At 44.2% G+C, this 144179-nt stretch overlaps 1 protein-coding gene and 2 long non-coding RNA genes across 5 annotated transcripts; 2 read left to right on the forward strand and 1 right to left on the reverse strand.

The window, feature by feature from the left end:
- Window positions 1-785: 785 nt before the first annotated feature.
- MAMLD1 (mastermind like domain containing 1) lies at window positions 786-88014 on the reverse strand. 3 transcript variants are annotated; one of them, XM_088151846.1, is made up of 5 exons: window positions 87214-88014; window positions 40872-42488; window positions 6768-6956; window positions 4784-4865; window positions 786-3504 (listed from the first exon to the last, which is right to left on the reverse strand). In XM_088151846.1, exons 1-5 carry the CDS (start codon window positions 87265-87267, stop codon window positions 2480-2482), a joined length of 2967 nt encoding a protein of 988 aa, XP_088007972.1. In that variant the 5' UTR covers window positions 87268-88014; the 3' UTR covers window positions 786-2479. The 3 variants fall into 3 exon arrangements, with proteins under 3 accessions (XP_088007972.1, XP_088007971.1, XP_088007973.1); XM_088151845.1 differs by having other exon boundaries at window positions 786-3507; window positions 87214-88013; XM_088151847.1 differs by lacking the exon at window positions 87214-88014 and adding an exon at window positions 74709-74811 and having other exon boundaries at window positions 786-3507.
- Window positions 60209-65782, forward strand: LOC148214432 (uncharacterized). Its single transcript, XR_015798086.1, has 3 exons — window positions 60209-60489; window positions 61763-62002; window positions 65292-65782. It is a non-coding gene; the product is annotated as an uncharacterized LOC148214432 (long non-coding RNA).
- Window positions 88015-99580: 11566 nt separating the features above from the next.
- On the forward strand, window positions 99581-107917 carry LOC148214433 (uncharacterized). Its single transcript, XR_015798085.1, has 3 exons — window positions 99581-103529; window positions 105136-105491; window positions 107652-107917. It is a non-coding gene; the product is annotated as an uncharacterized LOC148214433 (long non-coding RNA).
- The last annotated feature ends 36262 nt before the right edge of the window (window positions 107918-144179 follow it).

A 144179-nucleotide genomic window follows, 5' to 3' on the forward strand; every position in this document is an offset into this window, starting at 1 on the left:
AGGGAGCAGTGTTTTAATATCACATTATGACCTGGTTCAGCCTCCTGCTAAGCCAAGCGATCCATAATGTGGCTGTTTGGTTTGGGCTTAGCATGCCGTGGCTTATTAAATTATGATTAAACCGACCATTGCATAGCGAGAAGCGCGAATCCAGTTGGCGTATGCTAATCTGCTCTCTAGTTAAAGAATGTACTCTTTTGTGAATGGCCACAATCTATAGGTCAGGGTTTCTCAACTTCAGCAACTTTAAGACGTGTGGACTTCAACTCCCAGAATTCCCCAGCCAGCATGCTGGCTGGGGAATTCTGGGAGTTGAAGTCCACGTGTCTTAAAGTTGCCGAGGTTGAGAAACACTGCTATAGGTAATTATCAATGCCTGCATCTCATAATTTTATTTGCCTCTAGGGTTTTTTTTTTACTCATTTCCTGCCTTATGTTATGGGTGTGTCTTGGAATAACGCTCCCTACATCTGATAAAGGTTCATGATAATTTATGTTGTTTTTTAGGATGCCAGAGCACGTGTTATGCTGGAAGAGTTCTGGACACTTTGCAAACCTGATTAGTAGCTACTTCTACCACGATTAGTTCTTCCTAAGCATGTGCGCAAAGCAACCCGTGGTAGAATGCCTTGCGGGTTTCAAAACCTTTCCTAGCAAGACTTCGTGCTCTTCTCCTTGTTCAGAAATAATAGGTTGTCAACATTCATCCAAGCATCACAAACTATATTCGTATGTATATGTATTTAAAAACAGCTCCTACAAAACAAATAACTGAAAACATTCAGTGAGTGCAATTTTTCCCTGGCAGTTTATTATGGTATGAAGGAAAAAACAGTTTGGTGTGTCTGACATGAATGTTATTTTACAAATGGAGGAGGAGGACGTGGCTATTAAAATATGGTTACACAAAGCAGGAACATTTTTTTGAAGAAGTGTACAGTACAATGGATTTCTTTGATAAACAGACTCTTAAATATACATGACAGAAAAAACATCCAAAGTTAAGCTATTTTGTGTTTTATAGACATTTTTATCCTGGGGAGAGGGGGCGGGGGTAATCCTTATATTAAAAACAGAATACAAAAAAAAAAAATCATTTAGAACCAAGAACAAAGCATCTGTTTTCTACAAATATACATGGTTGAGGTGAGCAAATCAGAAAGACCTCTGTTTTTAGAGCTGGGCATCCTGGCACAGAGCGTGTTGCAAAACAGCCTTGGCATTCTAACACTTTCTCAAGACCAGCACCTGATTTCTCCAGGGGCAGCTTCATGTAGCCACGTTGGCATAGCTTAGTTACTCTCATTGGGGTGCCTTGCAGAAGCACACGGGCATTTCTGCCATTGACAGACGCTGCGGCATTTGGGGAGGACGGAGCTACTCCTAGGATTAACATCTGGGGTGTGGCTCCAGAGGTCTGCCCAGCTTTTAGACTTCCTCTGTGGGGCTTCTTCACGCCAGAAAGGCATTGCTTGAGGTTGTACTCCAAGGAGGGGCTGGGCAGACCCCAGGTGCTCAGATGGGTCCAACTTCCCGCCTTGGGGCTCCTAATATTTCAATAGGTTCTTCTCTAAAAAGTTTCCAAGCAATTAAAGGGGAAGCTGCAAAGCACACAAATAAGAGACAGATAAACTGGGGAAGCTACAGGGGAGCATGGAACCACCTCAGAAGTTTGCTTTTTGTGAAATTGATTTTTTTTTTTTTTACAGTTTCCAGGATCAGCTCGTTTTGGAGCCAGTCTGATCTTCTGGGAGAACACTCATTCCACGCGTTTCTTTTTCACACAGACCACCGCAGACCCAAAGGATTGTGTCCCAAGTGTGCATAATGCCCGCCCTCTGCCCCCAATTTGCCTGTCCCCATTAAAATAATGCAGTGAGAAGATACTCACTGTGTGAAGAAACCCCTGATGGAAAAAGAACAGCGTTCTTCCATTTCATGTAGGAGCTTGTCCCAATCAGCTATTCTGCAAAGCTTTTTGGCGGCCAATCAAAACGGAGGCTTATACAATTTGCACTAGAAGAAGTAGGGAGGTAGGAATTACTGCAAATTTTTCTTTCCGTTTATTCTGTTTTCCAGGGCACCCCTCATTCATACATTATGTCAAAAACATAAAATATTTGATGCTGTAATACACAGTATTACTGGAACTAACCATAATATTTGCATATTTAGAACAAAGTGTAATTCCTATAATATAAGAAAAAAAAAAGTAGTCTATAAGGTATTTACAAAGTCCAGCAAAGAAGTATAAATACTTCCATATTTAATGTTTAGGAAAACATAATTTACAAAATATTCAAATATGTACACAGCCATTTGAAAAAACCCTGGAGGAAAGCAAGCGAAGTGGGTATCATTCTTTCTTTCGACTCCGAAAGAAGAAGATTTAAAACGTCGTCGTTATTTTTTTGTAGCTGTTTGGGTTCCATTTCAGGTCCTGCAAATTATTTACACCTCCTGCCGTTCCTCTCTAGAATCACACGTGTCCAGCACTCTGAACGTGCTGTCCCAAAATGTCATCTATCAATGTCAAATTATTTAGCCAGTCTTCATCAGTGCCGCCGCTGTTCTTCATCAAAGAGTCAATAAAGTCAGCTTCATTGCACGTCCCGGGTAACATGGCGTTGTTCTGCTGAGTTACAAAGTCGTACTGTGGTGACAACTCCAAAGCAACGTTCATTCTGTTGAACGTTACGGACGACTGCCCAGCTGAGCCTGGATAACTGGGCGGCCCAACAGCTGGAGCAGCGTTGATTTGGTTAAACCCAGAGACCCCTTGGGGTATTGATTTCATGACATTCATGGCAGCTGGCAAAGGTCCTCTGGTTAAACCATGTCTCAGGTTCTGATTATTTAGAGGGATTAAGTTTTGGTTAGAAGGTCCAAGATTGACTTTCTGCATCTGTCTGACCTGCACCCCGGGAACGATCTGGTTGGGAGGAGGCCCAGCTTGGTGAGAAAATGGTTGGCTGGGGATACTTGACCTGATGTTCTGTTTGGAGAAGACGGGATTATTAGAGAACTGGTGCATGCCGGCTTCCATCGGAGTTTGATTTGGCATCCTCGGAACTACTGTTGGTGTCCACATCGGAGCGGAGGAGTTGGAATAGATGGCTGGCATTCTCGTCATGGCCTGCTGCCTGAGGTGTTGCTGGGCAGAAGAATGAGTGACCAAAGCACCAGTGGCGAAGCTGAGCAAAGGCATGCCTGGCCGAGCTGCAGGATGGCTGTGAACGGTCTGACATCCTGAAGTCATGCCCAGCGAGTTTTGGCTTGCTCGGAGCGGGAGGTTGAAATCGGAATTTGGGGGGAAGATGGCTGGCTGCTTGTTGGGGTTATGCGGGATCATCACCATTGCGCCACTGTTCTGGTTCACAGCGGGTGGCCCGATCCCAGAGGCCAAGGTGTTCTGCAAGATCCCTTGGGCAGGAGGTATCATGCGGTGGTTGGAGCCAGAGGGCTGCATGGACTGACTGCAGTCGGTTGGCATGGATTGGGAAGCTGCTGGGGAGAGACGAGCAAGATCTTGCATTAATAAGTGAGCAGGTTTTTATTTCATTCATTCATTCATTCATTCATTCATTCATTCATTCATTCATTCATTCATTCATCAAACTTGTCACTGCCCATCTCATTAAAAAGTGACTCTGGGCGGTTTACAGATGCTTGAGAGCCATGCCTTTAAACTCCTAATTTATAACTCTGCAAGGATGGCGTGTTGAACCTACGCAACAATTTCTTTCTTTTTTTTTAAAATAATATGTTTTTATGGAATATTTTAAGACAAAACATATAAACAGGAAAGGCGAAAGAAGAAAAAGAATAGAATCAGGTGAATCAACAGGGGATTAACAAGTATCATAGAAGTTACCATCTTTTTCAATATTTCATTCCGTGATTATAACTAACAGGGTATGTTACACTGTTTCAGAAACCTGAAAATGAATCATTTTCCAGAATGGTTGAGCTTTACAGCATTGCTGTCCGACATGAAAGAATAATCCGACCCGATTGTTACATTGCCAATGATGTTTCGAAAGTGAACTATCCATTTTAGTGATTAGGGTTCAAGTAAGGTACCGGCAATTGCTTTTGACTTAGCTTTTAACTGTTGCGGGCAATCAGTTTTTCTCTTTGCTAAAAGGACAGTCGTTCTTGTCTAATCAGTGCTCCAAACATAAACGTGCTCAAGTTCCCTAGAGCCAAACTGCACCATCAACAGAAATCATGGTAAAAATAAAACAACACTCTTGCATTATAGCTTTCTCTCAGCTGGATTTCAAAACCGTTTGGGGATTTTAAAAAGTGGAGTCTTGCCACATATGACCCAGCAACATTCTTTGCTGCTGGCGCATAAACTTTCACCATCTAATCTCAATGTGTAGTTCCAAAATCTGAATTCTGGGCTTCGTGTACTTTCACTTTTTTCTAACTTCCACATTTCAAGCTCTAGATTGCAAAATCTGGAATTGCATTCTGCAAAGCGAGTTTTGTTTTGCTGTAGTCAACAGCTGCAAAATTACATATTCTGTAATTCTGCACTATTGCCACCCAAACATGAGACATTGGCATTAAAGCTTTGGTATATACCACAGTTATTCTACAAACCTCTTCCTGTTACAGGGAACAATCTGTTTTACACAGCTCAGCAACAGGAGGAATGTTAGATCTGCAAGCAGGATAAACATCTAATGTCTTATCTAGGTTTCCGTGAAATCCCTGAATTTAAAAAAGCTCCCAGAAGAACGGGATTTTAAGATCAAACCCTCTTCCTTTTTACCTGGAAACTGGTTCATCTGCTGGCCCGCAAAGGGACCCCTTTGTTCAGATGCCACGCCCATCATGCCATGCCTCTGCTTTTCCTAGGAAGCAAGAGAAAGAAAAGTTGTGTTCTCACACTGAGAGCATTTTCCGTGCAATGCAAATGCATGTAAAAAGAGTTGCTTCCTGTTTCCAGATATAGATTCATGAACTGTCCCTAGAATTTTTTAAACACATACCTTTTGTCTCCTTCTACACAGTCCTAATTGGGTTCCCTTTCAGCACAGGTGAAAAACCTGTGGTCCACCAGATGTTACTGTCAATAGCTTCCAGCAACCCTCACCACTGTCCATGGTGGATGGAGATCTGGAAATCGTAATTCAGACATATCTGGAGGAACATAAATTCCTCACCCTGGGTGTTCTGGGATTTGGGGAAACTGTATCGTTGTTTTCACCCTCCAAAAACCTAGTGTGTTTTGTACAAGGACAGAGATGGGTTTGACTCAAGTTCCAGATTTTATATTTTTAAAAGTGGGGGATCTTCATTTTTTTAAAACCTTAGCATGTAGCTTCAAAGTACCACAATACCAAAGAGAGTCTAAGTGGAATGTTAGCTGCTCCCACCCAAGTTTTAGTATTTTGCGATACTAATTTTGCAGACTTTACAACTTCAACTTCAGATCAGCCAACTTTTCCTCCTCATCTTCTGTACTCAAACTGTTTTTTTAGGAAATATCCTGCCTGATTAAGAGATCTGGGGATCTCAAAACATTCCATATTTTTTCTTGGCTTAACGATGGCCTTAATATAGAATATGGAAACCACAATCGTTTGCAATTCATATTGAATGCTGAACCTCAGTCACTGAAAGGAGAAATAAAATTGCAACATCTGTTTGCAACCCTTCTCTTCTTCTGAGGAGACATCCAATTCATCACTATGTTCCTTCCAATATTTGGGAAACAGCCTACCCCACAACTTGTTAAACTAGAGTATGTGCAACTTCTGCGGGCCAGGGGCAAAGGGCCCCACTTGGCTTCTGGCACGCTAGGGCCACAGTCCAAAAAGCAAGTAAAGCGTGGACAAAAACGAAATTTGCTTTCATTTAGTTTTACATTCACATAAAAATATAAACAAATACTGCTAATATGACTATTTAGTGATTTCCTTCTTCTCTAACATTAAACATGATTTGATGGCAACTTCTGGAGAAGGTCTGGACACCCCGACACTCTTTCATTAAACTCTTTCAGATCAGGGTCCTCCATAACTTTCTCTGATCCCATTATGGCCTCAAAGTCTGCCTTTTCCCTCTGGGTTCCTACAAACACTTTTGGTCTTTCTTTTTGGTCCTATCTCCTGCTTCTGAACTTTCTTTCTTCCTCATGCCCTTTCCTTGTAAGATGCAAGAAATTTTCACGGGGAGGAATGCCTACAGGGGCCGAAAGCTTGGAGATCAAGTAAAAGAAGACTGGTTTGTGTTGCAGGGCAGGCTGACAGCAGATCCCTTACTTTGGGGTTTGCCTCCTTTAGGACCCCAAAAGTCAGGTTCTCTGTTGCAGGCCTACTTCTTTGGAAGAATGTATTGCTTCCATCTTGTTGGGTTTTAGGAGAGCCGATAAAACCAGGCTTAAACAAAACGTCCTGGGAGGGGAATCTGATTTAAGTTAGAATCTCCTACCTTGGCTGTGCTCGAATGTTTATTCTACCTGGTGACCCTAGTTCCCTTCTTATGAATTCTTTGTTATTCTTTCTTACTGCATTTCTGCTCTTTTATTATACGGTCCTTGCATTTTGCTGTAAAAAGGGAATCCTGCTGGCTTGGAGGAACACTGAAACCGCAGGAAATAAATGAGTAAATAAACACATGTCAAACTAAGCCCAGCTATCACGGCAGATGGACGGTCCATCATTCTGCCATGATAACTGGAATTGTTTCATCCCCGGAAGGGCTAGCCTATGAACGATCCTGGGTTTGCTAGCAGTTGCTAAAAGATCAACCTGGAGTTGCTGCTGCTGCTGTTGCTGCTGCTGTTGCTGCTGCTGTCGCCGTCTCATAATCTGTTGCTTTAGGAGTTGGTTCCTCATGGTGTAATCATTCACCAAGGGTGGAGCCTGGGCGGGCACCGAGCCTGAATTGGAGGGAACTCCTGGCTCCTGTAGTCGAGCCACGATGCCAGGGGCTTGGTCCTGGAGAAGGAAGACAAAAATGCACTGTTCAATCTAAAGAGGAAGATGACCATCAGGACTTCTTGAGTCTCTGCTCTGCTCTCTCGGAACAGACCCAGCAGCTCTGTTCCATTGTCCCAGAAACCATGGTCTGCTCTGACCAACCATGGCCTGCTCTGGCCAGCCCCGGGAACAAATTAACTGAGCTCCCGTGTTTTATAGGTTTGGTTTTGCTCTGCTGAGACAGAGCACCAAATGGGGTGCGTCAAGTTTCAGGTCCCAAGGTACAGTTAAGCTTCCTGAATCATTACTGGGTGGCTCTGCTTCCAAACTGAACAATCACATTTCACACTCCCTTGGAAGCGAGGGAGATGGTGTTTTCAAGAAGACAGCTCCCAGCTTTGTCGGTAGCTATTCCTCTGATCATCTGCTTCCAGGCAAAGGGGTTTTCTTAAGAACCCCAAAATGAGATGGATGTATCCTCTTGGTCAGGGTTCCTCAACCTTGGCAACTTTAAGATGGGTGGAAGGCCATCAAGGGAATTCCATCAGCCAGCAAGGGATTCCCTTCCATCAGCCAGCAAGGGAATTCTGGAAGTTGAAGTCCACCCATCTTAAAGCTGCCAAGGTTGAGGAACCCTGCTCTTGGTGATGACTAAGGATAGCTTTGGGTGAGCAACAGAGTCAGAATTATGGTCAGCTACTAGCTTTCCTTTCTTTTTTTAATGTAATTTTATTACAACTTAAAAAAAGAAAGATAAAAACTAACAGAAACTAATATAGAAGGGGAAAAAGAAAGAAAAGAAAGATAAGCCAAAAGTACAGAAAAAAGAAAAGAAAGAAAATATAAAGAAGTGGCTTCCAATTTTCTTTATAGCAGTTATAAGTCTAAATGAGCCTCTTATTCTACGGTTACATGTCTTTCATTTTTTCTATAATCTTTTTTTTTCTAATCATCAAAACCATAAATCATAAATTCATTTTTTTCTATTTCACGCAAAAAGTCTATAAGGGGTTTCCAGTCAGCAATAAACATAGATAATGTCTTTTCTCTAATCAAAGAAGTCAATCTAGCCATCTCAGCAAGTTCCATCATCTTCACCAATCATTCCTCCGTGGTGGGTAATGTCAGATCTTTCCACCTTTGTGGATATAATAATCTGGCTGCAGTTATCATATGTAAAAACAAAGTTCCATAACATTTTTCCAACTGTTGATTGATCAGTCCCAAAAGAAAAGCTACTAGCTTTTCTTGACAGTACAGGTAGTTCTCACCTAGTGACTATAATTGGGCCCAGCAACGCTGTCGCTAAGCGGAAAATCACATGACCGCGATGGATGTATGACATCATTTCCATTTGGTCGTTAAGCAAGTCATTCCAGCTGTTAAGGGAGACATCACGTGACCACAACTTACAATTTTACTTCTGCGTTCTCCATTAACTGCTTGTCACAAACTGGTTGGGAAGCACACAAATGGTGATCCCATGACCATGGGATGCTGCAATGGTCATAAATGCGAGGACTGGTCACAAAGCTGGTTTTATTTACACCGTTGTAACTTCAAACAGTCACTAAATGAGGCAGTTGGTAAGCAAGGACTACCTGTAATAAGGCTGAAGCAGCATCCAAACGAGGGGTGTACAATTTTGTTGGACTGAGGGCCAAACTAAACCTTGGAGTGGTAGATGGGGGGGCACAAGATCAAACCCTTGGAAGACAACTACAGGACAAAGAGGTGGGCAAGGCCACAATACAAATGAGAGATGCTTGTTTAAAGATAAACCTGAATTATAATTAAATTGTATTAAAAATAGATATGTTCATTCTTTATGAATTCAACCATTTTCCCTATCACATTAACAATTAAAATTTGATTGCCAATATTGGATAGGCTCTTCAAGTCAAGACATTTGATGAGGCCCCCACTTATGCAACCCTAAAAGAAATCTAGCCTTGAGTCTCTTGAAAATTCTCTTTTCCCAGAAAAGAACTATTTTTCTAATTTATCTTCAGGCTTTCTTAGAAGCTGCTTCTGAATTTATTTTTAGAGGTGGCAGGGATGTGCAACTGCAAAGGCTGGCTTTTGATGTGACTAATCCTTCCCTCATTTTGCAGCCTCTCTGGCTGCCCTTCCTTTGATTTGAAAAAACCAAGCCCTACCTACCCTACCCTACCCTACCCTACCCTACCCTACCCTACCCTACCCCCAAAGGTCTTTGGGGATTTGATTTCATGGTAGGAATCCAGGAAGGCTGCAGAGTACTTGAGAAAGAGTAGCAGAATAAAAGACAAGAGATTTGCCCATTCTCCTTGGCCATCTCATAATTCGAAAGCAACGTTGGCAGACTCCACCCAGGAGAACGTGACCAATGTTTTTTTCTTCTTGGAGAAAGCCAACCAAAAAGATTTTTCCCCTCAAACTGAATAAGAAGAATATGTTGTTTCAGTTCCTGAATCTAAACAGCAAAAACAGGTCCTCCCTGAACATTAAGAAGGATGGAAGCTCTAAGACAGAAAGTGAAATAGTAGATGCTACCAGCATGATTGTATTCGCCCAGCCCAGGTTGTCATGGATTCTGGAAGGAAGGAGGGAAATCAGCTGAAACCAGAAATAGACAAGCCATTCATCAACCACTTTCTGTTGGTAGAAAGTGTAAAAACCTCAGATACACAAAAGCATTGCCAGGCATGATGATGATGATGATGATGATGATGATGATGAAGAAGAAGAAGAAGAAGAAGAAGAAGAAGAAGAAGAAGAAGAAGGAGAAGAAGAAGAAGAAGAAGAAGAAGAAGAAGAAGAAGAAGAAGAAGAAGAAGAAGAAGAAGAAAATTTTCAATGAGAGAAAGGGAAAAGTTTATTTACATTTGCAAAAATGCAGTATCCTTTATTTTATGGCCTTCAGTGCCCCCCTACAACCCCTTCCTCTAGCAGTGAGAAGTTACCATCTCTTTAATCTGATGATCCTCCACGGAGAAAGATGGAGTAATATTACCTAGAGCTGCTCTACCTTTTACACACTTCCCAGGAACCAACAGCTGTCCTGAATTTCTCTCACTGGTGCTTTTGGTTAAGAATTAACACCAAGCTGGCACCCTCTGAGATGCATACTTGGGTCTTCTGCCAAAGACCACAAACTAGCAAAAGCTCCTGTCCAACAACAGAATTTTATTTGTTTGTTTTGCGAGTCTATCCAGAGCTAGAAGATGCAATTCTCCGTGACTCCTCCAGCTTAAGAAGGAACGGCTGATGCTTCTGGTCTTAGACTTGCCAGGGAGTAGAAACAAGAGCTATGTAAAGTATGAAGACACACCAATATATAGAATAGCCCATCCGCTCCTTTGCCACCATCTGCTTCATAATTCACCAGCCTCCTGTAGTATTTTACATTATTGATGACATGTTGTTATTACTGGCGGAGGGGACCCTGCGTGTTGCATAGCCAGACTTTGAAACTGGACCACACTTCCTTTGTTTGGCAAATGGAAGCCTATATCCTTTGTTTGAGCGGTGGTGTTATCAGGAGATAAGCAACCAAGAAGCGGGGGAGCTGCTGTTGGACATCTGACCACGAGGGCCATGCCAAAATGAAGAAAACAGGAAGTCAGCCCGGAAACTTTGGACTGTGTTTATGGAGAGCAAAGCAGAACGGGAGGTAAGTAGAGACAGGGTGCATCATACGCAGAGTAAGAAACATCACTGGATTACTTGGAGGATTCCCCCCTCCACTCGATCTTTGCTTAATAGAAGCTTTTATCAAAGAAAGTCAGTGAAATGAGGACTCCTGCCTTGGGCAGGGGGTTGGACTAGAAGACCTCCAAGGTCCCTTCCAACCCTATGATTCTATGAAATCGCTTGTTTTTATAGTGCTTTTGTTTCAGTCTTTGAGTTGACAAACCACCACTGCTGGAACACCTTTGCATCAGTTTACTGGAAGAACCTGAAGGGGGTGGGCGGTTAATTGTGTTTGCCCATTGCAGCAAAAACAACCAAGAGTTTTGTGGCACCTCAAAGACTAAACATTTCATTGGTGCAGAAATGTTATGGTGACTACCTCTGTCTACACCATCTCAATGGCCAATTCCAATTCCCTGGTCACAAGCAAACTTGACTCTAGGTAGATGGCGCAATGGGCTGTATGCCACAAGAGCTTGTGTGGAGCTGCAAAATGCTTCCTTTGTTTAATAGATGTTGACCTGCGTTTCATGTCACGTGTTCAGGATAGGAACAACCATGCAATGTTCTCCAGTCCTGCTCACAAAGCCAACAGCTGCTACCATTGAGTTCTTGAGTCTTCCTCAGGGTCAGCTGCAGAAGGCAACCAAGTTGGACATCTGATGGATGCCAAGAATCCCTGTGGCCCCATCAGCACTGAGATTTTTACTCTGAAATGGGACACTTCAGAAAGTGGGCAGCACGTCACATTATCTCCAGGTGGCTTGGTGCGTGGACGCTGAAGAAATTGCTACTCTATTGTTTCCACGGTCACTTGTAGGAAGCTCCTCTTAGCATTTCACTGGAATTCCCAATTTGGAAACTTAAGGGCATTCTTGCCTCTCTTGCACTCCGTGAATTGTGGCCTTCTCGTTTGACACCTCTTCAGATCCTTGAAGAGTCCTCTCCTACATGGACGGAGTTTTCTCTTTTCATAGCTAAACACACCACTTCACTCACTCTCTCCTCGTGACATTCAAGTCTCCTGCGGATATTTGTCTGAGACTCGGCTCAGAATAAATATAGGTTGGCTGCAAGCAAAACTGTCTGAAAGAGCGAGGTTTCAATTTGCTCGGCCTATATTTGAAAGGTGTGCGCGCCGATTCCCTCCCCACCTGCTTCTGTGAGTGCTGAAGCAGACAGGCTTATCGTAACCTGATCTCCAAGACTTCTTCCCAAGGCAAGGGCTTTCATGAAGACGGACAGCTTCTTGCTGACCAAGCGTTCGTCTGAATTCCATTTTGAGGGCTTTTCATTTAGGGCAGCCTGCTGATTTTCTCCCCGCCTCTCTATCAATATGGGAAATTAAAGGGCATAGCTCAGCACTCCGCAGAACAATAAAACGGCTTTTGTTATATCGAGGCATCCCGTCCGTAACCCCTACCTCCCCCCACACTTGGGTCAGGAAGAAATCTGGGAGTCCTTTTGTTTTCAGGGAGGCACCGGGAGGTTGGGCGATTTGGGAAGAAAGTTTGCTACGGAAAACGTAGCTGACTCCCACCCCTCGTTTCCACGCGCTGCAAGAGAAGCTGCTGACAAGACAATAAGAAAGAGAATCCTCCAGAGTTTTCTCAAATATTGGGAGAAGAGAAAACAACAACTCAAGTTCTGGCTTTCCACCACTAGTGGGAACTACAGCATCCCCTTTCACGGAATGAGAGACAAACAAGTGAAACAGCTGCAAATAACCCCCACGTGACCAAGACAGCATTGCATCAAAGCTTAAGGAACGTTGTGTGTGTGTGTGTGTGTGTGTGTGTGTGTGTGTACACAAACGTTTCTGTTTCGCTGCTTCCAAGGAAACTCATTTGCTTCTGCATTCAAGGGCCAAGCCCAACAGGCAGATCGCATGAAGTATAAAGGCTACTGACCAATTAAAACATAGTTTGGCTATGAAAACATAGTTGTCTTCCTTTTACGAGATTATTTACCAGCTGAATGAAGGTGCAAGGGTAATTTGAAATTCTTATTCCTGGAAAACCTTTGGGGAAAATAAAGGCAAAGCCCATGTAACAATTTTTTTTTTTCATTCTCTGAGAGAGTGAAGAATGAACTTCACGACCAAAAACAGGCAGAGGTGCAAGCTTTGACTTGCAGAACTTCTGATTTATAACACTTTCCTTCTGTGGAACATAATTGCTCAGTTCTCAGTCAACTGGTACCTTATCTAGTTATGTCTTATCTAATGAAGACATAAAGGTTGGGCATGCTTGTTGAGGTGAATGGACTCGACCACAACGGAGATGGGTGCACCATTAGAAGACCTGAAGGTCCAGGGTGGGAACAGATCCTCCTGGGGAAAATCTGTCTAAGAGTTGATACTGACTTGATGGTACATAATCAATCAATCAATCAATCAATCAATCAATCAATCAGTCATGCTGGCTGGGAGTCCTGGAACATATCTGTCAAGGAAGGTTAATTTAGGCAGAACCTAAGTTGATAGAATTTGAACATTCCAACAAAGTTAAGTTCAACTCAACTGTGGGTGACTACATAGCTACATCAATGTAGTATTTTGGCAAGAAAATGAATGTGCTTTCTCCCATAATGTTTTTTTGACTTCCAGGCCCTGACGTTCCTGGTTAGGTGACGTCCCTTAAGTAGGTAAGACTGAAAGTTTTGATAGGTTTCTATCAGGAGAGGTTTAAGGGGAAAATATATGTGCTCAGCCTTGTAGAGGTTTTGTATCCCTATTTTTTTCCCCTTCATTCTGGGGGGAAAAAAAGGAAAATACTGGGGAAAAATACTTTATTTCCAACAAGAAAAACAGCCCCAAATGTAAGCTGAGCCTTTCCAAAGGACAAGAAAAAGTGTATACCCACAGAAAAAAACCCAGGATATTGTACAGCTTCTCTACCTGGTCAACTGGAGTTGCCAACTCAAACTATGAAGGTGGCTTTTCAATCTTTTCCATGTTCATGTCTTCAGCAGTTCTCTCCCTTTCAACAACAACATCTTCCATTACTTTATTCTTAACCAATGTAAGGCACCCCCCATCTCAATTCACAGGTTCATTATTCTCACCTCGCAGGTTCTCAGTTCACAAGGGAGGGAAGGGAGCGCACCTCATCTTCCTTTTGGCTAAACCCAGCAGCACATCACCCCAAACGGGCTGACTTGTCCCTGATTTTCAGCATGGCCATTGGAAACACCTGAGGAGGAGCCACACTGCAGCTTGAGACTCCGTACATATATTCCAGGTTGATCACCCAGTCAGACAGAATAAGAAAAAGTTCTTTCTCTAAAAATCAGGGTAAAAATGAGGGATTCAGTTGTTTGCCAATTTCATTCAACAGGGTTGCCTTGGTTGGGGTGCCACGGGCCTGACTCTGGACAACTGGTCTGATCTTGGCTTTTCTCACTCTTTCTTCTATAGACCCCTGCTTTTCTTTCCCTTCTTCCGTTCAGGGATGCTTTGAAAGATTTTTTTTTAAAAATCCTTTCTATTTTGAAACCTTCCAACGTTCTCCTCCATTTCTGAGTGTGTTTTTTTCCTCCTTTTTAAACATGAGCACGCACGCCCAGGTCTCTTTGCTTCTCCCACCCATTTACTTGATGTACACCCAAGTGAAACAGTGTCAGGGTTAGGCTTCGAAGCTTGTCTCGAGGCAAATCAAGTCTGAAGTCTGTAAGTGATTTGACCGACTGTTGTTGGGTTAGAAGGCCTGCTTACAAGTCAGTCTGTTCCTGCACGTGCTGGTCCACCGCAGCGCCTCACAACAAACCAGCCTAAACTTCCTAGGAAGGGGGACAAGACCCTTAGGACTTCAGCATCAAGGCAAGACCCTCCCCACACCCTTGAAGGCAAAACACAGCTACCGTTCAAGAGAGGAGAAATCCCATGAAGGATAGCTTTCCAATTCAGCTGAGCAAGCTGGGGAAATAGATTCCGTTTTTATGGCACCGAAGACTTGACAGACATAGGGGTTCAGAACAGCTATCCTTTCTCCTGACCCAACTTTTTTCTCCTCGATGCCATAACATCTAATCTTGCTTCCCAATCTGGTTTCTTTCCTTCTGCTCCCACAACATGCAATGGCAACTCGGAGGGAAAAAGTTATTCATTATATTTCCCCGGCAAACCTCCAGGCTGACATATAGCGATGTACCAATAAACGGTGGTTGCTAGTTGAGTTATAACTTCAGTCGATTACTTCCCCATCTGTCTTCAAGACTTTTTTCAAGCAGCAGTTTGTTTCCTTTTAGGCTTGAAAGAGGTTTATGACCCCAGTTCTCCAGGGTGCAATCCAGTATAATGAACCTTACTGGCAAGGTTATCAAGACACACTTGAACGGACCACCATGCCTCGATTTCCTCTGACTGTGGCTGATAGAAAAGTAGGATGACTCTGGCCCAACTAGTCTGAAATTGTAAACAGAAAGGATGCGGGCATTTGTTTTTGCATGCTGCCCGGGGAATTCTGGGAGTTGAAGTTTATACATCTTAAAAGTGCTGAGGACGAGAAACACTGGTGTACAGAATAGGGTGGGACTGACAGATTGTGCTCAGATTAGCTGGTCCAAAATCACCCAGGGGATTTCCATGGCTGAGGTTGACTTGGACTGGACCTGGAAAGAGCCAGGTTCCACGCACCTTAACCACTACATCACACCACTGCAGTTCGTTGACATGAATGCAGTGGCATTTAGGACCTATTCCATTTTTTCGGGAAGATCAAATGATGCACAGCTAGGGTGCCCTCCAAAATGTGGGCCAGGCCAGAAGGAGGTGAAGCCAGCACAAAAATTCCGTGTGATGCGAATGTCATGAAAAAGAGCTAAGAATATCCAGCCCGTATATGGACACATTCAACATTGCAATTCAAAAGCGATGCTTGGACATACTCTGAAGCGAAGCTTGGGGATCACCAGCACACCCTAAATTTACAAGGACACGCAGCAGGTCCTCAAGGTTTGAGAAAGAAGATTTTGCTAGCTAACCTGCTCACCTGGATTTCTGGGAGCTTCTGCATACAGGCCAGGAACGAGATTTTTCTATTTTGCACATTCCTTCTTTTCTCTTCCCCGCCAATCTCTGATTCTGCATTCCAACCTGCCTATAAATCCAGCAAGATCTAAAAGCTTCATTCATCTCTCCCAGATTTCTGTTCTGCAGCTTTTCCTCTGTCCGTCCCGCCTGCTCGTCCTTCCATCTGCCCTGACAAGGTTGTGCGTTCACCCCAGTGACAAAACGCTTCACCCATCTCCGGCCGGCCGATAAAAGCAAGTTTGACTCCTCTAATCAGCCGGTCGTCGATTCAGATGAGTGACGAAGAGGTCGGGGGGAGTCAGGTAGCAGAAAAAAACTCTAAAGAAGAACGTAACCCCCAGATGCCACGCTGAAAGACTGAGGCCAGAGGTGGTAGGAAGCTTGAAGAAGCTACCACCAAAAGTTTGGAGCTAGCCACCCAGCGGGTGGGTGTGCAATATTTTCCGGTACTTCCCCCGCTACTCTGGTTTTACTCAGGGATTGAAAAAGAGGAGCAGATACCAAGCTTAGGAGTAGCCACGCCTTGGAGGGGGAGAAGAGAATCCATCCAGCATCTCTTCAATCACTGTGGGAATCTGCAAGCCACACGTGGTGCTGGACTTACGATGCCAAGCCAGCGAGGTGGCATTACCTGGGCCCACGAGCACCTTTTCTATCTGAATTGTGCACAGCCTGTTTTAGGGCTGAAACTACGATTCCAAGGAGTTTCTTTGCCTCACTTTGGCGGGAGAGAGAGGCACCCTTTTCCAGCCGTTGTGGCTTAAGGATGCTTTAAGAGACAGAAAAAGGAGTTCGAAGGGGGGATCTTTTTTCTTTAAAACAAAAAACCCTCTCTGGAATCCTTAAAAGATCGAAACGGGAGCTCAGCACGTTCAAGGGCCACTCTCAGCTGAAGACAACACAGGAAGGGAAGATTTGCTAAAATAAATACTGCCAAATGAATACACCACGGCTTCAGGGTCACTTATATGCACGGCAACCCTATTTTCTTGGAAGAAATAAAGGACAGTCCTGAAAAAGGGGAACATCTGAAAGAGGCTCATAAGGATGACAAAATTTAACTGTTTATAACTTTGCTTTCCAAAGGAAAAGTCAAGAGCAAAACCAAGAAGAGCTTTACAAAAACACATATTCCAATAAAAATATCTAAAATCAGACAGTATGGGTAAATTTATTTTAAAAAGACCATTCCATGTCCATATTTTTCACATAAATATGAAAGGCTGTGCGTTAAGTGGCACCCTTGGTACGGTCAAAGTGAAATGACCCAAATAAAGGGCAAAAGCGAGTTTTTGAAAAATTAATCTATAGGACAGCTTTCTGAAATAAAGGATTGTTCTTTATAATAAAGGGCGTACGGTCACCGTACTTATATGAGGCTTCCTTAACTGCCTAGGGTCCCCAGAATCATTTCTGTCTCCCCGTCCACGCCACTGAAATCTGACGATGCAATTTTTCCCACGTTAACAGGCATGTTAAAGCTTATTTTGCTTCTCAAAAAAACACATCTCCACCGGACCCAAACATTTGTCCCCCCCAGCATGTCACGTGACTGTAGCCAAGGACCACAAACGTTACCCATCCTAACCTGGAATGGTGGGAGATGGGAAAAAGAGGTAGGGAAGGAAGGGAAAACGCCCGCCCGACAATCTCCCCTAAGACGGTATTTGCAAGCAGCTCATTTTTATTTTTTGCAGAATTGAGATGGGTTGGAATTGAGACATTTAACGTTTTAAATTTTTTTTGGAATTAAAAAAAACCAAAACAATTCCAACTCTTGTTCAGCTAGCCGTAGCCCTGCGTAAAACGACTGACTGTCTTTATTTCTCGATGCAGGGGTTTCAGAAGCGATCGTTCAGAAGTCCTGGGGAAAGGACCCCAACTTCCCAAGATATTTCTGGGTGTTAAAATGGATTCGCTCTGCCGCGTATCCTGTCTCTGGCACGTGCCCCTCAAAATGGGGAGGGAGGTGGAATTGAACGTACGGTTGCAGGAAAGGCCCCCTTCAGACTGCCAGCTGCAAAATACAACCTTAATTTGCACTCATAAGAAATGCAGATAAATTTGCTAAGGACTAGTCTCCTGGTCCTTCTTATCAAACAAAGTGGTCCAAAGTGGTGAAATACTACAATGATAGCCAATAATAAAAGATCCATTCAGTGATCCATGGGGGATGTGCTTGCATCCCAGATCAAGCTGGGAGTGGGATAAATGACCTCTAAAGTCCCTCCCTCCTCACTATAAGATGTTTTTCCCAGGCTTAGGGTTTATGGCAGTCTTTCCCAACTCATCAAGCGTGTCCATGTGGATGCAGGTTTTCTCCATGCCCCAACCTCAGGCATTGGGTGGATGTCAAGTTGGGAAAAACGTTTTTGGAGCGCTTTGCTCGTCCATTCTCTTCTGCACCGCTTCCAGAACCCCAGACCCAACGTGACCACAGAAGTACAAGGAATAAAGAAATAAATTAGGGCAGCCATGATAAAAGAGACTATACAATTACATGATTACTATGCTAGTTTATTATGTACCTTGCAACCCCTCTAGAAACATATATATGTATGTACGCATGTATATGAGGTCTTATTGGAGCAAGGCACTGTATAAATTCCACTAATACATACAATCTCCGACTGCCATTTCTAGCCTCGCTAGGTCTTAGCAGGTGGAAGGTCTGGGCCTGGAAGCTAAGCAGGGTTATGTTTCATTATACTACAGAGGGGAGGGGAGAGGAGGGGGGAGAAGCTACAGGTCAGCTCTTTGGCCTGAGATCCTCCATAATTTTCTCTACAGACCCATCCCATTTTCCCACGGGAAGGCCCCTCAAAGAACCATGAGAGATCAAGGAATGCAAAGGGCTGATTTGCAAATTAGAATATGCCCTTCTCCATTACATTCTCCCATCTGTACAGAAGCGAGGTTGGCAACTACAGGTAATCCTTGCTTAATGACTACAATAGGGACCAGAAAATTTGTCATTAAGCAGGGTGGTCGTTCAGCGAGGCATCACGTGACTGCATCTGATTTTGTATGTATGCATGTATATGAGGTCTTATTGGAGCAAGTTATTTGCGGTGGTCGTTAAGCAAATCACATGGATTTTGCTTGCCGGAAGCCGGCTGGGAAAGTTGCAAATGGCGATCACATGACCCAGGTGTAAGCGTGAGCTGGTTGCCAAGTGCCCAGATCATGATCATGTGACCACGGGAGCACTGCAACAGCCGTAAGTAGCTTTTTTCAGTGTCATCATAACTTCGAACGGTCGCTAAACGAACAGTTGTTAAGTGAGGATTACCTGTAGCTGCCAAGGAGACTCACGTGGCCTCTGCCATTTCATGTAGCGCCTGCCCTCATTTTGGGTAACCAATCCTGACCTTCGGCCAACAGATCTGTCTTTACTTTGAAACAAGGAAGAGGAAGAGAAGAAAGGGATGGCAGCCCCACACATTTGGACCCCTAACTCTCCCAACCTGCCTTTCAGACTAACCCATTCTTGGCATGGAAAGCAGCCCCCCTCAACCCTCCTGCAGGAGTGCAGCTCTTTTCCTTTAAACGATGCAGGGGAACAATCCCCCCTCCAAACATAGGGGACAACAGAAGACCCCAAATTTTGCACGAACAACACACACCAATAAAAGGGAGGGAGGATAAATGATTCCCCCCTCCCCGTAAGCTAAGCAGGGTCAGGCCCGGCTATCCCTGGGATAAGAAACTTCCTCAGCCATTAATTAACCAATTAATGCTTAAGGCATTAGCTGGGATGACATCTCGGAGGAGGGGGATGGGGAGGTGCTTGGCAGGAAAACAAAATGGGCAGGTCCGTGAAGTCCCCAAGAGTCAAGCTCAATCTGAGGGAATCTTTACTCTTCAGGAAAAAGGCATCATGTGAAACATGGTCAACTTTGAGCTTTTCTGCTCAGCCTAGTGCCTAAGATGTCAAAGGCAGGGAAGATCTCTCACTGTAGCAGGCTTCTGCCAGGACAGAGCACCCCAACCATTGGCTTTCCGTGGCCTGCACACAAGTTGAAAGGCAGAGGTGACTTGTGCAGTGACAGTCCCATGCAACCCAACAATTCTGGAGATGCTCTGAGGGGACCAACGTTAGCCCCAATCCCAAGGTTCCTCATCTCCTTGAGGAGGAACAGACACGTACACTCGCTTTATGAATTATTGAAGGGGTTCACTCCAGTCAAAGCTTTCTTCGTGCAAGCTTTGGTGACGCAGCGGGCAAAGAGGACAGAAGCTTACATTAAGCAAGGTTAACTTCTCTGACAAACGTGCACCGTCTGCAGCGTTATTCACTTAGATCATACCAGGCACTGCCGCCAACAAATCATTACATTCATTCCAATTTTTTGATCACCACCAACCACAAGGAGAAAAAAAGAAACACCAGCCAACATTAAATAAATGGAATAAGGAAAAAAGAGGCAGAAGAATTGGAAGAACTATGCAGGGAGAATGCTATGTGCAAACACTCCAAAAAGTAAATCTTTCACTCAGAAGGTTCTTCCAAAAAGAGGTCAGCTGCTGTGGCTTTCCAGACACTGGCAGACTGCAACTCCCATCATCCTTTGCCTGTGTACTGAAAGAAATTCAGCAGATTTTAATTTGAGGAAACACCAGACAATATTTTGTGAACAAGACTTCATTCATGGTCCAGAAAAAGAGTCATGAATGGGGCAGGTCGCTGTTATCCAAAGACACCATTTGTGAATCCAGGCACTGTGAATTTGGAAACAAAAGCTGCATTTGCCTCTACTAGCTTGGAAGCTGGATTGCTGGAATTGGAAGGAGAGTGGCTAAGAGGAGAAGTGGGTCCCTGCAAGTTCTGGGCATTCTCCCAGTCTCCTTCACCAAAGGATGCAGTCTAGCTACGTGTGGACTTTTTCCTTGAGTATGGTTGGGTAGCCCATCCGTGTTTCAGATTCCTCTTGCTACAAAAACAATTTCTCCAGTGTCATCTGGCACAGGAGATACAGTTGTACAACTCGGTCATTATGGTACAACAATTAAAGTGTGAGAAGACCAAGATAAAAGCTATGGTAGCTCATGGGTTCACTTGGGGTTGGTCGTTCTTGCTCAGCTCAACCATCTCACTGGAGCATTGCTGATAGGAAAAACCAGAGGACGACCTGTTAAGTGCAGTTCAATATTCCTTTGAACTCTGTCAGAAGGTATATTTCTATACTTCAGAAATCAAAGCAAGCAGCTATCCATTTCTCGGTGCTTCTACCTCGCCTCTCTCACCAAGCTTGGATCAGAATATGGAGTTCTCTGCTGGCATTTGATCTCATGCTCTCCTGGGATTTTTATATGCTTCTACAGTGTTATACTGTTGTTTCAGATGAGTTGCATGTTTGACTTCTTCATACTTTAACTGTTGGTAGAAAATGGATTGGCTTCAGTCCAAGGGTCACAATATGATGGGGATGGCTTTGGGGGGACATGTCCTGAAGCTTAATTGTCATGGTCCTCAGAGTCCACTGGCATCAAAGGCAGGTTTTCCTACACCCCCCCCCCCCAAGTTGATTTGCAACTTGAGGGTAGCTGTTCCAGAAGACTGTAACAGGGAACGGAATGGTTATGCAATCCTTCTTCATGTGTTGTAACTATTGGAAATTCTTCCCCATGTGACAATTAAGCTGAGATTGGAAAACAACAAAGTCCAATGATGCAATATAAGGCATTATTAATTTCAGCTTGATTGCCATACTGGGGAGAAGAGGGAATATAAGTAAGGAGGACAGGATTATCCCTTTCCCCTGGCTGTCCCTGAATATCAAAGCACATATGGCAATTAACCTTAAAATGTTTCCATCGATGCCAATAGAGGTTTGGTCTCCCATGTTATTTTGACACAGAAAGTTGTAGCTGAGAGGCAAAGTGGCCAACTTGGGGTAAAAAAAAGTTTGGCATTCTAACTAGGAAGACTGTTTGGCAGTGGAAAGTATTTTGTCCATCTGCTTAAAGACGCCATGTCCATATCCAGTTCTCCTTTTAAAACTGTTTCCTGTCAGAAGTTCTGGAGATGTGCGTGTTGAAAGCTTTGTTCTGCTCAGAGGGAGAGAGAGAGACTGTATATACAATGCTGGACTTGCCAAGAATTTTTAGAACAAAAAGAGGCAATACATACACACACGCACACAAAGTTGGCAGACGGTCTTGTCATTCTTGAGAGGAGGAGGAGGAGGAGGAAGAAGAGGAGGAGAAGGGAGGGAGGGAGCAAAGAGGACTAAGAGAATTCTCCAGAATGCTACGAAAGCTGGGATGAAATTAAAACAGGTCTCAGGAGTCCCAGGGCATCTTACAGCCTAATTAACACATTTATTGTTCCATAAGCTTTCAATAAGCAAGCTCTTATTTCAGATGCACAACCTTTGTACACATTGGGCTTGATCTATGTGGGGATCCACAACATAATGCACATGGATGTACTTAGCATTTACACAACCACACATTTCTGGAGCATTTCATCTAGAGAAGGAGGGTGCAAACCACATCCAGGAGGCCCCACAAGTTCCCTCCTACCCCTATTCTGAAGATCCTGTGTTTGGAAATCAGAAGCCAGCTAAATCTATTAAGCTTCTAATAAGCTTACTTGGCTCAACCCTGCCCCTTGTAACAGGTTGACAATGTCAACCTGCTCGTTTGGTGACATCAGTATGTTTCTACCAGTCCTCCCCAGAGGCCAACGGTGGTGATGACGATGATGTAATGCTTACTCCAACCCTGTACAGAGCATTCACACTGGGAATGCAGCCTAATAAATGAGAATGGGGAATTCACATCTGGGAGCCCGTTTGGATAAAAGTGCCGAACTTGAAATCACTAACCGTTTTGTTCTGATTAAAAATAGGGATGTCTTTCAAACAAAAAAAGCATGTTTTTCTTGGAACAAGGAAGAGCCTTTCACGTGTCCACATTATTAAAAGGGTGTTATGAGATTGAGAGGCAAGATTACTACCACAGTCATTCTGCAGATGGAACTCAGTAGCCTAAGTATGACATAGGGTGAGTCACTGAAAGCTGAATTAAACCTTGAAAACTTAACCTAAATAATAAATATCACAACCAAAAGCTTGTAAACCTACACACATACTTTTGGGAAAAAAGTGGGGTTTTTAGCTTTTCCTCTAAGGGAACCTAGTTTCTTTGATACTGTGACTGAGAGCACAAGATGAGAATCATTGACTAGAAAAGAAACAGAGTAGAAAAGACTTGGAATTAGCAAGGAACGTCCTAATATAGCATTCTGTAGATGTTCTGGCACTACAAATCCCAGAACCCCAGCCCACATGACCCGGCTGCGTTGCAAAGGACCAGGATATCCAATGTTAGTTAGAAAAGGGACAGTGGCATCTAAGGAAAGATCATGATCCTCATCCCATCCTAGGGTGGCACTGATGTAAAACTCAGAATGGAGTTCAACCAATTCCATATTGGTGGCATGCCCACATGATGCTAAGCTGGGATATTATAGCAATGGTTTATTGAACAAGCTGGGATATTTTACCAAACAAACCACATTGGCTGGGTTCACTGATGATGCTAAGCCAAGAATAAACTAATTGCATTATGTCAGCACAGAAAAGGTACAAACCCTATCCTTGCGACTTCTGTCCAGCTTGTCTATTTTAGAAAACTATTTTGGCTGCCCCAGCACTTCTGTTTCCATTACAAGCAGAGCAGTTTCCATAGGAAAGGATCAGTTGCTTTAGGAATGAGGACAACAAGCTTTCCCCATGTAAATCCCAAACTTCACCATGCAGACACATTTTACAAAGTTTATCCTCATTCAGTTGGAAGGCTTCTTAGGTCTCGATTGTTTGGCCACTGAAGGAAGGAGCAGGGAGCAATGAAATAAGGAGAGGGTAACCATGAAGTGGTCTGGATCACAATAAAAACAAAAATGTGAGAAATTCCCCCCACCCCACCCCCAAACAATCTTGCCATCAGCCCAGGGTATTAGCTGGAAGAGCAACAAAGGGATCCTGACTGATGGTGGACACACTAAGAAAGGCAAAATGACACATAGATTGTAGTAAAGCCAAGATAGACTTTGAGGAGGCCCTGAACCATTTCTTAGGGAAAGTGAAGGTTCTCTCTGCTTGAAGCTAGAGGGAGGCCACGCACAAGAAAGAAAGTGTCACCACCGAAACCAGAAACAGCAGAAAGCTTTGGCTGTGACATGAGTGAAAGGAACTCCTGTTCCTTAGCAATTTTATGTAGCTGAAAACTCACAACTTCTGCTTCTAAGCAGGATCTGCCCCCATGGGGAAGCTCCCACTGAATTTTAGTGGAAGTACAGCCCTGTGGCCAAAGCTTACATAAGTTATTTCATAGCAATATGGAATTCTGCATCTGGTCTTTTACACCTCTTCTTTCTTAGCCATGCTCAGGGACAGACAGATGTCCTGGGTCCAGCTAGCTCCAATAATGTCCACCACAGAAGGTGGCCATTAGGTATTTTGGATCTCAATCTCATCACAGTGCTTTCTCATTGCCCATGCTGGCTGAAAGGAGTTGAAGTCCAAAATATCTGAGGGCACCAGGTTGCCCATTCCTGATGCACAATGACTCATAGGAGCTCTCCAGAGTTTCAAACAGGACTTTTTCCAAAACTGACCAGCTACTAGCAGTGAATCACTGGACCGCCTGTATAGAAGAACCAACAGCGTAACCACCAAAAACAGTTTATTCCACTACTATATCTGGGACTGTCTTTGTAGACAGGAAAGGCCTTCTTCTCCATCCTTTGGGTCTTTCTTAACATATCAATCTCCAGAGATCAAATTCAGACCAACCCTTTTCTTTGAAAAATGGACTTCCCTGCATAGGGATTTGGCTGCTGACAATTCAAAGCTATTTAATGCTCAATCAAGTTTAATAAAAAACAAAAAAAACAGGCTAATCTGCTAGGGCTCCAGGCTGTTGTCCATGGCTAGGGTGAGGAGAGATGATAGAGAGCAACAGCCTGATCAGCTAGAGGGAAAACATTTTGCAACTGATCAATATAAAGCACCCTCTGAGAGCTGTGGTGGTTGACTTCACTTTTGCAGGACAGGTGCTGCTATAGGCTGAATACCACAGTATCTGGATACCTTCCTGCTCAGCTTCTTTCGAAACAAAGAGCAAATATTTTGAGCCTCCTTTTCTCACAACGGAACCAGTGATAACCATGTGGCATCCCTGAGAACTGCCTAACACTTATGAAAGTAAGAAACACAAAATAAAAGCAACACAATAGCAAGAGTAATATAAGTACAACACCATCCCTTAATAAAGAGAAATCCAACAGCAGTGGGGCAGGTGAATGATGGCATGCATTTGTTTAAAGAACAACAGCCGTGCTGCAAACTTTCACAGAAATCCAGCATATTTATTTATTTGTCAAATTTATATAGCCGCCCATCCTGCAAAACAAGTGACTCTGGGCGGTGTACAACAATAGAAGATTCTGATGGAAGATTCTGAGATACACTGTGTGGCAGTTAATTGCTAATTACTCAGCTTTGGCCATGTATAACAGCCAAGAGTTTTAGAAGAATGGCCTCTCCTGTTGATTAAATTTGACTGTGCATTAAATAGCCTACAATTGTTAGCAGCCAGCAGCTTTGACTGTTGAGTCCTAGCCTAGCCTAGTTGAAGCTTCTAGGACTCCAGTGCCCCCAATGCCCCCTAGCCTGAGGTTGGGCATCATAGGGAAAAGGCTGGAAGGAACAAGTGAATTGTAGCGTTTAAACTAGGAATGCACAAGGTCCTTGGGGCAGAAAACCTTATTCAGATAGTTAGTGATGGACCAGAAACCAGACGTCAACAGTGGGAAGGGCCTGGGTAAAAAACCAACCGTGATTTCATTCACATCTGATTAATTAAGTATCTCCAGCACGTCTACTCCCTAGTTACCTGTTAACCATCCCCTTCTGCCAAGTTTGGCCACCATTTTTGGAAAGGGCTGGGGGCCCTACCCAAGGTCTCCATTTCTGCACCCCTGACTGAAAGACCCCAAACCTGCAAAGAGCTCTGCAAACCTGTTACATGCTTTGGAGCTTGAAAAAGGGTGCTCATTTTCTTTCGATGTTGGTGTTGCTCAGGCTTGGCTGCTGTTGTTTTTTTAGTGAGAAAACTGGTGAACAGAGAGGAAAGTGCAGATGGCTGGAGGTTTTGAAAAGGTCTGGGAGAGAGAGAAACGCCGAGGGCTGAACTGCGAGCTGCAAGCAAACGGCGGCCGAGCCAACAACGTCCAACTTGGCGTCCCCGTCCAAGCCCTCCGTCAACGTAACACGGCCTGGTGCCTCTTTTCCTTCTGCCGTCTGGTGCCTGACTGGGATTTCAGGAAGAGAGTATTCTGCCAGCTCACTTTGTTTCCCAAGACAGAGAACTCTTCCCAGCTCTGATTGTTAGCTGGGGAAACACACACAGAGCTGATTGTATTCTCAGCCGAGCAGAGGCGGCTGGAAATTACTGCCTTTTGTCTGGCCCGTCCAAGAGTGGATCTGAAAGGCATGCAGCAAGGTCTTCCTGCCTTCTCACCCGTGCCGGGTGGAAACCAACCAGGGCTGATCTCTCTGGTGGCAGCGGTCTACTTCCGTGAGCAACACTGGAGAAAGATAAGCCACTCGCCGCTCCTGACTTCCTCTGGGCCCAGCCTCTCGGTCTAAAAATATGGGCACATCTCAACCAGCCTGAACTTCAATCATCACCTCCTCATTTTTTGTTTTCAAAGCTCAGCCTACAATGCTGGCCCAGAGAAAAAGATGAAAAAAGGAGGTAGCTCTGGAGCAAAGGAGCAACCCAGGTCTGAACAGGGATAACTTGGCAAGAAAATGGGCAGAAGGAAGTGATCTGGATATCCTCCTCCACCTTTTTACTGGAGGAGAGGGTTGCTCAGTTGCACGCAAAAGGCCTTTTTGTCATCGCATAACTGGAGGCCCCACAGAGCACCCGTAGTCCTCAGGTGAGACCCTGAGGCCGCTCTAAAAGTTTTAACCAAACGATCCTTTTTAATACAATAGAATGAAAAAAAAAAAAAGGATTAAACATGTGGCTGGAACGTAAATGTATTAACTGTCTTTCGTGTTAATGGAGCCTAAATGAAGCCACATCAAATATAGGCTTTGCCCTAGTCCTAGCCAGTCCTTCTGGGAACTGAGATCATTCAAGGTCAAGAGCAGCCAAGGCCTAGGAAATGTTGGAGACTCCCCTACCAGCCCTCCATTCATTCCAAATGAAATCCTTCAATCGAAGACGTCTCGGCACGTGTACAGTCTCAGGTTCAACGCAGAGAGAAGCTGTGGAACCTCTCCCACCCAAACCACTGAGAGCCACAGGTGGCCAGAGCAGATGACGTTCAGTCAGGTCAACTAAGATTCCAACTCAGGTGTTTTCACATGCTCATACGTTGGGATTAGAGGGTGGAACTTCCAGGCTGAGGCTGGATGCTCAGATCCTTTTTTTTATTATAATTTCTTCAGCACCGCTAATGTGCACAGGAAACAGAAGGAGGAACTCTCTTTTTGGTGGTGCATCTTTATGAACAGAAGCATGTGTATGTGTGTATCTATATCTATGTATGTGTTTGTTTTGCAATATTTCTGGCCTGCCCCAATCCAAGCAGTGTCTGGGGAGGGTACAACACGGTCAAAACCAGAAAATTAACAAAAACACCCAATGCAAAATTGAAACATCATCGATAAACAAGAGCCACACTTAGCTATCCTCCCCAGAGTGGGTGGGCATGATTTAGTTTTGCCAGGGAAAAAAAACCTAAATTTGATTAAAAATACAAACCACCAACACAAAATCAATTAAAGGCAGAGTGTCCCTGTAATTTAATTGTTTCCCCCTCTCTGTCACATTAAAATTAGGATTTAATGGCGGCTTCTGGATGGGAGCTTTGGAGGCCTGCTAGAAGTCTGTCTGAGGATATGTAGAATGTATCCTAGTCAATGCAGTCCATAAAAAGGGTGTAAAATCTAACATACTTTAGCTGACCAGTCCTGCTCACTTCAATGAAAATCAATAATCCTTGGCACGCACAAATTCTGCACAAAACAGGGCAGTAAATCTCCAAATAAAACAGACATTAAACCCACTGAATTGTCCAACTGAGTCATTGTTTTCCGAACAAAGGGCTTTGCAGACTTTCTAAGACGTCCCCCCCCCTTTTTTTTGAGAAGGTAAAATGAGTTTTCTACTTTGGCACTCTCACGCTTCTTTGCAACACTCTCGGTGATTTCTCTGCCCCAACGATTTTGATATATTCATGAGTAGAAAAGAAGTATTGATAAACCCCAAGAGGAGATGACTGATGAAAAGTATAAGTAAAAATGAAGATATAGTCCCCAAAGACAAATGTCTTTAAGAGGACCTCTCAATAAACTCTTGTCTCAACTGTTGAGTTCTGTGCTGTTGAGACACAATCCATTCTATTTCCCAGCTGCAGAAATAAATCTGATTTCAAGGCAGTTGCCAGTTTGGGATACAGAAAATCCACAGGCAGATTTGTCTGCTCGTTAGAGCAGAGTTTGGAAGTAAAAGTCTACGGAATGTTATGTCTGAACATAACTTTCTTCCTTCTGATCTTGCTGGCTGAGGATGGCCCACGTTTGCCAAAAAGCCGAAGAAAAAAACAAGCAGAAACAGTTTAATTCCAGCTGTAAATGACCTTGATGGGGAATCTAAACAACCAAGTCAGTTGCCAAGCTAGGTGCCTCTTCTGCTTTGATCAGAACTATTTCTGAGTTAGTGAGTAAGGGAGGAAGACACAGGATCTCTCTTGGGGAAAGAGGGGAGAGTGAGAGAAGATAAACTCTCTATTATTATGCAATTATCCTGTTAATGCTTTTCATATTTGAACACCGCCAGCCCCCAAAAGCATTTGCAGACTGGAAGGAATACTGAGAGTGTTTTTATTTATCTATTGGGGGGGAAATCAACAGTGGTTGAACCCACTGCTTTGAACAATGTCAAGAAGAGGAAGAAATGTTTTGTTAAGTCGGAGAATGCAGTATTCTGCAGCAAAACCACCCGGTTCTTGAGGAAGATCAAAGATTTGTCCCAGGAAAGAGATGAACCCCAAAGTACAACGTCATTGATCTTTCTCCTGATTGGACCTTATTAAAAAAAAAAATGTTTTGCAGAGGTACTCTGCATTTAGAGGTGCAACGTGAAGAGTGTTGAATGTGGTGTTCCTGGTTTTTATTTAACGTTCTTGGTTAAGTGATTAGGTACAATGCACCTAAGAGTGCATTTTTCACCCCAGATTGAACAGGACTGTTCATTCACAGGGTTTTGCTCCCCCTATATTAGTAGGCAAACTGTGAATCATCTGTTTCCAGAGTTGCAGATGTACAAGGGAACCAAATGAAGGGAATTCAGTCTTCCCTCCCCATTCAGAGAAACAATGCCAGTTCCTGCTCACAAATGCGGCTTTGTTTTCCCCCACCCACACACTAAAATTTCTCCAAAATGCCCAGACAAAGAGAGAGAGAGACAGAGAGAAACTTAGCTCACTTTCCTAAGAAAGTTATTTCAAGACACTACACTGGAAAACAGAACATCCAAGCACATTTTTTAAAAAATGAACAAGGGCGCAGGAGGGGGAAGGGAAAGTCTTGTAATTTCTTCCCCACACCATGTCCAACTAAGGTTACAAGAAGCAAACTCATTTGAAAATGTCTTCTCCAGATCTGATTTTTGAGCAAAGCAGCGACACAACCAGGAAATCCATTAAGAAGGCACTGATCTGAAGCTGACCTGACGCTTCACAGGATTTGGCTTATCCAAGGCTGAATTCATACATCACAATAAGCCGTAATCAGGATTGTAAAGTTTTGGCTTTGTTGCTGGGTGAACCCAGCCAGGGTAGTTTATAAACAATGGCATATGGCAAGATGTGTGAAGTGGGGCAGCCTGTTCAGCAAAGCACACAGTGGAAATCAGCCCCGGACTTTGGCTGAGGGATGAAGGCAACTTCAGTTTTATCAGCTTACGGGGTGGAGAAATCATTGCATAACCTGCTTCTTGTACAACAAAAGATGGGGGGGGGGGGAGGACATCTGGTTAATCAGCATTAGAAAGGGAGGGACATTTCCCTAAGCACTCTCTTTAAAAGGCAAATCCAAAGCTTCATCCAGTGGTGCAAACCTAGCAGGATTTTACAGCACAGATCTAAAGCTTTCCCGTCTGAAGTAGTGCATTACAGGACATTATATCTGAACACACTAAGAACCAGGGTGGTGTAACTGCTAAGGCTGGGTTTTTCAACTCTGGCAACTTTAAGATGTGTGGACTTCAACTCCCAGAATTCCCTAGTCAGCATGTGTGGGCTTCAATCCCCAGAATTCATGCATGCTGGCTAAGGAATTCTGGGGGTTGAAGTCCACGCATCTTAAAGTTGCCAAGGTTGAAAAAAGACTGGGCTAAGGTGTTGGATCGAGAGTGGGGAGACAGATTCTAGACCACCCTCAGCCATGGAAACTCTCTGGCTGACTTTGGGTCTGTTACTCTGTCTTAGTCCAACCTATCTCACAGGGTGGTTGTGGGGAAAAACAGGAGCATGGAGCAGAACTTCTGAAAGAGAGGGCTGGATACAAATATATGCCTTAGCAGATGGTAACAGCCAGCCTGCATTGGTGGATCTCAGAAGCAAAGCAGAAAGTTTGTACTTGGCTATCAGTTCATCCAGAAATCATGGGATAAACTAGGAAGTCAGAAAAAGATCCGTGGCGACTGGTTCCATAAAGCTGCCAAGAAAACTGCTTGTTGTCTTTCTCATTCTTGACTTGAGGGCATCTTTACCAGAAGCTGCCAATGCTTCAAAACCTTACACAAATGGTTCTCCAGAAACGGTTTTCCTGCATTAGAAGATCTAAGGTCATGTTCAAGCTTGCTTCAAATGAGGTTCTAGCAGGTGACACCAAGCGAAAAACCAAGGCTTTTTCCACGCTGGTGTACTGCCACCCCCAAAGTCCAACTGATACTAAGAGATTTCTCTTCTCCTAGGTGTTTCTACTGAGCCAATGTTCAAAACACTAGTTTTCTGGGCAGCCCTCTTAATTGGGTAAATAAGTGATTAATTCTTATTTACTTTATTGTATCGTTTCTTGCTTCTGTTTCCATTTCAAATTGCTTTGTAAATGGACCTGAGATAAATATTGATGAATGATGCTATAGGAATAATAAGCCTTAAATGCATTTACTATAGGCACAGATTACTGATAGAAACCACGCTGGTGGGGGAAAACAGAGGTCATTCACCATCCCAATACCATTCACAGGTTTCATCTTTCAAGGAAAACTTTTTTTAAAAAATCCTAACTTAAAAGAACTCGAGACTAGAAAATGAAACCAGATTGGTTGCTACTTTTCATTAGTCACATGTCATTTAGTTTTTGCTTTTGCAAAATGTGCTTTATGGACCTTCACAATTACTGAAGGACGTTACGTGGAGACAGACGCACAGATCAATAGGTGGCTAGCTAGACAGACAGACAGACAACCAGGCCAACTCCTTGAAAGCTGCTGCTAATGTATTTAATCAAATGTGAATGTGTGTGCTCGGAACAATATATTGCGAGGACTGCAGTGGGAGGAGAGAGAAGTGCACAACTCCTGCATCCTTTAGAAATTTGGCAGGAAAGAAGAAACTATTGTTGAATAAGTTTGCACAATAGCTTCCAGGCCCCAGTTGTACAAACCAAGTAGAAATGACCATTCGATGCAATGTTTTTGCATCTGCGAACAGGTCAGGCTCTTGCATCCAACTTTCGGCCCCCCGTCCCTCCAATTCCTCACCCGGCATCTTTTATTCAACTCAAAAGGTTCTTAATTAGCTGAAGAGCTTTCAACCTTTGCTTCAGTAGCCCCCCATTCCTCTCCGAGGCTTATCTTCAGCAAACGTCCTTCTGCTACCCAGAGGCTCTGAAACCAAAAGATAGGCTTGCCCCCTCCTCTGCTGCTGGGTTTGGAAGAAGAGAAATATTTCGGGCCAGAAGACTCACAGATCCACAAAAGGAGCAACAAGAGCCAATGGGCACACAACATGCCGGGTCACAGCATTGCAAGTTCCTTCCCTGGCTGCCTAGAGCCCCCCAGGTTGAACGCGAGGCATGACTTGTTAACCTGTGTTAAAATAGGCAAGCATCCCTAACCATGTAATTATCGACTTTCGTCTTGTCTAGGTTGAACCTCACCTTGTTAGCCCACATCAGTCCCATCAGCACCTCCAGGCAACAGTTGAGTTGTGATTTTCATCGCCAGAACTTGCCTGGCATTAAGGTGGATAAGGCAGCTGCTGCAGACGGCGGGCACTGGGGGGTGGGTTGTTGAGCAGCCGCAGAGTGTCAGGACAGTGTGTGTGCACAGTGTGCAGCCTGAATGTTGTCCCTTCAGCTAGTCCGCTGCCCCAGATGCAGGAGAAGCTGCTGCTCCATCCTTTGTATTCTGGATGCGGAACTGGGAGGGCACCATCTTGCTGGGGAGGCAAAATATCTTGGGCTTGGTATGGTAACTGCCCCCTTTGGGAGGTGCTAATGAAAAAGCCAGGGCATCTATCCTGTTTTGCTAGAAGAAGACCTCACCCCACATCTCAGAGAGATGGGAGGGGCCACTTAAGCTCTCTAGCCTAACCCCATGCTCAATCCAGGAACCCGGAGAAAAAGCAAAGATAACAAAGGATCGCCCAGCCTCTGCCCGAGCACATCTAGAGAAGGGGAGATTCTGGTTCCATTGTTGACTTGCTCTTACCCTTAGGAAGGTTTTTTTTAAAGCATTCAATCAGGACTTGCTTTCTTGAAATTTAAACCCTTTTTCCCTGCATTTGGGAAGGAAAGGAAATTGGTCTTCACCTTCTTTGGGGTATCTGAAGAGAGGTCCTATATTCCCCCTGTAGTCATCTTTTCTCAAGACAAGATATACCTAGTTCCTTCAATCTCTCTTCCTAGACCTTAGAACATCCTACAAAAGTTAACCCAGATAATAAACAAGACCTATGGGATCTCATTGACCAGCAAAGGCATGAGCAACAATTTAACTTCTCAATACAACCTCTACTCGTTTGTTACACAGAGAAGCGGTTCTACTGGAATGTGGATGGGAAAGGATCTGCAACCAGATTTCTAGACTCCAGAGTGACTAATGCTCACAGCTTGGCTTCAAGAAGCACTGCACCACGATTTCACTACCTCTTCTGGAATTTTGAGGGCATGTTATGGACATTCTTACATTGCAAGCCTGGCCTGTCCCCAAAATACCCATTTCCTAGAAGACAAAGTGGTGAGCCTGCTCCCTGCCACTTTTTCTTGGCCTCCAAGAGGCTGCCTTATCATCTCAGTTTCTCTTTTTCTTCTCCTGTTCCTCCTCTGCCCTGGGGCACCTTTCCAAACTAAACCTTGGTTTGTAACCACCTTCCAATTTCATTTTCTAAGAATGTCTCTGGGGGTCTGAGTTTCAGCCAGAGGTATTCTTGGAAACAGAGACTTTGAAGATGGCACTTTTCTAGCTTCCCTCCTTTTAAAAATGGAAAGAATGTAAATAAATTAAAATCGAATGAGGCATGGAGCACAGCAGGCACTAGAAGAGATGCTGTTGGTTGGCACCCATTAACATTCCATGGTTCGAAGTAGCTGTCTACTAAACTCCTGATTCTCTGAGTAGGTTCTTGGCGGACTATTTTCTCGTCTTCTATCACCTTAGGCCCTTTGAATACCTTTCCACTCAAACAGCTGCTTTAGCAGAATGCATTCTCCAGGGCCCAGGTTTCCTACAACCTGAAACACGAGCCACCCTGCCCCGATCGATACTTGTCAATGTTCAACAATAAAGGCTCTGAGCAACAGATGAAGAAAGATTAGGCAAGATCTGATCTCCCAATTGTCCAGAAAGAGGGATTTGATGAACTGTCTGGCTGGGCTGCAGACAGATCTAAGATAGGAGTGGTTGGAATGAAAACACACACTGGCCCAAGAAGGTTACTCTTTGGAATGCAAACTCATGTCTCTAAAATGTGTTTCGAAAGCCACATAAAGAACGCACCCGCGCACCATCTCCCCATGGTCCACCTCCAGCAGCTGCCGCCCCCTCTGTGTTCCTGGACCTGCTACAAAATCCCACTTTATGCTGATTGTTCTTTGTGCCTCCTGGCCATTGTCCACATTCTTTTCCCTCCATAACCCTTGCGTTGCTCCAGGATGAGGGGTGAGTGGCTGAGTGGGAGACAAACAAGGCAATCTGACTCACATTTGCAAAATGCATGCACACAAGAGAAGGGGCAATTTGAAACCCACCAAAGATAACACTTAGCTGCTCCTTCAGAAAAGTCCACAAAGAAAGGGTGTCCTGAGTTATTCTGATAATGTGTCAAAAGAGCCTCAAGACAACAAATTCTTTCTCCCCCTTCAGCACTCATTCACACTCCATTAAGGCAGACTTACCCACCCTGACCTGATCCTTTCTGGTTCTGGCAGACTACAACTCCCATCCCTTTCAACCAGTATGGAGGTCATCTACAGAGCATTATCCTTGGGAAGTTGCATGGAGGATCTAAACTTTTGCCCCATGAGCTAAGAGAGTATTGTCTTCTAGAGATGTTGAAAGTCAATTCCCCAAACCCGCAACCAGCACGAGAGCACCGTGAAAGGTCAAGTCCATACAACTGGGGAGTATAAAATGGGGAAAGCCAGGTTGGAAAAGTGGTCTAGAACTAAGGAAATGTAGGAACAAATACCCACTTTGGCATGAAAGTCACCTACAGCCTTTCAATTTATCCTGCCTCACAGGATTCTTTTGAGAATAAGGGGATAAGGAACATAGTCCACTGCCATTAACAGAAGGATCAGGAAGGAGACAAACACCCAGTAGGCGAGAATAAATAAATAAAGAAGCTTAACAGAATAATGTGCTTCTGATTCATTTTCATACTGGGAACTCAGAATATGGCAATAGTAGCAGTAGCAGAAGTAGAACTGTAACAATAACAGCAGCTACTACCTCTGGATCACAGTAGCACATCTGGAATATTCGTTTTATGTTTCGATTTGAAAATGCAACCACCGGGCACTGTCACCACATCAGATTTCCCAAAGAAAGCAAGAGACTCCCATAAGATGCTGAATTGTCCTATTGCTCTTTTCTCCTTCCTTACCCTCTCCAAATTTAAATTTAAATTTAAATTTGCACCTTTCCCTGCTGGCTTGTGGGGTAGTGAGAGATTCCAGGAGATTAAAAGATAACATCCTGGCTCATCAGGAGCACTAATTTCTTTTGTCAAGTGCCTGACTAATCATTAGCTGTCCTATGATGAGCTCCTTGCTAGTAATCAGATAGCCTAACCTGTAATGTAAATTACAAAACCACATTCTTCTTCTGAATGACTCCACTGATCCAGAATGTACACCTGTGATGTTCATCTTGTTGTTCTAACACGTGGAATGGGCCCCAGTGTTGTAGGAGCTTCCACAAACTCACTTTCACAGCCTTTGGTTTGTGTTGCAAGGGATCTATAGGATTCTAAGAAGCTTGTTCCTCCTTAATTTTCTTCTCATCATGTCCTGTGTTATGTCCATTTTTTCCCCCTGTAAGTTTTTAGCCGCTGAAGTGACCCAGTAAATGGGAACATACAGGGAACCCAAAACTCTGAAAGCATTCTCAGAATTTTTTAATCTTTTTTGGTCACAATGAAATTTATTGTCTGCAATGAAAGGTGTCTCTCTAGCCAATCATTTCAAAATAGCCTACTATGCTTTGGATCAGTCTCTCTTCATGTGGCCAGCTGCATCCATGTCTCCCACCATCCTCAAGACCTTGTGAGAGATCATTTCAATGGGTACAATCCATCTTGCACATTGTCAGAAATGCTGGGCTGACATTTTGGCATCGAAGAACCAAAGATCAGGGGGATCCGCATGGTCAGGATGAGGACCACAACGGTGTGATCAGAGCTCTTTCTGTTTTTTATGTGTGTTGCATGCATAGCACACGTCAAAAACAAGCCAAGCTTCAATTGCATCATTCTGGCCCTCATCCTGACTTTTTTTGACTCATGGACAGCCCTGAAGAAGATCAAGCTATCTAGTCCAGCTTCCACTGAAAAAACTCATAAACTTTTGCTGGTATTTAAATCTGTAATTCAATGACAGCAACTGATGGCAGGGGACGCCACCTTTAATGTTTTTCATTAAATAAAAAGATTTTCCCAACTCAGTTTCCTTCACCTGTCTTGCTTTTGAACTTCCAGCATTTCTCAGGTTGTAAAGGTTAGTTATTCTATTTATATTTTGCCTTTCTGCCCAAAGGGCGTCACGTCTAAACTTCAATGCATTTGTAAGGTACCACATTGGAGAAATTCCTTCTTTGATCGGTTTCAAAAACTTGCAAAATGACAGCAGTAATGTAAACCCAGCAATGAAGACATTTGATACAACATCTAAAGGAACTCCTGTCTTGCTAATTAACTGAATGAATTCATATCAAAGGCATTTTTGGGGTATTTAAGGTACAGGTAAAGCCCCTTTCAAACCAAGCTTGGTTCCTAATGATTTTATGGACACATCCATACAGTTTTCTTGCCAACAATTTGAAAGGGATTGAGATTTCCTGCTCATCTCCCATCCAGGTAATGACCAGATCCAACCCTGCTTAACTTTTTGAAGACTAGGCAAAATCAGAGAGTTTTGATTTACGGATAATTCCCTGCACCCTCTTGATTAAATCAAGGGTTGTTTTTTTTTTAATGAAGTTCCCTCAAGAGGCCTCTTTTTTTGCTTAAAAAAATAAAAAAAACCCGTATCAACTTATGAATAATTAGTTGATTATTCCCCTGCAATTAATCAACGGATGTTTCCAATCTTCCCTTGCAAGAAACAAAACCTGTGCCATAGGAACAAAAACTTGATAGCATCACCAGAATGGTGATAATCTACTTATCTCCCTACAGTTTGCTTTAAGGTTTCTTCTTGGAATCCCCCTTTGTGATAAAAGCCATTAAAACTCTTAAAAAGAATTGCCCTGATCCTTCACTTCCTTGTTATTCAGAGATGGCTTAACCAATGATATAAAATCCAGAGCAGGGCTGTCATTTACAACATAATTAATGTTATATGTCTTCTCTGGTAAAAGGCAGCCAGGCATCGCAAGCTTATTGAACTGATTTGAAAATGGGAATATTCTCAGGGTTCATATTTATCATCACAATAGACCTCACAGAGAAGATCCCTGCACCTGTGGTGGACTAACTCTTGGCACCAATGTAAATAGAGGAAATTGCCAAAAGAAAATAAACGGGATCTTTATTCCCAAAAGCAGAACCACACCCATAAATCCGTCTGCCTGGGCCTCGACCATCTTAGCTTGGATCTTCCCTTTCTCTACAGCTCTGGAAGGAGGGTGTTCTCTCCCTCTTCCCGAAACACCAGCTCAGCTCAGTAAAGCTCAGCTAAGAAGTCCTGGCCTGTGACTCTGGTTGGAATGGGGTCCGGTCTGTTTTGCAGAACGGTGATGGGGGAGCCCAGCCAGTTGAGAACAGGGGCCATGAGAGTCATGGGTGAATTTCTAAACAGGTCACCCTCTGCCGCCCTCCATGCTTGAGATGAACTGAAGTGGCTGAAGACCCATTCTTCAAGGTGTACCAGATAAGTGCAATAGTTGGGGGCCACGCACAGCCTTTAACTGTTGTGCAGTTTGCTTAGGTTTGGCACAGCCTGCCCCCAGGGTTGGTAAGCCATGCTTCAGAGCAGAGCACGGTGCATAAAGCAGCTCACTAGGACTTATTCAACAATAAGGTTGTTGCACATACGTGGTAAAGCCGACTCAGTGCTGACTTCATCTGCCCAGCCTTCCTCAGCCAAGCACAGTTCTGAGGTGCTTGAACTACAATTCTCATACTTCCCAGACGTGGGAATTGTAGCTGATGCAACATCAGGAGGATGGCAGAAGGCAGGCCAACCCTGCTGTCTGCTGGGAAGTAGACACCTCTACTGGGCTAGTACATACTGATTTTGGAAATGAACAAGACATTATATTTAACGTCACTCCCCTTGAGGTGAGGTTGGCCCCAACCCTGCTGGCTTTCAGGAAGCCCTTAAAACACAGCTTTGTCAACTAGCTTGGGGATCCCATGGCAGAGTGGAGCCTGTTAGATGGTTATATGATACAGGTAGTCCTCACTTAACAACCACAATAGGTTGGTTAAGTGGGGTGGTCATTAAGCAAGTCACCATGTGACTGAATCCAATTTTATGACCATTTTTATGATGGTTGTTAAGTGAATCATGTGCTCGTTAAGTGAATCCAGCTTTCCCAATGGACTTTTTTTGCCAGAATTTACTTAACCATGTGATTCACTTAATGACCATGAGATTTGCTTAACAACCATGGTGATTTGCTTAATGACCATCATAACAATGGTTGCAAATTGCAATCATGTGACTGTGGGGGGTACGAGAGTTATAAGTGCAAGTACAGGTGGTAAAGCACTTTTTCTGAGGCCGTCGTAACTCTGATCCATCGTTAAATGATTGGCCATTAAGCATGGACTACATGTAGTTAATGCAATGCCCCCTCTGTATGTTCTCCTGCCATTTTTTATTTTTATCTCATTTTTATTTTAATTTAAATTGGTTGTTTTCATGGTTTTATATGTTCTTGATTATTACTATGTACACTGCCCAGAGTCACTCTGAGGTGGGTGGCTATACAAAGATGATTGAATGAATGAATGAATGAATGAATGAATGAATGAATGAATGAATGAATAGATAGATAGATAGATAGATAATCTCCGATGCTTTGCTCCCTCAATAATGCAGGTGCCTGCCTTGCGCCCAGCGCTCATGTCTTTCTCACAAGCCTTTCCCCAGCAGTGGCTCTCCGCTGTAATCGCTTGCTTGCCAGAGAGTTCCCAGGAGTGAACTTGCCTCAGGCAATCCTTTGCTTTATTATTCAGCGCGTAACCAGATCCCTGCCGAAGGGAGGAAGATGGCATGCACAGGAACAGCTCTGCAGCTGCTTGCTCCCACTTCAACTGGTTTCTGCAACTGCACCTCACAGGTCAAGCTGCTGCAGGTCCAACAGCCAGGTTTTAATCTCAGGATACACAGTAATCCCTGTAGAGGTTGTTGGCCCTGGCACCGTTCATGGAAACCAAGGCTGAATATTTTCCTAGGGCCTCTCCCCCAACAGCAACTGGATTCCCACAGCATTAAGCCACCGCATGGGCTCAGCCATAATGGTTCAATCAGTAAACCATAGTTAAGCAACCCCTAACCTGGCGATGTATGAATCAGGATACTGTCTTAAATCAATACTCCCAGTCCTGGCCCTATCAGAGCCAACTTCTGTTTACTTATCAATTTATATAGCTGTCCGTCTTGCTGATTGCAATTCTGGGTGGCGAGCATACGATTAAAAACCAACAGAAACACCCCTCCACAAAATATGACAAGATAATGGTTATGGCTTTAATTAAACCTCACTGGTTCAGATAGTTGAACCAACCTCCCTTTTTTTCAGAGAGGATGAGCCCAGCTTCATCTGGGAAATGCTTTTCACACGTAGCCCGCAAACCAACGGCTCATACAGCGAACCGATCCTGAGTTTTCACTCGAGGGCAAAACGATCAGGCTCCAGTTACCATATTTTGGACACAGGATGTGAAGAGCCCGCTCCCTGGAGAGGCCTGGGCAAAGTGGAAGGAAGAGAAGGAGGAGGATGGACTCTGTTGTAGTGGTGATAGGTACACCATTGGAAGATCTGAAGGACCAGATTGGGGACAGATCGTCACGGAGAAAGTCTTTCTGTGTGGCTGCCAAGAGTCAACACTGACTTGATGGCACATCAACCATCCATCCATCCACCCCCACCCACCCCAAGCCTGCCAAGCTAAGGCACTGGATAGTACTGGGATAGTCAAGAGTATTCTGCAAAGAAGTGGATGATTGCTGTCTTTTGACTTTTCTCTTAAGCCCCCTTAACTATTCCTGGGCAGCCCCTTGAGCCGCTTGACCAAAAGGAACCCAAAGAAAACATAAAATAAAAATATGCTAAATGCCAGGTGCTTTCCCCCCCCCCCCAACCCACCCCAAAGCTTATAACATAACTATAAAAAGAAGTTGTTTCTTATCTGTACAAGGCTGAAAAAAAAGTTTGTCCAAAGCCTTTTTAAAAAAAATGTTAACAGCCTTCCCAAAAGGAAGATGAGACAGAAAAAAGAAATCGACCTCTTTATCATGTGCTCAGCGACCCCCTAAGGCAGCTGTCCCATTTTAAACGTAACTTATCTGGGGTGGAGGGAAACTGAGTCTTCCTTCTAGGCAATGCAACCTATGTGTGCCTATGTGAGTAAGCACAAGCCAATAGAGAGATAATCATGTTATTCTCATGCTCAAGAATTTTCGCAGAGACACAGGCAGACAACATACTGTACCAACCATGGAATTAAAATCCAAAATGGCTACAAACAAGTTCAACCAACACTTTGAAGGCATCAACCAAACCAGGATCTGCTTTGTTCAGCTCTTCAGCCTACTGCAGTCTGACCCCAAGAAGGTGCAAATATCTGCTCTTCCAGCAACTCTTGCATCAGTGCACATGTATTTGTGTCATGGTGTCTGCTCTCTGGAGCACTGCTCCCCCTGAGATTCACATGGCCCCCACCCTGGTCTTTATTAAACGAGCCCTTAAGATAAAACTGGCTCTATCTCCAGACCCTGATTGGTAGGTGATGGTCTTCTCGTATGGTGTTCTAGTTCTTACATGAGTGTTTCTTAGGGACACCTTCGGATGATTTCTGTGTTTCATAGTATTTTATATTTGTATTTTTTAAGCTGCCCAGAGTCGTATCAGATTGGGGCAGCCTATGAATTTCATTTACTTATAAATAAATAAATACACACGTCAATCAGGGATGCTCAAGTTTTCGCTGCTGAGGGCTACCGCTGACCTGTGAAGAGCACATGGGGGGAGTACTCTAAAAGGGAGGCAGGACCAGGCCCCAAAGAAGAAGTCAGAGCCAGGCAGGGGTGTCCACAGGGGGGAGGGTCAAAAAAGTCAATTTTATGATGTACGTAAATAGGGGCATGGCTTCATTTCCAAGGATTTGCAAGGCTTGCCTGCAGCCCTGGGGCTTCAGCTCATGCACCCCTCGTAAAAAGAGACAGGCGAAGGCAGTAACATGGAGGTAAGGACCCTGTGGCATGGATGAACGAACAAAAGTCAGCTCGGTAGCTTACCTGCCGCACTTGCGAGGACAATGGAGATGGCTGGACATGCCGCTGCATCCGAGAAGGCTGCATCAATTGCCGTAGCTGCTGCTGCTGCTGAAGAAACTGGCTGTTGTTGACTTGTTGGGATTGTGGAGAAGTTGTGGCTTGTTGCTGAAGGTAATGCATGAGTGACTGCTGCCCTGAGTTTGAAGCCATTGGTGACATCTTCTGGGCAGGTGTGGGCTCTGAGTTGAAATGGGAGAGTGGCTTGGTATTGCTGAATGAAAACTGGTCTTGGGCAACGGGCCCTTCACTCCCCAACCCTGGTTGCACGCTGTTGGAGGACTGCGTCATGATTACGTTCATATTCTTGGACTGTGTGGATGACATTGACTTGTAGAGTGAACTTTGCATGTTGGTTGGGTTGCTGGTAGGTGTGGTGTTGGGAATCAAGGTACTTTGAGGGCTAAAAGGTTGTTGGTGCAAAGCTGGGCTGGAAAGTTTCTCTGGCCTGTATGGTGAAGGTCCAGTATTCGGAGGCCCCAAGGGGTTTGGAGAACTCTTAATGCTGTTGGCTGAAATGTTGGGGAGGATGGAGTTTGGAGGGCTGAAAGACTGCTGGTTGAGGACTGGACTGGAAAGCTTCTCTGGCCCAAAAGGAGGAGACAGACCTCCAGGTGGATTACTGTTGGATGTGATGCTCGAAAGCAGGGAGTTCTGTGGACTCTGAATGTTGCTTCCTGGCAAGCCATTAGAACTCATGCTAGAGACCATGACATTTTGGGGACTGAATGGCTGGTGGTGTGGAGAAGATCCTTGCCTGTAAGGAGGAGAAAGACCTTGAGAAGATATGGTTGGCCAACTTGGGGCTTGGGGCTTGGAAGCTGGGGCTTGCTTGCTGGCTAAATGCTTCAATTGCTGGGCATGCCAATTAGTCCCAGACATGTGGATGGCCTGAGCCTGGCCCTTGTTGGGTGTGGCAGAGGAAATGGGTGAAGCAACAGCCTTGTTTTGAGATGGAACTGAGTAAGTCGCTCCAGTTGATGGTGGCCTCATCTGTGGGGACCCAGCACTTGGGTTGCATCCAGGAGAAAAGTCTTTGTTGGGTAGATGGTTGTCCAAGGGTGTAGCCTGCGGAGAGGACTTGGGAGTGCTGTTCATGGCTGCTGGTGGGTGGGCAAGGTTCCCAATGGGCTCTTCAGGTTTGCTCCCTAAGATCTTTTCAAGGTCCAACTCATTGGGAGAGGGATCAGGCATCTTGGTCAGTTCTTCCAACAAATCTTGTAGTTCCTGGTCCACAGCATGCATGTTGCTGCCTTTTTCGCTATAGTGCCCCCCAAGGGGCCCCTTCTGCCCAACCTCAGCATTAGGCGGTACAGAAAATGGAGACCCAACGCCACTCCCATTCATGTGGGTATTTTCAAGCAGCATTCCATGTCCAGACATCGAGGAGGTTCCATGATTGGCTGAGAACGGAGAGTTTTGCATGTTGGGACATGAAACAGGATTGGTCCCAGGACCCATGGAAAGAGTGACATCATCAAGACAAAGTCTCTTACTCTCGCTTGGGAAGATGACATCAGGCATGGCATTTGATGCTGGTAAACCGTCATCTTCCACCTTCCTCTTAATGGATCCCTGTAACTGCAAGATAAATAGGTTTTATTAAGCAGACAGGAAACTCTGAACTTGCAAAGGCAAACCAGTGGAAACAGCAACAGTTGGAGACAGGCGGTTAGCTCTACACCAAAAGTGAGGGGTTAGGCCAGTGTTGTCCAGACTTGGCCACTTTAAGATGAGTGGACTTTAACTCCCAGAATTCCCCAGCCAGCATGGGGAATTCTGGGAGTTGAAGTCCACTCATCTTAAAGTGGCCAGGTCTGGACAACACTGGGTTAGGCTAAACTTTGGTTAAACTGGTTCCAAGCTCCTCTCAAGCGCTTCTGAAGCAGATCTCCTTAACTGCATCCCATCTTGGCTTCAACCCCACTGGCCAAAAACCAAAGCCTGCCTTCACACATGTTGCCAAGCCATAAGTTGGCTTGCGTACTTTGGATTTAGTGTGTTACGCTTCTCCACCGTAACAAATAAATCATGGTTTAGCATACTATGGACACCAGGTCCCAAACCTGCAACAGCATTTTCTCACATCTACTGCATGTTGAATCTTGCTTCTTTCTTCCATTCTAGACCACTATCCCCATTGGAGAGACCTTAATCCGTTTATCGCTATTTGTAGGACAAATTGTTATCATTTCCTGCTTTATGAATATATTTTAAAAAAGACCGTTTCCACCAGGGAGGAATGCTGTCGGCTCCTAGAGCACATACCAGCCTCTTTTCTGTAGAAATTAATTTTTCATCCAAACAATTGAATGCTTGTACAGAAACGTGGCCCAAAGCTGGCAAAGCATAGCTAACAAAGGGTATTAAGTTCATACTGAGACAGATCAACAATTTCACATTCCTTGCGGGCAGAGCATTTGAAATAATCTGCATACCTTCTCATCCAAGCAAAACAATGCAGCCTGAGTGATCTAAACAGACTCGACCTAACCACAGATACTTCAGATGGCCCCCAAACCAAAACAGTTTTAAAAAGGAGAGAAAGCAACTGACAACTAAATCCATGACAGCATGAATGAGTGTTTCTTCTGAAGCTCACCCACACTCTACGTTAGCATCTCTATCTATATGACCCTCAATAACCAACTAATTCGGGGATCCAGAAATGGGAATAAAACCAAACGTTGCGTTTCCCGCTGTGTCCAAAGAGGACTTTAAATAAATAAATAGAAGAACAGATCTCCAGGGATTGCCTGCCCTTTCCCCAAATTTAATTATCGTAGGTTCCTCCTTTTCAATAACTATGAGCTGCACGGCCAGTGGGATTAGATCAGATTAGACCATTAAACATAATATCTTCATTTAGCTTTTGGGAATGACCTAAAATGGTCTTCCCCGACATGGAGCCATGCAATGTGTTGGGATTGCAGCTTGAGTTCCTGCCAACATGATCAAAGGGAGTTGCAGCTCTTTTGCAGGGGTACTAAAAAGAAGGTTGCAGAAGAAGACACAGAGGAGGAGGAGGAGGAGGTCTACAAACAGCATTCATTGAATATTCTTCAGATTTTTCGAGAGGGCATAGAGAGATAATTAAAAAGACTCCTCTGTTCGTATAATTTATGTAGCACTTTAAAACATTTAGAGGATTTTCCTTATCACATTTAGCTTCAGATAAACCCAGCTGTTAAAAAAAAAGTTTGATGTACATTAATTATGGAAAACATAAAGGACTCCTTTACAGCATGCAAGACATAATTAACCTTGCTTTACAAACCTTCCATGTTCGTTATCCTAGCTTCGTTCAGCTTTAGGTAGCTTGAAAGATTTGATGTCCCAAATGCAATGACTGTAGTTTGGTTACAAGCTTAGCATTCCGCTACACCAGCGTTCCTCAACCTTAGCCACTTTAAGATCTGTGGACTTCAACTCCCAGAATTCCCCAGCCAGCATGGAGTTGAAGTCCACAGATCTTAAAGTGGCTAAGGTTGAGGAACGCTGTGCTATGCCACCAAGGCTTTTGCTTTAACTTGCCAAAGTGGGCCAGCAGCTTCTTGGTATGCCAGTCTGAATCCACAGCCAAGACCAAGCCACAAGATTTGATTGTGGAGTTAAATTAGCATAAGATGGGCCATTTACTACCAGCTGCTCTGTGGGAAGGATCTGTAAAGGGAGAGGGAGGAAAACAGGTCAACCATCGTGCAGACGCCTTTTCCTTCTTCCCTCCTGCTCAACAGGGCCACTTTCACAAGCCGTGCTGCGGGAAGGTTCTTCAAAACTAGGGTGCTTCTAAATACTAGTCTGAAGTTTTTATGACTGTTCATCTTATTTGGAAATGGCTTGGGAAGATTTTTCTCCTGGGAGGTGGAACACCCATAATTCTAACAGCCACAAGAGCCAATTAAAGCCACATTCAACCAACAGTTTACAAAGCCAGACAGCCGAGTACAAGTTTGGAAATTAGCCCAAGGCCCGCTTTCAATGGTGGGCAATGCCATTATGAAAATGAGCAGGGCCAAAGCCAATGCAAAAGGAGGAAACCCATGGAGGTTCTCTGATCTACTGCCATGCAACCCGTATGCCACAGCATTTTGCTTAATTAATATGAACTAGACTATGCCAACACGCTGTTGCTCTACATGCAAGTTCTCTTTTACAGAGAGGGCTCCAAGGCGAGATTCTCTGCTTATCCAGAGCGATGGTATGAGTCGACGCCAGATCTGACGTGATCTGCCCTTCATGCAAAGGATTATCCTAGCTTCCCAAATCTGCTGCCACAATTATTTGATAGCAAGCACTAGAAGCTATAGGCCAGTGTTCCCCAATGATCAAACAGGTTAGAGGGGATGGAAGTGGTGTTCTGGCACATTTAGAGAACATACACTTGGAGATGGCTTTTATGGGCGGCTGTCGCAGCAATGAAATTCTCCAATATGCTATTAGTATGGACGGAAAAACTTTAGGGCTGAAATTTGGGGAGTGCATGGTATAATACGATTATTTTAAATAGGTCTCTGCGACACTTTGGAAAAAAATTCAGGAAAGGCGTTTCAATGGGCAGATCTAGCCCCTGCCTGCAACTCTTTAAAGCAGCTATGTCTTTTCTCAGACTCATGTAGCTGCTCTTCTGCAGTGAACATGCAATCTTGGGAAAAGATGAGGTTGTTTGAAGAGTTGCAGGCAGGCGATATCTTCGTATTTCAAAGCACTTTTGGAGAATTAATCTAAAGCAGTGTTTCTCAACTTCAGAACTTTAAGAGGTGTGGGCTTCAACTCCCAGAATTCCCCAACCAGTCATCAGATGATCTGTATGATTTCTGCCCAACTGAACATATGGACTTTGTAGCTTGTAGACCATGGCTGATAGAATACTGCAAAGTGGGGACCCAGCCCATCATGGCTTATTCAATAAGCAATGGTTAGACACATCATGACTCAGTGCTCTGTATGGAACCCAACCCAGCCAAAAGGGGGAAACTCAGTGTGGTGCATGCAGGCTACAGGGAAAAACACACCTCTAATAAAAGAAGAAAAAAACAGGACAATGGTAGGCAAGAAATCCTTACACCTAGCTTACTCCAGCTTTCTGAGCCCACTGCTATTTATCCACCTTTGAAGTCACTTATGAAGCTATTGGGTAAAGACACTGCTTTAACTATGAGTCACTGTTTGGGTCACAAATATAACAAAGTTGATATGATGGAGAGAGATAGAGAAAGAAGTGCTTGTCCTTCAAAATAGCAGTGATTTGGTTTAGGCTCTCAGTAGAGTTTGCTGATGGCTTTTGTCTGCTAATCTAAAAGCTGGACAGTGCAAGCGTTCGAGAAGGTGAGAGCCATGTTTTCTTCTGCTCTTTGCCTCAACCCAGTGACCTCTCACTCCATGGATTCCTACTTCTCACAGGTCTCCACTTAACCCACCATTCGGACTTGGGCCAAACACCAGCTGGTTCAAACTCCATCAAAACATATGCAGAACCTCAACCCTCTGCCCCTATCAACCCTTTCATTGCTCAGTGTGTGGTTTTTTAAAGATTTTTTATCCCACCTTTATTATTTTTTATAAATAACTCAAGGCGGCAAACATACCTAATACTCCTCCTTCCTCCTGTTTTCCCCACAACCACAACCCTGTGAGGTGGGTTGGGCTGAGAGAAAGGACTGGGCCAAAGCCACTCAGCCAGCTTTCATACACCATCTCCTGGTTTCTAGCCTGGTGCCTTCACCACTAGACCAAACTGACTCTCCTTTTGCCTAACACAATTTTGCATAACACAAATCTCTAAAGATGTATTAGTAGAAGAGGAGTCCCCCCCCCCTCAATTTCTTCCCCTTCTTTCTTTATCAGCAAATGATGCCTGATCAGATCTGCCTTTCAGGAACACATCAGCCTTGTTTGGATCTGGAGTGTAGGCACTGGAGAAGAAAACCTGCACGTGGAACATTTCCAGCAGCTGCCAGAACAATCAGCCCCTGCCCTTCGATTCGAGTTGTAAGTCATATGGAACACGGCAGCTTTCAAAACTGTTAATGATAGACGTCTTCTAAAAATTATGACTGTAGATCTTGTCACTTCCTGCAGTCTAATTCACATCCTGCTTTGCATAACTTCTACAAAAAATAGAAGAAAAGAGAATAGCTCAGCCGGCCGTTGCAGCTAGAGAAGCCTCCAAGCTATGTAAGGAGAGATGCCTCCATCGGAGTAGATTCTCCTCCTCCTAAGTCTAGATGAAATTCCAACCCACGTGAAGGTGTTCATCAAGCCAGCCTGACTTAGCAGAAATGCAAAAAAATAAACGTGGGGGGCATTTCACGATTTGCAGTTAAAGGGAAGAGGAGAAACCTTTTGCAGAAAGACCCTACCTGCCTGTTGGAATTGCTTTCGATGTACATTTCAGTCTATGGGCTAATCTTCTCAGTCTCATCTTGCCTTTTTATAAAGCCTTTGCTGGTTTTATGTTTCAAAAGAGCTTTACCTAAGGGAGCAAAGTCTTACAACTTTCTCCTTCCACTTAAAAAGCGAACCACCCATTCAGTCTCATTTTTCAGGCGATGGCTTATTTTCAGTAATGCTGGAGTAAACCCTATCTGCCGATGTCCTAAATATTTTCTTCTCCAGTGAAAGAGACTTCTGTTTTCGTATCGCGGTTTCAGGTACTCTAAAATTTATTTCCAATTTCAGCTGCTGGTGTTTCTGAACTTATTTTATTGGTGGCGAATGCTGCTTTTCTTCCCCAGGATTTTCTGGCTCAAAATCGAGATCAATCTCCAACTGATGTTTTTTCCATCTCTGCTGCCTCACTTTATCTCTCTCTCATGGTTGTAAGTTGCAGAGTTGTCTGCGGGGCGCAGGCAAAAAAGTCAAGATGGCTGCCACATTGGTGTGATCAAAGTTCCATCCATTTTTTCCCTCTAGATCTAAACTTTTTTTCATATCACAAAACAATGTAACGCCCTTTGCAAGTCTTTATCAATGTCATATTTAGCATTAGCTGCACAACTCGAGCAACCTGATGTTTGTTAATATCTTAGAAACCACATTTAATGCTGATATAATTTTTTCTCATCTTTAAAGGTTTAATTGATCTTAATCATCACAGCATTAACACCTTCCAGTTTCTCTTGTATAAATACCACTGTATTCTGTTATCATCTGTATTCTATGATGTATAATTTGTATTTTATAACACAATAAAACAACTAAATTAGGGAAAGAAAAGAAAATGAAGCCTAGCGTTTTGTTTTGTTTTGAAGTTCCACCCATTTTTAAGCATGGCACATAAAAAATGGGAATTTTTATTGTACTGCTGTGGCTGCCATCTTGACCATTTCTTGACCATACCCTGCAGATACCTCTGCTGACAAATCACTCCGTCTCTGTGCAGCTTCCCCTTTTTGATCCAGGACCTTTCCCCTAGGATTTAATAATACTGCTCAGGAGAGATTCACAGACCCTTTTTGTGCTTCATTTCATTGAGAAATGAAATTCTCCTGGGGAAAGGCGAGCCACAAACACGGTTTCTCCCTTTCTGTCCTGCCAAAGTAAAACAGATGGGAAATATATATCTATATCTGGAGATGAAGAGTTTTGGCTGAGCAAGACCAAGCTGCACCCTACCCAATTGCACCCTAACTCTGTCCACTGGCAGGTGTCATACCTTGGCGATTCGAGAGAGAACAATGCCAGAAAATCTGCATCTAACGAATGCATTGCAAGGATCAAGACAATGGTGTTGCCTCTGCGTGCCAATCTCTCTGCAAAGGATGCATCTTAATTAGGCATCCGAGGACTTAACGGCAGCCACGCTGGGCATATTGTTTTGTTGTAACTTTCACATTTCATTTACTGACAAGCGTTATTAGCTTGACAGCTGAAGAAAGGAGGGCGCCCCCTCCCTTTCGTCTTCCCCTCCCCAACTTCATTTTTCTCTAGCTCCGTTTTTTTCCCCCCAATTCTGCCTCAAAATCAAGATCAAATCTCCAATTTATGCTTTTCCATCTCTGGTGCCTCACGTCACCTCTCTCTCATGCTTGTAAGTATCGTTTTATGTCACTTTCTCTTAGAGTGCATTAATTTCAAAATCCTCTGGTTCCTTTACCTAATTTCTTAAACTGCATTAATTCTTTGAGATGATCCAAGGAGGGTGGGAAGCAGACGCCCCCACTGAGATTACTTAGAAGGGATGGCGCTTGTATATGGAATTTTATTCCAATTCAGGCTCTTTCCCCCTGGGTTGTGATTCACCATCTTCAATTTGTACATGTTGAGAGGAACAAGGCACACAGAACACTCCTAGAAGAGCTCACTTTCAGGTATTGTGAACATGGTTTCTCCTCATACAACTCAACTATTCTGGCATCTTTGACGGGTTCAAAGTTCAGAGTGAAAATAAAACCTAAGAACAGGTTGGGCTCACCTAGCCTATCATCTAGGAGGTTCACACCCAGTTCATGGAGGCAGCAGCTCAGGCTGTTTTTCCAGCTCCATTGGGTCTGTGTAACTGATCTTGAAATGGCTACCCAACTAGATGGAGCCAAGCTATTGTTACTAATGTCTGCATCAGCTCAATTCATCATGGATTCAACCACTGCTGGAAGACACAGAAAGGAGGTCTTCATGGATGTAGATCAGAATCTTTCTCCACTTTACCTGATGGTGCTACAGATTCAACAGAGATGTTCTACATGTAGCCTAGGTGCCCTAACACTAAGCTATAGCACTTCACCAATTTCAGGCAGCAAATTCCATGCAGGCTGGTTTCACATATGGCACTAAGCCTTGATGCATCTAATCATAGTTTGCTCAAGTAACCACAGTTGGCCGAGTTCAGACAACATGCTCAGCCAAAGCCAGATAGATCCCATAGTGTATTTTGGCTTGGTGTAATATTTGAAACCAGTGACATTGCATTAAAAAAAAGGTGACCACTAATTGATTTAAGTTAAATGCTACATTTAAGTTGGATCTTGAAAAATGTAACATTCTGTATCCAGAAGTACTGGAATAAAGAACCCAACTGTGCCAAAATGTCTACCAGACCTTGGTGTCTTGAATGCAAGGATTCTTTGGCACCATATTGCAGAGAGCAAAGCATTCTTGGGAGTTGGCCGAAAACCGACACACTTGTGCCTATGCTGGAAAAAAATAGCTCTAACCTTGATTGCTCTTGGAAAGTCAACACCGGTGGATTATTCTGTAGACTCCCAATGGTTAATTATTGTGAAATGCTAGCTCCTATGAAACCAGCAAGATGCTTTCGGTTGGCTTAGGCAGAGATTTACTGTATACTGTGCAGCAGATACATCTGTGTCCCATAAAAAACTATCATTGGGTCCTACTTGATACCTACACATTTTAGGCCAGCCTCTGTCAATCTCTTACTCTCAGAACTGCAACTCCCAGAATTTCCACCCAGTGGAGATTTCATTTGCAGGCCCAACACACCTAAGTGGGGTCCACTTTGAGGAAAGTTGTCATGAAACATGGGATGCAGATTTATATGGAATTAGGTCACTGACTCTTGTTTGACAGCTGGTCCCCAGGATATATTCCAAAAATAAGTGATTTCACACCGCTAGCTATGTAAAAAGCTAATGAGCCACATTTTGGGTAAGCATAATGTATGAACTGAACCTATGATGTGAGACAGACCACGGGGACAACAATATATTAAAAATATACACACACCAGTGTCTTTTTTGTTGAAAGAGCTGCATCTTCAGGAATGGAAAATTTGGAGATAGGCAAACTACACATCTCTTTCTCAACCTTATGGCTTTGCAACTCCAAATCTCTCCCTTGCACAGCCAGTGGCTCTTCAAAAATTCTTTACAAGTGTTTTTTCTCTGAATAGATAGCTACCCACTGTAACTTCCTTGGGAAAAACACATACAGCCGAGTCAGCTGACGACATACTTTCCTTTCTATTCTGAAAACTCTGCTTAGAGAGACGTAAAGAACTTTGGCAACATACATAGTTCCATTTTCTTTAACACAATCTTTACATTCTGATCTAAAAGGTCAGTCATGTCACTACATGACTCAAGGTTATTGTCTTTTTTGCCAGGCCCACACAAATTGGGAGCACTAGCCTGATGACCCATATGTCATACTAACCACCAAACAACCTTCTCTGAAGGGGGAGAACAACAGTTTGCTTCAAATGTATTGATACTGGACTTATCGGCTAGGGAATCTGGAAGCTGTATTCCCAAGACACATGGAGACACCAGGTTAAGGATAATGGAAGTAGGATAAGTCATGAAACTTTCAACATTTGAGCAGTGTTTATCCTTTCTTCATTTGTATTTGTGTGTGTGTGCGCGCAATATGAAGCTGGGGACCAAAGACAGTGCTCCTCTTTCAAGCATATATTTGCGTTTTGGTATAAAAACCCTGCTGTCCACCACCCAATGCTTGTCTAAGATGCCTGCACCCGTCCAACGTATCACAACCCATTCTTTTGTCTGTTTCTGGCTTCGTTCGCCATGTAATTCAACCACTATGGTTTGTGAACCATGGCTCATGGGAGAACATGGCAAACCCAGCCAAAAAGGATTTGTTGCACAAACCACGCTGAAAAGAAGTCACAGCTTACCAGCCTGGGCAGAGTCAGCCAACGTCATTTTTGGACCTTCCCAAAAGTGGCCATGTCAAAGACATCTCTCTACCATAGCCCTGAGGAATCTATCAAGATGTTCTAAATGGCGTTTTATTCCAAGAGTTTAATTCACTCCACATTTCTTTCATCATCCTAAGAAAACACTTGCAGGCATATATTCTGAATCTTTGTCTGGGTGACTGGGAAGTCGTGGGGAAAATAGGAGGGGGAAGGCGTATTTGGGGTGTTCGCTGCCTTGAGTTGTTTATAAAAAAATAATAAAGGCGGGATAAAAAAATCTAAAAAAAAAGTTATCCTTCCTTTTCTAACACAGAGATTATACCTAGAGCAACCAACTGTTAAAAGGTCAGGACATTTAAGCTCCAGATATTTAGTTTAGAATGAAAGAACCGCTGTTGTCTCTCAGTTATGACATTTCTCTCTACATCCCCCCCCCAGGAATTCCTTTGTACCTTCTGAAAATTAAGGTAGACAATTGCCACCTTCTGCACGAGATGCCACAGAAACCAAAGACACCCGTGACGTAATGCATTTGATGCCCATAAGCACATCACTGCTGGCAACAAGGCTTAGTTTCCTCCAGGAAGATAGGGTTTTATCCACAAGAGGCTCAACTCCCCTCCCCATTAGAGACGCATGCCAGGATCTGCCGGAGTTCTTTCTCTCTTTTAGTGTGAAAAATCAAATGGAGCTGTTCTAATAATATGCTCGCAAAATACCGATGCCACCCCCTCCATTGTTAAAAAGGGAAAACAAATGCTGAAGCACTTGATTATGGTTGTGTACTGGTAGCAATACTTAAAAGAGCAACAAGCAGAAAAGGCAGAGTTCTCTTAGACTCCTCTTTTGCAATTTATGCTACACCCAGTCGAAATGACACCACGGATGCTCCCTGACGAGTTATGTGGAGCAAAGGCCAAAATGGTCCCACTCTGCCAGAGAGAAGTAGGAATTTCACTAAGACGTCGCACAGCTTGGATAAGCCTCGCCACACCAATCTTCTCCAGCCTGGTATCCTTCAGATCGCTGGGGAACTACCACTTCCAGCTGCTTCAACCGCTCTGGGAATTAATTAAGTTGTATTTCAAAACATCTGGGAGACACCAGCTAGGAGAGAGGTTGTCTATTGGAAACTAGAATGTGTAGGGGAGATTACAATGGGATCAGAACTTAGGTTTCTCCTTTAGCACTGTGCATGGTTTCCTTCCTTCCTTCCTTCCTTCCTTCCTTCCTTCCTTCCTTCCTTCCTTCCTTCCTTCCTTCCTTCCTTCCTTCCTTCCTTCCTTCCCTTCCTTCCTCCCTCCTTTGTGCTGTGAGAAATGTGTCAAAACACTTCCTTCCAGTCTTCCTTGCTCATTTTACATTAAAATATTATCTCATTCAGATCATGGCTGAACAAAAAGTGGGGGAGGAGACTTTTTTTTTAAATGCATTTGTTTTGCAAGTTCCCACAATGGTGCCTAGTTTGTTACATTGCAGGTTATTAATCTGAGATGCTGAAAATAAAAATAACCCGGGGAGAGGGGAAAGAAGAATGGAAGGACGAGGTTCTGATATGCCGTTCCTCAGTTGCTGGCTTCCATTCTACAATCTTCGGAAGAGAGACTGTTCCTTTATTTTTTTTCTGTTCAATTGTGTCTGATTCTTGGAGGCTGCCTGGACGAGTCCCTGAAGTTTTCTTGGCAAGGTTTTTCAGAAGTGGTTTGCCATTGCCTCCTCCCTAGGGCTGAGAGAAAGTGACTGGCCCAAGGTCACCCAGCTGGCTTTGTGCCTAGGCGGGACTAGAACCCACGGCCTCTTGGATTCTAGCCTGATGAGGCTAGAGGATAGACACTATAAAATTAAGCATACAGAAGAACTGTACGCATCCAATAACAGTACAGGTAGTCCTCGCTTAACAGCTGCCTCGTTTAGAGACTGTTCGAAGTTATGACAGTCAGAAAAAAGCTTTGCAACCAATCCTCACATTTATGACTGTCACAGCATCCTGTGGTCATGTGATTGCCATTTGCGAGCTTTGCAACTGGCTTTCAACAAGCAGAATTAATGGAGAACACGGAAGTGAAATTGTAAGTCATGGTCATGTGATGTCTTGCTTAATGACTGCGGTGACTCACTTAATGATAGAAGTGGAAGTGACATTATAAGTCCAGTACAGTCACCTGATTTTTCGCATAGCGACTGTGGCGCTTAGCAACAGAGTTGCCGGTCCTGATTGTGGTCGGTAGGTGAGGACTACCTATAAGTTACAAATGCCCATTGCAACATTTGCTGTATCACAAATGCTCACCACAAAATTTGCTGTCAACTGCTTCTAATGCATAATATATTAATTAACCACCTACGTTTCTAAATCTAAAGAGGATGAAAAGAATTGTTAGACAGCCAGACTACTGACTCCGAAAGCATGAATAAGACAGAAAGGGGCCTTCAGTTCTTCCTCTCCTGCAGGATGGGGCCCTAATACAGGAAGGGATGTGATATTTCTTTTCGTCAGTGTGTTTGAGAGAGACTTTGGACTAGTGGCACCCTTAGGGCGGGACTTGGATGCTGGCACCGCATCTGCCACCTTGCCTGTTTTACCTGAGGGCACTACAGATGTGGTGTCGCCAGCTGCTGTCAACCACTGAAAGATCCTGAAAGGTTGTTGTTTTTCCCTTTGAAACGTGTGTCATTTTAGAATTGGGACGATTGTCCTTTCCACTCCTCACAGATGAGACTTTGCTCCATAAGGAGGGAGGGAGGGAGGGAGATCAACCCCAAGAGATAAGAGGAACAAAATGGAACGGGGTCAGGCGTTATGGCACATCTGCTTTCTAGGACGAAGGAAAAGCTGGATTGCGTCTGCCTTGAAATGAGAGGCCATGTTAACTATGCAGAACTGCACAACTGCTCACAATTTAAAACTTCCTCTTTTCACCGGATTACAACCGTCATGACAAATCGTGCAGGGGAGGGAACGGGCCTGCAGTTTTTGCCTCGATGAATCAGATAACAAACGTGGGAGGCGGGGTGATGTCATCTTTATATCAAGAACACATTTTCGGCAAAGACGTGAGCTATTGTTCGATATGTAAAGCACACGAGCTCGCTGCCGTAGAGGAAACACAGCTCCTACCTTTTCCTGACCGAAAAGAACATTAGAGGGTTCCCCAGCTTGCAGATCAAACAATAAATACAAGTAAAATGACAGATGGATACAAACAGACCGGTTGAGAAGAGCAAGATGGGATCTGCTTGGAGAGAACCACAAAACAGAACTCAGTCGCTCCATTCCTGACCACCTAGCATTCAGCTTTTGGCTATCTGAGATGTTGCTGGTCTTGGCTCAGAAATATGGGAACCTACCATAGTTGCCAGCTTAGAAAAACCTTGATTATTCTTTAGATATGGAAAGAGCAACATGATGTCAGAGTATAGAGATGAAGCAACAGCTAGTCCTAGATCGCTGGAACCCAACCCAGTCACAGGAATTTCTGAACACATCTGGCATCTAGACTTAGCATCCATGAGTTGTGAATTATCTAAGCAAGTAATCAGTATCTATACAGGCTGGATCAGACAGTGATGTCATTACTTTATGTCTTAACCGTTGTGATGTCATGAAGGAGCCTTAACAAACTTGAGCCAAGTAATTGAATGCTCAGTGGAGCTGGAGAGCATGCTAAGTGCTAAGTAGGATTCAGTATTTGAAAAAAATCAGAGTTTTAGGCAGCAAAACTAAGCAGTTCCAGTAGAATTCCAAACAATTTCAGTATTTTGGCTTTAGCTGCACACTCCTGTTGGCCAAAGTCATTGCCTTCAAAAAATATTTATATCAAAATTACCAAACAAATAATTACAATGGAATAAGATACAATGAAAAAAAAATGGGTAGGTGACTCCAATAATCTGCTCCAAGTTCTCACCATCTTAAAAAGGCTGAGGGGAGCCATCAAAAATCTTAAGGCTTCTACCTGCATTAAATATTTTGGGAATGTTGGGTATGATCTGGATACTGTGTGACATTTCAGGCTTCTCAATAGCTATGTTAGTTAAGGATTCTGGGAGCTGAAGTCCCACACATCTGAGGACATCTGGGGACATCTGGGTTATTGAAAGACACTGCCTTCAAACTGAGGGGAGTGTTTTGAATTCTTTAACAAACAGAAATTAAATGTTGGAAACTTCTTGCTAGAAATTAGTACAATCTACTAACCCCTGCCTCAACTGAGGTCAAGAAGACGAAGGCCAAGAGCTGGATTCCACTGTATTATTCCCATGAAACTCCCTGTCTTTCCGACACATCCTGGTCTCTTGTGTTCCCACTCTTCAAGATGATCAGATGTTCCCTACTCTAAATTTAATCAAGCTATGGAAAGTTTCCAGACTGGGAGGAAAGAGCATTTTTAACATACAAAAGGTGGACAATATCATGATGTTTCTTCTTTAGCAGTGACGTATCGACTTGAGAAACCTAACGTTTTCCAGCAATGCCATATGTCCGTGCAGAATAGGAAACCATTTGAATTTTTAAGTGATTAAAAAACACTCTTGTCTTTTATACACACCAGGAAAAGTTTTTGAAAAAGTCAATTAAAGGAATGGGGGAAAAAAGAGGGGGCTGGGTGGAACTCAGGCTCGCTTCATTTATTACAACTCTTTTAGAAGAAGAGCCCTCTCAGTTATGTGAAATGACGTTACCTCACTGCCCAAGGCTTTCTAATTCTGTAAACAGGAAGGAAACCGGCGCACTTCTCCTTAAGCGCCAATTCTTCTCTGCTCTATTAATTCTGGAGTTCAGCAAAGCTCTCTGGTGTGCCCATGTAGGAACAGTAACTGAAAGTTCCCACTGCTCTCTGTTGGGGGACCCCAAAGAAATGTTCTTCTCATAGGGCACCCTTCACTGCACATCCTTCTTTTAAAGGAAGAGAATTCACAGAGAGCATGCCACGAGAACGTATGGTAAGAAAAACTCTACGGTTGCAGTGGTCAAGCATCTGTCTGGTCCAGCACTTAGTATCCACTCAATGGCTGACCAGGTGCATGACCGAGACTCCCAGATATGGAAGGAAAGGTTTCATCCCTGGGATCTGGAAGGCAGTAAAAACCATCTTCCAAACTAGTAGTCATTGGTAGCCCAAGTCTACATGTCTCTGTCAAGTCAAGTTTTAAAACCATCTAGCTGGGGAGTGTTACCATTCCTGACTGCAGCAAATCTAACCAATTAATTATGCATTGTGCAGAAAGGTGTTTCCTTTTATTGTTTTGGAATCTCCCTGCTTTGACTTTTAGTGTCTGGCACTTAATTTCTCAAACAACTTTCATCTGGAAGCCAGTGTGGAAGCATTCTTCCTAACTTCAGCTGTTTGGCCATTTCACCACCCAAAAGCCTTCTGCCCACCTTCAATCCCCTGTGGATGGAAGCTACTTTCTCCCAAGTCTTAAAAGCGAAAAGAGCTGCATTCCAAAGCTGCAAATGAGATTTGACTGATACTGTAGAAGGAGCAGAAACGATTAGGAAATTGTTGCTTGAGAATCCTGCTCGAAGAAACGGTCAGGCCCACCAAAAAGGAGCAGGAAGGTACAATGAAAGGAAAGGAGAAGAAGAAATGGGGGAAGAAATCCCTTTGGAAGAATGTTTTCCTAAAGACAAAAATCATCAGAGTTCTTTCACTGCACATGAGATAACTATGACCCTTGCAGGAAGTGCAGGGATCTACTTCTGACTCTTTTCCTAGGTCTCCTTTTAGTTTCAGGGTCAATACTCCTGTTAGAGTTGGAAAGTTTATTTATTTACTACAAGTTATATGCCACTCAATCCAACAAGACTAAAGCAACTTACAAAAACAAAACAAAACACAGGCTTTAAAGTAAAAACTATAACGAACAGCAAAACAAAACAACCCCCCCCAGCACCTTGAGGAACACCCAACCCACACCAGGGGGGTCTACCTCATCACCAATCTATTTCCAAGGTTCTGCATAAAAGCCAGATTTTTGTGGCTCCCCCCCTCCAAAAAAAAACAAAAAACAAATTAAGGTGGGAATCAATCTAACTTCAGGAATAATTCTGGTCCAGAGAAAGGAGGCTGCAACTGAGAAGGTTTGTTTCCTGTTGCCCCTGAAGATAACACCATTGAAGTCCACACATCTTCAAGGTTGCCAAGGTTGAGAAACACAGGTCTAGATGCGCCACAAGAGAAACTCTGCCTGAAGAGATTACACCTAGGAATGGTAGCAGCAAGAAGAAGAAGAAGATCTGATCTTAGCTGAGAACCTACTACTAGCAGTAAGACAACAGCCTTGGATGGCAGGAAGGATGGGAATCCAGCAGGATGACGGGTAGGTAAAGGAAGAACTCAGCTTGAAATGAGAGATTAAAACGGCTCCCCATGGCCCTGTTTACCTAGCCAGATAAAATGGCTGGAAGCCAGATGGGTTCACGGACGCCTGGGAAGGGAAGAATTTTCATGAAAAGTTGCCACCGGGGAGGACCTCCCCCCCCAACCCTGCAATCTCTCCCTATCCAAACCCACTTAGAAATTAGGTTTCCAAAGAGCATCCTTTGCCTCAGAGCGAGACGTGAGGCGTGCGTGCGTGCGTGCGTGCCTGTCGACGTGCAGGAAAGCCAACTGGGGCGCAAGACCGCCGTGGGGATTCCCTGTCCGCTTTGGGCTGTGATTACCCCCTGCGGGGTCCTTGTTTCAACTTTCATGGGTAAACTCACACCCACAAAATTAGAAGAGGCCCCAATTTCCACCATCCTCCAACCCCGTTTGCGGTTGACACACAGCAATTTATCAGCCTGCCAAATTAGCTTCCAGTTCAAGAAGCTAATTAAGTTGATATTTAACTGGAAAGAGTGCCAAAGCAGAGGAATGGGAGCTGAGCGTACCTCTAAAATAGACCTTTTCTGTTGGACTCAAAAATGGCTGGGGGGGGGGGATCTCAGCCAAGAAAAAAAAAAAAGCATATTAAATCACTCCAGTTCTGCTCTGGCGAGGTTAAAGACCAATTATTTGCGTTAAATAAAAGCTCTGCTGCCTCTTCCTCGACTCCAGCGTTCCTTGAAGGAATATTAAGGAAAGGAAAAAAAAGGAAAAGGAAAAGAAAAACGCTGACAAACCGAACAGATCCGATGGGTGTCCGAAGCTTAATAATTCATCATAACTTGCTAGATCTGTCTGTGCTTAAAAGGCATCTCTTGCCAGAAGCAAAATACAAGGGGAGGAGATAAATAATTACAGCTGGAGGCTGTTACATACTGAAGCTCTAAAAAGAGCTTGTTAAAGCAGGAAAAAAAAAAAATGGGGGGGGGGGAATGAATGAATTCAAATAAGCAAGAGCTCCTAATTGAACGCAGCCAAGGATTGTCAATATGTAGGCTTCCTATTTCCTCCCCCCCCCTTTTTTTGGTAGGAAATAAGACACCCCAAATGTTCCTCCCATGGTATGTCGGAACTCTGTTGCAAAATGACCCCAAAAAGGCCCCCCCGGCCCTTATCGGCAGAGGCAGCCCAGCTGCTGACCTTTCACCGATGACCTGCGCTCAGTAAACAGCGCATAACCCAGTGGAAGGGAGAGGGTTGCGGCCGTGCTGCTGCGCCACTGAGCAAGCGCTCTCCTCTTATTTCCTGGAAGCTGGCTGAGCTTAAGGGGCACAGCCCCGTTGTTGTTCTCGAACGCAAAACCCTCCTCCGGCATTGCAAACCGCCGTCCAAAGCGAACCAAACGAAGATCAGGGTTTGAGTTGCGATCAATCAGTCAAGCGATCAATCATTATTCTCCTCCACTCCTTGGTCAAGGTTCTAGCAGAAGACTCCACTTCTTCCCAAACCCAGATGGGACAGGCCTCAAGGGTTGCCCGCAGGAAGAGGCTGTGTTAGGTGTAGCCAGCAGCATCCGTGGGGGGAGGTCAAAAAAGTCAAGGTGACCATCCCCTTGATTGGGGGGGGGATCCTGCCTGCCACCACCGCTGGTTGTCATCCAACATCTGCAGGGCACCAAACAACCTACATTGCCATCGAGGGGTTTAACTCGTCGATGGGCAAAAGGTTTCAGAGGCACACCATGTCGCACTGAAAACACAGTTTTGAAAGGGGGGGTTGACCATCCCAAGCTCATTGCAAGTGTGGCGAACGCTCCCAAGGCAAGTGTTTGAAATTCAACCTGCTTTGCACACCCTCGTTTTAACTGGGGCCGAATAAAGTCCCTAATAAAAGAGGCATCTGTTTTTCGACCTTATTCCCCCCCCCAAAAAAACTTGAGAGGTTCTTTCAAACCTCTCTTCTGAACATTTCTTTGCTGGAAGTGGCCCGGGGGGAGGGGGGGCTGCTGCTGTATACTTTGCCCATCTTTTCACTCCTGGGAAGCTGGGCGGTTGCCTCTCCAACTTGAAACAAGCCCCCCCCCAGGAATTTTTTCATGAGGTCTGGTCTTCAGGCTGCTGGAGAGCGGATTGTGCCAGGAAAGACTGGACGTTCATCCTGTTAATACATGCAGGAGCATCAAGGCCTCCCAGGGGAAGTTTCCTCAAGTTCTCCTTGCCTTTCACATACATTTTAACAGCAAATCCTCCCCCCCCCCCCCATCAGAGTGAATGAAAGCAGGGAGCCCCAAAAGCTAGAGAATTTTTTTTCAACGCAACCCTGGCTTGAACACTCTTCCCCACTCGACCAGTGATACGGAGGAGCAAGGGGATGGGAATTCGTTCGCTTCCTGCTTGGCAGGAAAATTTCCAAGATCCGCTTGCCGCATTCAGCCAGTTTGGTTGCTTGACTTCGGGCTGCGTGAGACAAAAGAATTTCTTTTTGTGTAGAGTATCTGAGAATGCTTTGACCGGTCCGTCTCAAGTAACCGCAGAGGCGACACAAAGGGATCTCTAATGCAGAACAAGTTCAGCTGGCTTTTCCAAAAAAAAAAAAGAAGAGGAAGGAGGAGGAAAGGAAAAAGGCACCCCGCGAGACCTTGGAAATCGTGGTATGAAAATATTGCCCCGGGAATATCCTACCACCTGGGACTTTGCAAACTGTGTTGCCGTTTCTAGAAATATTGGTAGGGGAGGGAAACTGAGAAGACAGCATTTCCATTTCTCAGTCTTTTGCTGCAGCCCCCCAAAATCCATGCAAAGGAAAGAATAAAGGGCAAGGGGGGACGGGGACGGGACGGGGATGACCACAGCTCCATTCAAAAGACCAAGTCTCTGCTTCTCCCCTGGAACATCTGCACTCCTGCAAATATCGCGGGAGCGATCTCGGCCCACGAGAGAAATTAGCAAAGGAGTCGAGGGGAACTAAAAATAGTTGCGCGCAGGCCTCGTTCCGTTTTAGCAGAACGCTAAGAAGAGAAAGTGTTCGTCAGAGGCGGGCTTTGGTTTATATAATATACCAGATCAGACACTGGCTTTTTCTCCTCCTGGTGCAGAATTTTTCCTCCCTCTAGTACAGTGTTTCTCAACCTTGGCAACTTTAAGAGAGGTGGACTTCAACTCCCAGAATTCCCCAGCCAGCCATGCTGGCTGGGAAATTCTGGGAGTTGAAGTCCACCTCTCTTAAAGTTACCAAGGTTGAGAAACACTGCTCTAGTACAAAAGCTGGGGCTGGCTGAAGACGCTGGGTCAAATCTCCTTCAAGATCCTGATCAGGAGAGCTGCTTCAACGTTGCAGCTTGAAGGACCCATCAGAACTTGACACATTTATGCCGATCTGAAAAGACACACTGGTACATGAGTCCTTCCTATTGGAGAGCGCTCTACAGCTCATCCTTTGCCCAACATGGCCCTCAACTGTGCCCTGGGGCTACCGTGCCCCGAAGGGGGAGAAACGGCTAAGGATTCCCAAGACACTGGGACAGGGTGAGTAGTGGTTACAGCAAAAAGCCTAGAAGTGGGGAGTCTCCTATTCAAGGCCACCCTCAACCATGGGAACTCTGTGCATGCCTTTGGGCCAGTCAGTCACTCCGTTTCAGCCCAACCTGCTTCACAAGGTTGGGGAGGAAATAGAAGGCATACAATGTACATTGCTTTGATCTCCCGGAGGAAAGGCAGGATATACATCAAAGAAAGAAGAAAAACAAAATATACTTTCTCTCTATGAAATAATCAGTGGGAAAGAAGATGTGTAGTTGGGGGGGGAAGGAGAGAAAGGGGGGATGAAAACGTCTGGAAAGCATTTACCTCCTGTTTTATTTTTAAACAAGCAGAGTTCTTATTACATTTACAAATAATCCCTGTTCTCCCTTATATAACCTGCAGAAATTCATGCTAAAGAGGAAGAAACTGAAAGAGGCAGCATCTGAATCTGTGTTATAAATGAAGCCCTCAAACAAACTTAAAAAAAAAAGAAAAGTCTCAGAACAATTCAAGCCACTAAGGTTCGATTCAACTTCAGAAAGAAAGAGGTTAATCCGAGGGCTTCCTTTAAGGCAACGAAGGCAGAGAAGAATGGGGGAGAGAAAAAGAGCAGCTCTTATATTTCTGAAACACTCCCAGATTGTAAGTGCAAAAATTCGGCAAAAATGCCAGCCCAAAACTCCACCCGCTCGTAGAGAAATGATAAATGGGTCATCGCTACAACACCCAAGGAATCCCAATGAACAACAGCCAGCTAATTAGATTCCCTCCCCTTTGGATATTAAGGGCCCATTTGCACCTATTAATACGGATTACCATTACTTGCTCCGTGAATCAAATTAACCCATTTATCAAACAGCAAACTCTCCTTGGGGCTCTTATTAGAAACAGATGGGGGGAGACAGGCCTGGCCCCCCTCGGATCGGAAAGCATCTGATTCAATTGCGCGACCCAGGAGAGGAGACCTCGGGACTTAAAATTTGGAAATGACAAAACTGCTGGCGTTAGTATAATGGGGTTTCTTTGTGGCATTCAATCTATCTGTCCAACCTGAGCAGGAGAACCGCCATCTGCACTCGAGTCCATACGTGGGCTGTTAAGCACGCCTCGCTCGTTTTTTAGATGGGTCTACAGTGATGCAGAGAGTAAGGAAGATGACCTTGACGGAGCTTTGCAGGAACCCTTGCAAAAGTCCCTGCGTATCTCCATCAAGGTCACCTCCCTTACTCTCTACCATAAAATCAAGGCATTCCTTGAATATTCCCCTTCTCTCTCCTCTGAGAAAATGTAGTTTCACAAAATGGGCCCAATCGAATTCTGTGACACAACAGACCAGGGATTATTCAGGTGCCAAACTGCATCAAAATGTCACACTAAGGGTACACTATGCTGGGCCCTTGGGTTGAACTGCACACCTTGTTGAAAGTTGGTTGGGGGATGCTCCTAAAGTGGAAGGAAAGTCTTTACATTTCAGAGGCCATCTCTGTGCATTCATAAATCACGTGGGAGATCAAGGACAGCAAGCTCACGTCATGCTAAACCACAACATGGTAGTTTTTTCACTTGGCACAAGGGATGAACTTTGTAAACCATGATTTAGCACCCAATACACCAAACCAGTGGTGGTTTATTCAACAAACCATGGATAAAATATAGTATGGCATAGTAGCAGTAGGAACACACACAGATCCGTTTGTAGGGCAAACTATGGTTAGATATGAGAACTCTAAAGAGACTGGACTTGAAGCTCAGCTACAACTGAGTCAATTTTGAAAGCCAAGTTGCAGCCATGTGGGAATAAAGCATTAGATTTGTGGCAAAAAGCTTTGCTCTTAATTGTCTCCTCACCTCCAGGATTACAAGCCAGGTTTCTACCCTAACAATCATCATTTTAGAAACATCAGTATTGGATAGCATATATTGCAAATGTTCTCTTGCAACAGATGAGTATTCCATTAGATGGCATGTTAAGGCTTTGTTAAAGCAAACAATTGGGAAAATTCAAACTAGGGGGGTTGTTTATAAATCTTTATTTAGCAATCCTATATCAGATGCTATGAATCATATCCCTGATGGCTTCTCTCAAATCCAGAAAGAACACAAAAACAGAAAAGATGCAAAGTTCTGAATCAGCAGATAACGGTTCGTTGCAAATAAATATATTGCCTGGTTAATTTTCCTTCCTCCACCAAAGTTTTATTTCTTGGAGAATTAGTTGCGTGTATCCCATCACCTGACTGAATCAGAATGAAAATCATGCCTTATTTCATTTCCATTTTTGAGGATAGCCTCAAAAATGCTCCCAAACGCAAGGATAGGAAAAGGATGGGAGTTGCGAAACAAAGAAACCAGTAGAAAGAAAGCTAATGACAATAGTTGGGGACTCGGCATGCTTCTTCTCCTTCAGTGAGGGTTTATTTCCAGTTTCTGGCTCCAATGGTTCCTGACAGCTGCTGGACACAAGGAGAAAGTAGGTCAGAGCGAGCTACAATCAGCATCGGAGGATCCCATTAGACAAGCTGGCAGGGTAATATGGCGACCGAGGAAATGTGTAAAGCAATGCCTGTGATGTATTTATCTGCAGCAAACACTCGTCTGCTGTTCAGACCCCTCACATCTTTTCAGCTTTTGCATTCTTTCTGAATTTGAGAGCACCCATCAGGGATATGATTCATAGCATCTGATGCAAGACAGTTAAATATTTATACTGCCCCCCCATAGTTTGAATTTTCCCAATTGTTTGCTTCAGCAAAGCCTTAAGATGCCATCTAAAGGAACGCTAATCTGTTGCTAGAAAACATTTTGCACTATTTGCTACCCAGTACGCATTTTTCTAACACCATGGTTGCCAGAGCGGAAACCCGACCTGTAATCCAGGAGGTGAAAGACAATGAGTGTTTGTCCTATTTAGGACACCGAACAAACAGCCTGAAGATATCTTCTAGTACAACCAGTATATTGATCTCCATGGGATTATAACACTCCTCTCCACCCAATGCCCTGTTTCCTATGTTTGGACTCTTAGCACGAGAGGCACAAGACAAGTCTATCAAGAAAAGACACCAGAGGGAATAAAATTTTCAGGCTGAGGAGTCCATCTCTTCTTCCTAGCCTCTGGTAGGCTTTACCAAGCCCTCTTTCACAACCCTCCCAAACCACCTCCCCAAAGGGCCAACATTTCTATCTCTGCCACATCTCCATGGGGTTCAGAAGTCAACACTGCCCTCTTTTTCCCAAATGAACCTGCAATACTCAGCCACAAAATATGAATCCCTCGAAAATGACCATGAGTGGGATTCCAAATTTTGCGTTCAGACCAAGGCTCTGAAGAAGCCAAGGCTAACACAGCTCCTTTCTCAACATCTCCAAACAAAGGGGCAGCCTTTTCTGGACACGTATTACTCTCTGGGGTAAGAGAGATCTCAAAGAGATACGGTTGCACGGTGAGAAGGGGTGAGCAAAAGTAACAAGTGTTCAATCTGAGCTTGGTCAGGGACTGTGATCTTCATAGAAGACACAGGCTGGCTGTGAGAAAGAGTAAGTTTCCTTATAAACCAACCTGGGCTACTTTGCTTCATATATACCCTGAAGGGTACCTAGGTTTACCATGTTACAGTTGGAGGACACCAAGTACCTCCACCTAAAGATGAGACTTTCTTCTTGGTCAGTTATTTCTCTCCCACTATTAGGAACCACAATTCAATTTGGCCTCTTGTCTAATGCAGCACGCTGTTCCAAACACAGCTATTCTGGCCTCTAGGAACTAAACAATATATTCAGCTGGGCAAGACAAATGTTCACCACTGTAGCTAGCCTGAGAGCAGCAGAGCTGGATTCAGAACTTGTTTCAGCCCAGTGAGTCACTGAGTGTGACACTGGCTCAGCTTCCTTAATTGTTGCTTATTAAAGCTTTGTTTTTTTTTTTTTTTAGAAACAGTGAACTCCTTGGCTGAAAGCTGTAGTTCTAGCTGCGCTGGTGGTTGTGAGAGAACATGACAGTCCTACTGTACGTTGTACTTCAGCCCTTCAAATAGGACTTGGGGAGCCATCTGGTCAACCCGTTCTTGCAGAGACATGCAACGGCAATCCCATGCTGGCTTCTTCCACTCCAACAGGAGAACCTGACATTCCTCTGTGGATTTCTTAGGCAAGGACACCAGGCAAATCATGTGCAATTTTCTTCCCGGGAAAAAAAAAATGCAACACCTTGGTGAACTCTGCCAGTAGAAGTTCAAACTTTAGCACAACCTACTTGCTCACCTGATTCTCAAAGACAGCTGAGACCAAGCATGTAACTCCACTTCTTTGGTTTGCTTACAGAGCAGAGGGGAGATTGCTCCCTCATGCAGAATTTAGTCACTTACACTTAAAGAATGTATATCTTAGAAAACAGAGAGGTGTATTTGACAGGAACAATTTCAGCTGCCACGGGCATAAACAACGCCAAATGAATAGTTTTCAGTTTTCGCTTTACACTATACAGTTTCTGCAAAACAGAAAGCTCTTAGACAATGTTTGGTTGTAGTTGCAAAGTCTGTGGAATCCTCTGAAAACAGAAATTTGGCCCTATTACTTTCCCGATCAAGAGGTCTGTTCCCACATCACCCCTTCAGGGAGGCAGGCTGGGAATTTTTCCTTGGAAAAACGTCCAGCGTTTCATTTTTCTTCAAGTAGTTTCTCAATTTCATCACTTCATTAGTGATAATGCATGTCAATGACAAGTACAGCTGCAAATGCAAATATGGCAGTTAATGAATTATTTTCACATGGTATCTCTACCAGGCCTGTGAGAAAAAAAAAAGACCGCTGATTAGAAACTTTCCCAGAACACAATGGAAATTTTCCCACATAAAATAAACACTTTCTGGGCAAATTACCCCATGCAAACCCAACGTTGCAGAAAACCATTATTTCTTAGACTGGAAAACAACTCAGAAAAGCAAAATTTGTCCTAAAATGCAAGTACCTAAAAGTGGAAGCAAAGAGTGCTCAGCTACAGGAATAACATTTTTAAAAACACTGAATGTGATTAGTGTGAGGAGATCACCAGCCTATAAAGAAAGGAGATGCTTTCAAAGATACTAAAATATGTAACTGATTTGTCTACATATCTGATAAAAATCAATGCAATTAGCAAACCACTGAACACTTGAAAGAAAAATTGATTGCTGGCAAAGCCCAACAGAAAATAATCAGTTCAGCCTTCTAGATTGTCTCTTCATAATAAAAGTTATTTAATCACTTCCAAATTGTTTCCCTATTAATAACAGTGCTAACAGCTCTTCTTTTCTTCGTAACATCTACTGTTTTTCTCAAAAAGTCCTTAAAATCTCTTTCAGAGTTTCATTCTCTAGCAGAGTTTTTAAGATTTCCATCTCAATTCCAAAAACAGAAACACAGAACAAAGAAGTTTAAGGGATGGGAGAAAAATATTGGAAACCCATTCTGCTAATATTTATTAAACACTTAAGACTGCTATTTTATCAGTATGATTTGCAGGGTCAAGGTTCCACCGCAGAAGATCAGCTCCTCTTTTATCCACCTACACTTGATTAAGAATTTCATAAGAAAAGGATCCACGGAAGTTAATTAAGAATATGGATTAGTGCCATTTGCTCAGTAAACTAAGCCATAATGTGATTTGTTTGGATTTGGCTTAACATGATGTGTGAATTCAACCAGTATGGCTTCGTGTAATCTATGAACCAAGCCACTACTGCTGGCTCAACAAACCATAGTTAACACAAACCATGGCTTAGCTTGAAGTATGCACTCATTCCGTCAGCTGTAATCCCAGTTTGCCCCCATCTGCATACGCGTAAAGCAGTTTGTATACCTGATCGTGCTACGTAGGCGTTAAATATTATTACTAAAAATCAAGTTTCATCCTGATTTCCTAATTTATACATGGCAATAGCCAAGCCACTCCCTTGCCCCCAAATTCTGGCAATTAGCTCAGATTGGGATTCTTTAGGAAGTCCTTCAATCTGTCTCCCTTGAAGACAGGTGTTTTTTCTTACAGACGTCAGCTGCTTCTGGCACCTGGCCATTTGGAAAAATCTCTAGCCTCTCCTGCTTCTTTCCGATTAGTTTTGCCCATTTAGGAACAGGAGCATCCAGAAAAAAAAAACCAGAAATCTTGAAACAACCTCTTAATCTTTCAAGTCCCCAGATCATCAAGACTAATTCCTCATTGCAAAATAGCACAGACCCATAATGAATGTTTCTTGCTTGAGTCCTGCTTTGCTATCCATTCCTTTTGAGGAGTTGGCTTTGAAACCATTCTCAGGGTGAGGAAGAGAGAGGAGGAGAAATGTCCTAAGTCATTCAGAGAAAAATATAAGGTCTGGACATGCTTCAAGATGGTTGAAACCTCATTACTACTTTTAAGTGATCTTTTTTTCAAGGAGCACCGTCTCATACCATCTTTCCTTCTGCCCTCAGAAGAACGTTGCAGAGTAGGTTAGACCCAAAGACCACAGAGACAAGTGAAACGCGTGAGATGTGATAGCTACAAGCTTGGTGGTTAATCAGGGCAGCACCTGGGGGACCATGGCTGGCCTCAGAAACTAAGCAGGAACACTTCACTCTGGAAGAAGTCAACAGCAGACCACCGCTTACACCGTTGTCAAGAAAATTACATCCAGGTGCACGTGAAATCACCAGGATACTTTATCCTGATGCACTATTTCAAGCTAGAGCAACCTGTAATTTAGAGTTCCTGGGACTGCATGACTGAAATCCAGAGAGATGAAGCTGATCTTCTACCAATTCCTGATGGAAAACAACACAAATCAGGTGCCCTGAGAAACTCTGAATCCCTGAATGAAGCAAGAACAGCCCGAAGCCCCATCTCTTTGCATGATGTCCACACATACACAGCCGGAAGACCCATCTACCTGCATGACGTCATCACATCACTTCTGTCCTATGGCTGTAATAATAAAGATGTGGCTTTGGAGGTCATTGCATCAACAGCTCCCTCCCTGAAGGCGCTTTCCACTGAAAGAAAAGTGTGCCTCCTCGTTTGTCCAGAATTCCAGGATTGCCAGCGATGACCAACTGTCACGTTGGCTGGAAATCCTAAATTGCAGCCCCAGCACATTGCACCTTACTTCTAGCTCAACTCCAGGCCATGTCACGTGGCCTTTAGCACGCATGCTTAACCAGAAGCTCTTTCTCCCTAAAGAATCTTATCTGGGTTCATTTGACTTCTTGGTAACAAACATACAGATACCGGAACGCCAACCCACCCCCACTGACCACCACTTATAAAGCCATTATTCTGGTAACAGTATAGAAAGAAATCTGCTTTGGACACCAGCTGCCCCTTTCTTTCTTGGCAGTTGCTGAACTTCCAAGTAGGGAAAAGGGAAGACTGGCGCCTGCCCCGTCACATTTGGGGCCAAGATGAACCCACTGTTAAGTGACTCCCAAATAGCTCAGAGAATGCCAAGCTTCTGGATCAGATGGAGCATGCTCAGGGTACGTGACAAGTGTGCACTTAATTAACCTCATTTGCTTAACAAAGACATACAAGCTGTAGATTACGGTCAGCCGGTGCTCGGAATGGATGACAGGACTACCCAAGGATGGGAACTATGCCACACTTGCGGCCCAAGGTCACTCAGACATGTGCTTTTGGATGCTACGCTCGTGTGGCACTTTGCTTTCAAACAATAATCTGGCAAGCCGAGCAGCACAAACAAGTCACGCCTGTCCGGCCGGTTTTCTAGAGCGCTAGGTAAAGATCAAGTCAGTAGGAATCCCAAGGCAAAGCTTTTACGCCTGCAGCAGATGCTCCAAGAGGGGCCATTCTCTTTCTTAGAGCAGAACCAGCAGGCATGGCTTCTCTAGGAACTCAAAAACGTGTAGGAAGTGGGCAGGAAGGAGAGGATGGATTTGGAAGACACGACTCTCGGAAGGCTTCACTATATGGGTGCCCTTAGCAGGAACAGCAGCTCAGCTCCTGGTTCTCCGGAAGGAGGATGTTAGAATGAAAGACACGCAACTCTTTGCCTGCCTTTGCAACTGTGACAGAGGCAAGACATTAAAGTTGCATTCATGAGAATTGATTCCCCCCCCCCCCCCCGGGGAAGGAAAAAGCAAACGCCATTACTTTTCCATTAAATTGAAGCAGAATGATTTAAAAAATGCAGAAGGGCTTTCCCCCGCCCCCCCCCAAATGGCTTTTGGAGGTTCATATCGCTGAACATGTCTTCCTATAGAGTAAGGCTCTCAGAAATCCAAAGGATTTGAAAATGCCATAAGGTATCCTTCGCAGAGACCCACAATTTATACACCAGCCACCACAAAACAAGGAGATGATATGCTTTCTGGATTCAGTTCTAGCAAAGAGGTCTCACCAGGGAGTCCACCTGATGAAGAACTTCAAGGGGTTAGTTGCAGCTCCATGGTTTGGAAGGGCACCAGCCCAGGAACAGAGCCCAGGAGAATCGGGGTATGAAATTTTGGTTGGCTATGGTCAAGACCGATAGCCATTTTGCAAATCAGTAACTTTTGCTTTGGCAGGCACTTTCACAGGATGCCCACAACATGTTCTCATGATTCCCAATGCACCTATTAGCCCCCCCCCACCCACCTTTGAGGATCCCTCTGCTAAATAATCTCATTGGCAGACGAACCAAACTGGATGTTGAGTAACTGTGTGACCTCAGATCTGACCAAGTCCTGTGCAGATTGCTCTAAAACAGGGTTTCTCAACCTTGGCCACTTGAAGATGTGTGGACTTCAACTCTCAGAATTCCCCAGCCAGCCATGCTGGCTGGGGAATTCTGGGAGTTGAAGTCCACACATCTTCAAGCGGCCAAGGTTGAGAAACACGGCTCTAAAGTTGAGGACAAGTAGTCATGTTCTCCTCTCTCCCTCCGTTAAGGAAGATCTCCACCCAGCAGGCTCTAAATGCCATTAAAGATCCTAACAGTACAGCTTTCCAGAGGAGAAGAAAAAAGAAAAAAAAAAAAGAGGCAGTGGCTGTTTTTGCAGTTAAATTACACTTCGACAAAGGAGAAACAGAATTCCTTTCTGATGAGTCACACCTTGGCAGCCGGATCCAACCCTCCAGCCTGCATCTCTGACTGCAGCATGGTACGAAGTTGCTTTTGCAACGGGATGCAGAGCTTTTACAAGAAAATAACAGCATTTAAATCTCTCTCTCTCTCTCTCTCTCTCTGCTGGAAGAGAAGCAGCAGCTGGAAAGAAGAAAATCGAATTAAATTCGCTATCTCTTCGGCATCCTTATGCTGACTCTACTAGATGAGTATCTGATAGGTATTTGGAAACAATTATCTAACGGGTATCGGAAGATTGCTTTTAGGGCGTTGAGTGGAACGATAGGAAACTTGGAGGCCTACTTAGCCCAGCCACCTGTGGCAGATTTAACCCTGAAAGTCTCGCTGAAATGCAAACCTGAAAATGCATTTGTGGCTTACGCTTTCTCGCTGCCAAAGGGACGGGTTTCGCACTGCAATTTCAGGAAACATTCACAACTCATTTTCGAGAGAAGACTAAGCAGCCGACCCTTCCCTTCCGTTGGCTTCCCTATTATTAAGATAATAAATTCAGGGAAAACCCATTCATGCAGCTGGCACGTTCTTCAAAGCCCTGGTTTGTTCTAGGCTAGTTTATTAAATAAACCACAATCGTCGAGGCTCGTACAATGCAACAAGCTGTGAAGCGTGCCCTGCAAATCCCATGGACTGAGTTTATACAGCATGCTCAAAAAAGGTCAAATCACATTTTGGCTTGGGCCAACATACATGCTTGGCCACTAGCTGTTTCACACAGCAGGTTTAGGCACAGCGCTGCCCTTCCTTGCCCCACCTTTCCAATCATGCACCGCCCTGCAATTATTCCCAAGGATCGTCGTTTTGTGTGACCCAGAAGGATCACAGTTTGCCTTACCAAGGCCACCCTAATTCAAATGGGCCCTCAAAACCTGGCTCTTCCCCCAAGTCTTGGGTTAGTTTGGGGCGGGGTGGGACCCCTGATGGAACGTCGTATGGTTGAGAAGATGTTGGCTTTATTTTTTCCCTACTTTTTGCCTTGTTGTTAATTTTGCTTTTCACGCTGCGTGCTGCCCACAGTGGCAATTGAGTCAGAGGGCCTTGCACATGTGACAAATAAATGAATAAATTGCCCATCGGAGCTTTGATTTCAAGGAAGTGTAAGATGGGATTGTGCATCTCCATTTACCACGCTAGGGGGTTTAGAAAATCCACCATGAAGTTCTGGCTTTTTCAACCGCAGAAGAATCTGGTGCATCTTCGGCACTTTCAGCAGCACCCACTACTTTCCAAAGCTTTACAGAATGACGTGGGATAGGGCAAACCTGGGCAAAATTAAGCTTCCTTCCTTAAAAATAACAAGTCTAGAACCAGTCTGTCAAAGGGAGCAGACCTCATTGGGGCGGCTTCAATCTTTTGTAAGTCCAGCTTTAACGCTCCCACTTTGAAAATAAGAGAGTCGTCTTCTGCTCAGAAAGAAGTGCCAGCCGTTGCAGGAAAATTAAAAAAAAAAGTAGCAACAGTGGTAACTTTAAATAGCCATCCTGAACTGTTAACCTGATGAAAGGAAAATGGTGTTTGGTGAACTGTTTTTCCCATCAAGAGGAAAAAAGAAAGAAAGAAAGAAAGAAACAACCCTGTGGCCACAGATAACAGACTGTTTAACCAACTACTCCAGTGCCCTTAGAAAACAAAATCATATTTTTTTATATATTCTAGTTCCAGCATAAATATTTTAGCGCCACGCTTTAAACCCCCTAAATTAATTTCAGAGCCCGTGCTAAATAAGACCACATCTCTCCTTGGGCTTTTGTTATAACATGCTCATGTGTAGCAAACTGTGAAGAAAATGTAGTAATTAGAGGTTAAATTAATCCCTGACAGACAAGAGGCTTAGTAAATCCAGAACCTTGTCACAAAGCAGCCCATGAAACTTGCTACTCATGCAGAATGAAACACAAAGCCACGATGGTTGCAATGCATTTCGGTCAATCTTGACAAAGTCTGAGATGTCGCTACAAAGGAAAGACATCAAAAATCCATTTAGTCATTTCTCGACCTCTTCCACCATGCAAATCATAGCAAAATAATGCCCAAGCCTTAAACAGCTGCTAACCTCCTCCGGATCGCTATCTCTTACCCCATAATACTTTGGGGGCTTATGCATCCTCCTTAAGTAGATGCGTTGGCGTAGCCTAGAATGATGAAGCATTCCAATTCTATTTATTTATTTCTTAAATAAGCTTGCGTCTGAATCTGATGATTGTAAATGTCAACTGGAGACCAGAGAAGAAAGTGATGGTCTTCCTACGTTCTGCTAAACCTTAAAGGCTGTAAGTCTAAGACAAAGATACGTGTCCCTCCGTGGTTCCAGATTTAAACCCCCACCAATGTCAGATGGTGAGATCGGGGTATCACAGAGATCAGGAATCACCTTAGAGTTGGGCAACCAGTAAGAACTAGTTCAATAAAATAGCTCTCCAGTAGATTTAATTGACTTGACAGAGACCATGCCAACCTTGACTTCAAGAAAGGGCCTAACGTCAAGTCAACAACATACTGTATTTCTCTTTCTTCTTTGAGACACCTGCTTTTCTTTTCTTTTTTCTTTAAAGGCTGGGGGCTTTTCTAATGAACATGTTGAGCTTTAACAAATATTTCCAAACTTCTCCTTGAAACACTGCAATCTTCACTGTATTCTCCAGAAAGAGCAGCCATGTAACTATATTATAATCTGGAAAAGCCAAACCAGAAAAACTACTGGTATAATTATAGAATACATTATATTGTTGTTACCATATATGTATGTACATTTTGATTGAAGTTAAATGCCAGAGGTTCTTGTTCCTTGAAGACTTTTTACAATTTTTATTTTCAAGTGTCTTTACCTTCATATACAATACTGAATGGAGATTTTGTTTTAAAAAATCCGGTTTAGCATCATGTGTGGATCAGACCACTTACATATCAGAGGCTGTTCTAAGCTGCATGTAAGATGCTGGACAAGTCCAAAGAGCAATGGCTGTGTTCTCATGAAAACACAAAGCTATAATTTTGTTAACTATGGCTTGTTTGGGGCTACTGTAACCCCAAATAACTGGGTATACCATAGCTAAGCCACAAAGAAGAAAACATTATGGCATGCAGTTGACCCCCTTCCCCATATTAACACCCAGTATGCATGGTGAAGTCAGATCAAGTCCACCTCTTGATCTTCAGAGCTCCATATAGTCCACATTGGTCTACTCCTAGAATTCTTGAGCCACCATGATCAGTGAATACATGTTCTGTCCATCTTTATCTTCTGCTCCCCAAAAACACATCCAGCAAAACTTCCTAAGGGATGATGGGAGTTGTGGTCCATCACATCAGGAAAAGCTGATCTGCAACTATCGTTGTGAACTTGACAGAATTCCAAACAGGTTTGTTTCTGGGGATGTTAGTAGGCATTGGAACTTCATCTACGACCTTGTTCAACCAAAGTATCTGCTCTGTCATCAAGCAGGTGGAATTTACCGTACATTTCTGAGGAAGCTCAGAATACCAAAGGACACAGCAAATGAGTTCACATATTACTGTATGCTAGTCCGCGTCTTGCTTAACTGGTTTGTTTGTAAAACACAAGTGGCTTGGTGCACACAACACAGCAAGACAAATCCGAATAAAAAAATCATAGTGTAACAAGATATACAGACCAGTTTTTGAGTTGAAGCTTCTTATTAAGCCATCATATATTTTGTTTGCTTTTTGGCTAAGCTCAACGTGCGTACTCACTCATGGGGGCTTAATATATGTGAATCTAGCCCATTATGGCTTAATAAACAAATCACAGCCTCCCCAAATTGTGGTTTAGCTTAGTGTAGAATCCCATTCACTCTGACAACGGCGACTGTATACTGAAATTAACCACGTTTTTCAATCAAGAAATCCAGGATATTTCAACTGTAAACCTTCTGGATCATTCCACACTCACCAATTATCACATTTCTCTCCAAAGCTCTGAAACCAGAGCAAACAGTCCTGTGATAATGTTTACACGATTGTAATAGCCCGGGTTAGATTAAAAGCGTGTTGAGGTGCTGATCTTGGCAGAACACATTGACTCGTCCTACTCATCTTCACCTCTGATTCACCCCATAAACACGTACACCGTACACCGATTAGAGGCAGAAGTAAGTTCAAGCATCGTTAACCCAAGATCACTGATTGTGTAAACAGGCCCCTGGTGGTTAAAAGTGTTGGTTTGACTTCCTTGGCTAAGTGAGCTGCGATAGAAATGAGGCTGAAGAAGAGAAGACTGCTAATTTAACCTGTTAAATTACCTGTCGCTGCCACTGTTTATATTCTACTAGCCAGACTTTATATTGCTGGTGCAAAATAGATGCGTTCCATTATTTTCACATAGGTTTCTTTTAATCCTGAGAACTTCTGCAGATCTTTAAAGCAGCAGTTAACCTCCTGGAAAATCTTGAAAGGCTACAAGGCAAAGGAGCAAATAAACTAATGTTACGGTTTTTAAAATCTTGGTTTTGTTTGCTTGTTTTCCATCCTGAAGGGGTCTGGCTGGTTCACACTTTGCACTCTGCTTTCTTTCATTCGGATTTACTCTGTTGTGTGGACTCAGCCACCCTGGCTGGCAAAGCATGGATAAATTCAGTCAACCACAGCGTATCCATTCAATCACTGCTTAAAACAAATAATGGCTGAATGAGTGAACCAGGTTCTTGGCAGTGGCTCTCTGGGGGAACAGATGGACTTGTCTGTTGGCCCAGCAGAATATGCACCCGAAGAAAGGGTTCTGCCACTGAACTTCAGAGCCCCAAAGACTGGAGAAACTATCCAAAATTTAGATAATATCCTTAAAGGTACATTTAAAATATTTAGGGGGAAAAACAAGCCACAGTTAATATCATGTCTGTGTCAAGCCATTGTGGATAATCCCTACCCCTGAAGGGAGGGACCCAGAAAACTAGATTTCAGGTGGACCTTCATGGATATATCCATGAAGTCACCAGCAGCAGAGCTTGACCTGTGGGTAGTTTTGTCCTTGAATTGCCCTACCGCTTCCCATCCCCAAGACAGTTGGCAGCCGTCTGCTACATGAATGATTCCCAACCACACGTGGGGCAAACGGCTTTTCCAGCTGTCACTTCTTAGACTGAGAAGCAGCAAGAACAGCTGGGTTGACCTCATCAAGTCTGTTCTGAAAACCAGAGAGGACGGAAGCCCTGTTTCGGACCGGGGGCATCATGTTCTCTACCTTACACTGACATTATTGATCACCAAACAGTTCAAGATAGGCCATCTGGATAAATGCCATGTTAGCATTCAGGCTGCTGACTTTCTGTGAGATCCATGGTGGCAAACAAAATGCCAAGAGAATGACAGTAACTCCCCCATTTATCCTTGACTGGTGAGACAAGATTACGGGTTTATAGGCAGCGTGTCAAGTAAACATGCAACAGCCTTACCATAAAGAAATCCAACATGACTTTCACAAGCCAGTTTGAGATAAGCGCCAGAGAATGCACTGACCCAGATAGGAAAGTCTGGCTGTCCATCTACCCTAGGCTGCGGCCCAACATCTAGAGAGCCGGAATTTGAAGACACGGGGATTCCTCTGCTAATCTCCAGTCCCTTACCTGGCCTACTTGGCAGTGCAAGACGACCCATTTTCAGCCCCAGGAATCCATGCCAGGAACACAGTATTGTGGCAGAACGAGAACCACAAAGCATCTCGTTGAACCAATTTGTCATTACATTGGCTGATGCGATCATAAAATGCATGCGCCTTTAAGGATAGCAGCAAGCAATCGATTCTGACCTCTGGCAAGAGCCGTGGTGCATTTTGTAGCCTGCTTCCTGTTTTGCTGGCAAGCAAAATCCTGCTGTTCCCAGCATATGCAACCAAGTCGGCATGAAAAACAAACCACATGAGTTACAGAAACTCTAAGCTTGGCTGTAAGTTATGTGATGATGGGTGGGTTGTGCAACAACCCCCCTCCCAATAAATGTGTTGATTCTGTAGGATGACCACACAATAACAGCCTTTTGGAGAAGGGGGACTCAGTAGGCACAGTTGGATGAGTAGAAACGGGTCTCCTTCAGACTGAACTCAATTGCCGTTGACTTCATGTAAATATTCAGTGGTGGGCCACTGGCTTGTTTTAGGGTGTTTCGGTTGTACCAACACAACCCTGCTTAGCTTCCTTAGATCAGAATTTGCCTCTAACATCACCTTTGACATGGCGAGGTTGGGTTCACCCATGAGTACTATTAACTCTCAGTGGGATTTGCCTGGTTCAGTCTTGGCATGTTGCGCAAATTGAGCCCGCTGTGGCTTAATCAACAGGCTGCAGTTTACCACGTTGCCCATCCCTGGTCTCACCACTCTCCTCAGCTTAGCAATCATCACAGGCAATTCCTACCCTCTTCTAATTTCCCCCCAAATGAACTGGGCCAAACCATGTGTCCGTTTGGGGAAAACACAAATCTCTGGCATTTGAGATGAACGCTGGCTAGACTGTGGTTTAAGGGGGAAAAAATTAAAAGTCTGTTCCTCTCCTTCAAAAGGAACCAAGCAGTCACTGCTTTGGGCAGGAATGGGGAACCTGCAGCCTTCCCCAAATTACCTGGCTAAAACTTCTAGCATCCTTTGCATTCTGCCCAGGATTGCTAGAAGTCAGAAATGGCAATATTCAATCACCTACTGGTGTACAAGATTGTATTAAAAGTCTCTCCCCCTCCCACAGATATCGGAACAGCTTTTGTTAATGACAGTAAAGCCACCACAATCCAGTGTAGGACAATGTAGATGCCAAACCAACATTCTTTCAAACTTCCACGGAATCCTCTATTTCAAATGCCAAAACATGCCTTTGCACCGACACACACGTGATCAACATGTTCAAAAGAAGAGCCAAAGGATTCCACCCCCAACTCTTCCTAAATTGACTCCACTTCCCCACCACTCATTGACAGCCACTTGACTTCTGGACTCCAACTCCAGGATTTTAATCAGGTATCTTTGCCAGCTTTCTCCAAATTTAAGGTATGCATTTCAGAACAGAGCTTAGGAAGAATTTTCCAGCCACCTGGACCCCACACGTTTATAAAGAACCATATAAAAGCACTGAGAAGGAAAGAGATCCCCCCCCTTTTTTTACAGCTGACTGGTGCTGCCTTGGTTATCTGTCAATGGCACTGGAGTATATTATTATTAAGAGAATTGGATGGCATTGTGCTGAACTATGGTAGCCAACTGAGGTTCGTCCATCATTTCTCTCTTTCACCAACGACATATGGGACTGTCTATTCAGACTCAGCATTCTATCTGCTCCAGCAAACACCCAGCATTTTCTGCTTGGATAAGGAGATTTTTTTAGTTACATCCATTATGTCCATATCAACATTTATGGCACCAAAATAATTGCTCGAGAGCCTGGGGGCTGAAAAGCTTGCTCCTTATAATGTAAGCCCCCCTCCTTAAAAAAATCAATACTGATATAAAATAGTTTGAAGCCTAGCTCTGGACAATCAGATAGATAGATAGATAGATAGATAGATAGATAGATAGATAGATAGATAGATAGATAGATAGATAGATAGATAGATGGATGCCTGGCTCTGGACAATCTGAAATTAATATATACATACATACATACATCTCAGGTTATTCTAGAAAACCAGGTAGCAAAGATTGCTCATGACTAATTGTGAAATAATGTTCTCTTCATGGAAAGGTGGGGAGTAAGAGAGGAAGACTTAGCAAAGTAGGATATTATTCATTCCTTAAATAAACCAGTGGCCAATCTGTCAGGCAGAACTAGGAATCTTTGGAAGAACGCCAGTGCCTTGTTTGAACAGATTTAAGTATATATCTGACCACCCAACTAGTTAGCAAGGAATTGCAATTTTTGTGTCCCTTGACCTACACCTTTTTTCAATGGCTGGAAATTCTCTGATGGCGAGAGGAAACGGCGAAATGGTTTGGACTGGGAGAATCTTTTTAAATGCAGACTACTTCCTCTGCTTGTCTTTTGTAATCCCAATCAAGAAATACCTGTTTCCCAATGTATACTACTGTAGTAGATGCCGCCAGAGGAAATCCAGTGTTTCTCCACTGAAGAGGATAAACAAATGAGTTCTGTATCTGCATAGGTTTGTAACAGAAAACCACAGATGTTTTCAAACACACACTGAAGCTGGGGAACCCCAAACTTTGAGTCTAATTTTCATTTTGAGAATTCAAGGAACTTGCTTTTACATGACAAGGATGAGATCACTTCAGAAACCAAGCCTAGATTGTAATTTCTGAGCTTCTTCAGGGATCCTACACTCTGTCCCCACCTTTAACATTCCCTAGATGTGTTCATCTACAGAAGTTCAAAGGTTGCATGGAGCTCTATGAGGATTGTGTTATCTCCTCCCACCCAGCACACTCCAAAGCTGCCTCTAAATCACAAATTTTAATGCAATAGAAAGGGATTGCTGTTAAAGAAGAATCTAAACAGCTGTGTTTAAAATGAACTTAGTTTTTGTCCTGGCTCACCTACTTTTTGGACAGTAGTGCATCACTCAAAAAACAAGTATGATCCTCATTCCCCCTGAAAGTCAATAACCCTCCTTTACAGAAAATCAACTTTTTGAAGCTGACTTTGCTTCCAGTAAAAGCCATGGTTAATACAATGTGATTACCTGCACCAGATACTACCTTTATACTTGAAAGCTATCAGCAAAAATGCCCTTTCTCATATGAAGCTCACAATTGGCTACACCAGGGTTTCTCAACCTTAGCAACTTGAAGATGTGTGGACTTCAGCTCTCAGAATTCCCCAGCCAGCCATGTTCAAGTTGCTAAGGTTGAGAAACACTGGGCTACACTATGACTTTTCCTGAAAGCCATGATAGGTACAGAAAGTATCTACCTCACTTGCCCCATCTGGGAGGCCCAAATATTTTCAGTTCAATCTGCTTTTTCCTATTGATTTCCCCTCAGAATCCCACCATTCTGTGGGAATCAGTAGAAAAAGCAGGGCCAACCCAAGATACGTTGTTGTCGAAGTCAAGAAAAAAGAAACAACAATACCCCAAACCCTCATCCTTTTCCCTTTCACTAATTGTCATAGGGTCACAATTTCCTATGGCGTGGCAGTCTTAGACAATCCTAGTGAATTTTATCCCAGGTTCTTTTATGTGGAAGTAAAAAAAAAAAAAAATCCAAATTCACCCTCATAGGGGTTTAGGTTAGCTTGCTATTTCATTTGAACAGCCTTCTGCACTCCATATTTTTGTCCTGCAGAAAATACCGCAGGACAAGCCATGGAGAAAAATCCCTCAATTCAGGACGTAGAGCGAAAGTGCAAGAATACGTCAATGATGCCAGGTTGAAATGAATGGACAAGCTATTTCTAGCTAGCCTAGCAAAAATCTACCAAACGCAGACAGCAGTTCGATTTCAACAGCTCTACCCTAATCAATGTCTAGTTGACATCCTTTGGGGTCGGAAGAGGATCTCTCCAAAAAAACGACCCAAGTGTTTGAAGGATACCCAACGGCTAGAAGATCGAGAACCAAACACATACACATTCCAGCCATGTTGGGTGTGCATTCTGTTTTTAGCTGCACAACCCATTTTAACAGTTGAGCCAGCGAGGTGCCTGGAAACGCATCTGAAAGTGGAACAGCTGGCCTTCTTGCAATTGATGTCATGTCACCATGACTCAAGTAGACATTTAAGGTTCTGTGTGTTGTCCCTCCCCTGACTCCCACTACAGGTGAGCAGGAAAATCTCTCTCCCCTTGTTTGTAGCAGGTCAAAGAAGAGTTTTATTTTCCTTTCCAAGTCAAAGTTCCTCTTTAAAACAATTTTTAAAAAGGGAAAATATCAACATTGCTCTGAGTAGTACTGCTCACTTCCACCACCGGCAGAAGAGGCAAGCTTTAACGCTTGTTTTTCATCCTTGAGCAATCAACAACTTCCTGGTTGAGTTTAAAAGCTTTGTGACGCCCCAGCTCCAGCCTACACAGCTGTGTCACCATCAGCGTCAGCAGCAGGAAACATCAGAATCGCCCTTTGCTCATGTTTTCCTAACATGGAATATCCTTGTCACTTTTGCTCCTCTCTTTCTTCCAACCAGAAGCATCTTTCCCTAAATTGATTTTTTTTTTCCTGAAGGAGGGAGTCACTGTTATTTCCCCACAACATATGGAGATGGAAAGGGGGTCACTGCCAAAACTGTGAGAATGTTGGCTTCATCTCGGCTCTTGCCTGCCTGCCTGTTTTCCTCTGTTAACGCTCTTGAGAGTTTCAGCAAGTGATTTCTCAAGGCACAAGCAGCTGTGTGTGCGGGTGTGTGGGGGGGGGGGGTTGGTGTGTGCGGCCTGGCAGTCAGACAAGATGGCTGGGTAAAGCTGATCTCTGCTATCGACAATAGGTTAATTGCAAGGTTCTGCTCGGGGCACAAGCATTTGCACTCCTCTGTAGGTGCATTCCTATCTGGCGTACGGTTTTGCACCTTGGAAAGTGAATGGTGGAGAAGAGCAACTCCCCTCCTTCGTTCTGGGCATCAGAGGACGAACTACAAGAAACAGCTGTGTTCCCTTATTCTTGGTGATGAAATAATCCTCAGACAATGGGGAGGGGGGAACAGACGGACCGTGGAAATGACCAAAATACAGGTGTTTCTTTCACTTGCCCATCAAGAATGGGGCTTCTCTTTCCTTTATGCAAACTTTAGCTGACTTGCCCATGCAAAAGCCTGCAACAGTTTTACTTCTAAGTGCCAGAGATGTGCTACCAGCCGTTACCCCTTGGCCCATCCACACCAAAGTATCTGGGGGTGGGGGGGAGCAGCATGCAAAAAGAAGAAAGGCATGCAAAGCAGGAGCTGAGGTCACTACTTTTCTCTTCCTGGCGAGGAGATCTTTTTAGTATGCAAACAAGAAAGCATCTAGATTGGGGGGGGGGTGGAAAGAGAGAGAGGGCTGTTTCTTTAAGGGATGAGCTGATTAGCAGCTCTTGCTGGCAATAAACAGCTGGTCACTCCAGCAGGTTCAAGGCCATTTTAGCTGCCTCTCTTATGGAGGCACCATATGTTCCATCTCTCAGTTCAGCAGCTTTAGTTTCCAATAATCTTGCTCCAGAGGAGAAGCACAAAGAGAAAGAGGAGGAGAAACTTAAGGAAAAAAGGGGCCGAGGGGCAGACCCTGTCTTGCACCTGATGGGCTGTTTGCTCACATTTATGAAGACTTGCTCCACCAAGTGCATAAGCCAACCAGTGCGCTTTCAAGTTCTTGAGAGGAGACACGGTCATCCGTGTAGCAAACTTTCAGGATCCATTAAATGGCTCTATTCTGAATGTGCATATCACCCAAAAACGGTCATGTTTTTGACTTGTTGGGTCTTGACTAAGCTGCCACTGGGGCTTAATCAACAGACCATGGTTAAACAAGCTAGGCTTTAGCATCAGAGCCAGCCATGGCAGAGCCCACCCCCCCCAAAGACAAGCTGTTGGGGATTCTCTTCTGAGTCAACCCTGGTTGGTTTGAGGGATTTTGAAGCTGAGGAATCTGGGGGGAGTCGCTCAGGAAATCCACAGGAACAGTATCTGTGAGCACCCGTTGGGCTCTTATGTTATGGGAACCAGACAAGCACAGCCTACTGGAGGTGTGACGTTCCACTATCCAACTTTTCCAAAGGCTCATTTGCACACCATGGTTGCCGGGCAAAGCACTTCCTGTCACTGGTGCAAAAGCAGCACTCGTGTGTTGATGACCATGATTCATCACCTTTCCAAACTGGGCACCCTCAAGACAGATTGGGACTTTTATTCCAGCATGGAAGGGAGATGTGGTCCAAACAGAGCTGGACTAAAGACGCCTGGGGACTTTTCACGCAGCCTCCCCCCCCCGCCAAACAAGCTTCTTGGCCCTTCTGTTTTCAGTGGCTTAATGAACATTGGCTCATCACAGGGAGTTGTTTTAAATGGCTCACTGGAGGCAGCCCTGCAGCTGATGAGCTCTCTAATGTGGAAGGACAACCACTGGTGGCAAAAAGTTCTTGCCTTTGGTTAACCCTCTGGCCTATCCCAGACATCTCTCAGGGTGACTCCTAATCAACTTGCTTTGACAAGAATCGGATCAAATCAAGTAACTTTATTACAGCCCAAAGGCCCCAAAACAGTGATATAAAATCTAAAAAGTAAGTGAATATATTAGAAGAGATACTGAAGCCTTCTTAGAACTTCTCCCCAACCTTGAGAAGAGTGGGCTTACCAGGTCCTTCTCACGCGAACACGATCCTAAAATGTGGACAAGGTCCCTTTACTGTTTAATAACAGGGTCCTCCACATTTACTGGGCAATGGCTGTTCATATCAGGTTTACTCAAAAGACTTCAACTCGTCACTAGAAATCACTCCCTCATTTTAAAGCTAACCAGACTGTACCCCTCAACAAATGGATTCACTGCTTGGAAACACTGCTTGGAAATTCCATACAGCCATGGCTTCCATAATCATGGTCATTGGATAAACCAGAGTTAGCCTAACCTAGCATGGTAAACCAAAATTTGGCCAACCATATAATGGCTTAACCTGCCATGTAAAGCCAACCACACTTTCCCAGTTTCAGTTCAGGGGCCAAGTTCAGCAACTTTTCACGACTTGTAGATGTGCACACTTCATTACTTATCAGGGAATGGGGGCTTATACCCTACATTTCTTTCATATCAGGATTCAAGGTAGTCGCTTATATAAAGACAGAGAAATCATTTCAACCTGCAAAGATGCTTCTCCAGTAGTGTCCTGCTGTTTTACTGGTCTGTTTCTCCCACCACTAAAGGAGTTCCAAAACTAACATGCATTAGGAGTTAATCAGAGATTAAAGAGCTAAACATAGAAAAATGAAGGAATTATATAATAGGAAAACAACATATTTCCTTACTAGGTGGAAAAGCCACGTTTCCAAGCAGTAGCTGTTCAGATCAGCTTCATCCCCACTCACACAAATTATCTAATGGGTGGAAAACAGCATAAAACCAGCCAATATTAGAAGTGGGACAATTGGCCCCCACTTTTAATGATCCCATTGACAGAAAATCAAGAAAAAGAAGCCAGGCTGGAGTCTCTGTTGAGCTTCCCGGATTGCCCTAAAACCAGTGCTTTTCAAACCTGGCAACTTTATGTTGTGTGGACTTCAACTCCCAGAATTCATACTAACTGGGGAATTCTGGGAGTTGAAGTCCACACAACTTAAAGTTGCCAAGTTAGAAATACACTGCCCTAAATCAACCAACAGGTGATTTTTTTTCTCCAAGGGGAAGGCAGGTTTGAGGCAAGCAGTGGGTGGGACTAAAAGTGGGTAGAGTCACTCATTCTGCTTCACCCCTCCCCCACCCCATTTCTGTCCCCTTCCTCCTGCAGGGAAGGACAAACGACTGTCCCAGAAGTCTAAACTGATGCCTAGCAGGATGGTAAGACCTAGAGCCATAGGTCACCCACACCTGCTACCACCGTCTCCCAACCACAAATACTAGGCTTAGACAACCTCTATTAAGCAAAAAAGGAAGGTAGATGTGTGGTGGACAAGTACTTAAGCAACTTGGCATGCAAGATCCCCATCTCGATCCGTTGTTCTTTCTCCTCAATGGGAGAAGCTATAACCCAACTGGCAGCACCCTCTGGGGATGGGCAGAGCACCCTTAGCAACTGCCGCCTCCAGCATGAGCAACGGAGCTTCTGGAATTGAACCCAAGTGCTCCCCAATGGGAAATCTCTCTGCATACTTTGGAAAGCAATCTCCATCGTACTGGCCATGCAGGCTGGTGCTGGCAGAATTTAGGCATGCAAAGCATCTATTTATTTATGTCCCACTTTCCAGTCCAAAGCTCAAGGTGGGACATGCCGCAGTCAAGAATGCCTGGCCCAAAATTGGAGCGGTTGGGCCTCTAGTCCAACTTCTTAACCCCAAATGTAGAAGTTGTGGCTCTCTAGAGCAGTGTTGCTCAACCATGGCAATTTTAAGATGGGTGGACTTCCACTCCCAGAACTCCTACCTGGCTGGGGAATTCTGGAAGCTGAAGTCCACCCATCTTAAAGTTGCCAAGGTTGAGAAACACTGCTCTAGAGCAAAGGGAACCACAACTCTATCTCTTATGAACTTTCTAGTTCTTTGGAACAGACACCTGCTTATTTAGCCCAGGGTGCTGAATTGGCTCATCCACCTTCCTTCACCATGATGTGCTTGGCTAGCTTTTGGCCTACAGCATACCATGCCTCAGCACAACACATGACCCTAGTCATCCCTTGGACAATGCCCTGCTTATTGGTTGTGCCAAATGAAAGAATGACTTCTGTGTTGACTTGGACTTGATGTTTATACCCACAGCTACCTGGCAGAGGATCCCAGAGCCACCTGCCCCTCTCGATTTTTCTGAAATAGGTCATTGGACAGGTAAACCCAGCCATCCCAAGCCTGCCAATACACCCCTTCAACAACTCTACCAGACAACGGTTCCCTTCCTAATCTCTACCTTTGCAGATCTGACAGACAGAAGACCCCTGTTAATATACACGTGGCGGGCCTCTTCATCTGAGGTTCTACCTCTCCCTGTTGTGAGAAAGTGGGGGAGGCTCTTCTCAAAGGCATTTTTACCCTTCTTTGCAGAAAAGAGAATCAGGAAGGGGCCAGAGGGCCCCTGCCTCTGCAAGCTGCCGAGAGGGGAAACGCAGAGCAGAGGCTGGCAACAGAGAGTCCCCTACAACCTATTAATCTCCCGGTACCAATGCCAGGATGAAGACACGGTGCCATTCCTCCCCTCCCCTCCTTCCTTCCAGCTCCAGCCTGCAGGGAGGAGAATCGGAGAGAAAGCAGCTTTTAAAATGTATTATTCCAGGAAGGAGGAGCGCTCTGAAAAGAAAAGAGGGGAACTGTCATCCTCTTTCTCTTCTCCCCCCCCTCCAGGAATACTCTCCTCCTGATCACCCTGGTTACCCAGCCACCCCCCATCACCCCCCCCCCTTTAGCACACCGATAACAAAAGCACGGCTGTGTGCAGACCAGCCTTGGAAAAGGCACCAGAACAAATATTCCCCCCTCCCCGTCTCCAAAAGTCTTAAACGGGGAGGGGTCATCTGCAGTCAGGGTGGCGAATTCATTAGGCTGGGGGGAGGACGAGAGATCCCTGCAATTAATCAGGAGAAGGAGAGAGCGGCCGCTGGCTGCCTCTGGCTGCCTCTTCCGATGGGTTAAACAAGGGAGACAGCTGGAGTTCCCAGTCAACAACAAGGGCCTTGTTTATCCTGCAAAGTGGCTCCTTCAACCTTACCTCTTAATCACTGGGTGAGAAATCAAAATACTTTTTTTTTTTTTTTAAGAAATGAGTCAGCATGGGCGGATTAAAAAGAAAGAGACGGGGGAGGAAAAATTCACCACAAGGCAAGGCAGCCAGCTCCCAGTCGGGACTCGGGAACTTTGGCGAAGCTTTCCAAAGGAGTTGTAGGGAAGTTTGATTTTTCTATGCGGTTGAAGATGGGCAAGAGGAAGAAACAAACATCTCCCTCTACAGCACTTTGCCAGGCTGGCCCCAGCCAGGCAACTTCTTATTCAGAGTCTTCACCCTAAAAAAAAGGAGCAGGGGGAGCAGGGCTCTGCCCCAAGGAGTTTCCAGGAGGGGTCCTGATCCAGAACAAGTGAGCAGGATGGGGGGGCCCTGGATCAAGCATCTCCCCCACCCCCACCCCGACCCCAGCTTGGGAAAAAATAAGTTTTTGATGGTTTCCCCCTCCATTTGAAAGACAGAGCACTACCAAGGTTTCAGAAGTAGCCGTGGGGGGAGGGGGCATCCTCCTACACGGAAGGCGAGCTCTGAGAATCATTCTATCTTCCTTTTCCAGGCTCCTAATCCCATTAAACCTTCTGCGCAGTCAGCATTTCATCGAGAATAAAGAAAATCGAGCTTCCCTTCGCAGGCGCGCGGGCGAGACCCCGCTCCGTCCGAAGGGGAACCCAAAGCCACGCGCGCTCCGGTTTTCAAATCCTCGCGCACAATAAGAGTCGCAGCTCGCCCGCTCCCCGCCCCCGCCCGCAGCTTCGTGACAGGCAGGGACCAGTCGGGGGGGCGCGCAACGTGGGGGGGGCGCCGCGCCTTCGCCCACTGCCCGCCCGGCTCAAGCGCGGCGGGGAGGGAGCGGGGGTCGAGCCCGCGGGCTCTGTCTCCGGTGCCCAGCCGTGCCCCAGCGTGGGAAGGGGGGCGGCGGCGGCGGCGGCGGCACCAACGTGCCTGCGTGCGGGGGGGCGAACCAGCGAGCGCGTCTCCCCCGCTTCGTCGCCCCCGCCGGCGGCAGCTGCTGCTGCTGCTGCTGCTCTCCCCCAGCCAGCCCCGCCGCGAAGGCAGCGGCACTTTTGTCTGCCCGGCCGCCCGCCCGCGAGCGCCTTCGCCGAGCCCGCCGGCCCTGCCCTTCCCCCTCCGCTCCGGAACGAGCCTGCCTTCCGAGAAGCCACCCGGCGGCCAGGAGCGCGACCGCCGGCTGCCCCGTTGCCGAGCCCGGGCGCCAGAGTGAGCCCGACCCGGAGCCGCGCGCCGGGCGGGCGGTGGGAGGAAGAGGCGGCGAGGCGAGGCGAGCGCCGGCCGAGGCGCCCCCCGCCCACCCACCAGCCCGCCTCCCTCCTCCTCCTCCTCCTCCTCCTCCAAGTCGCGGCTGCCTTGCGAAGATACAATGAAACTCCGCCGCGCGCCCCGGGAGAAGGGCAGCAGCGCCGCCGCCGCCGCCGCCGCCGCCGCGCCCCCCCCAGCCCCGGCGCCCGGCGCCCGCCTCCCCCGCGCTCACCGTGATGTGCGGCTCCATGCGTGGTGCTTCTACCCGCGGGGAAACTAGAAGCATCTTGGACTGGCGCTCGCCCAGCGCTTTACATCCACTTGGAGACGGCGGCGGGCGAGGGGGAGCCCGCGGCGCCGGGCGAGCGGCGAGCGGCGGGGCACCGGCGCTTCCCTTCCCTTCGCCTCGCTTCGCTTCGCTTCCCGTCCCTTCTCCTGCGTCGCCCTCCCCGGCGCTCCGCTCAGGTTCCCGACAAGTTCATCCTGGCGACGCAGTTGGCTAATGAGCCGCTGTCTGGCTCGCTCCGCGCGCTCCGCTCCCCGCCGGCCCCCGTTTCCTGGCTCGGGGGGCGGAGTGGGCGAGCGGCGCGCCAGCCCATAGGGCGACGTCACCCGGCGGGAGGGGCCCGCGCCCGCCCCCTGCCCTGCCCGCGCCCCCGCCCGCCTTAAAGGCGACGCTGAGCCCCGCCGACTAGGACCAGCCGGCTGCCAGGGAGGCCGAGCCGTCGCCGGCCCTGGCCCCGCGCCCGGGCCCGCGGCGCGCCTTGCCAGCCGCCGCCGCCGCCTCCTGCGCGCGACTCCCGGGCTGCGCCGCGCCGCGATCCCGAGCGAGGGACGTGCGGGCGGTCCGGGGGTGGCCCCGGGGATCTCCGCGCAAAGTCCGCGCAGCCGGCCAGAGCGGTCCGGCGAGCGCCGCGCCGCCTCCTGCTTCGGGCGAGCGGGGCTGGAGCCCCCGGCTGGGCGCAAAGCGGCGGTGAGCGCCAACTCCCTCCTTCCGTGGCGCGGGCGAGCCCAGGCTAACTCCCCGGACCGGCTGGGCCGGCCTGGCGCTCGCGCCTCCCTCTGGATCCGGGCGGCCGCCGCCTCCCGGAGGAGCCCGACCTTCCCCCGGACGTAGCTCGGGCCGGCCGAGAGGCGAAGGGGGAGCGCGCCCCTCCCGGGCGGGTCTCCGCGGAAGGAAAATGCCTCCAGCGCCGGGAGGCCTGGCCGGTGGACCGGGGGAGGAGAGGCTTCCCGTCCAGACCGGTCGGACGGCTCCCTAGGGCATCAGCTCCCATAATCCTTGCCCAAGAAGGTTGGCGAATATGGGAGGGAGAGCCAAGAGCTTGGAAGCCCGTTCGATGCGGGCAGCTGGCAACGGCTGGTGTTGCTCTGTCCGGGCACACACTGGTATCCTCCCTCCCTCCCTCTTTCTCTTTTTTTGGGGTTCACTCAGCATCAAGATCCAGATGTTGAGTTTCCCCCACTGTTGCTGTCTCTGGTTGGTTCCTGCCTGGCAGCCTCTTGGAAGAAAGAGGAACTGTCCGCACAATGCTCTGGCAGATGGACTACAACCTACCTGGATCTTTGGGGGTTGTAGGCCTTGGGAACAGGCTGGGCTGGAGAAGGTCAGCTCTTAAGGCCAAGGAGTGGCAAAGTGTTCAAGGCCCCAAGGGCCAGTGAAACAAACCACGGCTTCGACGTGATACAAGGGTGATGGGGTGGGCTCACAGCTGTGCAGGTTTAGTGTGCTGTGTCAACCCAGTTGCTGATTTGTAAACTGCAGGTTAGGGTTGGATGCTGGTGTGAACTCAGTCACTGTGGCGTGCTGAGGAAGCCATGATTTGGCTGGGTAAATCCGATCGTTGGGATTTGTAAACCAAGGTATGTGGTTCAGTGGATTCTGTAAACCCAGGCATTTGTGGTTTATTCAATACAGGATGGGTAAGCAAACCATGGTTTGGTGTGATGCGCAAACCCAGCCTTGGATTCAAATCAGCTGCTGCTTCCTTGGACTCTGATGGAAAAGAGCTTGACTCATCTAGATGCTCATTTCACAATGAGGGAGAGGAATCTTCTAGCTTCTTCTTCAACACCCTGCCGAGCAATTTGGGGCTAGCATTGAATTTTTGCACATCTTCCAGATCTCTCAAAACTCTTAATGGTGGAATCCAGAGCAACACAATTCTCCTTTTCCATCAAGGACAACAAAGCAGCTGAATTCACCAATGCAGGAGAGAAACTTAACTGAAAGGGGGCGAGATCAAGAGCCCAAAAAAAGTCTTCTATGGGCACCCCATTTCTCATTCCCAAAGCCCACTTTTGCATTGGTGAGAGTTAATGCACCCCTTTCACCTCTTAAGCCCCTGACACCCCCCCCCGCAAATGGACCCTGTTTCCCCACTGCCCCTTGACTAACAGAATTTGTGTCCCTTTGGTCTTAATGCAACATCCCAAAATCTTCAGGTCTGGTGTCCTTGTTGGTGCACCTGGTGGCCCTGAGGTCCACCTGTAGTCACAGCTGGTGGCAGCTCTCGAAGCAGACAACCCCAAACTAAGAAATTAAAAAGAAGCACATTCCAACCAGTAATCAGATGGGAAAAACACAGTCATAGCAAGATGGAATAGTTGTGGGGTTTTGTCCCCCGGGGGTCAGGAGAGTTGACATCTCTAACTCTATACAGTGCGCAATTTGGAGGTCTTCTTGGACTCACAGCTCCTGCTGGAAGAGCAAGTGGCAGCCGAGGGGGGCGGGAGAGCTTTGCACAAATCCGTCTCATGCACCAATTGTGCCCATTCCTGAACTGGGAGGCCTTGCTTACCCATGCCTAGTCACCTGTTTGGATTACTGCAGTGCACTCTATACAGGGCTGCCCTTGAAGACCATCCAGAAGCTGCAACTGGTCCAGAAGGTAGCCGCACGCACAGTTTTGGGTGTCCTGCAGTTCACCCAAGTAACACCACTGCTGTGTGGGCTGCACTGGCTTCCAGTTGCTTTCCAGGTGCAATTCAAGGTGCTGGCTGGCACCTTTAAAGCCCTACAGGGCACAGGGCCAGGATACTTGAAGGACTGCCTCTCCCTGAAGGTATCTGCCCATCCTACTAGGTTAGATAGGGTGGGCACACTCCAGGTCCCCTCCTTTAAATGTTGCCACCTGATGAGACCTCGGAGGCACGAGGTCCTTTGGAGCAGCCTCCCACCGGAGATCTGAGGGACCCCTACCCTTTTAGCCTTCCGGGGGGCTGTGAAGACTTGGTTCTTATCCCAAGCATAGGGCTAGGGTGGGGACTGAGGTGGGAGGCTGTTGGGTCTGGCATCTGGGGAGAAGGTATCTTTAACTACGTTTTATGGGTTGCAAGCTGCCTCGAGTCATTGCATGAGATAGGTGGCCATGTAAGTCCTGTACATAAATGGAAAAATAAATCATCCTTGTCACCTTTTAAACAAAAAATCAGCTACAGTTGATTGGACTGTCCCTCGCTGATTCTTTACCAGGAAGTAGAGCCATAAAGATATTAAAATCCTTTGTGCCCCTTCTCCAGAAGTGACCCAATCTATGGAAAGTTTTTAAAGATAATATTGTCACCTTCCTCTTTTGGCATGAAGACTTTTCATTAAAAAAAAATGCATCTTTGAACACTAATATCCCAGTTTAAGCACTAAGTTAGTGGAGCAATAGATTAAAGAGAAAAAGTATTCCAACAAAATGATTTCCACTTATTTTAATCTCTTCCCATTAAAAGTAAAGTCTCCCTTGGGTCAAATGTGACTCTTCGAGATTTCATGGATATCTCCGTGTGGTTTTCTTGATGACACAGAAGTGTTTGCTATTGCCTGGTTCTGGAATGTAATTTCAATTTCTCAGATGTCCTAGTAGTCTCCCATCCAGAGATTAACCCAGACCAACCGTGCTTAACCTTTTGGGATAAGCCAAGATGCTCAGCTTCATTTAGACCAGTGTTTCTCAAGTTGCCGAGGTTGAGAAACACTGATTTAGACCCTGCCAAAGCTTTTAACATTTAGACTTCCTGTTGCATCTTTCCTATAAGGACCATTGTGGAGGGTTTTCTATGCACATTTGACCAGCAAATTCTCACACCCAAAACAATATTAGAGACGTTTCCTTTGGCCAAGTTGAACAGAACAGAAAGTTCAGCCTTGATATCTCTGGTTAGCCTCTGGCTGGTTTGCATTTCTGGCAAAATGCAACAGTCTAGAACAGGCTTAATTCTGTCCTGCGCACCCACCCCAAGTTCAGCATGTTACCCCCAAATGCAATTTTGGGTGAGTTCACTGTCAGTCCCAAACAGGAAGTAAACAAACGCACTGCGACAGCATCTCGGCACACGGCTTTTGTCATTCTAATGGAATGTTAGCTGGAAGAAAGCCATTTTGAAAACTGCACAGCAAACTCTTCAAAGCACATGGGTAGCCTTGTTACCTGTGGGTTAATTGCCAGGGACAGGATGAAAGCCCATCGGTTAGATTAGCGCGCTGGGATCTTTGATCAGGGCTCGGTTGCAACTCGTGGGGCTGTTCCACTATTCAAGGAGATGTAGGTAACCTGGTGCCCACCACAAATGTTGCACTGCAAATCCCCCCTCCCCGCAATTCCTTGCCCTGAAGTATTTTGCTGGGAAGGGAGGGAGTAGGTTCAGAAGTCCTGGAGGGCACCAGGTGGTCCACCTTGATCTAAGTTGGCGGTGGCCGTAGGCGAACCACGCCATCGGCGCTCCCACCCCTGTGGCAGGTCCTGGCTGAGATTTCTGGATTTTTGCCTCTCTTCTCTGTTGAATGTTTAAGTGCCTCTTTGCCAGCAGAAGCACCCTGACTTGGTTTCTCTATCTGTCGGATAGTTGCTTCAGGGATCAGATTCAAAAGAGATGTTTAGCATAGTAGTAATAATGGATTCAGTCGATGACCAGCAGAAGTCTTTAGGATCAGTGTGTACGGAACAGGGAGTTCAAACGATGACACCCTCATTTATTTGTTTTGCTTTGTTTAATGTGGCTCCCTGCTTTACTTGGCATCTTAGCGGATTGCCTCGTTCATCTGTATGGCTGGGCTACTTTTGGATGGGATCACATTATGTCTGACTTGAATAGAAGGGCTATTTAGTTCAACAGCACTTGCCTAGGTAGAGTAGGGACTTGATGCAAAGCCAAGGGCTGTGGGCAGTCCCTCAAAATCTTGGACTCAGCCCCCGCGGTTACCACTGTCATAATTTCTAATCGGACAGAAGGGGCAATGTTCACGAAATGGGGAATATTTACCTTAAGTGCTTTGAATTACCCTTTAATTTAACATAAAACTAATTAAGTATCCTGCCTCCCCCGTTTTCTTGGGAGCATGGCCAAGACCAGATATGGTCCTAAGGAAAATTGTACACCCGTGGAGGGTAGGACTAGCATTAAGGTTGCTAGTTGCTGGCCAGTTCTAACCCACAGCTGGAAATTGCTGTTCCAGCTATTTTTCTTTCAAAGTCAGACTAATGTCCCTATTCATGTTTTTTTTTCCCCTGGGGGGCATAATGGGATCCTAAGCACTATGTTATTCTGGTCCACCCGTTATGCTAAACCATGGTTTATTTGACCATGGTATATTTCATCAACTGCAATGAACTGGCTTTGCTCAGTGGGTTAAGCCACAAACCATGGTTTCCGAATCACAGAATTATTGCTGCCTACACTGATTATGTGCCATCAAGTCATTGCTGACTCTTAGCGACAGCATAGATTTTCTCCGTGATGATCTGTCTCTAACCTGGTCTTTCAGGTCTTTCAACAGTTCCTACAGTGAGCTAAACCCAAGTCAAACATACCGTATGGCTCAGTGCCATGTATGGACGTGGTCTACACGAGCTCCTGCCTGGTGCTTCTGTGTGTGTTGACTACAACTCCTGTCTTCTCTATACTGGCAAGGAAAGCTTGTAGATGTAATCCTACATACCTGGGGGCATCAGGTTAAGGAATGCAGGCATAGTCCAACCCACAGTGGAGGCAGCCTAGAATCCTAGCTGTTGAATGGGCTCACGTGGCCACGGATGTGTTTTTACAAACCTAGTATTTTGCAGAAGGAAATGTTCACGGTGACTATTTAAACATGACTTTTGAATCATGACTTAGAGAAGAGTCTTTCAAACTTGGCAAATTGAAGATGCTGGCTGGGGAATTCTGGGAGTTGAAGTCCATACATCTTCAAGTCGCCAACTTTGGAAAACAGGACTTACAGCATTCTTAAGTATGGATCTATGGAATGAGGGAGGTTCCCTTAAGGGAAGGGACACCTGGAGGTCCTAGAAGGTTGCCCTATAAGGGGGGATCATAGGCCACTCCCCTGCCTGGAAGAGCAAGTCTGCAAGTCAATAGTGATCCATTGCACTACTTGGTTCCTATTTTCACGTTGTGTTTAGGGATGTTTCTCCCTCACGCACCCCTTCCCTTGCCATCTGCAGACATGCCAACTGCCTCAGGGTAGAACCCATGAAAACCTCCAGCCCTGAAAGGTTATAGTGTCCTCCCATCCAAGTCTGAAAGCTGGCCAGGTTGATAGCCAAGGCTGGCTGCCCCCATTTCCCCTGGTGAAAAAGGCTTCTCGGTAGCTTTTTTCTACTAGCGACAATGCACTGACCCAAAGCCTGAGCTAGAAGAGCTCCTGAATTTCACTTTGGTCACAAACCCTCAAGGTGGCTTTCGACAAGTCTTTAAGACTACTCTACCCTCCCCCCCCCAATATGGTGTTGGCAATACAGGTAACTATCCAAGCTCAGAGAACTGTTGGAAACACCACTAGGTTATGCAGAACGTCTTAAATTGATGCTAAGAATGTCTACTTGGAAGCCCACACGTGAAACAGCCACAAGGGAAATCACCAATTTGTTCTTTAATGTTTATGCTTTGGGAAGAGCTGCAAGACTCTGTCTTCATAGAAGGATCTTAACCTTGGAGACTTCTCTGATGCAATACAAATTACCACACACTACACAGGATCTCAGAATGCTACTAAACCCAATAATCTTTGGCAGTGTATGGAGATAAACAGGTGAGATGACGATGAGGCTGATGGGCTCTCCAACAGCATTTTGACTCTAATAGGGAAGCTGGAGAAAGAGAGAGAGAAGAATCCATCGCTTGTGAAGCAACAATTCCGCCATAGATTTCAAGCCATTTGGGGGAGATGTGGCTTGTTGTCGTTCAGTTGTTAAGTTGTGTCCGACTCTTCGTGACCCCATGAGCCATATCGCGCCAGGCCTTCCTGTCCTTCACTGCCTCCCTGAGTTTGCTCAGTTTCATGCTCATTGCTTCAGTCATGCTATCTAACCATCTCATCCTCTGCCATCTCCATCCCCTTCTCCTTTGGCCTTCCATCTTTCCCATCATCAGGGTCCTTTCCAAAGAGTCCTCTCTTCACATTAGGTGGCCAAAGTATCTGAGCTTGAGCTTCATTATCAATCCTTCCAATGAGCAGTCAGGGTTGCTTAATTCCGGCTTGTGATTCTTCCAGCTTGGCATTTCTCATGATGTACTCTGTATATAGGGTAAATAAGCAGGGTGACTGTATACAGCCTTGTCGTACTCCTTTCCCTATTTTGAACAATCGGTTGTTCCATGACCAGTTCTAACTGTTGCTGCTTGGTCCGCATACGATTTCTCAGGAGACAGGTAAAATGGTCTGGTACCCCCATCTCTTTAAGAATTTGCCACAGTTTGTTGTGATCCACACAATTGAAGGCTTTTGCATAGCCAGACTACAGTAGATGTGGCTAGTCTGAACAAAACTCTTTTCACTTCCTGAAAAATTGCCCCAAGAAAGCACTTCCCCAAACCCAGCAAAATCCAGGGATCAGTTAAGATACCTGCAGTGCGTATATACGGGTCTTCTTTTAAGGAGCACTTGGGAACCCAGGTGGAGCAAAACCACCACCAGGGCAGTTGTCAATCAGTACAGTCATATTGCTCCAAGGTCTTCATAGGCACCTGGTTCACGCTTACGCTGAGTTTAAAGTGCTGGTTTCAACCTAGAGAGTTTCAGGGATACAATCTACCAACTGAAGTCTTTAGAAGAACTGTTCTGCGTCCCAGTAATAACTGGAGTCAGATTTGGAACCATGCAAGGAAGGGCCTTTTCAAGGGCCCCTGGATCTGGAATTTCCTGCTCTGGGGGCTTATCTGTCCCCTCCCTTTCCTCTTTTTGGTGGGTGAGGGGAAAAACAGTCTTTGAAACCATTAGGCATTTTATTAAAGAGGAGGGCTGTTTTGCTGTTTGAAATTATTATTTTGAGTGGTTCTGATTTCTGTGGTTCCTGATTTGCTGGTTCAATGACACTGTTGCTGTCTTCCTTTAAAAAAAAAACTTCATTACTTTAGTTCTGCTATTTTTTTGTGGGTGTCTCTGGTCTGCTGCATACACTCAACCTAGAGTAATTATGGCACCTGCTAGGGCCAATGTTATTTTTTATTAGTAGTGCAAGACGTAGAGAATGTTGTTCTCTCAGCCTTTAGAAAACGCAGAAAAACCCAAAATAACCATTTCACAGAGTGTCTCTGGGTGAGATAAAGGTGGTGGCTTTTTCTCATTCACAACCGTGGCTGATTATGTTTTCCCCTTTTAAATACATTCGGTGAAGATACCAACTGTCTCTAATCCTATCAGCACAACAAAAGTCGCTGTGTGCTGTTGCAGATACAAGGGAGACTGAAACACATTATTTATGCTCAAATGGGGGGATTTAATCACCTTTTCAAGAGATTTCATTATTTCCAATGTAGATGGCAGAAATGACACCACCCGAGAGCTTTGTATTCACTGTGAGTAGTTCGACAACTTGTAGATAAGAGAGAAGCATTGTATTGCCTGTTTCTCCTGAATCCCACCCTCCTCCAGTTGTATTTTTATGGAAAAGAAATTGCTGTTGATGTTTTTCTCCCAGAGAAGAGGACTATTTGGGTTAAGTTCTCATGAATATAACGTGAGATGGTTGCCGTTTCTATAGTTATGAGGTGGCCAAAGGATTTCATTATATAATCTGCACTCCAGGAGTTGTGGATCCTTTTGGGTTATCCTTTTCCCAGGAAAAGTCAATATGGGGAAACGCTTCCGATCTAGAGGCGAGGAGGCTGCAGAAAGTTGAAGAGATGAGAAGCGGAAGACAATGCAAGCCTTCCTCGCTATCTCATAGCAAAGGGCTCCGTTTCAAAATGCAACCAAAAGACATTCTAAAGCGTTCCAAAAATGAGTAGGAAAACTGAAGAGAGAGACATCAAAAACATGTAGCCCCCTCAAAGCATCTTCTAGCTGAGCATTCAGTCCTCGCAACGCCCTGGCCTTTTCTCTTCTTTGCGGGGGATCCATTTCAGTTTTGAGGGCCTACAGTGTAACCTTACAATGGTGAGTTGGGGGGGCAGTATGGAAAACGCCATGGAAGGAAGGGAGGGCAAGAAAGGAGATCTGAAGGCTGCTATAGGACAGGGATTTGGGAATTCGGGCCCAACATCTCCAGAGTTTGAGGAATGGTTCCTGCTGTCCACACAAGCACCAAGGTCTGCCAACAGAAGCTAAGTTCCATGACTGCCCTAAGACATTAAATATTTAGCTAGCCAAATGCAAATCCTTTAAAATCAGTTCAACAATCGTGCAGCCTTCGTGTGCACATGGCAAAAGGTTTGTCCACCCTCTGTTTATTCCATTATTTTTAAAATCGGGAGCTCATCGAGCAGGCACAAGACTGGCCTTTCTCCCCCGCCACCTTGATGACTGGTGTGTGTGGTATGAAGTTTAGAAGTCTAAAAAAAAACAAAAAATGGAAAGGGCATTATTGTGGGGGAAAACCCCCAGAAGAAACGGGGAGAAACGTCTTTCTCATCCACCCCTCTTGCTAGCAACCTGTAATCCTGCTTCCATTTACACAAGAGTAAACCACAGGCCAGACTAGGAGCTGAGTATCTTGATTCGCAAAACCTTCCTTGGGCGCGGAATCTTTCCGAAACGCTTTGACAATTTTGGACGATGGGTGCCGGAATACCGTATGCCCGAAGCGCAAGCAACGGAGTATAGACCGGCTTTGACACAACTCCCGTGCCATTTTCAGGACAGAAACTGCCCGGAAGATTCTGCTCCTGCTTTTATTTTCTTAAGGTCATTGTGGCTATGACTCCAGGCAAGGAGCTGGGCGAATATTTTAGCTCATGTTTTAGGCATTCTCCCAGGATCATGTCAGAGAGGAAGCATCCAGCGAGCAGCTTTTAAACACACACGCACGCACACACAAACACACATACCATGTTATCACAGTGAAAAAATGTAAGAATTCCAGGAAGCGAGGGAAATCTTGCCGTTTGACCTTGTTTTTCCTTTCCATGAGAGATTGGGCTAATAAAGAATGGTAGATGCTAGCTTTCCAAACATTTCCAAACATTTAAATTCTCGCTGCCGTTGCCAGCCTGCCTCCTCTCCCCAACACCCCCAGTTTTGCAGTAATAAATGTGTATTTTTCGAAACGTGCCACGGGCCTGGCCTAGCCAAGAGCGTTTGAAAGCACAAAGGGATCTAGTTTGGTTAGAACGGTGACTCCAGAGTATAACATTGGTGGGGATGGTTTTGTCGGTGGGAAAAATGGGCAGGCTGGAATGGTTAAGGTAATGCTAAATATTCTTAGCTGTTGCCTAGCTGTTTGAAAATGACAGTGCTGGGGCTCACCGGCTCTTGGTAGATTCCGCTCACAAAATTACATTTTGCAAGGCGGGCGGCCGTCTAAATGTGATGAATAAATAAAATAAATGAGATGATAACCCAAAAAAACCAGAACACCTCGCTAGTCCGCACGGTTGCAGGCCTCCCTCTGAAAAAATGGGGGCAGAAAATCGGCACCCCTTAGAAATAAATAGGAAGAAGAAAACATGGTTTTGCTCATGGCCAAGCAGCTCTCTCAAAGGTGGGCTCATTTTTTTTTCCCTTGAAGATCGACATTTTGGAAAAACGGTGGGCCATGTTTTTATGGCTGGCAGCCACAGTTTTAAAGAAATGATGGGTGGGGGGCATGGCCAAAGGCCACCAGCGTCTTGGCAATGCCATCATGGAGTTATTAGAGAAGGCAGCCTTGTTTCTTTTTTGCGGGGGGGGGGGGTGTTTTTAACTGAAATAGGTAGATAAATCCTGTTGCAACTTAACATGTCCATTTCCTTTGGTTTTTTGATTAAATTGACAGGGCACCTTTGTTAATTCACAGGCCTGGGTGACTTTGATTCGGTCTTCCTCTTCCTTTGCTTCTTGGCCCATCTCACAAGGCTGTTATGGAGATAAGGCTTCTCTGAGTTACATGAAGAATTTAAAAGGGGGGGGGGACATTGTATGGTCACCTGAATTCTAATCCCCCTCCTCAGGGTGAAAATTTTACAGAGGAAAAGTTTTTTTATTCTTCCACTCAACGGCTTAGGGACACCAAAGGTGTAGTGAACTGCAATGCCGAGATAAAAATAGCTCCATTTCCCCATTCTTTCTATGTGAAATTACCTTTTCTGCACCGTCTGGTTCACCAGAATGTGCTCCTTAATCAGATTTAAGTCCAGCGGTTTAGACAAACCCAAGCTCTGCTGGTGAGCTGTCATTATGATATTTGGCAACCTGAGCGTTTGTTGGTGGAAAAGTTGGCCCGTCTGTTTTGACTTTGTGTAGTGTTTACTTCATGGTTGCTAAATTCAGGACTGTAGAGAAGCAGCACATGGCCCCATGAATCACAGCCCGGGAAAATTGACGGTAATTGCTCAATAGGACCAAGAATTTGGAGCAGGGGAAGGACTAATGAAATGATTTCTTTGCCTTGTTTTCCCCTCCCTCCGTCCCACCCACCACCCCACGCAATCCACTTACAGGCAAGGCCAGGGGAAGCGGAGAGCAGAAAGGATCCCAAAGAAATCAATGGCACTTAAATGCACTTTACTCTGGCCTGGATTATGTCCAGAGCGGAGTTAATTATTAATGCCACGTGTAAAATAACTTGGAGGCCAGCCGTATGAAATCTCCATTAAGACAAACCAACCACGGCCTGCTTCATTGATGCTCTTGCCATAAGGCTGTCGAGTACGGATGGTGGTCACAATTTCAGGTACAGGCACAGATGGAAAATGCAGGTAAATCCAGGTTGCTCTTCAGCACATGGGGAACGATATGGCCCTGCAGATGTATGCCTCATATTGGTGACACACTTATATGGACAACAGCAGCTCCATGGCTTCCTCTTCAGAATTCCACTTCTTTCTTTCCTTTCTTTTTCCCTCCCTCCCTCCCTCCTTCCTTCTCTCCTCCCCCCTCCCTCCCTCCCTCCCTCTTGCCTTCCTTCCTTCCTTCCCTCCCTCCTTCCTTCTCTCCCTCCCTCCCTCCCTTCCTTCTCTCCCTCCCTCCCTCCCTCCCTCCCTCCCTCCCTCCTTCCTTCTCTCCTCCCTCCCTCCCTCCCTCCCTCCCTTCCTTCCTTCCTTCCTTCCTTCCTTCCTTCCTTCCTTCCTTCCTTCCTTCCTTCCTTCCTTCCTTCCTTCCTTCCTTCCTTCCTTTTTTGATTCTAATTATCCTTCTCCATCCCCTACTTTATCTTGGTGCTGGTTATGTCTTTTGCACTGCCTCTGGGCTGCTAAATCAAGTTATGGGTTGTGATGTTTCTGGGAAAAGGACCTGGGTCATCTGCCCTTTGCTAAGACATTATTAGCACCCAGCTTCCAGTTTTAATCAGTGCGGCAAATCACAGCTTAAGCCCACCTCATGGATCTGGTAGAGGGAGACCTCTTTGACATCTCTTTTGAAATGACAGCATACTATTTCATTCCTGGAACAACTTTCTCCTACAATTTGCCCTTCAGGTTTTATGCTGCATCGTTTTCTCTCTGTGTCTTTCTCCTCCTTCCAGCCACTATCCAGTGAAATCCTAGTGAACTGACCTATTTTTCTCCTAAAGGACAACTGAACTGTGAAGAATATTCAACTTTTGTTTCTGCAAATATTCATAAATATTCATTAGTGGGGCTGTGAATTTTTAAATTTTTTGCCAGTGCTTTTCCTCGCCACATGATTGTTGTATTGTTCATTTCACTATTTTATATTTTATTTTTATTCATGGCTAACTTACTGGTTTATTGGAATTTTGGGGGAGATTTTTCCAAATGGGAGGGGGTAGATGAATGTTTTAAACAAATAGCGAGTTTACTAGTGCAAGGGCCAATAGGGAATTCTTAGATTTTGAATTGAATAATACTCATTTAAGTCGCTGTCTGCGGGTGCAAATTGAACCCTTATCTCACACAGAATTTGAATATTTTACAAGAAAATAACCTAACGGTTCTTAGAAGGGTTACTAGGTCCAGCACCATAAGAAAAAGAAGGATTGCCGTTTTTGCAGATCCATGAAGTTAATTTTGCACTTCCATTTCCATGCACAATGAGATCCGTAAAGGATTGTGCGCACAGACCCAGATTCTCTGTGTGCACCATATCCCTGCCCCCAAATGAAAGGAAACACTGGATTGGGCATGAATGTTGGAATCATTAGATGTGGAGTCTCATCTGCTTTGTTTTAAGCATCTCCCCCCCTAGTGAAACAGGGGCTAAATTATCTGGGGCAAAGAGATTTTAATACCTCCCAAGGAATCATGCTTATTGAAGGGGACAGCCTATAAATTAGCGCTTAAGTTAAAATCAATTTCTAGATAATATGTATCCTTCAAAGACAGATTGTTTGGTTCACAGGAGCCTTGTATCAAAACTTTAATTAGAGCCCCTTTTAAATAAAAACTGTCGTACGTTATATCGCTAATTGACTTGACCCGCTTGGAAGGCGACTCGGCTGACCAAAGGAGATTATTCCATCTGCTCAGGCTGCAGCAAATGGGGGTTAATAAAATTTGTTTCTGCAGTCTTCCCCAACTCCCTATTGTGTATTCAAGAAAGGTGTGGGCTTTAGTTCCCACCAAGCAAAAAAAAAAAAGAGAAAAAAGTAATAATGTCTCAAAAGACCACTGCTCTTCTTTTTTGCCCGCACACCTTGCATTCAATCAGTTGTCTGCGTCTGGCATTTGCTCAAGAGGAGGCTGTGCTCACATTCCCACAAAAGCCACAAAAGAAATAAAACAACTGGGGAGTGGGGGGGGGGACACCCTATCTTGGAGCAAGAATTCAAGCAGATGTACAGAGGAGGACATATCTGTATATCACAGCTGGTGAAGACGAAGGTATGAGAAAAAGGCGCATTCAGGAAGCAGAGTGTGGGGTTGGCATGCTGGAGACAGGAGGGTGCCCAGGTTTCTGGGCAAAGGCCCTCTTGTCCTTTGGAAAGGCTGTTCTAACCTGTTTTCCCAGGTGTGTGGGTCAGGAAGTGAGCTGAGCCCAGATGGGTTGAGGTGGTTGAATAGTTTTTAAATTTCACTAGCCGTTCAGGGTCGCGTTTGCAAGATGGGCAACCGTAGAAATCGATTCAACACATCATAAATGTCTGCAAGTAACCTTTGAATTGCCTGGCCGAGCCTGATGTCCAAGTCTGGGCCAAGTTTGATTTCACTGTCTTCCGTTTTTTCCTTCCGTCCCATTAAAGTGGGTGATCCACTTTGCGTGCTCCTAGATCCACCCACCAAGGTCGCTTTGGTTGGACAGCTTTATTTGAAAGGGACCGGATTGAATTGTCAGCAGAGATGGACCCACCAGCATGGGGAGAAAGGGTCGTTCTGCATTTTCATCTCACTGTTGACCCCCAAATATGGCTTCTATTGCACCCCAATTAATGATCCCAGTTGGGAGTTTGTCTTCTGGTAACTACATCCCATTCAACTGTTAGCTTGATCTTCCTGCAGCCTTGGCTCCATCGCTTCACGCTCCTGCTTTTCCATTCAGGGCACCCATGCACGCACGTATATCTTTGTCAAAAGAGCCACAGTGCAAGAAAGCAAATCACGGCAGTGATTGGGTGATTCCTCCCCTCCCCTCCCCTCAAGCATTTACTGAATTAAATACGGCAGTGGGTAAAGGTGAAGTGAGAGCTCTGAGGGAGGCTGGCACAGGGGACCCACTGACAGATAAGGGTCCCAAAGGGCTGAATCCAGTCTGAGAAAGGTTTAGAGGATGTACAAACTCAAAATTAGGGTTCGGTTAAGATGAACAAGTGGTACCCCTGTGATCCGGTCTAGGCCTGAAGATTTGCCAGGCAAACTCTGGTTCCTATGGTTGGTTGGAGTAGAGGAAAGGGGCTGCATGAAGGCTGTAGAATTGCCCTACAGTGCTGGTGTCATCACCTTCCAAAGGTTGCTCGAAACAATGGTCTCTGCTCTGTCTGGAGCAGGACTTTCATGGACTGACGGGATGTGGCCATTTCTGCGTTTCTGTTTTGGATGATATGGCTCCATGTCGTTTCGGTATAATTTTCTACTGCGGCGCTTTTAATTGTTGTGTGGTATGGCTATTGCTGTGAGCTACTAGGAGTCTGCTTAGTTTGATGGTGTGCAAAGCTCACAAGGAAAGAAACAAATAAACGTTTTATGTTCTTGAAATTCCCGTGAAGTTCTAGATTCCCTAGGGGCTAGAGAGGAGGAGGAGGAGGAGGAATGTTTCCTTGCTGCTAGCTTTATGATGTAACATAGGCATCACAAAAGAAAAAGGGATGGAGAGGGGAAAGGAAAACAAAGTACCTCTGGGTCTTAGAACAGCCATCTGTGATGAAGTGGGTTGAGGGTACAGATGACACTATGGGCTTCAACGCCAATCAGTGTTACTTGGGCCCAAAGTCCCTGAGTAAGGAATACAGTCTCCATGTCATGTGACTTCTTCGCAGTTTAATGGCACTGATATCCGCCCCAAGCTTTTGGGGTTCCCCCCTTTCTCTTTGTTCTTAATACCCCAACTAGCTCCCCCACCGCCCTGCCCCAAGTTTCAGCAGCTTCACCTGCGTAGGTGCTGTTGATTTCCAGTCTCCAAATCTCTCTCTGCTTCCTCAGCATCCCACGCCCTGAAGGGCCCCAGTAGGACGGGGCACAGTTGATGGCACAACGTTCACAGACACTGAGGTAAGAGTTAAGGAACAGAACGCAGCTTTAATTCCAAGGAGCTGGTTCACAATGTCTCTCCGACGGGGAAAGAGAGAAATAATTTGTTTGGCAAAACAGGGCCCTGTTAAAGGGCTGGACAAAGTTGGATTCATTTGCAAGCTCAGCAGATGTTAAGGCAATGAATAGAGGGATTGATTTCAGAGAATCTCTGGGTGCAAATGCCAATCCAATATAGTCTCTTTGAAGGTCTGCAAGCTAATTTTGAGTTTGGTACCAAAAATATATCAATATGATCTCATTTTCTTGATACAGTCCCCTCTAAGTATAGATTCACTTCTTGCCTTTTCCCACTTTGCTTGGTATCCTTTCTGAGGGGGTGGAGAAATTTCTCCTTTGTTTCCTTGGCTAATTGTTATTATTGCTTTTGTGACTTCCAGGGCTTCAATCGTGGACATTTAAACTTAATCTATCGTCAACTGTTTTGTTGGACCAAAGGCAGGTTACAGACATTTCAAACTTAAATAAATGACCATCTTGCTTTTTGAATCCCTGATGGTGAGCACAGAATAGCATTTTGCAGCCCTTTTTATTCTAGATTTCCTTCCTTCCTTCCTTCCTTCCTTCCTTCCTTCCTTCCTTCCTTCCTTCCTTCCTTCCTTCCTTCCTTCCTTCCTTCTTCTTTTCTTTTCTTCTTCCTTCTTCCTTCTTTTTCTTTGCTTTCTCCATGGCTGAGTTTTTTTTTCCAGAATAAACTGAAGTTTTGCCATATTGTCTGTGTGTCTGTTTATAGAATAGAAAGCTGGCAGAAGGGAACACCTTGATCTCTTAGAGTTGATGGAGCTGGCTAGATGCCAAGCATCCCCTTTGGGTGGAGCAGAGTAGAGGAATAAAGAAGGGCGGTTGAGCAGGAAGGGAAACATTAGAAGTCCTCCCTGCTAATCTTCCACAAGGGTGCCCTCCCAGAGAGGAAATATCTGTTAAATGCATTCATTGGGGCCATGATTTGAATGCTGCAGAGGAAGCCGAGTGAATGATGCAGATTAAACTTTTAGAAGGATGCTGGCTTGGGATAAAAGTATTTCCAATGGAAAAGCCAATAAAAAAAGTCTTTCTCTGATCTTGTGGATCAAGTCAGGTGAACCTCATATGATGCAGTTAACTGAGCAGGAGAACAAGAGACAGCTTCTGTTTGTCCAACAAGCTGATGGCTTGAAGAATTCCCCAGCAGTGAGAGAAGTATTTTTGAGCCTACAGATGAGGCTAGAGATAGAATGCTTTTAATTTAAATAGACCAGACTATCTATCCTCCTCTTAAGGCGAACATTAATTCAAGATGCATGTCAATCCATGATCCACAACTAGTTTGGCTGGAAGGCTACTTGGATGATCAAGCAAACAGTGGTGAGATGTGGACCCATGTTCCACCCTTCAGGGTGGCTTTCAGCCAAATCCTTTGGTCACAGCTACAACTCACCCAGAGAAGAAGAGAAAGAAGGCTGTGGCTTGGTTCACTCACAATACCTATTATTTTGGCTAAACCAAGAAGAGGCAGAAAGCATTATGATACAGGATTTGGTTTGAACCAGGCCATAGTGTGTGAATTGTGTTAGTATGTTGTGGGTAGTAGATGTGTATGAGAGAGACTGGAGTTCACAAGTCAGACCAAGCTCCAGTTCCATTAAACTAGATTGGCTGAGTTCATACCAAAGGGCCGATCAAGGAGGCTAAACAGTTGCCTGTTGAAAGCTGCCAGATGTCAGTACTCCTCAGATGATGCAGACAAGTCATATTATTTACAGGAATGGCAAGAATGTGGCTGGAATCCTGGGGCACAGTTCCTGAATATGGAGCAGGTTCACAGGTGTGATGGAAGAATGTGTGGTGTCCCAAGGGAGCTCCTAGTTAATTTGGGGGGATTTATCAGAGCTCCTTGGGGGGAAAAAATGAGTTTGACCATGTGCGAGGGGGGGGGGGCAAAGGACTTGCTCCAGGTGGCCTGGTTGCATTCTCAAGGGTGAAGGAACAAACACAGGAGCTGTAAGTGCTGCCGTTCGATTCTGTGTAAAAGATGTTGGGTGGGATAGTGTTAAAGAAGACCAGCGAAAAGCAGGCTCACGCATTGTTACCTGGAGTGTGAATTACCCTCATCTCTCTTGCCTAGCTTGATTCCAGGAAAAAGAAGACAAGAGGAAGCGACAGAAACAGGATGTCTTCATCTTACTGGACCACCAGATAAAGACTTTGCTCACTCCACTCTCCCCACCCCACCCTGGCCTTTTGTGATTGAAGAGCTCCTTGTTAATCCATGGACAGCACACCCTGAACTGCTCAAGAGGCATTTTGGCCCCGCTAGACTGGCGCAAGGTTTTGCTGGCCATCCTGCCGTCCCCAAATGAGAGGCTATGGTTAATCTTCTACATTACGGAATCTCTCTTAGTGCAATGCGATTTCAATCTCTCCTTAAACATCTTAGGGGCTTCTCTTTGCCCTGCTGCGTTACAGCCACACCCAGCCAAGGTAAGGGAGGCCAAAGGTACATTTCTTCATTTTTCTTTGTTGATTTCAGTAGTCTCCAGGGGTAGGGAGGAGTGCTAAAAAAAAGTGTCAATAGAACAAGAGAACAGCTCCTTGTTTGAATGTTAAATCTGTTCTGCAACCCAGGCATCTTGTTACAGATCATGTTACTGCTTCCTGCAATGAAGCTGCCTGCTAGATGTTCTATTCACACATACCCATGTCTTTGCAACAGAGGCCCTATCATTAATTTATTCACAGATCTCCCCAAGGATTAGTCCCATGGCAAAGGGAGCAGACCACAGCCCTGCTTAGCTGAAAGGTGGGGCCGAGCATCTTCCTTCTTTGGGACATGTTCTTCTGGATATCAGATCTATGGGAAAGGGTTTGGCTTGGCATCACTGAATACAAACAGGCTGCAAATACCATGTTTCTTTGGACCATGTTTCTTTCTGACTTCTGGATGAATCATAGGGCATAAACGCATTTGTATGGCTGATCATGACTGGGAATTCTGCCCCACTTCCCTTCAATGTCCATCACAAGCGATGCGCCATTTCTTCCATCCCAACAGATAACAAGAAGGGTTTGCCCTAACAAGTGATGGACCAACTGTGTGAACTAAACCCCATCTCAATAGATAAGATTCTCTTACCCCTTTAAGATGGTTTTCTGAAGTTAGTTAAGGCAAACCTGTCAGCCTGAATGATCAGATCAAATCCCAGCCAGGCATGTGCAAACTAGCCTTGCGCATAGCTTCACTATGCAGCTCCATGTGAGCAAAATGATAACATTTGGGTTCACATAATGGCTAAACCATAATGCAACTGGGGTTTGGTTTAGCATTACAAACCCACTGGGGTTTGTAAACCATGGATTGTGGCTTAATGTGAAGTACAAAACCAATCAATTAGGGATTATTCCATAAGATATGGTTCTACATACAATGGCTTAGTGAGTTGGGGGATCTATCACATAAGCGTCATTAAAAGTACAACTGAGAAGAGATCAGGGCCAGTAAAAATTGGAGCCTATTTCAATCTCGCATTGATCTCTGAAAAAAGAGGGTGGAAAACAGCTCAAAGCCATGATTTTAGGGGGCTATTAAAATGATTCCCCCCATTTGAAATGCAGATGCAGACAGGATGAAAGTCACCCCAGAGACCTTCTGAATCACTTGCCAAATCTCTCCTTAGGGTTCTGGTACACACTTTGGTGACCCAAATGGTAACATGCCCCATTTGGCTTTGATGATTTTGTTCTTTATTTAAGGCAGAATGACTCGTTATGGAACTCTTGATTTTCGGTGGTCCCCCAGCGCAGGTGTTTTCCACCTTACCGTGTAAGCTGAAAACAGATAAATTAAAAACATGCTTCTTTACTGACTAAGGATGCTAGTTTGCATTCAAGAAAGCACCCTGCTTGGAAGAACGCAGCAATGCTCGCATTTCTAAGTGGTCCTTGGATTTAAGAGAAAGAGTAGCCAATTTTCAACCAAATGCTTCAAAACCTAGCCCTTACCTACTAGAGCTGGCAGAAAAGAATGGAGGAAGAAGCTTGTTAATGGCATGGCTTGTTAGCCGCATAAAGCACAACCAGCTCGTTCACTCCACACACAAGCCAACCATAAACCCTGTTTTAAAATCACAATTTAAATTCACACGTTAGGCTAAACTAAAACTGAGCAACTGACATTTTGGCTTCCCATGTTATGGGCATTCTTCTGCATAATTCATAAGGAAAAGAGCAATATACTTTGCCACTACTACAACATTTAATAGTTTTATCCCCGTTTTAAACTTGGCAGCTTCTGGTCTAAGGAAACTGGAAATTGTAATCTGCTGAAAGAACTGTGAATTTTGCTAGAGATCCCTTTGTATTAGAGAAAAGGGCTGTTGATGCTACCAAGCCTGCATTGCCAATAAACTCCCAGCAAGGAAAATCAAGGCTAAATCATTCAGAAATGACAGATGAACAAAAATACAGAGACACAGGTCAATGGACAGAATAAATATTTTCATATAAGAACTGGGAGTTGATAGTAGGAAAGGATCCATTCTAATGCAGTGGATTAAAGTGTGGGTTGGGTTGGGTTGGGTTGGGTATCAAACTCCAGACCTCCTATCCCTATTCAGAAGGTTTTTAGCTTAATCTTCTCCACAGGATTGTTGAAAGGATAAAATGGTAGGAGCATGAAGGAATGTGTTTAATGGCTGGAGGTCCTGGAAGAAAGATGGGATAAATATGCAAAAGAGAAGGAAACAGAAGGAGAGATAGCTGGGAAGAGAAGGAGAGACTTTCTGTATTACCTCTTCACCCAGATTTTTGGTGAAGAAGAGTGAGACTCCTCACTTCATTGCACTTGGCATCTTTTATCTTTCTCTTTTCTCTTTTATTGATTTTATTGTAATTTCTTTGATCGTTGTGAGCTGCCCAGAGTCATTGAGAGTTGGGCAGCATACACATTTAATAAATTATTATTATTATTATTATTACTATTATTACTATTATTATCAAACAGCCATGCACATCTTCCAGAAAAACTCTGAAGAGTTTTGGTGGCTTGGCCACGTTATTATGACCATGTTTACTTGGGAATTATGTGTCACCAAGTTCAGTTGGTTTCATTCCCAAAACGGTATTTACAACTACCACTGATGTGTTTGGGTCACTGCTAAGAGAGGGACGTAGGAGTCTGTATTCAGCTGAGAAGGACTCTTGGACCATGGCATTCAGGACTGTTGTCACTAGCTGCCAAACAAGCTGTGCAGTTTCAGGCTGGAGTTCAACCTTGAAATCTTTGGTATGCAAAACATGTGTTTTGCTGAAGACATCCATTGAAATATAATGAGAACTTCTGAGAAGATGTCCTGAGTCAGCAGCTGGACCTCCTAGTCCAGAATTGTCCTGCACAATGTCTGGCATTCTTCTCTGGAGAAGGTAGAGGTTGATTTTAGGACTCTGCATGCCTTCGGTCACAAACCCTAGTCAGCTCTTCCCAAGATGGCATCTTCCAAGTGTATTGGATTCTAAAGTCCCCAAAATTCTCACACTGGCTGTTCTAGCTCAGGTGTTATAAAAATGGAAAGAGAACACATTTCAGACTATGATGGAGAAACCTGCTATGGTTCTAGGAATACTCTAGTCCTAGTGAAAACAGGCTGTAATCCCACATTCATTTCCCTATAAGAAGGCTTCTTGACCTCGGTTGGGTTTACCTCTAAGTAGATGTCATTGTGAGAACTCCTGGTTACACTTGGCTATCCCAGAAATCTTTATCACAGCCTGATAATGAAGTCAACACTCTCCCTGTCTCTTTCTGCCTTTCTTTTCCCACCTTTGTTTGTACCTTTCTGAGCCAGCTGGGGACAACGGCTGGTCCCTTCCCAACCAGTTTCTTCCCTGTAGATTTTTGGAGCTCATTTGTTCTGCTGGTTCCTAAGCCCAAGAGATCTTATATAGAGAGAGAATAACTCAGTAGGCTGAGTGAAATTAATAGGCCAGGAAGAGTTGGGTAATTATTTCATGGCATGAAGGAGAGCCTTTTGAACGACACAGAGCTTTTAATCAGGTGTCTGGAAGCACCTTTTCAGACTAACCAATGTTATCAAAAGGCAGAAACTTTCATGAACAGCAGCTCACTGAAGCTGATGCCTTTTCATAAAATTTGTTTGTCAGGAAAGGGGCCACCAGACACTTTCTGATTTTTGGCTCCCATAGACGAGCACGGCTCTCCTCTACAACATCAGAGCTTTTATGATCTCTGTTGCAATCTCAATTGAAATGTTCTTAGGTAACTCAAAAAACGAACCCTTTGGGAGAAAAAACCCTCTGATTCAATTGAATCCCTGTGTATTCCTTTTCTGATATGGGGCCCACCTCGTGGAACATCTTTCCACCTGAGATTAGACTAGCCCTGACTCTGCTTGCCTTTCGTAAGGCCCTCAAAACGTGGTTTGGGGCCCAGGCTTGGGGCACTGGGTATGTAGTGGAGCCCAACTCTTGGCCTTGCTGATGGTTGTTTTTATAATGCTTGGCTGCTATGTGTTTTTATTTTTATATTGTGCATTTTATCTATTTTATCGTAGGCTGCCTAGAGTCATATGTATGAAACAGGCTGCTATATAAATTGAATGAATAAATAAATATTCCATCTGCTTCTTTCCATTGGTTCAAACCCTAAGGTCATCAAACCCCTAGGAATTCTGCTTGAACAAGGACAGGGGGAACATAGCCCCTGATAAGGAATTGATTTTACAAGCATGAGGAGGGAGCATGAGTCTTGCAGGGCTACCTCCCAAACTGCCTTTTCCCTTCTGTTTTTCAAGAGGCAAAATACAGATGATTGGAATCCTCAGATTGGGAAAAACAAATTTATCATTAACCCACCATCGGGCTTACCTTGATGCTAACTTGGCTGGAGATTTCACTATTTCTTCTCTCCTGTATAAATCCATCCAGACCGTTGGTATAATTTTAATCATCAACAACCCAACAAGCAGGGTGTTTGGGGGATCTGTCTTCCCCAGGAAGATAAAAATCAAACACTGCTCTTGCTAGTCAATTAAAATGTTTCAGAATCCCTCACCTGCAAGAGTCAACCTGATTTACTGACTGAAGCATTTGGGCAGGGTAACAAGGCTGGACTGCTTGGGAAAGCACCCTCAACAGAAGGTGACACCCTGGGCTTAACCAGAAGGGCAAAGAAGGCTCACAGTGGGTTAAGGACCCAAGGGCAAAAAATTTACAGGGCCCCCATCTTCCTTCACCAAGCTGTTTCAACAGTTTGGCACTTTGCAACAAAAATAGAGGGTTCTTGGTCTCCTCTGAGCTTGGTTGTTTTCCTGCAGATGTTTTATTGCCAGGCTAGGTAACATCATCAGGGCGTGGGGGAGTGGCGTTTGCTGGCTGTTCATATCTAATAGCTTGCCCTGCCAGTCTTGGTCGGGGTGTGATTTCTTTCCGTGATAACAGTTTTGTTTCTTCCCTCTGATGCAGTTTCTTGCTTATCTGGGTGTTGGTTTTACAGAGGATGTGATTGGGGCTGTGGGTATCCTTCCTTGACTTTGGGTTCTATCTTTTAAATGGTAAGTAGAAGGGAATTATTTCTACCTGTTTATTGATGGCTGATCTGTCTAAATACCCCGCTTCCAGGAATTCCCTATCATTTTTGGTTGGCTTGGTCTAGAACCTCAACTATTTCCCTGTTGGAATTGTGGTTGTGTTAGTCTATGTGTTGAGAGTTTAGAGAGGAGTTCCCATTTGCAATCTACTAAATTGGCTCCAATGTGTTTTCTCTAAAACGGGTTATAAAGTTGATTTTTAAGAAACGTTCCTGTGCGATCACCTTGTCTTTCTACTCTCTCCCATCCTGTTTGACCAGTAATAAATCAAACCCAATACTGGATGAACACTTTTGTAGAGACTGGGAGAATTATTTAACAAGGGAGGGAGCAAGGATAGGATCATACCACTTTAGGTGGTAGGTCTAGTATCTTGGAACAATTCTCTTTTTAAATGTCTACTTTAGGGTGTCCAATGCAGTTTTTGGGGTCTCTCATGTCTCAAAACAATAGGATGCTTTGCTGTTAATTTTGGGCAATCCTGGGATTGCAAAAAGTAAGTAAAAAAGGGTGGTAGGAGCTTCTTGAAAGGGAGATATGCTCAATCTTTCCAGTGGGTCAAAAACACTTGCAAGAAAACAGAAGAGAATATAACTGTTCATTTGTTGATCTTGGTAGCCTAATGTTTCTAAAGATTCAGGGTGGATAGTTTAACTAAAAGGAAAATAAAATAAAAAGGATTTCAGTACTCCATTCTTGGCTTAACTCTAAAATGTTAGCTCAAGGAGAGATATCTTCTTTGGGATCAAAAGACATGAAGGAGTTGGGTATGTGGGGGTTCCTTTTCTGATTAACTAAATTTTATTAAAAGGCAGAAGCTTTCATGAACTGTAGCTTACTTCATCAGAAGCACAGAGACGCTCCCTAAAGCTAATGTCTTTTAATATAATTTGGTAGCTGGAAAAGAGACTATGTGACTCCTGTTTTTTCCCTACCGTAGACTAACCCAACTCTCTTCCTACAACATTTTCATTCATCCTTGAAATGAAGACAAAATTGCAAGGTTCCTTGGCTAAACATCTGGGCTTTATCTTGCCAACAAACCCCTTTCCTTTTTTTATACTGATCCACCATCACTCCCTGTTAAGTGTCCCAAGATACTTAGCAACAACCCCCCCCCACAATTCCCTCCCCCAAATTCAGTACTTAATTTTTGGGGGGATTAGAAGATACAACTTTTTAAGTTTTGGGCGTAATTGAGGAAAAGACCAAGCTCTCCTTGGCTATGAAAGGAAAAAGAAAAGAAAAGTTTTGCCTTTTCACCTCTTTGAATTTCAGTTCTCTGCACATCTTTGCATTTTTGTATTTTCATAGGAATAAAGCTTCCCCCCTCCCCCCGCCGCTATTTTTCATTTGATCAACTGCATTTCAGGTGTCCTTGTTTACTAGGTTCACCTTTGCCTTCCCCCTCCCTGCCCTGAAGCTTGGTGGAAAGTATTGTTTTTCATCCTGCCCCAAAGGAATTGGGATGTCCTTGGGGGAGACAGGGAGGAAAAAGGTCCAGGAAAAGAAAAGAAAAGAAAAGAAAAAAGAAAAGAAAAGAAAAGAAAAGAAAAGAAAAGAAAAGAAAAGAAAAGAAAAGAACCCAATGATCCAGAGGTGCACCAGAGAAGATCTTCCTTCAAAGCTTTCTTTTCTTTTGCACGCTGATTATAAAATGTTTAAAAACAAAAAACGAAAACGATGGACCTAGGCTTTGCTCCTTTCTAATCAAGTACTGTAGGTCAATCCTGCACAGATTTGAAAAAAGAAAGAGAGACCATGCACATTATCAAGGGAATGGAGCATGGAAACCCTGCAGTTTCACCATCTGCAGGTATGGAACCATCTGATCTTGAAAGCCAAACACTCTGAGAAGTCACAGCCATTGTTCTCAAATGCTATTTCAGTGCCATGGCACCCATGAGGGGTTCGCCTCCCCACCCCGAAGCATCGGCCTCTTTTCTTTTTATGATCTGTAATTTTTTTGATTACCTTTCATGATCTTTCCTTTAACCAGTTCCAAGAGTCTCTGCCTGTAGAAAAGGGAGGGAGCTTTGATTGCATCATTGTGGTCACCATCTTGACTTTTTTGACCCCATCTACGGACACCTCAGATAGGCTCCATGTATCGCAGTTGTGTTGCTAATCTGCTGCCCAGAGTTGCTGTGAGCTGGGGGGCCTTGCAAATCTAAACCTAACCCTAAACCTCCATCCTGCAGTCTGGAGTTTTCACATAATCCTCAGGTTCAAAGATTAGGAATAACTGAATAAACTCTAAGGGGGAAGGTGTTTAAGAGAGAGTATGCATGTTTATTTCTGAAGTAAGTTCTTAGATTTTCTGCTTTTGGAGAGGCAAGCTTCTAGCTCTCACGTACAAAAACCTGGAAGAAATATCTCAGGGGGGTCTGAAAAAAAGGTTTTGTTTGCTTTCTGGAGCAGGAAGGAAGCCTTTACAGTAGATTCTTCAATCTAGAGAATGAAATCTTTGGAAGGTGGCATAATTCAGTTTCCCAACATCAGCTTGCTTGGCACTGTGCAACTTGAGTTTCACCTATTTTAAGAGCTGGAGAAGAAACCTTCGTGGTCAGTCCTTCCCTCTCAACCCAACGGACTCCCTCAGAGGGCTGTTGTGTGGATAAAATGAGGGCAGAGGGTGCCCTACCTCAGCCACCTTACAGCAAAGTCTGGATATGTAATCAATCAATCAATCAATCAATCAATCAATCAATCAATCAATCAATCAATCGGGAAGCCTAGAGAGCTGTTGCTCTACCTTATTCATGCAACCAGCCAAACGTATACATGGGCTAACATGTAATTTGCACCCTGGGACAAGGCAGCCCTCTAAATTATCGATTTTCAGAAAACGAGAGCAATGATACAAGGAGAGTGGCAACATCCAAGGGGGGGATGTGAAGGTAGCAATGGGCCGTACCCTGGGTCAGCTCTGCGGCCAACCCACTGCCATCTGGGCTTGGATTTCTAAATCTCGCCTCCCAAACAGCTGGAGCCGTGCAGAATTGCCCTGGCTGTAAACATCCCGAAGGGTTTGCTCCAAAGTTATCTGGCAAAAGGAATTTTCTCGCCGTAAAATCCTGCATTTTCCAGCCCGGATCTCTTTACGGCTGAGGACCAGACCCATCGCGGTGCTGAAATGGAGCAAAAGGTGCCTGATATTCTGGGTGATATTTTTAATCAAATTCCATTTTCTGATGGGGTGCCTTTTGCCTAGTTTAAGGTCACTTCAGTCACCGCCGTGTTCAGGTTTTTCAATCAAACGGTTTAAATGCCAGTTATATAACTGCTTTTAAACCATTTCAACAGCCCCGTTGCAGACATGACCTAGGACAAAGGATATTTTCTCCACACCTTGATGGATGATCGTTGGAATATCCACACGGGAACATTAAAGAATGGCCTCAGGTCAGGCCATAATGTTCAGTGTTGGATTTATATTTTGCACCCAAACAGTGGTGGTTAATGAATCCAGAGGCAATGGAAGTTCAATGACAGTGCAAAAGAGAGAGATTACAGATTCGGTAAGTGCAAAGGGACAGCCGGGTTCATAGCAAAGGGACAGGCTGCAAACTAAGTGGACAATAGCTGCCCACCCCATCAGCGTGGTGAGTCTGAATTGACACCAAAGATTCTCCAGCACAAAAATCCAAGCAAACGGTATTACTTATCCAGTGGCTTTGCTGAAAAATAAAACCAGCGAGAATACCGCATCACTATTATGCCAATCAGCGTGATGACTGACTCACTAGTGAAATACCCTTTCTCCTCTTGGCACTTTCCATCAGTTCTTCCCCCCTTGCCCTCCTACTTCTTTGACAAGTCTTTTGGGCAACTTCAGCCCCCTTACACTGCAGAGCACCGTGGATTTCAAGGATGGGGTAATGGGAATTCCGCTTGGGGCCTGCTGCTAGATGAAGTGGAGGACTATTTATACCCTCTGGGGGAGATGGACAGCATAGACATTTAACAGATAAATAAATAAATAAATAAATAATCAGGAGAAGCCAGTCCCAACAGCATTGTGCAAAGAGATTCTAAAAGAGATTCTGAGCAAGAAGAAGACAAAGAGATTCTGAAATGGGTGATCTGGGATCAGGTAGTAAAACTGGCTAGCAAAGGAACAGAGAGGGTGGAGACCCCTTGAGCTGACCTCAAGGCAGGAAAAGAGGGGTTTCTTGTTATTCTCGGCATCCCAACGGCGTGGTGGAAAGTAATTATGTCAAAGGATTCAGATCTCCATCCGTTGGGTTGTTAGCATGATAACTCTGAAAACGGGACAGAATGGGAAGAAACGATGGTGGAAAAATTGGCAAAAGAAAGTTTGGGGTAGGAAAGGAATGTATCTCAGCCCGCAGAGGGAGAGGAGGCGTAGGAAGCATGTCAGAAGGTACCCTCCCTAGTTTTCCGAAGAGTAAAAGGAGAGGAGGGACGAAATGCTTTCAGACTTGGAAGCATCTGTTTATGTCACCGTAGAATAAAGATAGAGCTAGGATTCATGGTTGTGCTTCTTGTCTGGGCTACTTCAAAAGGCTAACAAAGAGATAGAATTATGCAAGAGCAGGGTTCCTTAACCTTGACCACTTGAAGATGTGTGGACTTCAACTGGCTGGCTGGGGAATTCTGGGAGTTGAAGTCCACACATCTTCAAGTGGTCAAGGTTGAGGAACACTGCAGGGGGGGGGGGATCCTCCTGAATTTCCTCAGTGTATCCTGGAAAGGGGGCAGTGGGACAACAGCTTGAAATGTTGGCAATTGCACCATCCTTCTTTGCTCCTGAACATGCCACCCAAAGAGGGGCGTGTGTGTTTCTGCTCTCCCCGTGTGCTGCATCTGTGTGGGTAGATGTGCACTAGGAAGCCCAGGGGGGCTGTGTATGTCCTACATTGGGTCACATGACCAGGAGGGAGAAGGGAAGGGCTTGGAAGGGAGGCAGTTGGGAACAACCCAACTGCTTCTCCCATAGAGATACACTGGGGGATGTTTTTCTTGCAGATCCCAGCCTGATTTGGCCCATTTTCAGACTGGTTCTTTTTTTTGGCTAACTTCTTCCCCTATGCCAGTTCTGGTCCATTTCTGTTTTTCCAGGGAGTTCCCAGCTGGGGGCCTGTGCAATTTTCCCACCCACCTTCTGTTGGCTTGGAAGAATAAAAAGCCATAACAGTGGTCTGGATCTGTGTGCATCTGCAGAAGGAAAACTGAATTAAAAGAAATAAAGAAGGGTCTTTGAAATCCAGGAGCCCTCTTGTGACGTTACAAAGTGCATGGTTTGTACTCCCAATCTAAGCCCAGCAGCAATTGCTCTGTACTCTGCCATGTGCCTACTGAGAGGCCATGCATTTTGCAAAACTGCTGCTAGCACAATGCCTCACATCAGATAGCACCAGCAGAGCTTAGCATGCGTGAACCCAGCCCTTGTCTTGGACCTGTGGAAATGACTTGGCTTCCATGGACAGCCAATTGCTCTGCTAGATGCAATCTTCTAGAGATGTTCCGTTGACTCGTACACAGAGAACCTCATCAGACTCTGTTCAGATTTTATATTTTGGCTTACTGGCAGACGAAAGAGCCTCCCGAAATCCTGGGTGATGCCCTGAGCATGAAGTAGTAAATGAAGAATGGTTCAAATTATAATGCTAACACCAACAAACAGCCATGGTTTTGGCCTCCATGCTGGTTTCAGGCCTTCTGAGGATTTCAGATTTTTATAAGCTGAAAGAGTGGTTGAATTTCTTCCACAGCCAGTTTTATTGTAGGCCGGTGAAATAAATGTTTCCAAAGGGAACAGCTGGCATCTCTTTTCATAAAAGATCCCCTTTTGGAGCACTATTTCCAAACAATTTCACACTAGCTCCATTCACAGGACTATAGTTAAGGCTGTGTCAATTCTTCTCTAACTATTTTTTTTACAACTTTTGAGTCAAGCCATAATTAGCTGTGAATTGAAATAGCTTCACTCTATGGATTTAATATGATTTCTCCACTTTCTGAAATATTAATCAAGGAGGACTTTTCTCCCCATTTTGCCACAACCATATAGGTTGTGAATGATGTAGACTACATGAGCAAAAAAATCTTGAACATATTTTAGATGTTTAATGTAAAAATTGCAAAATATCAGCAGGGTTAAATTATTCTTTGACTTTGGAACTGGATCTATTCTCTCAAGAGATAGCAGATAATCTTTTCTTTAAGACAGAGGGAAGCAAATCATCCCTCACTAAATTGGGGGGGGGGGACACCAAAACCAAATCAGCAAAATATATTATTGAATGGAAGAACATTTAGATTTGGGTGTACCTGTTGCAAACCTGAAGGCAGCCTTATGATCCAAACAGTGTACGATCTCTGCAGCTGTGTGAGATTTTTTTTTTAAATTCTTAAATCTTTTTATCGTTTTTATTCTTCTTTTACTTTGATGCACTAGGTCAGCCATATCTGCAGGGGTAGAAGAAGGATTTAATTGCTTTTCTACTTTCATCTCAGGGTGACCAGCCCATTAATAATGCACTAGAAGCGACTAAGAAATGCATGTTAGATTAGCGATTAATTGATATTTGGAAAGATTTCAATCCACATTGGAGGAAGGTTACACATTACAGCCTTAATTCTTTTAGCTCCTATTTAATTATTTTAAAATTGGCAAAAGCTCATACCTCTTTGTGTGTGTGTGTGTGTGTGTGTGTGTGTGTTTGTGCGTGTTTCATAAGGTCCCCTTTTGTCCTGTTCAGCCACTAAAAATAGGGAGTCTGTTTGGAAGCTGATGTGTTACTACCTCCCCCAAAAAGCAAAAGAAAACTTGAAAATTCAGAGGAGAGATTGCAGGACACTATTAGGTCACGTAAGTTTACATCCCCTCCTTCTCAAAGCAGCTCAGATGGGGATCTCTCTTTATTTTATCTCTGCTGTAGCAACACAGCATCTCGTCCAGCATCTTGGTCCTTGTCTCACATCCCACAGGCTTTCTCAGTGCAAATTAGTTATGTCCTGAAACAAATCACGTAACTAAAAGGGAATCCCATCTATACGTCTCAAAGTTACTGTTATTTTTAATCCATAAACCCAGACTTATTCAGGGGTGAGGATAAAAAGAAAGATTTTTTTTTTTTTGGAGCTTCAAAAACAGAAAAACATTCATGGTGTTTGGATACAGGCATAAACTGACTGTTCCACTGGACTGTCAATGAAAGAGGGAAGGGGAAGAAGGGACACAACATTGATTCTTTGAAGAATATTTGGAGAACGTCATTTGGATCCTCTTCTTGAACTCTTGGCTTTTCTGAAGGTTATCTTGTGACTAGAGTACAGGAGTGGGGAATCTGTGGCCCCCAGGTCACCTTTCTGTGGCCCTTGGAGATGCCTCTACCCAAGATGGTTAAAAACCACATGATTTCTTGCCATATAGAGATGGGAAATTCATCTGAATTGCACTAGAAGCCAAAAATAGTCAAGTCATAATTAAACAAAACTTCTAACTCACCTCCAATCAATACTCTTATATAACCCTCCTTCAGCAGCCAAATAGTTAAATATGCCGCCCAAAAGTTGCCTTCCCCTAACTTAATAGTTAAGATCCAGTGCCAGTCTTTTGATTTTTTTCCCTTCTGCTTTCTCCTAATCCTGTTCTCTGTTGAGTGTATCTTTCAGACTGTAAAACTGAGAACAGGCATGATTTTATTGCCGGTCTTTGTTTATGACTCTTTATTTGATGCTATTGAATGGAGTATCATGGACTGGAAGAAGAACCTGTTTGTTGGTTGTGGCCCAAATAAGGGCTGACTCTTGATATGAGATGATGAGCAGTAAGCAGTTACTCACATGATTTGGGCCTGTCATATGTGTGTCTGACACACTAGAAGAAATAACTGCTTTGAAGTAGAACTAAGGAAATACAACAGAGAAGTAGATTGGCAGGATCAAGAGGCTCCCTGGACTTTTCCTGTAACTCTTCCAAGTACATTTGAGATGGGCATTTGTCTGTACAGTCCTGAGGGCCTGATCTGATGGACCTAAGTACTGAGAAGATGAAATTCTAGAAATAAATTAATAAAAACAAAATACAATTTGAATGGCAAGATTACTGAATAGCGTGTTCACAGCTCTTTGTATAAAAAAGCATTTTGAGGAACAATCTCAAGGACATTGCTTTATTTTGTTTGCAGTGAAAGATGGTTGGGTATGTCACTAATTGACTAGTACTCTGATATTACAAGTTCAATTTCCCAATTTCTGGAACAGTTTTTTCTTTTCTTTTGTTTTTCAAATGGTACATAACCCCCTTCCTCCAAAATATAGACAGCTCACCTGAAGCAGTACTGTCGAAGTAAAGGAACACGAATGCACAGTTGCTCCTTAGTGGGTAAAATACACAGCTCTCTTCTACACGCACCCTAGTTTAGCCTTAAGAAAGGGCACATCCTATTTTAGGAACACATCCATTCCTTAGCTTTGCAGCCCCACTGAAAATTGACCCTGGACTTTAAAAGTCTGAATGAAGTCTGTTGTGCAGGTGAAGGTGATGCGCTTATAAGTGGCTACAAGTGTGTGTTTTAACGATAGGGTTTGAAGTGAAGAAGAATGGAATTATGTAGGACGCTTCTAAGGGGAAACAATTTGGATCTGTTTCAAGTCTGCAGAGTGTACATCAGAGAGAAAGTGAGCAAGCTAAAGAGAGAGGGAGGGAGAGAGATTACTGGGGCATCATTAAAAATGCAAGTGGCCTCCCCCATTTAGTTATTAAAATGTCAAAGGAGACTTAGATTTGAGTTTTACATAAATAGGAGGACAAAGAGCTGTCGAGAATACTGATAGTATATTTGATGCGCCTCCTTAATCAAAATGCAGGAGGTCCTCCAACTCATTCAAGGCAAGAAAATGCTCTATGGTTCTAAGAAAGACTTAACTCTGAGCCACAATTACAGATTACATGGAAAATTTCCGGTTTCTTCCTTCCACAACCTTTGTTGCTAAACACAAGGTCAAAGTGGGTACATTTTAATTCTGAGTGGAGGAATGACGATGGCCGCAGCAGGTATCTGGGGCTGTTGCATTTAATCTCTCTTCCAGAATGGAACATTCTTATTTATGAAAGTTATCTTTGAGTTGGAAAAATGGCCAAGAGAGAAAACAGCCACTCTGTGTTTCCCTTCCACCACTCAAACTGCCCCCATTGCCAGGGCCTGTTCTGCCTTCATTGTCGGTGTTCCAACTCACCCCTTAATGATGCTGTCCCATTTTGGATATGATGGGCAAAGCAACTGGTGGATTCCTCTGGCTGTGAAGCTCTTCACCTTTAGCAAATCACCAATCAGTGAGGAAAATGTCCACTAATCATACTGTTCTTAAGTAGGGCAAGTCTCTAGGTGCTGTCCTGCATGTACATTCAGCAAAAATAGATTTGAATCAGAAAGGTCCTTCCCTTCCCTTTCTTTATATCTTTGTACCACTGTTTGGTGCAATTAAGGAAAGGCTCATAATATGGTTTCTTTGGTTTATACTTAGTGAATCTTTTGAATCCAACCAACTGTGGCTTATTCAAGAAACCATGTCATGGTGTAATATGCGAACTCAGCCACTGTCTTCATCTAATAATGCAGAGTAAATTTTACCCCACACTCGCATATTTCATTGGTGAGTTTATTATGAATGCCTCCATGTGTCAGAAGCCTTGCAATCAATTAACCATCCTGCTAGTTTGCTTGCTTCGTTTCTGCCATTACAAGCTTCTTACATCATGCTGTGAAAGGGGGTAGTCATTGACTCAACATTTCTAGAGGCATGACTTTAGGGAAGCCTAGCTTATGGCTATCGACCTGCTATCAGCATAAAAGAAGATGACAGATGGCAATGCTGTACCATCACAGCTTCCAAAACTCAACCTTATGGACCAGTCCATGTGCTACCATCCGTGTGTGAGCTCAAAAGACCTTACCTCTGCCATGAATCCACACAGTAGCCAGAGATAAGCCATGCCTTCTGATTTGCTCACCATGAGAAGGCATGGTTTGTTTTCTCATCAGCATCTGGAATATCTGGCTTACCCTAATTGATTATCCTTATCCTTACAGGGCTTTTGAAAGATAAACTCGGATAATTTAGGTCCACCTTTTGTAACCTGGATCCTCTCAACTCTCATCAATTTCTAGTCAGGAGGAAAGTATCATTGTTTTATTGCTGCACAAACGTTCTTTGTCTACTATTGTTTTGAGACTGGAAGGAATTAAATTGTCTTATGGACAAAGAAGAGCATCCCACCTTCACACTTTATTGCCGATAAGCCGTAGACCCTAGAGATGTCGGGGATAGGTGGCTCGTTCTCAGACACAAGGGGAAGAAGGGTAAATAAAGATTAAATGGCAGGTTTTTACCATTTAATTTACCCATATTGCCAGTTGTTCTTTTTTGAAGACGATTAGCATAGCTCATCCGTATGGGCATTTGGGGAAGGTTCTAAATGCTGTTTTTATTGGCCATATATTTTGCTAAGGTTTCATGAGTTTGGGTCTTTTAATCTGCCAGACTTGCCAACACTTTTTAAACCCCCTTTGCTGATTTATCGGCTTTGTCTGATTAATTAAAATAAAGCGAGGGCTGTAAACTTGCAATGGAGCCACAATGGGGCAGTTATCTTTTCTTTTAATTAAAATGTGGATGTGAGAAATTATATTTTCTGGTCGTCGTAGATCTTTCAAAAAGGGATCATTTTCAACTGTAGGCCAAGCTTCCAAGAAGATCCTGTCATTACAGTCCTTGAACAGAATAAAGTAGTGCTGGGCCAGGAAACCTCCCCTCCCCCTTTCTTTCTATCATACTCCTTCAATATGATGGAAAAGAAATTGCTTTTGATTTTTTTTTTCCAAAGGAGAAGATGATTTTGGTGACAGACAAATAAATAAATCTGCCTTTCTTGTTCACTCAGATGCCAGTATTTCAATTCTCTTCTAGCTGATGATACAGCCGTTAATCAGGCAATGGGGCCATTAATATAGGAGGGGAGTAGAGAAGTTTGGTGGGCAGAAGCAGAAGTAGAGATCCCAGATGCAAGAAAGCTGGCTTGCCCTATTTCAAAACAAATCTTCATCCCTTCTCGAGGATACTTGGATCTGGATTCTTGAACAGGAGAATGGATCCTGTGGTTTAAATGATCGCTTTCGAAAATGTCCAGGATTTCTTCTTTTTTTGAAGTCTTAATAGATATCACTCTCCAAAGCTGGAGGGCAGAGGAGACTCTAAAAGACTAACTTCAGAGCCTCAAATGATTTAACTGCACAACCGGTTGCCACCGTTTTAATGAGGGTTACCGCCATGATGGTTTCAGTGGTGGAAAGTTTTCAAAAGCTCCCAGTTCAGGGAGCAGGAGGACTTCTCCTAAATCATTAGACTATAATGTCTGCATCAAGCAACTTAGCCTTTTAAATGAAAATATTCATGTCCACACGGTATCCCTGCAAATCGTTGGGAGCTAAGGAGCTAAAGCGATTGAAGGGGGAGGGTATTTCCTTGTTAGGACTATGAAGCTCAATATTAGTCATTCACCAGTAATTGGCCCCCAACATCAAAGGCAGACGCGTGGTTCTAGGACTGTATTTAGAGAGAAGGTGATTTGCTTTCTTTAGGCTAGATATAAAATGTGATTACATAGCAATTCTTTAATTTGCTGCTCTTCAAGACAGCTCTTTGAGCACCATAGCAAGCAGTTTTGCTCTGGTTCTACATTTGCATTTCTTTAATTTGCATTTTTTAATTTCCCAGCACACGGCTCCACACCTACATAGACATCCCTTGTGAGAAGGAAAAGAATATTTTTCAGTGTGAATGATACTAGTTCTTTTCTAGTTATTAAATCCCCCCCCCCTCCCCATCCCTTGCAACTGAAGCTTGTATACCCAATTTGGTACTGATCTGTTACTTCGGTCAGTGGGATCCTGCCCTAAGCAAGGCAGCTGAGCAAAATCTGGAATCTCATCAGCTGACTTGGTCAGATGGAAGTCTAAATCATGTGTGATCTTCCTGGAATTACTCAGACTGAGACCTTTTTGGGGATAGGACAGACAGCTCTGGACAAAGAGGTGCCTCCAAAGGATGAATGATCAGATGGACAAGTACTTTTCGTTCTAGGAAATAGAACAAAGATACACTCCCAGATTCATTTCAGGACTTGGATGTTGTGGGTCAGAAATAATACCCAACATAAATCACATGGACGTAGGATGCCCTGAGAAGACGCTGAAGGACATGGATTCAAATTCTGATTCTTGGCCTCACGGGGGTCTTAAAAAGACCAAATGCATTTTCCAAATACATTTCAGAGGGAGGCTTGGATCTTCTGATTTTTATTATTCTACTGTATTCCTAGAGCCAGTTTGGTGTAGTGGTGAAGGCACCAGGTTAAAAACTGGGAGATGTTGAGTTTTAGTCCCGTCTTAGGCACGAAGCCAGCTGGGTGACTTTGGGCCAGTCCCTTTCACTCAGCCCTAGGAAGGAGGCAAGGGCAAACCACTTCTGAAATCTTGCCAAGAAAACCACAGAGACTCATCCAGGCGGTTGCCAGGAGTCAAGACTGACTCAAAGGCACCAAAAAACAAAACAAAACAAAACAAAACAAAAGGCCCCCAAAGCTGTCATCCCTATTACTGCTATTATCATACAATCAAAATTATATCATCCGTTATTATCTATAATTTTTTCCTCTGCATCCATGATTCATATAGATCTATCTGAGACAAGTAAATTCTGCTATCTTATTCAGACTAATCCACAGACAACAACAATAATATCAGAACTCATAATAATATGGATTTAATGGTATACATAATTATCCCCTCCCCTACAAAAGTGCTTTGGGAATGATTGATGATCGATTATGTGCCATCAAGTTGTTGTCGACTCTTAGCAACCACACTGATAGATTTTCTCCATGACGATCTGTTCCTAGCCTGGACCTTCAGCTCTTCCAATGGTGCACCCATCGCCATTGTAACTGAGCCCATCCATTTATCCTTTTCTTATCTTTCCTTCCACCTTTCCCAGCATTAGAGCCTTCTCCAGAGAGCTGGGTCTTTGCATAATGTGTCTGAAGTAGGATAATTTGAGCCTGGTCAGTTGTGCCTTGAGTGAGAACTCTGGTTGATTTGTTTGAAGATCCATCGGTTTGTTTCTTGGCTGTCCATGGTCTTCTCAGGAGTCTTCTCCGACACCAGCGTTGAGAATAGGGGCTGTTTACTCTTGCAGTGGATCGTTCATGCAAACTGCTTCAAAAAGCAAGATTAATAAACCTTCAGAAACTGAAAGACAGGTAAACTAGCAGGCTTATACGACTGCCAGTGGGCCTGATCTTGTTAAAGAGACATTAAGAAAAAGAAAATTGAGCCTTAAAGGAGGGATTGCTCTGACAAAAGTTAGCATCTGCAAACAAAGAGAAGTACAGCTTGGTGGAAAGAAACTTGGGGAATTAGCACCATGAATGCAATTGGTTTAATAAAGACAAATATAATGGATAAACTAGGCACTTAACACATTATCATCATTACATATGTATGTAGTCCGAGAACAGCTTGGCTCAGCCTGATGCTCCTCAGTTGCAGGAGACTAACACTTCTGGCATTGCGATGGGATTGTAGGAACAGTTAGAGGGAGTGGGAGTGAGTAATGGTTTAAACAAGCATTATTTTAAAGAAAACAAGGCTAGTTGAATTACAGCTGTGAACAAGTATCCACCCACCCCTGCAGTTCTGTGGATGGATAAAAAAATGGTGGCATGTTTTGAATTGATGTCCAGTAAACAATGTGTGTGGATCGTCAGAGAAAAGAGTGAATCTAGTGGTCTCCTTGGGAGAAGTTACCTACATCTCAAGTTAAGGAAGCAGCCAGATCTGAATAATTAAAGATCTCGTAGAAGCTTACACTTGCTCTCTAGAATTTATACAACGAAGGAGGTCAAAGGAGCATCTTGTTCTCCTGAGAAATGCATACTTCCTAATTTGAGAATAAATCATGCTGAATAAGAATGCAAAGTCATAAAATGTAATCAGATTGGCGGCTTAAGCAGAGTTACAAGAGAGAATGTGGCTATTTTATACCGAAGCACTAATACTATGTACAATCCCAAAAGATAACAAGATTTCATGGGAAAATATGGATTTTTAGCCCCAAACTTGCTGCTGTGATTCAGAATTCCTGACAGCTGCTAGCAGGAAGAGACAGACTGTTTCTAATTTGCTTGGCTCTGTGGAGATGTTCAGGACATAATCACTGCAATTGTGGGAAGCAGCATTCTTAAAATTAGATATGGTGAAGGCCATATTTCCACAGTCCACAGCACACTTACTTCTGGGGAGTCAAGAATGATGTGTCCCATCTAGAAGCATTCGGGGTCGATCCTCGTAACGCCCAGGCACTGGATGGTGTCTACGTTATGCTGAAAGGACAGAGAAGATTGAAGCCATTATCTTTGATACAGTAACTTACAAAATGTTATGCTGAAAATCTGAAAAAAAATGTACGCTAAAAGCAACACTGCCTGCTTTCCAATATTTCAGGCAAAGGAAAAGAGGCTCCATTTATTCCATAGGAAAAGTCTTAGAATGGATGTAACACTTACTATGGACCAGTTCAGGACCACTTAAGTTTGACATTTCTTCCTCTCCCCACTACCTTCTTCTGTCTGTTGTTCTCAGCTTCTGTGATAACTGGTGGCTGTCAACCCCCTTTCTCTTCCATACTATAATGCTTGTAAGTCCCAAGCTTGTTGGAGAGCAGCAGATGTTTAGGAGATGTAGAAGATCAAGGATTCTCCTGGGACAAAGATGCATAACCTCCTTCTGGGCCAAGGACTGTACTTGGTCTCTGAGTAGCCTGCCGCTCAAGGTCACATTCATTTAATTTGAAAAGTCCATGCAGTTAGCATGATCACTCCCCATGTATTTAATGTCACTCTTCTGTTGCCTTCAACATTATAGTTCAGAGCAATGGTTGGCTCTGAAGGATAGGATGAGTTCTGAGATTTGTATAGCCCTGAAGCTACATATTGGCCAATTCTGTGCAGGAAGAACTTCATTCATTCATTCATTCATTCATTCATTCATTCATTCATTCATTCTTTATATTTCAAATTTGGTTATCACTCATCTCACTAGAAAGTGACTCTGGGCAATTGCTATCAAAAGATAATTTCTTTTCCAAACTAGGGGCCATGTAACATTTTCTTCAAACAAAAGTACATCAAGCAAAAGGCAACAGAGACATTAAGAAAGTCGTGGGATTAGTTGGCTGTCATGGGAGGAAGGGGACAGTAAAAAATGTCCACCATGGAATCAAAGCCCTACCCCAGGTCAAGATGGCTACAGTTTCCTTGTTGCTTGTCAGCCCTATAAAGAAGACCAGACTAAGAAACCAGTGCCCTACAAGTGCAGAACTACTTTTATTGTAACAGTGCCTGTCCTTCAAGGCCATTCCCTATGCTTTCTACACCGCTGGCTTAAATGCCCAAGAAGTCTTACCTGGATATGTTGGTGAATAATTACTGTGATGGAACATAATGCCAATATATTGTTTATACACTCTGTCATGTTTACCTGTGTGAATGAAATGGCTCTCTTGAGCCAGCTCTCAGATATTTTACTTCCCCATCCTATCCGCGCACAACAGAATATGGTCTCAAGTGAACCCAATGTTGCCCGAGCGCCTTTAACTGCATGCTTGTTTGAGGGTCACAGCCATTAAATCTAGAAGACTGATTCATGATGGATTACCTTGGGCAACACTTTCCACAAAGGTTATGCGGTACACACCATACTGAGGCCAAAGATCGTGTAAGCCTACTACTGTAACATTCCCATCAAAACATGTTTATTCTACCTAAAAGGTCACATTGAGAAAACAAAGAGAGGAAACAAGTAGGGTGGGGGAAGGGAAAGAGTCCCTCCATGAAAAAAAAATTGCCATATTTATCTGATCTCTTATATATTAAACAATAAGAATTAGCCAAGAATTGTATGCTCACAAAGGCACATGAAAAATTCTGTGAGCTGTAAGGCTGAATCCTGCAATTAGAATACATTATTCCTGTTTTGGGACAATCTGCATAGTTTATTCAATTAATGCAGCATGCTATATCAGAATTAAGAAAAAAAACATGAGGTTGGTGGTGTGATCTTTAAGCTCCTGGGTCGTCACATTTGGTACAGAATCTAAAATAATTGGGAACTCTATTGAAATGCAGATCTGTAACTTGAAGTTCCACTGATACACATTTTGGCTTTTTGAGTTTTATGCGGCTGATGGCTGTTTGAAAAGTGGGGCATTTTCCTGAAGCTATGAGTTATACAGATGTGTCCTTCAAGGCTTCATACAATTGCCAAAGCAATTGATGGGACAATATTTATTAGACACATGTTCTGAATCCGAAACCTTTTTTGGAGATACAGCTAGAATCCAGCAGCTTCATCTGGCATGGACCTTGTGGTCCTTGCTGCGGAGATTACTGTCTGTTCTAACTGCAAGTATGGAAAATGATTCCATGCATATCTGGATGGGAATCAACCCTTGGATAATTCTGTGATAATCTGTCCCAGAATAATTCCTATATTACATGCTCTTGAGAGAGAAATGAGCAATGTGTGGTCCTCTAGTTACTGTTTGACTGCAACTTCTATCTTCCTTCGCCATTGGCCAAGCTATACAGAACAGATGGGGGGTGGAATTCACATTGCTCACTTTTGATTTGACAAAATACAAAGAGCAATATCTAGCAAAAGAGTGAGCAAATCTGGACTACTGTAAGTACTTCTTTCCCAGATGAAATACTCCCTTGCTTAGAGTCAGAGAAAAATTCAATTCTTATAAATCTTCAAGGGACTGCTTAAAAGCTCCTTGTTCTTACCCAGGGCATCAAAAATGTATAGATGATAGAGATCAGCTAATTTGGTTTCTCAAAGAATCCTTGGAGGAAACCTCATCAAAGGGGATAAAATCATTGAGCACAGTGAGGCAAAGAAACTTGCTATGAATGGGAAAGATGAGGCACAATTAACAGTCAAGCTCTCCAACACCAATTAAGATGTGAAGATCTTCTCCACAAGTGAAGACGCCACCGAATGGAGGGAAAAAAGGTCTGGAAGCTGAAGGAGCACCAGATTCCAGGGAACAAGACTCTGCTTCTGAAAATCTACTTGTTGCTCATTTGTAGCAATGAGGACAACTACTGCATGTAGGTGAATGCTTTAAGATTGTGCATGTAAAAGCCTCCGTGTGCAAACAGACATTGTTTTATCAACACTTTTTGGTCTGAATCTTTGCTATTGCTTTCCTCTCCTCTGAATGTGGACCACTGATTCCTGCCTTCCTGATTTGACTTATGGACCTTTTTACTCATTGTGCTCATTTCCCGCCTACTTCTGAATACAACCCTGGTAACCAGTGAAAGACCTAGCTTTCTGAAGAAGTCTCTAATGCTGGAAAAGGTGGAAGGAAAGAGAAGAGGGTGACCAACACCAAGGTGGATGGACTCAGTTATGGTGGTGATGGTTGCACTGTTGGAAGACTTAAAGGACCAGGTTAGGGACAGATAGTCATGGAGAAAATCTATCTATAGTTGCTAAGAGTCAACACTGACCTGACAGCACATAATCACATAATCAACCAGGGAAAGGATCGTTTTTAGCTCATAAGTTGCGGTAAGCTACCTGAGATAGGGCAGGTAGTTGATCCTCCAGGTGCCTATGATGCAAAATGAAAGAACTGTAGATTAAAGGTAGACAACAGAGCTGGTTACTAGAACCCATAAGAATGGGATTAGAAATGAGTGCATCCGTGCATCATTCCAACTACTCTTCTAGGTGACCTTTCCTTGCTAGCCAGTGGAAGAACAAGGAACTGAAAATCCCTTTTCAGTTCAGGCTAATATGCCCGTGTGCTCATTTGGATGAGCAAAAGAATTACACTGCATGGGATAAACTCCTCTGTTGCTGTGCTTCCTTTTTTCTCTGCTGTCCTCTTCCTTTGTTCTTGGGAAGATTATTACCCTCCCCAAATGCCAATAAATCCTATTCTGAAGCACTAAAAAAATTGACTTGTTTGTTTATCCTTGGGCCTGGTGTTATGTAGAATAGCAAAGTGCCAACTTTGCTTGTCTGCACGGCACGGTGTTCAACCTTGACCCAGAAGGACAGCTCTCGCTAACAGAGAGGGAAGTGAGATAAATCACTCTCTAAGCAAACAAAATTGTGTATATCTGCTGAGCAGAGTCTTCAGTTACCAAAGCAAATATCATGGTATTACCGATTGCTTTGGCACAAGGTATTTAATTCTGGTTCAGAAGCTGGAATTCTGCAGCTCTGTGAACATTGTTCTTCTGGAAACATAGGTAGTTACCGTAAAACCCTTCAGTAATTATTAACAAGCATTTAAACTCTTGCTGTTCTAAAATAGTAATAATTGTCTCAAAAGAGCATGAGAGGACAAAATATCTCTCTCCATATTCCCCCATACTTTAGGTCTGGGAAGCTAGCTCAGTTTAGAGCAGAAGGTCTGGACATGCCTGGTCACAAGGGTTGAATTTACAGCTTCTGTTGTAATTTGTATCACTGGCCAGTCTCCAGAAATCTGATGTCTTCCAGGTAGGCCAACAGCTATGTTAGCTTCTCGAGGGCATCAGATGGAGAAAGTGTTGTCAGCTGCTCCTCCTGCTCCTCTTATTTTTCTTCACTGAAAACTTGCCCCCAGGTGATGCCCTTCTGTTGGACACCAGGTAGGCCAACAGCTATGTTAGCTTCTTGAGGGCATCAGATGGAGAAAGACTGTTGTCAGCTGTTTCTTCTGCTCCTCTCATTTTTCTTCACTGAAAACATGCTCCCAGGTGGTGTCCTTCTGTTGGGTTGGGACTACAATTCCCAGGATTCCTAGTTAGCACGGTCACTTGACTGCAAATTCTGGAAGCAGGAGCCCACAACATCTCAACATGATGGCATGGGAAAAGTGGTTTCAATGCCTCAGCTCCTCTTCTCAGATGAGACATAGATGGGCTTAGTTTTAAGGATTGCAACCCTCTGAACTTTGCTCTAAATATTGCTTGACAATCTACATAGGGAATAAACTCAGTTGTCTCAGCTCCTGGGCCTATTTGAGGTCGTGTCCCTTCCTCACAAGCCTAAAAGAGCCCATGGTAGACCATGAACCTCAAAGGAAGCTCTAATGTCAAATAGCATCTTTACACTTCTGGTTGATCATTCCACATTCATTTCAAAACGGGGCTGGAGATTGAGAAGACATAACAGGGAAAAAGTGCAGCTATTTTAAAGCCTGTGAATGAGCATTTCAGGTTTTTGTAAGCATTGGGGGATCTATAGTATTTACTGTCTCCTTTTTTTTTTTTTTTGAAAGGCAAAAAAAAAAATTGCAATGCTCATTGCTAGTTTGGCAGAGTCTCTGCAGAATATTGTGTTAATGATTAATACGAAGTCAGTGGAATTCCACCGTGAGAGTCTTGTGCCCAAGACCGAACTGCGTTGCTAAATCAGCAAAGGCAGTTGTCAAGGTAACCTCTATGTAATCTATTTAACTGGCTCCCAAAACACCAATCAAGGTCAGATAACACACTCAAGCACCATATGAATACACTCATACTGTATAAAGCTTTGTATCAAGACAGCAGGGAGGGAAAAACCTCATTAGAAGGGGGGGGGAGGAGCGCCTAAATTTGGTTTGGAAAAAGTGTTAATTGGCTATTGCGAGGGGAGGGCAAGGTAAGTGTGCCACTCTCTGGAGCGTGGCTGGAGGTAGGAGAAAAATGCAACCCAAACGGAATGGAAATCTTGGTCCAACCTCCCCCCTTTCTCTTTTAAAGGCAAGCCTTGGTAAATTATTCATTTCACTTATTGTTTTATTAATGCCCAGACTTGTATTTACATTCTGATATGCAGTAGGTACTTGGACTTGTTCACAGCAGATTCCTGTAGTACTTAATTGCGGTCTCTCCGGATAATGGGCTTCCAGGAGAACTATTATCTCTATTCCTGACTTCCCCCTCCGGCTGCAGCCACTGTAGGCAATTGTACCTTGTCACAGGAGTGGGGGGAATGGTTAAATACCTGGGGGACAATTGCTTAAACTCACTGAATTGACTTCATTCAACTGTAATTAATCTTGGTGGATGGTAACACCTAGCAGAACGTGGTTGAGTCTGAGGGCCAAGCAGGTTTGGTTGGACGTGGTTAGCATCTGGACGGGGGATCCTGAGGAATACTCCTGCTTTGTAGGCTAAGCTGGGAGGTCCAAAAACCATCTCAGAAAAAGACCACGGGAAACTACTTCTGTACAAAACGATGCGTAGACACACTTAGGTGGCCACCAGAAGTTGAACTGGGCTTGAAGGAGAGGCTGCTTTTTAAAATGGCAGTTAAATTAAAATCCAATCCAGTCCCATCTAAAGACCAACTATGGCTCTTGGATCAAAGTTGCTCAGAACCGATCTACTGCCTTCCATGACCCAAGGGCGATGCATTGCTCACTGTGGTTCCTGGTCAAAGGTGTAATACAGCTGGATTTTTAATCCTAATTATCCTTTTGTCCCCGCCCCCTCCCCCCCCCAATAATGTCCTCTGGATTATTTATTGTCTTCACGCAGCAATTTTGATACACTTTAACAAGGCCCGACAAGAGTCATTGCGATCTGAATTGATTTTTACTCTACGGGTTGCGGTGCATACAAATTAGGATTCCACCACTGAGTGAAATTTATGATTATGCCTCGCTTACAACAGCAAATACAAAGAACTGCGCTGGTTTAAAGACACAGCTCGAGTCATTTTTAGTTTCATGTTCCCAAATTAAAGGAAACGTCAGCGGCTGCCAGAAACAGCGGGGTGCAATCTAAGAGCGGACCCCCAAGGACCACAAGCTGGTGGGTGGGGGAGCAGCAGCAAAAATGGCCCCATGGTTCCCTGGGTAGGGTTGGATGGCCCTGCTGAAATTCAGCAGCGACCTTTGGAGAATGGACTTTTTGCTCATTCAGCCTTCCAGTCCCATCCCCACCACCACCAAGTCCAACCGTTCCGGCTCCCCCATCTAGCGACATCGCTTTGTCGCTGCTGCACCACCAACTGCCCTCCAGCATAAGAAAGTAAGCCCTGAAAGTGTGCTTACTTTCAGTAAAATAACTTTCCATAAAAGCGATGTGAAAAAAGGAACAGGCGCCACATGGAAAGCAAGGCGGACAATCATTTTGATTGTCTGCCTTCCTTTCGATGTGGCGCCTGTTCCTTTTCTCGAAGCGCTTTTATGGAAAGTTTTTACATCATTAAAAGAGGCGCAAGAACAAATGCATCAGAGGAAAAGATAAAAAAGAAGGGCTAGAAACAGAGAAAGAGAAAAAGGAAAGTTAAAGAAGCAGCTTCTGATCTTCTTCACAGCAGTTATAAACTTTTATCATTTCTCCCCCTTTAGAACTAGATTCAGTAGTTCCCTTCTTCCCATATTCAACCCCTTTTAATCAGCCAACCCCCCAATCATTTTGCTGAAATCGTTCTCAGCAAAAGTCCATATAAGGTTTTCAGTCTTTTGTAAAAATACTTATTGTTCTGTCCCTCATCAAACCGGTCAATTTTGCCATCTGTGCGTGCCGAAACAATAATGGAGAGAGATTGTGGTGGGAAATCCATATAACACAGGGATACACACACATGTATATCTTACTAAGCATTACAAGAGCAGTCCCAGTTCTGTGTTTATATTTGGCATGACACGCAAGGACAGAATTTATCTCGAAAAAAGAAAAGAAAAGACTTTGTCCAGGTTATTTTATTTAGCATTTTTGTTTTTTCGAAAAAGCTCTTTCAAATATCACACGTATGCATCCCACGTAGCAAATGATTCCATCTCATAGAAGTTGTGCAAAATAAATAAACGAGGCCCTCAGTTTTTTAGATACAGGGCATTTTATGTACGGGGGATGTTTACACTGTGAAGTGACACAGTTTGGCTGCTGGGTAGTTTAGCTTCATCCCCAAATGGAAGAGGCCCACTTTTTAAAGCACGGGTGTTAATCTGGCGCTGAATTTGTCTTCCGATTGTGGGAGGTTGGAGGGTGGTGTGTGCGTGTGCAGGGGCAGGAATCTGACCTGAGCAAGGATCAGGGAAGCAGGTCCCATCCGTATAAGAGAAAAGAGATTTATTCACAGTGGAACTCTATTAGAGGGACAGGCAGAGCCTAGCACCTCCCTAACCACATCCTACTAGGAGGAAAGTCAAACAACATGTGTGCCTGGCATGTGTGGAGGAAGGAGGGAGTGACCTCAGACTAGCAATCTCTTGGCCAAAGATCAGGCAGAAAGACAGGCAAAGAGGGGACCCTTGATTTCCTACCTACATCCCATTGCCCCCTTATGGTCAGTGCCATTGAGTCCTTCCCCCCACATTAATTTCTCCAGACATTTCTTCCTCTGTGAATGAAAGTTTGTTTGGTTCTCCAGTTCTTAGCTGCCTTCAATTTTCTTTCCAATAACTTGGCCTGCTGATTTCTGAGCTTATTTGTTATCGCAAAGTGGCATGGAGTTTGCTGCTGTTCTTGCCCTTCCATCATTCTGCCATTTTCCTGACTGACCGTTTCCTGAAAAAAGATCAATGGGAATAGTCCCCTCTCAGACTCTTCCCTCAGGATTTAACTCGAATGTGGGAAGCCAAGGAGGTTGCAGAGATAATCACATACACACACACATACACACCCCTCTTGGAATCTTACTCATCAAGTGTTCTTAGCGTGTTCTTAGCAAGGCTGGTGTTTCAGTGAGAAGGATGTTCACGTGGAAGTTGCCACATTTGGTCTGCAGCCTTCTCCTCATAGAACTGGGAAAATAGCTGAAGGACTGAGCAAGGCAGGAGAAGAAAAATGGCAAAAGAAAACTTGGAGAGAGCACTTTACTTCTTTGGTATCCCCATTGAAATAAATCAGGTACCTCAACACTTTATATCACTGTATTCTCACTCTCTGTAAGGTCAGATCAGGTCAGGTAGGGCAGAATGAGAGGGGACTGATCCAGACTTACCTAAAACTTTGCAACCCAAATCCATCCTTCCTTCCTTCCTTCCTTCCTTCCTTCCTTCCTTCCTTCCTTCCTTCCTTCCTTCCTTCCTTCCTTCCTTCCTTCCTTCCTTCCTTCCTTCTATAGGTTTTCTCCATGACAATCTGTCCCTAACCTGTTCTTTCAAGTCTCCCAACAGCACACCCATCACCACTGTAACTGAGTCCTTCCACCTTCTGCTGGTGGTCCTCTTCTTCTCTTTCCTTCCACCTTTCCCAGCATTGGAGCCTTTTCCAGATAGTCTCACCATGTTTGAGACAGAAGGTGGAAATAAACTTTATAAGGTAGCCTGCTTGCGACAAGGCCTTCTGTTGCAGCTGAGAGAGCTATTTGTAATAACCCCTCTTTTGCCATTCCGTTCCTCCCAAGGAAATATATGGGGAATCTCATAAATGTAAACTTCTTCCTCACCTATGGATTTTTAAAATCCTGGGCTGGGGAAGGCAGGAGAGATGGCAAGGAAACTTGAAGGTGGAGGCAGGCAAGATCAAGGGTGGAAGCTGGAGGAAGTTGACCCAAAGTGGCCCAATGGTGTGGAAGGAAGAGTTATTTCTGAGGCCAAAAGCAAGAAATGTTTTCCTACCCCAAATCTGGACTACCTAACGAAGGTTTACAAGTCTTTTAATCCTTTTCCCAGGCCCTAAGCCAAACTGGGCGTCTTTTCTATTCTTTAAGTAGCATTGAAATGGATTGAGTTGTTTAATGATACCTGCAGTCTTCTTTTAAATTCTTTTATTAGAATTAGAGAATTGCTGTCAGATTCCTACTGTAGTGCATGCAATTTTAATTATGCAACACCCAGCTGGCCATAAGGAAGGAAGATGGTTTAAATAAACAAACTTATGGTATTATGTCTATAAATTATCTCGAAACAATTAGATAGAGAGAAGTACATAAACCCAACGCAAATAAGTAATCCTACCCAGGGCAATCTGCCAATCCAATAAATATACAATCCAATAAACGAATCAATAATATTTCATTGCTAGGTCTTCAGTCCTAAATCTTCCCAATTATGCTTTGCTCCCCTAATGATAAGATGCACTTTTCTAAAACAAGCAAACGAAAGTTGCAATTTTGCATCCTCAGTCACTCAATTTTGTTCTGGGATGAGCCCATCAAAATTTGCTAACACATCATGCTCCTGGCAACTTCCAAACACATTAGGGGATTCCCATCTTTAAGACCCTTTATTCATTTATTAAAATACTCTGATTTCCAAAACGGGAGGATTTGTATAAATATTTTCGTGACCAATCTTTTCAGCACCCTGTATATAACAAACACTCTTACAATACAATGCACCGATCAACTGGACTTACCCTACCTGTAAGAGTATGTGTGTATTTATAAGCAAGGCAGGATGTTAAATCCATGACCTTTGAAAATTTCACTCCAGGCTGGGTCTGTAGCTCGTGTTAATTCCATATGATATGCCAACTATGGAATAAGCTAATTTGTCACTGTTTTGTTATGACTGGCACGAGCGCGTTTAGAATAAACCTTAATTTATATTCAACCAGCGGTGTCTCTGTGGGTGGGTCTACAGGATAGATTAGTGCTACACCTGGCAGTGGATGGGAAGAAATGGTTGGCAGTTAGTGGCTGTCAAAAATTGTTCCTGTTGGACTCAGTATTTATTGGTAATGGTTGCTAGGTGGTTGGGTGAGAGAGTGGAGAGCAAAAGAGTGGGTTTTTGATTAAAATTACACTCACTTGTCTTGCATTATGACCGTCCTGTATGATTGGCACCCACCCGCCCTCATATGCAGATAGCACTGAAGTCAACTGTTGTTCTGGAAAAGGACATTTGGTCATCGTGCCATCGAGCAATAAGAGGAACATATTTATTGAATCATTTGTTTCACTCGCCACTTGAGAAAATGGGGGTGAATTAAGAGAGCTGGCTGTTGTGATTTGATATGAAGCAGAAGAATCGGGTTGGGATAAACAAGTATGAAATCTCTGCGTGGGGGTTGATTAGTCACGCACCAGGAGCCATTCATGGAGCAAAGTCTGTTCCCTCCACTTTCTTACTCCTTGCAAACCCATGCGGAGGAAAAGATTGCTTCAGCATCATCTTCCATTCGGATGGAACTGGAAAACGCAGGAATAGCTTAGAACTTTATCTCCAAGCTGCTCTGAAATCTTCTCAAGAACTGGACTGATGTGGTGATTCTCCTCATTCCCTGCTTGGCTTCAACATTTCTGGGCGTGACACTAGCGTATCCTCACAAGAACCTGAAATGACAGCATGCAAAGCAACTGTGAAAGGAGTAAGAGTTGAACGTACTCCCTTTGAGAGTATGTCTCCTTCCTCAGATGAGGAAGTGGACTGTCTTGTGAAGACCTGTATGGGTTGCCACAAAGTCAGAAGAATCATCTGGGTTCCTCAGTTATGGAGCCGGGGAGATCCGCAGGATATGGTTAAAAAAAGTCAAGATGGCAGCTGCGATGGTGTGATTGAAGCTCTGTCTCTTCTTTATGTGCATCACCCTTGATATCCCTTCTGTCCTGTACACAGCATTTGGTGTGTGATGAACTAGACACTTGGCAATTGAGCATCCAGATTTATAGTAGGAGCTGGATTGGGCCTTCCTTTGATTGATGGATTACGTGCCATCAAGCTACTGTTGACTCTTAGCGACCACATAGAGAGATTTTCTCTATGATGATCTGTCCCTAAACTGGTCTTCCAAAGTTGCACCCATCACTACTGTAACTGAGGCCCTCCACCTTGCTGTTGGTCATCCTCTTCTTCACTTTCCTTCCACCTGCCCCAGCATTAGAACCTTCTCTAGAGAGCTAGGTCTCTGCATAATGTGTCTGAAGTAGGATAATTTGCATATGGTCATTTCTAGACCATTTACACATCACCACAGTAATTTATTTGTCCCATGCTCACTCTGCAGTTTTGCATTTCTCTGTCCTAAACTAGCCTTCCCCAACTTCACCCTACAGATGCAACTTTCAAAATTCCCCAACAGCAAAATCAGCAGAGCTGATTTTTCTCAGGCCAAGAGTTCAGTTTTTCTGGGCAACAGCTGCACGCTTCTTTTGCGAATGAGTTACTTAGCTGAATTATTTCCTGGTATTGGCTGAAGCTGCTAAGATTTCTTGGGGATTTATTCGGTATGCATTTGCATTGAGTGTTAATAATAATGAGGCATTAAGACAGACAAAAGCAGATTATTAACCCTAAAACAGTAATGGCCACCTCAGGAACTGTGTGTGTCCATCTTTTAAAACCCTTGTTAATGCATTGATTATTCTGAGGGTCAGTTCTCACACAGTTGAAGAAAAGTGACACAGAAGAAGACCTGACCATCATAAAAACAAGGGACAGACGGGAACTGAATCTCAGAGGCCAGGTACTCTGTTATCTAGGGTGGGAAAGGATATTTGCAGAATGATTCTATAAATAGGGACTGTTCATGAAACACAGCACTCACACTGGAATTATTTCATTATGACTTCCTAACTTTTCATCAATACCTGAAGGTACCTGAAGGTCTTGCATTTTCGTGAGCTGGCATGGTTGGTTCCCATCCTGCCTGGTGGTTGGAACCTGACAATGACAACCCTTATAGATTATAATTGCTCCTTTCCAGGCATCAGATCCATTGCTTTATTCACCTCCTGCCCATTGCTTACAAATGATTTTTAATTCTTAAGAGTGGTTTACATTTTTTTTCATTTTTTCTAACGTTGAAATATAAAAGATTTTATGCAGATAGTATCCTTTTCTGTCCTTTGAGGTAAGAACAAATGGAGGGTGAATAGCAGGCTATTTCAACTCAGAATTTTACCGTAGGTTTAATTACCAAAAATGCATTAAAGGGTCAATCTTAACCAACAATAAAAAAAATCTTTTGTTTGGACCATGTCCATGACTTCAAAATGATCCCTTTGACTGGAAAGGGGGGAGGGATGGGGGTCAGAGAAGATCCTCTGTGAAGTTGATAAAGTGGTGCTCTTGGAGAGGCACGGGGTACCATCCATCAAATCCCTTTTTCGTTGGCTTGTCTGTTGACGTTCCAATATTACAACAGCAAATCATAATCCTAGCAAAGTAAATAGGCTCTAGGGAGCAGGAGTCGTAAATTGGGCCTGCTTTGATCAAATGAACTCCATCATGAAGGTCTCTTAAGTGCGGAATGCCATTCACTTTCCAGAAAGGAGGAAGAAAAAAAAATTAAATTCAAAAGAGGTAGGTGGGCCGTCTTGGAATGCAGCAAATGAAAAGCTGGGGGGCCGACAGATTAAGGAAGAGGCTGGATTTGTAGCCATAATAAGCATCATTTCTTCCTATGAGTTCTTGCTTTAAGTTGAGTTTGCTCAGATCCCTCTGCTCAGTGGGTTATTGTCATGATGTGCTCATTTTCTTAATTTTTTTTCTTGGTTAGTTCAACATTTTGAAATATTATTGCCTTGCAGGGCTGTTGGGGTAGGGTTAGGATTAGGGTTAGGGTTCTATTTTGTATAAATGAGTCCCATATTTCATTTATGCAAACAAACAAACTGGGTCTCATTATGAACTCATTCCACTTGAATCCTCGTAACTAGGGAGCAAACTCTGGAGCCCGTTTCTATAGCTCACTTAATTTTTATCTGAGACGAGCCCACCAACATACATCAGATGGTTTCCTAGAAAGCAAAGTCAGAAGTTTTCTTCCTGACACCTTCTTTTCTCCTTCTCAAGCAACAAGATGCTGGAGAAGGGAAACCCCACTTCTTCATCCTACATTGATCGCTTGTGGGTTTCTGAAATTAGGTGTACGGGCTGCCTGTTGACCTCCAAATTAAACCATAGCAGGAGTGTCACTTTATTTAATGCCTCATTCCAAAGAGGATGGTCCAAAGGACAGACTGTAACCTTGTGGCATGTCGATTGTGAAGACACTTCAGCGGTTTGGCAGAAAGAATATATCACTTGCTCACTCCTATCTGCCACCTGGGACTGAAGTCTCATTCTGCATTAACAGTCAAGAACCTGATGCTTCCCAGTGTTGCTGAACTACCATTCCCAGCCGCACGACCAGCGCCGAGAAATATTTCTAAAATTTATTTTTCACATTTCTATCCTGTTGCAATCAAAGACTCCCAAGGGCTTGCCAATTAAAACACCCCAGGGACGACTTCCATAGAAAACAATAAAAACCAAATTGGGCAGACAAAAGAATGGAGGCCATAAAAATAGAAGTCAAAGGTAGCATGATGGAACCAGAGGAATGTTTTCTGGAACTCCATCTTTAATAACTTCTGGAACGTAGGGATTCGGGGTGCAGTAACATCTGAAGGGCTAAAGGTCCTTCATGCTTGTCCCCTGACATTAGCGCCAGCCCCACCTAGATTTTAGCATAAAGGGAAGGTGCATTTTCATCTACAGTTCGGTGGATTTCAGGGGAGTGTCCCCGCTCAGCGACACTGTCATTTCATTGCAGCAAAGATCACGCCCTCGTTAGGGTTCCCAAACTCTTTCCAACAGCTCTCTCCAACGCACAGGTGTGTGGAAAACGCAGCATACGGTATTGTGCTGAAAAAAGTAACTTTGGCAGGCGTAATTTACTGAGAGTGATTTATGTGACAGCATAAACAAATCATCCTTGTCAAATTCTGCATTGAAAATGGAGCAAATTGATTGCGCTGTCGAGCGCACTAGCAATTTGGGGGAGAATTGTGTTTTTCATTTGTAACATTCATTGCAATCAAAGAAGACACCCACTGTCTTTTCCCTTTATACTGGTGTGACTTGGAGATGCTAATGCTTTTTTAATTTTTTTATTTTGTTAAGGGCTTGTTGAGTCCTCGGCTCCATCAGCAGTATTTTTCTGCTCAGCCCTAAAAATGCTTGTGCAGGGAAGTAACAGGAGAATTCCCCAGAGATCTTTTGTATAAATACACAGCAGAGATCAACAAGAAGTCCTCCGAATGAGCAAAATATGCTGTATGTTTTCTAATTCTTCTCACCAGCTGAACATGAAAGCGTAATCTGTGGCTTTCAGAGGGGTATCGTTTCTGTGTTAGGGGACAAGGCAGGCTTTAAAAAAGAGGAAAACATAAGAAGAAAAATAGATCAGTTTCCCTAACCTTGTCATCCAGAAGCATTTGATTAAAAATCCCTGAATTCACAGCCGAAAGAATCATCACTTATGCCTAGGCAACCAAAATCAGAATAAAGAACAGAAGAAGATTCCACCTTAGAAAATTGGTAACCTGGATGAGATCAAGCTATACATTTAATTAATAACTTAATTACTGTGCTGTTAGCCCACCTTTTAGCCAAAAATGGTCAAAAGGATCGACACTGCCTGTTTTTATTCTATTATTTAAGTATTTTAACAGTATCCTTCTGGGATCTGAAACAAACTTGAGTTAAGTACCTTTGGAGCTTCTAAAATTAGATAGCCAGGGCACCTCTGATCTCTGGGATTAAATAAAATGCCCTGTATACCAGTTAACATCCAAGGTATCTGATGGTGTTAGACTAGAACTAGGGAGACCTACATTTAAGTTTAAATTCAAGCAAACAAACTCACTTGGAGAGGTTGAATAATCATCACCTCTCACTGCAACCTTGCCGACAAGGATACTGGGCAAAGAAAGGAGTTCTGTGTCTATGGAGTTAAACTCCAAGAGGAAATGCAGGATGTAAATTTAACGTACAACCAAATGAATGTCTTCTCAGTTAGATCCTCCACTACAATCACAGAATGCTACAATTGGAAGGGAGCATTTAGACCACAGAGAGCTACTTGCTTCTGATGGTTCATCAAGGGCCTGGCCTGAATATATTATGGACAAGAGATGACAGCCCTCCCCAGCTGGCATTGGCCGTATTTTGGATTACAATTTACTACCACGCCAGCCAGGGTTGTCATATATGGCTGCAAATCCCGCCATGGCCACCAGATGGCAGGAGAGGGTCGTGGGTTTCCTGCACCTCCTGGCTGCCATCTAGAGGTTGAATGAAGTTTTGCAGTGCATACATGGCAAACCAAATCTCTTTAATATATCAGTAACAAGCACACACCCCCAAGCACAAATATACATATATTGAAGACAGGGAGTATTATTGGGGGAAGAAGAGGGACTGTATTAGTGCTAAGTTGCCACCCCTCCACTATTCTATTTAGATGGGACACATTTGCATTATTCTGCTTTAAAGGTGTATCTTTACCTTTAGATACATCTCTTTTTCTCATTGCTGAATTAGGAAAATGATAAGGAATGCAGAGCTGGGCTTTTATTGTCGATCTCCTCCTTTCTCTGTGTCTGTCAGGTTCCATCACTTCCTCCCACCTGAAGCTGCAGATCTGGTTGCCCAGCAGCTAATCGGTTTACAAGACTAGCCTGTTGCAGGATCATGGCTGAGTCTGCATTCCTCCTCAGAGGCTATTTTTGCTCTGGTGTCTTCCTGTTTCTTTCTTTCTTTCAGATTCTTTTAACTGGGAGGACTCCAAATGGGATGAGTGAGAAGAAGCAGACCCACCAGCTTAGAGGAGCCCAGGCAGAGCCCTGAAGTCAGACCCTCCCCATTCCTACTGCAATCCCCTGATTGGTGGACGTGTTCCCAGATGGCTGGGGGAAACCAATCAGCATACATAAAACGAGTGACAGGCTCACCCATCAGGACAGGAGCTATTGGGAGTGACTCAGAAGAGATGCAATAGAAGCGTAACAAAGATTGAAAATAGAGACTGGCTACATCAGGCGGGAAGAATTGCCCGGAGGATTAATTGGAGGAATTGGAAAAATAGTATTATTCTTAAGGATGGGATTCTGGAGATGTGTAATTTATTCCATTTTTGGAAAGGCAATCTTTTCTACTAATCAAAAATGACCCAATATGTTTCTCTTGGGCACAGATTGCACAATATTTTACAATATGGGAGTCTTACTCTTTTTTTAATTGACATTTTTAATATAATATTTAATATTTGATATACATGTGATATGTTTCGATTGTTTCTAATTTTCCCTTTGCTCTTTTCCTTTCCTTTTTGTTTGTTACTGTTTATTAATTTTTTTTTTGTACTTTTCTTCTATTTTGCATTTTTCAAAATGATCGCCCGCCAGCTCGCTAGCTAGATAATGGGATGGCAACATTTACTCTGGCATTCTTTGGCACTGATTCATTGATAGGTAGATGACACTTTAACTCAGTAGTGGAGAAAATTCTCTGACTTCCTCAGCTGCTACAAACCAGCCAAGATTTGGTGGTTAACAATAGCTTTGTCCTCTTTGCGATGTCTTTATTAGATTGAATAAGGATGACTTCCACTCAGATTCCTTTGATTTAAATCCCCAGTTAGCCTGCTCGAAGTCTATCAGCTTCCACTATCTCTGGCACGTTCAGACCCAAGTACCATAAACTCATCTGCTCAATGTCTGCTCCCCTCCTCCCATGGCAAAAGAAATCCTTTCTGTCTTGCAAACACCACTCTTTTGCCAGAGATTTCTAAGGTCAGTGCAAAAGAAGGAAACAGAGCATTACATTTCTAAAATCAATAGCATGTCCATAAATTGACATTCATGACTCTATAGCGATGTCCAGTTTCTCCTTGATTGATTAAAGCCAGGGGTTGGAAATCAGCGCTTCTCCATTGCCCGAAGAAATTCCCAACTGTCTATGCTGTGAACCTTCCATTATGAAACACGAGACAGCGGTGGCAGAACATGGTTCACTTTATCCCATCACAAAATAGACTTGTCATTCCACCGTCAAAAGTACGAAACCTGGTGGAAGACCAATGTGTCAAAAACTTGTCAAAAGAGGCCAGCACTCAGTGACAAGAAGGAACGAGAAGGCTATGACTTGAGATTTACACCAGGCAGGTTTTGCACGCGGGCGATAATGCAGAAAAATAATTCTTCCAACGGGCTACAGAGTTGCTCCTCACATTTTTCATCCTAATTAATCCTGACCCTACATTAATTTATGGCAGATAAACATTTGCAATCCAGACAAAACGAGCCCATTTAGAAAAGCCAGTAAAGTAAAAAAAGCCCTGACAGATGAAATGTTTAAATTAACACGCAAAAAGGAGAGTGGGTTTCAGCACCACACGGTGAGAGGGGAAGAGGCGAAGAGAATAAAATAGAGTCAACAAAGGTCCTGAGTGTCAAAAAGTAAATCTGGGTCATTCGAACTCAGATGATTATTGGGGGGGAAAGCCCACAGATGCTGGGACAAGGTTGGAGTGGCCAGGATGGTCAAAGCTGTGTGAAATAACCCTCATCCAAATCCTTTTATTTGTTCAGAAAAAGTATATGGTACCAATACTCTTTACTCCTAGCTGTGTGGATTAGGAGTTCATGACGTTGTTGCATCTAGATCAGTGTTTCTCAACCTTAGCAACGTTAAGATGAGTGGACTTCAACTCCCAGAATTCCCCAGCCAGCAAGGCTGGCTGGGGAATTCTGGGAGTTGAAGTCCACTCATCTTAACGTTGCTAAGGTTGAGAAACACTGATCTAGAGTAGCACAGCCCTCAGCTTCTTTTTTAGGATGAAGTGGATTATTTAGAAAGCAATGATTGAATTACAGTTCCTGTTATTGTTGCATTTGTTATTAGTTACAATCAAGATGATGGCTGTGATGGTGTGATTGAAGCTCTGTGTTGCATGTACACACACAGACACACACACACACACCTGTTGGAACTTCAGTCCCCCTGTTGTGGTCATCATCTTGACATTTTTCGTCAACCTTGCAGATGCTGCAGGCCCTGGGGACCACGGTTCATGACTCTGGTAGACCACAAACTTTGCTAGGTGACTCGGGCTCAGTTTCTCTCTATGGATTTGTTGTAGGGATAATACAACCGGAGATTCCCCACCCTGAAAACTCCGCCGCCATAAGCTCTCCAGAGAAAACCGAGATAAAACATGTAGCAATAAAGACTGAGAATGAACCCCTGATGTTTTCACTGGAACTTGCTTTCTACTTTACCAAAGGCCAATGGGGGGGCCTTGCGTGCTTTTGATTTAGAAAACTGAACCAAATACACCGACAAATATGTGTGGGTGTGCATGTTAAGTATATGTAAAAATTATGAATAAACACTAATACGGGAGTAAAGCAAATCTTTTCCATCCGGGTGAGTTACCTGGATGTTTTAGTTATATTTTTGGGCCAAGCTGTCATACTAAGTTTGCCATTTAGGGGAGATGATTAAAGAACATGGTGGCCTCCCCTTTGCCAGAAATGTTTTATATTTTCTAAATGAAAGAAGAGACAGAAAGGACTGTTCAAAAGCATTTCTTGGACATTCTTGTGCACAGTTTCTAAACTGAATGTAAGTGGGTGAATGGTATAGATAAAAGAAACGGAAGGAGATTGGAACATTCTTGGTTCTTTCAAATCCTGGGGTAGTGAGAGAAATTCCTTCCTAATCAGGAATTGTCGAGCATAATGACTAGTTTCCATCCCCACCAAGTCAAAGCTCTTGCCTTTCCCCACTGCCGAGACAAGAAGAAATTTCAATTTTCTACTAG

Source organism: Python bivittatus, unplaced genomic scaffold, assembly GCF_059951505.1.
Source record: "Python bivittatus isolate LINGU-HERP-01145 unplaced genomic scaffold, Pbiv_v1 ctg000670_np1212, whole genome shotgun sequence".
Lineage (NCBI taxonomy): Eukaryota > Metazoa > Chordata > Lepidosauria > Squamata > Pythonidae > Python > Python bivittatus.

Bases quoted from the DNA above. Each gene is read 5' to 3' on its own strand.
- MAMLD1 (XM_088151845.1), bottom strand. From the start codon at position 87,267: ATGCTTCTAGTTTCCCCGCGGGTAGAAGCACCACGCATGGAGCCGCAC. The intron at 6,957-40,871 runs GTAAGCTACCGA...TTCCTTCTCCAG, and splicing joins TGTCCTCGCAAGTGCGGCAG to GACCAAGCCCCTGGCATCGT. The intron at 4,866-6,767 runs GTTGATCTTTTA...CTTGCTTCCTAG, and splicing joins AGCAGCAGCAGCAACTCCAG to GAAAAGCAGAGGCATGGCAT.